This window comes from Pelophylax lessonae, assembly GCF_965119305.1.
Source record: "Pelophylax lessonae genome assembly, chromosome: 4".
In the NCBI taxonomy this organism is placed as follows: Eukaryota; Metazoa; Chordata; class Amphibia; order Anura; family Ranidae; genus Pelophylax; species Pelophylax lessonae.
Window position 1 is genome coordinate 569,616,626 of NC_138771.1, and position 144,179 is coordinate 569,760,804.

Sequence of the window (144,179 nt, forward strand, 5' to 3'; positions counted from 1 at the left end):
CCTATGTAAACAAGGCAGACTTCCGTTCTGTCACAGAGGAAAATGGAGATCTTGTGTTTCTGCCAAGCAGAAACATGGATCTCTGTTTTCCTCCAGTGCATCTATTCCCCCCACAGTTAGAAAGCACTCCCTAGGAGCACACTTAACCCTTTGATCGCCCCTGATGTTACCTCTTCCCTGCCAGTGTCATTTATGGTTTCACTGGTCCCAAAAAGTGTCATTTAGTGTCAGATTTGTCCGCCGCAATGTTGCAGTCCCACTTAAAATCGCTGATCACCGCCATTAAAGGTAAAGAAAAATTAAAAGTCCATAAATCTATCCTATAGTTTGTAGGCGCAATAACTTTGGCATAAAACAATCAATATATGCTTATTGAGATTTTTTTTACCAAAAACGTAGCAGAATACATATTGGCCTAAACTGATGAAGAAATTCGATTTTTTTACATTTTTTCATTGGATGTGTTTTATAGCAGAAAGTAAAAAATATTGTTTTTTTTTTTTTCAAAATTGTCGGTATTTTTTTGTTTATAGTGCAAAAAATAAAAATCGCAGAGGTGATCAAATACCACGAAAAGAAAGCTCTATTTCTGGGGAAATAAAGGACATCATTTTTTTTGGGGTACAGCGTCACATGACCGCGTAATTGTCAGTTAAAGCAATGCAGTGCCGTATCGCAAAAAATGGCCTGGTCATTAAGGGGGTGAAGTGGTTAAGCCAGCCATTGATGGTTTAAAATTCAGCTGGTTCAGTAGGGACTGTAAGAAAGAAGTCAATTATTTGATCAACTTCTCTTGAAGGGATATGCTGGAAAACTTGATCTAGCGGCTGCAGACTCAGATGAATAGCGACTCGAGTCCCGTTGTCAGAATACATCTTCCTGCGTGGGGAGGGGTGGATGGAGGAATCTGAAAAAAACAAAAAGCTACCAATTTGTGGCCAGCTTTAGACTCAAAACCTTACCTAACTGGCTTTTCATGTCAACACCCTAAAGTGTTACTAAACCCAGGACCCTGCATTCACTATATCTGGTCTCCCACAGTACACAGAACATGGAAACGCAATTACGTTAGTAAATATAAACTGATAAATACCTTTTCTCATCAGCAGTATATAGCAGCCTTGTGACTTCTATCAGTTCCTAGTAAAGCTTGTAGTAGCAGTTTTCATTCTCCCCTGATCCTCTGTCTGAGCAGTGCTGATTGGCCCTGTGCTGATCACATGCATTCTCCCAAGAAAAAAAAAAAAAAAAAAAAACTCTCTAGCAATACACATCAAACTGAGCACGTGCAGCCCGTCCCCTGGCTGTTTAAGTATCAGGTTATTTTTTGGAGACCGTGAAAGAAGATTAGGATCAGAGAGACTTAGAATTAACCCCTTAGGTTCCACAGTGAGTACAACAAGCATGTTTTACTGCATATACAGTGATTTTAATGTTGTGGGTTTAGTAACACTGGGCTGGGTTTACACTGGTGCGAATTCGATGTGGATTTCCCTGCATCCAATTCGCATGTTAAGAGACTGTGACTGGCTCTCAGAGACGGTTCACACAGCTCCACGATGGACGCGGAGCGGTTTGCAGAAGGGTCCTGTATGTCTTCTGGTCCGTTTCAGGTCCGAGTTTAGCCAAAAATTCAGACTGAACAGGAGTGCACCGGACCCCTGCTGCGAGCCGCTCCGCACACAGTGTGAACCCAGCCTTAAAGTGGAACTTTAGTCGGAAAATGCAGTAGAACACTGCCTCACCCCGCTCTTCACACGTTCAGCTGCTCTCCATTTTTGGTATTATGCCGAAAATCAGAGCCACTAGAGGCCAATAGTTCACACCTATGCATTTTTAATGCATTTTCAGTTTTGCTGAAACACATTACAGTCCATTTAACATGGTTTCCAATGGGTCAGGTTTACATCTGTGCATTTTATGGAAAGGGCCAGGGACTTTTTTTTCTGGTTTTTGGTTCTATAAAAGTCAATAGATCATAAATGTGTATTAAAAAACGCAAAATGCACCTGGAATATGCAAACTGCAACCTGCATAGGTGTGAACCAGGCCTAAAAGATTTACTGCTGCTCAGGGGCACTGGGCTTTAGCAAAAAGGCAGCCTCCAGCAAGAAGAAACAGGAGCAATGCTGAAGGCAATTTTCATCACACACTTATCTTTGGTAGTATAATTATTAATGTGGAATGTAATTTTTCTTGCTAAATAATAATATTTTTTATCACATTGTTTTGGGTAAAGTTCCCCTTTATTTTCAAATGATTTTGTAAATTTTTTTTGCTAAAAATGCAAAGTTATATGTATGTAACGTTCTATCATATATTCATTCATATATTAAAGCTGCCGATACACTATACAATCTGTGCAATTTTTTTGCAATCTCCTTTAGATTTGCCAAAGCTATATAATATGGGGACAAACCTAAACAATACTTTTAAAGGATAAGTTCACCTTTTAGTTCACCTTTCATGTTACATGTTCCATCTGTATTTAGGCTGGAACATGTAACATGGTCTAGCTCCTGCAGCCTCTTCCCCCACCTCAGTGTGACAGCGGACGGAGATCTTCTTCCTGCACCCGCAGTTACAATCCAAAAACAGCGTGGCTGTGTGAGACCCGGCCCACATGGCTGCATCATTCATTCACAGTTTTCTGTGAATGAATACATAACAACTACTGTCAGCCACTGCCATGTAGTTCTCAATAGACTGTAAGGTTGCCGACTCTGACAGTTCATTCACAAGTCTTACAGCTTGTAAGTAAGGATGATCAAACTTTTGAAAAGTTCGGTTCGGCCAGAACATCCGAACTTCCCGAAAGTTTGGCCCGGATTTCAGAACCCCATTGAAATCAATGGGACCCGAACTTCGGTAATCAAAAAACACAATTTTTAAGCCCTAAAACCCAATAAACGCCCCTAAAAAGTGCCCAGGGTTCTGGGTCATGCCCCATTAACTATTAATCACACAAAAAAAAGTTCTTAAAAATTGTCATTTTTGATAAAAAAGCCAATTATTGAAAAAAAAAAATAGATTTTTTGATTTTTACTTTGGATTTCAGATAGATCTGGGGGGTCAAAAAGGTGTACATGTGAAGTTTCAGCTCTGTAGCATGTCCAGAACCAGAAAAAAAAGATTGTTTGTATTAGAACACTTTCTTTCAGGACAGGTAGTTAGTTTCTCTCCCGATTTAATAGCAGGCATTTTTTGGGGTTCTTTGCAGTCAGGAAAAACATCTGAACTTGTGTATAGTGGTACTGTGCACAAGTTCTGATGTTTTGCCTGCCTCCAAAAACCCCCAAAAAATGGCAGCAAAAACACACCTGGGCATTTTTTTTTTTTGATGCTAGCGTTTTTTTGGCATTTTTTTGGGTTCTTTTGAGGCAGCCAAAACATCTGAACATGTGTATAGGGGGTATATATAGACATATATGTCTGAATATATACCCCTAGACATATATAGGTGTGATAGTAGCAGAAATATATTCCTGTAAATGATTTCATTAGCGAAAGCATTTATTTCTGATACTATCACACCTATATATGTCTAGGGGTATATATTCAGACATATATGTCTATATATACCCCCTATACACATGTTCAGATGTCATGTCTGACATCAAACATGTCCTCAAAAAAGCACTGGCAGTGGCAGCCCCTGCAGCATAAAAAATGCTTGGCTGGTGAGAAGCCATATTCCAGGTACGAAGCTATTCAGAGAAATTATCATTTCTCTATAGCGGTCACCCTGCTATGGAAGGGTTTTGTCACCCTGCCATAGCAGTCACTGCCAGTTAACCCTACACTACACTACGGTCCCCTTACACTTAACACTTTCCCTACAGAAACTCAATTTTTGAAGCTAACTTAAGTGTAAAGGAGCACTCTAACTACACTAGATATCCCTTTCCTCACACTAAAAATAGCTAAATGACACTTTTAAAGTAAAATTAACAGAACTGCTTCCATTCTCTTCCATGTCCAGTATAACAATGCTAGGAATATGGCGGGGGCGATCTTATATACTGGGGGGCGTATTCACTAATGATTGGTCTAGGAACCCCCTTGTCACTCCAATCACATTCCTAGCATTCTCCTGCCCCCTCAATTGGCTTTTGCTAATGGTTCTGGTCCAATCACGGGCTTTTAAAGCCCATTTCCTGAAGCATTGCATTTTGGGCGGTTCTGGTTGCCGAATTCCGAACTTTTTGGGCAAAAAGTTCTAAATTCGGCCGACCCTCGAACACCCAATGTTCGGGCCGAACCGATGGTGGACCCGAACCGTTCCATCATCCCTACTTGTAAGCAGCCTGTATCAGAGGTAGGGGCTGAAAGCTGCAGGGCTTGTCTGCAGAAGCCTGTCATTGCATCCCTGATCCACTGACCATGGGTGCAATGCTTCCCAGGCTTCTGCAGGGAAAAATGCACATTTTTTTTCCTGCAAAAAATATGTGCATTTGTTAATTTTTTATTAAAAAGGTGAACTTTGCAGATCCCTATACCTCATAGTTTAGGGTAGAGTTAAAGAGGAATGTGAAGGTGTTAATACAACTAATGGATGATAGCCTGACTATGCCCACCCAGCATCGCCATTCATAGAAGACATACTGTGGCTTCAATGAATAGAGGAGCAGAACACCAATGCAATTTTGCTGCAGATTCGGTGCAATTTGAGCCATACAGAATGATACCTCAAATCTCACTGCTGAAGAAACGCGTGATTTGAACAGGAATGTGGTTCGATTCCTTTTCAAAATTACATGCGGTTCCCGCACCTCATAGTGTAAACCAGCACAAATTTTGATGCAAGTGTCAATGGGTTCTTGCTGTGCAGGCAAACTGGGACTGGGAGTTTAGTCCCATCTACTTAACAGAGGAGCGTGTGAGACAACAATGGAAACTCATGCAGTACCAGCACCCTCCTGTGGCTGACTGTGATAATCAGGGACAGCTACAATATTTTTTAAGCAACTTATTTTACTTTCCCAGAAGCAGTCAAATGGCAGATATTAGTGTAGCACTGTCCCCGTAGGGTTTTCTTTGTTATGACTTCTTGGGTCTTCCTTTGATTACCTGCAAACAGTCATTAGGGGATTTTTCACACATCCATCCTTGCTCCCAGTTGCTCGTTACTCAATAAACAGTCCAGGGGATTTGGTTTTATTTATTGTGGAACTTGGATGTGGATGGGAGAAGGGAATAGTGGGATACTCCAACTTGAACTATTCACAGCAGATAAGGACAGCTCTCACTTGGCCTCACCGGGTTAATTGTGGAAGCAGACACTCTGCTTGAACAATACTGCCACTTGTATGGAAGAATTAAGTCCTTTTGCTCTCTGTAGCAGTAGACTTGATGCAACTACATTATCTTCAGAATACCCTCTGGTATCCCCTTAAATGACACCCATTCACTGACTCTTCTGGCAGAAGGGGTGGCCCTCTCAAAACACAGACACATGACACAGATCTGTACTCACTATAGGCAGAATCAGATCCTCTCCAGTGTCTTCCTCCCAGTCAGCTCTGCAGGACCCCTGGGTTCAGCTCCTCTCTGATTCTCAAGCCCTCAGGTCGACCACCTGAGGCCACATGGCAGCTTCTACAGAGGAGGGGTAGCTGCCCCCTCTGTCTGGGACCCTGCTCTCCAGAAAAAAAAACCCTGAGCACATTGCCCTTGCCATTTATACAGTATCCTAGCATGCACCAATGCACTTTCCTCTGCCAATCACTAAGGCTGTAACAAATGCCTGTGCACTCACTTGTCCAGTTTCCTCCCACTGTCCAATATGACTCCCTATTGGACCGGTGTGAAACATTTCAGACAAGCTGAGCTGCCCCCGAGCACCATGAGCAGACCTCAGTAATGGATCCTGCTCTCTAGTAGGCAGAGAGCATCATAAATTTACCTGGCAATCTCTCTGGTAAGCAGAAAGACCCAAAAACTATACTCTCTCTATAGCACTTACCTAGGAGGGTGCTACATCCACCCCTACCAAACGGAGCCATGTACTAACTGGCTCTGGGCATCCGAACCCCTTCAAAAATACATTTACAAAAATTTACAAGGAGTATCCCACAAACTTGGAAAAGGGGGGAAAGGGGAAATAACATATTTAAAGGGCCATGGGGCATACCCCATATGTGGCCAGTAATACAATAGTTTATGTGAAAAAAATAGACATCTACTGTACATGAATTTACAAATTTACACAGCGGTTTCCACCAGCTGCATTATATCAATGCACCCCCTGCCAAACAAAAACCTGTCTGACAGGGAAAGGTCAAACATCCTGACTAACTATATTACAAATAACATTTGTACACATATGCACAATAAAGCCAATAGACAGTCTCTCAAAGGCATGAAAATCCCCTACAAGTCTGCAAAGGAAAGGGTGAGCATGTAGTAACTTTGCATTCTATATACTCACAGTGAGACTGCCCTCTCCGAGGAGGCGACCTTCTCACCTGAAGAATTTCTAACACTAGCATTCATCTTGAGACAGCTGGAACATCTGGCCCCCTAAGGGCACGCTTGACTCGTCGTCCTGTTGCGTTCCTGTAATAGACAAACAGAACAACCTGCCATTCTAACTAACTAAGCATTTCCAGTAACTGTTCCATTTGGGAACCATATGACTAGCAATAGGCAAAGTCCCTCTTAATTACCAGGTTACCAGGGCACTGACTTTTCTACCCTAGTCAGACCCACAAATTAGAATGAAGTAATGCAGAGTCCATCCGACTGGTGTTCAGTGTCCTCTCTGCAACACCAAGGCAACACATCTTCTCCTGGCGGCATGCTGTTATTGCTGGAGCCTTAGCAAAGCTTGCCTACTTGTGAGTGTCTGTAAGAACTTTTCAAGAGATCCTGTCACTCTGGCACCCCTTTCTCTGAAGAGACAATGAGCCACTAAATTTTTCTCACAAGGTAGCAACTCGCATTAATTTCCCTTCAACATTACTCTGGCCCAAAGGAATCTTCATAAAGTGTCCTTTAAATGAGGTATCTTCGCAAAGTGTCCTTTCTCAAGATTGCTTCAGCGACAGTAATGGCCCATGGCCCAAAAGATCTTAACAAAGTGTCCTTTAACAAAGTGACCCCTCCAGGTAGCAGCCTTTGGCTTTAACAGGAGAAGTCCTCTGTGGCAGAAGTTATTTTCTCCCAGGTGATGAAACTATAGCAGTTTCGATAATCCCCAACTTCTTTTGCTAGGATATAAGGGAAAGGGAATTTGGGAAGAGGGCTCCTAGCCCTAATAGCAACATTTCAACAATAGAACTCTTTGGGCTCACTAGCCCCTTTTTAACATTTTGTAATTGAATCAAGAACTCAGCATACCTCAATAGAAGTGGTCAGGATGAGGTATACGGGCGATCTTGCCTTCGGGACTCAGGAAACTGATGGCCCAAGCTTGGCCTTTCCTGTCTGGACAGTTGACCTCAACTCGATCAATGTATATAGACTGCCCCAGATTTCCATTCTCCTTGATGGACAGGAAGGTGTTCCACAACTGAGGCCTGGATGGGTTCCGATGGGGCTTGGGGACGTATAGGAAGTCCCAAACAGCTTCTCACACCAAGTCTCCCTTGTTACGACACCCCAAAGTATGAAAGGGGTTACAGTCGTCTAGGATAATCCACTCCCAAACACCCAGACAGCTATCGACCACTCCAATCCGCCATACAACAACAAACAATGACTGTGTAATTACAGCCAGGTGAGCTCATTAACATACTTATCAATAGTCTCAGACCCTATTAACATACTGTCCTATTTTAGACAAAAGCACTTAATCAGTGGACATTCTTTAGGAGGGGGCTGCTGGAAACAATCCCCCCCTCTCTTTGCAGCTAATATACATTGAATTAGCAGACACAGTGTCTCTCCCATTTCCTGGACGCCCAAATTAGGAGTTTCGCTTCCTGTGCCTTACAGTGTATAGGAATAAGATGGATCTCCATATTTCCTGAGAGATACTGGTAATGAATATGACTGTCCCATTTGTAGTAGTCCAAACCATAGTGTCAGTGTTCACCACCCTTCCAGTCACCCTGCATCCATAAAATATGCAGGGTGACTTGAACATAAGAAAGCCACACAAGGCTGGACATAGTGCCTCCCAACCTCTTTAAAGGAATTTGGGGTCCACAACCCCCATGCCCAAAGTGACTCCTGTCACATTTCTCCCCTTTTCCAAACAGACTAACAGGGTATCTGACCTTCTGCCGGTCAGTGCCCTTGTTAGTCCAGCAGCCCACCCACAAAACAGAAATAGCAGTACAGCCTACCCAAAATAACTGGTTACTACACCTGGATAGAAGAAAAATTTGTCCATGTCCAGGTGCCTCACCTTGGCTGTGTGGGGGACTGGGAGACTGCCTTGGTGGGTTGCTGAGTGGGCAGACACCAGCGGTACTCTGCCCTGGTGCCAGCGCTACCACAGAAGTAGCCTGGTTGGAGACGGTTGTTGGAGGGGGAGACCGACTGTCTCCCCTTTAGATACACCACCATGCTGCTGTGGGGGAAGACCGACTGTCTTCCCTTTGGCTAAACAGCTCTGTTGCTGGGGGTCAGGACCGACTGTCCCTCCACCTGTGCTGTGAGTGCAGAGACCACGGTCCCATCTGCACTGTTGGGGGGCTTACTATCTCCCCCTGGTACGTTAAGCTGCTGCTGTGGGATGGAGACTCGGCTCCCAATTCCCAATAGCTCAATCTGCCGCTGGGGGACAGGACCAACTGTGTCTGCCCCCTGTAACTCAATCTGCCGCTGAGGGATGGAGACTGCGCTCCCAATTCCCTGGATATCACTCTGCCAATGGGGAGAGGGGGTAACAAGCTCCTCTCCCAAATATACTTCCAGCCCCTGGGGAGGGAGACCGACTGTCTCTGCTCCCAATACAGTGTCCTGTTGCTGGGGAAAGTAGACTGGGCTCTCTGTTCCCTGCAGGACACTCTGCTGCTGTGGGATGGAGACTGGGCTCCCAATTCCCAACAAATCAAACTGTCCATGGGGAGAGGGGGTAACAAGCTCCTCTCCCAAATATACTTCCAGTCTTTGTGGAGGGAGACCGACTGTCTCTCCTCCCAACACAGAGTCCTGCTGCTGGGGAAAGGAGACTGGGCTCTCTATTCCCTGTAGGATACTCTGCCACTGGGGAATGGAGACTGGGTTCTCCTCTTCCCTTAACTGTACCTGCCGCTGGAGTTCCTCCCAACGTGCTAGTTGGCCCTCTCTCTCTGCCCTGTCTAGCAGAGACATGAACACTAAGTTCCTCACGAACTGCTTGGATCTCTCCAGTGGATTTGGTCCGAAGAAGCTCAGCCGTAACCACACCATACGGTCATATTCTTTCAGAGAATATCTGTACTCCACTGCTGGTTCCATCCTGTTGCTTTAAGGGTTGCTGTACTGAGACATGCGTTGCCCCCAACTTGTAAATCCACGGAATGGTGTCTCCTGTAGCTGTCCTTCTGGCTGTGGGAACGATCCCGCCGCTTGCCACCAATTGTTACGACACCCCAAAGTATGAAAGGGGTTACAGTCGTCTAGGATAATCCACTCCCAAACACCCGGACAGCTATCGACCACTCCAATCCGCCATACATGAAGCACATCAATAATTCCCCCCCAAGTACGAGACAAGGCTCTGTAGTGAGGTTCGATCAAGAGTAACTCTCTTCTCTTTTATTGAAAGAAACACAACACTTATATATACTTTGAGAATACCACATGAACAATGACTGTGTAATTACAGCCAGGTGAGCTCATTAACATACTTATCAATAGTCTCAGACCCTATTAACATACTGTCCTATTTTAGACAAAAGCACTTAATCAGTGGACATTCTTTAGGAGGGGGCTGCTGGAAACAATCCCCCCCTCTCTCTGCAGCTAATATACATTGAATTAGCAGACACAGTGTCTCTCCCATTTCCTGGACGCCCAAATTAGGAGTTTCGCTTCCTGTGCCTTACAGTGTATAGGAATAAGATGGATCTCCATATTTCCTGAGAGATACTGGTAATGAATATGACTGTCCCATTTGTAGTAGTCCAAACCATAGTGTCAGTGTTCACCACCCTTCCAGTCACCCTGCATCCATAAAATATGCAGGGTGACTTAAACATAAGAAAGCCACACAAGGCTGGACATAGTGCCTCCCAACCTCTTTAAAGGAATTTGGGGTCCACAACCCCCATGCCCAAAGTGACTCCTGTCACATCCCTCTTACTCTCAATTTCCTCCATTACCTCCCATGGAGCATATGGATAATTGTATCCGTATTCCATGCCCACCTTCCTCTGGATGAGTCGTTGAAAACGAGAGAACCTGGGAAGTTTCTGCCAGGTGGGGGTGAAAGGGGTCTCCACTTTTGAGATCAGTTTAGAGTAGGTATTGTTCTGAGCTTGAGCCCGAGCATAGGTGTGGGGTGGGTATTGGTCTGGGACCCTTGTGGCATAGGCCTCACAGAACCCAGATTCACTTCACACCTCATCTGAATGACAGCTTCACTAAGTGAACTGGAACTTGCAGGACTCCTGCTTCCATCAGTTTCCTAGTCCCAATCAGCCTCCACCTCTGATCCCCAATTATCGATTCCCTCTTCCAGGGATCCTTATCGATACTCAGAGCTGGGTGACCCCACGTCAATGACCCCTGCCTCCCCCTCACTGGATGAACTGGAGGACTTCTGGATCCATTGACCCCCCTCTGCCTCTTAAATGCCTGGACTGTTTGTTGCTGCGACTGCAACCAATGCACCCTGTGACCGCTGCTTGGCCCTCACGACTTCTGTTCATTGCACCTTTGAAATGTGGGTTTCTCTGGTTTGGCAGATGGTTGTGTAGGTCTGCACCACTGGTCCCGGCCCCAGCGGTGTTCTGGGCACTCCTGTCCTCTCCCAAAGGGAATAGCCACTATTGGTGTCAGAAGTTCAGAGGTGGTTCCTACCTCCCAGTTCACATACAGTCTTCTGGACTGGTAATCACTCTGCTCCAACTTCAGTATCAAGTCACTGCAGTGCCCACACTGGCCCCTTGCTCGCAGCCGCAAGGACACATTCAGGCATCTGCCACATACCAGTCCAAGATGGTCCGTATAACCTCCGCTCCATAATGTAAGACTTCCCCTTGACATCAGTCAGACCCCTGTGTCCAACAGGGTCAGATTCCGTGACTCAGTCCGTTCTGCAGTCTCTCTGCCAACTCATGTGATAGCCTCTGCACTCCGACTTACTCCAGCAACCACCATCTTGCTCTCCTCCTAACACGTGTCTACTCCTCAGCTACACCCATCAGTGGAAGTGAGGTTTCGACTCCCTTCCTCCGTTCGTATTGGCGGCCTGTGGACGGCAACTCCACTCCTGTCTGCAGACTAGCTGTTTTTTTGGCGGTGGCTCCTCCTGCTAGGCTGATCTCTTTGGCAGGCTCTCTCATGTACGACGGAGTAACCACTTCATAGTGTTGCTGTTTTTGTGCACATTGCTGGACCAAGATCAGGGTCAGGTAAGTATTTAGGGGGATGCTGCATCTGAAAGGTTTTCCCCTAATGCAGAGAATGCTGTATAATTAACTCCTTTAGATTGGCATCTACATCTCAACTGATAATCCTTAACCTAACTTGAACCTGTTAGGTGGTGGTGGTTTACACACACTTCTGGTGGATGCAGTCTTTGGAAATGTTTTTAAATCTCAACAGGGATGCACAGAACACCTGCAAGAGTAAACAAAGCCCTCTCTCGGGGCATGGCATCATATGTTTTTGAATTGACTGTGGTGCGCAAAAACAAAAAACCTAGACGTAAAAAAAAGTACATGTGAACCACACACAAAAAAGTGCACTTAAGGATGTGTCTTTTGTCCACTCCCAAAAGGAGTAGGACCTTACCCTGACCCCCGAGGCACAGGGATCCTGACAGGGGCAAAGCTCAACATGGACCACTTAGCCAAAAGGCCTGATAAACCACTCTCCTTATGGTCAGTCAAAGCCAACCAACGAGTACTGGGTGAGGGGCTCTCCCAAAGAAATTCCCCCCCTCGGTCAGGGGAGGAAGGAACCTTACTGTATAGCCACACATCCTCCCCTAGACTTCAGGGTAGGCCCGAGGACCCACACCCTCCTTCTCTGACAAAATAAACACACAAAATTGGTGCAAAGTGACCAAATGTGTGGAGAAAAATAAATTCAATAATGGCTAGGCCCCTGAAGCCTGGTAACAAAAATTGCCCCAAACTGAGCCAAAAGGCCTAGCCCAAATAGGTGCCATGCAGAAAAAAGTTTGTGATGTGACTATGTGCCTTTTCACACTGGGGTTCCCAAACCCAGGTGTTCATAAGAACGCCCCTAGGGGGACCAACTTGCAGGAGAACAGACACTGCTTTTCCAGCACATGGCCAGACTAAAATCAGGAGTCCGTGGGCCTCTCCAGTCCTCCCAGGGGAGTTACTCTCGTGCCTCACATCCCATGGTTGCCCTGATTCCTGTTCCAGCTGGTATTAGCCTTCAGAATCCTAGTCATAACAGCAGAGACACTATACAGCCAGCCCTTCCTGCCAAAAGGCCAGAATATGGGGCACAGCACTGGACACTGACAAGAATAGATACTACACTTGATCTTAGCCAAAAAGCAGAGAAGCGGAATCCAACTACCCCAGTTCCGTCCTCTGCTTTGGTAGGGGTATCAGAAGATGAGATTCCCGTAGAAAGGTACTACCTGAAGAACACCCCACTCTTACCTGAGTGGAAAGAAAGAACCAAAGTCCAGCTTCTTAGATGGCAGGGAAATGTTCTCGAAAAATAATTTTTTATGTGTAGTGTGATAAGAGTGCCCAGCATCGAATCCGCCTTCAGGAAGACAATTTATTCAGGGAAAGGGCCAGATGGATTCTACTGGGTAATCTGGAAGATCTCAGGGAGCTACTGGCAGAATTGAAAAGGATAGGATTATTTGAGAGTCACGGAGCCCTTGGTTCCCTATTGGTTCTCTGGGGATGTATATGGACTGTTGCACACTCAACAGGAGAACTATTCCCCGACCAGTATACCACACCTTAGATAGGAGATGCTGTACAATGTCTGTTGGGAGCAAAGTGTTTTAGTGTACTAGACCTGAAGAGTGGGTAATACCAGATCCCCCTGCATCCAGAAGACAGAGGGAAGACTGCCTTCATCTGTCCACTAAGGTTCTTCGAATTTGACAGAATGCCCCAAGGTCTTTTGGGGGCTCCAGCAACCCTTCAGACATTGATGGAGAAGACAGTTAAGGACTTGAACCTGATCAAAGTGCTGGTGTACCTAGTTGATATCATTGTCTTTTGCAGAACTCTTAAAGAGCATGAAGAGTGCATAGAGAAGGCCCTGAAGAGATTTCACATTGAGGTGTTTAAGTTATCCCTAGAGAATTTTCAGTACTACCAGCCTTCTTTTACTTACTTCGGACATGTTGTCTCAACTGAGAGAGTGACCAATGACCCCAAGAAACTGGAATCTTTCACCTCCTGGCCAAGACATACCAATGTAATGGAGCTTAGCTCATTCCTGGGGTTCTGCTCATACTGTAAAAGATTTTTCAAGGGATTCGCTAAGATAGCATGGCCCCTCAATGAGCTGTTGAAGAGTGAGGGTGAGGATGATGACCTAGACTCACCGAAACCAGTCAAACAAGCTGGAGGACCCAGGAAGTCTTGGGAGTCAATCCAAGACCTGTGGACTGATCAGTGTGAGCAAGCCTTCTTTTAGCTGAAGTGCTTAATGAATGCTCCTGTTCTGGCCTATGCCGATCTAACCAAACCTTACGAACTACATGTCGATGCCAGTCTAGATGGGCTAGGCATTGTGTTGTACCAAAAGCATGATATACACCTGTGGCCTGTTACCTATGTGAGCAGAAACCTTGCCCCCCCTGAGAACTATCCCACCCACAAGCTGGATTTCTTTACCCTGAAGTGGGCAGTGGTGGATAAACTGCAAAATTACTTGTATGGTGAAGACTTTGTGATCAAAACTGACAATAAACCTGCTCACAAATCTACTAATCACAGCCAAGCTGTTTGCCACTATATGGTTGGTTGCTATTGGAGTTCCACTTCAGGCTAAAGTACCTTCCAGGGGTCGGGAACAGAGACGCCCTGTCAAGGAGACCCTATGGCTCAAAGACTTCCACTGAAGAGTGGGCACCGAAAGGGTTACAAGCCTTGTGTTGAGGGGTAGAGCATCGGGCTAGAGAAGCGTCATAGCCTGAAGCCTTTGGACTCTCAGTTGCAGGTGTCCCCAAAAAGTACTGTGACCTTTCCTAAGTAAGGAATGAAATACTTATAAAATAGGACCAGATGGAGGACCCCCTCTGTGGTAAACCATTAAAAGGCCTTGGAGGGTTGATGTCAAGCTCTGCTGCTGACAGACTCTCCAAAAGAAGCAGGCTTAGTTCACAAAAAATAGGATCAGTTGCAGTTATGAGATGGGGTGGTCTACTGAAAGGGCCCCTCAGATAATCCTGAAAATAGGTGGCAACTGTTCTTGCCAGGAAAGCATATAGAGACCGTGTTGACTGCCCTGTATGATAAGCATGGTCACTTAGGGCCCAAATGACTGGTTCTATTGGCCATGCATGCGGACTGAAATTGAAGGATACTGTCACTCTTGCATATGATGTATACAGAGGAAGATTTTATCCATCAGAGCCACCCCAAGGGGCCATGTTTGAAGTCAAGGATCAATGTTGTTGGTGTGCATTGTATTGACTTTCAGTGTCTGGAATCTGATTCGAGTAGACAGGTAAATGTCCGGTGGTGACTGACAACTTCACCCAGTATGGCTAGGTGTGCCTGCCTCAATGTATTCACTCTGAGCAAGGGAGAGACTTTGAGAGTAGACTCATTAAGAGACTGTTAGGCCTATAAGTCATTCAGAAGTCCAGAACAACACCTTACCAACTGCATGGAGACTTACAGTCTGAAAGATGTAATTGCACTCCGTTAGGTACACTCCGGGTGCTCCCTGAAGAGAAGAAACCACATTGGAGCTGGCATATTTCAGCAGTCATACAGGTCTGTAACAGTACAGAGAACAATGTCACAGGGTACTCCCCCTATATGCTCATGTTTAGGAGGGAGGCCCGACTGCCAGTCGACCTAGGATTTGACACATCCTCAAATCAAACTTCAATGACCTCCAATAGAAGATATGTGAACCGCCTAAGGAAGAATCTAAAATTGAGAAAAGCCCAGGCTGCCTCTGACACTAAGGGGCAGCAAAACAATTGCTGGCAATAAAAGTGAGTACACCCCTAAGTGAATATGTCCAAATTGGGCCCAATTAGCCATTTTCCCTCCCCGGTTTAATGTGACTCCTTAGTGTTACAAGGTCTCAGGTGTGAATGCGGAGCAGGTGTGTTAAATTTGGTGTTATCGCTCTCACTCTCTCATACTGGTCACTGAAAGTTCAACATGGCACCTCATGGCAAAGAACTCTCTGAGGATCTGAAAAAAGAATTGCAGCGGTACATAAAGATGGCCTTTGCTATAAGAAGATTGCCAAGACCCTGAAACTGAGCTGCAGCACAGTGGCCTAGACCAAACAGTGGTTTAACAGGACAGGTTCCACTCAGAACAGGCCTCGCCATGGTCGACCAAAGAAGTTGAATGTCATATCCAGAGGTTGTCTTTGGGAAATAGACATATGAGTGCTGCCAGCATTGCTGCAGAGGTTGAAGGGGTGGGGGGTCAGCCTGTCAGTGCTCAGACCATACGCTGCACACTGCATCAAAGTGGTCTGCATGGCTGTCATCCAAGAAGGAAGCTTCTTCTATAGATGATGCACAAGAAAGCCCACAAACAGTTTGTTGAAGACAAGCAGACTAAGGACATGGAACCATATCCTGTGGTCTGATGAGGCCAAGATAAACTTATTTGTTTCAGATGCTGTCAAATGTGTGTGGTGGCAATCAGGTGAGGAGTACAAAGACAAGTGTGTATGCCCGGCACTGGGGAGCTACAGCCAGAGTTGTATAAAGTACTCGAAAACCCATACTTGAGTAAAAGTACAAGTGCTCGGTCAAAAAGTGACTTGAGTAGAAGTGGAAGTGCTCGATCAAAAAGTGACTTGAGTAGAAGTACTAAAGTATTCAACATTTCTTGTACTTGCAAGTAGTTTTTTTAAAAATTTTGCTACTCAAGTACTGAAAGTAAAAGTACCAGTAGTTTTGAAAAAAAAAATTGCTACTCAAGTGCTGAAAGTAAAAGTACAAGTACTGTGTTATGTAGTTATTAAAGAAAGAAGTCAAAAGTTTGAACATCATATTGTTTTTTATTATTTCAAATGCAGCTTTTATTTATACATACAGTAGCATTTATTTTCGTATGCGCTGATAATACACATGTTTTAAGGCTTCATGAAACCTGCCATCTACTGTTCTGGCAGTGGTAACTTTTATTATTGTAACGAGTAACTATGCAGCACAAAAAAAAAATATCGGAGTAGAAGTATTGAAATCATCGAAAAAATGTAGTGAAGTAAAAGTGGAAGTAGGAGAAAAAAATTCTACTCTAGGAAAGTACAGATACCGCCTTTCGGTACTTAAGTACAGTAGTGAAGTAGTTCTACTTAGTTACTATACATCTCTGGCTACAGGGAGCTACAGTTAATTGAGGGAACCATGAATGCCACCATGTACTGTGACATACTGAAGCAAAGCATGATCCCCTCCCTTCGGAGATTGGGCCACGGGGCAGTATTCCAACATGATAACGACCCGAAACACAACTCCAAGATGACCACTGCCTTGCTAAAGAAGCTGAGGGTAAAGGTGATGGACTGGCCAAGCATGTCTTGAGCACCTGTGGGGCATCCTCAAACAGAAGGCGGAGGAGCGCAAGGTCTCTAGCATCCACCAGCTCTGTGATGTCGTCATGAAGGAGTGGAAGAGGACTCCAGTGGCAACCTGTGAAGCTCTGGTGAACTCCATACCCAAGAGGGTTAAGGCAGTGCTGAAAAATAATGGTAGCCACCAGTGGGGCCGGTGCTCCTCGGGCCAGGGGGGGGGGGGGGCGGCAGACGGACCACACTAGCTCCAAATTACATGCAATCTCATGTGCGGTGCAAATTTCAGCCATACACTTTGCAATAAACACGCACATGAGGCTTTTTTTCATCCGCAGCAGAATCGGATCGCATAGTGGTTCACACTAGTGTGATCCGATTCTGTGCGAACTTGCAGATCGCACTGCGATATGCGATCGCAACTGGGGGTGTTAAATTTTAATTGACACCGCCTGCGTATCGCATATGGCAGTGTGAACTGCCAGAGGTGTGGATGCGATGTGGGATCACTCTGCATATTCGCAGCGTTCCCGCATCGCACAAATGTGAACCGGGACTAAGTGCCGGTTCACACATGTGCGATCACAGACATCGCATATGATTCGAAACGCACTGCTCCTAAAATCACATGCGATGTCTGTGCCGGTGCGAACTCAGCCATACAGTTTGTATGGTTGAATTTGCACCGCAATCGCAGTGAACTCACACAGGACCCTTTTTTTGGTCCGCAGAAGAATTAGATAGCATGGTGGTTCACACCAGTGCGATCCGATTCTGTGCGAACTGTCAGATCGCACTGCGATATGCGATCTGATCTGGGGGTGTCGTTAACTTTGAAGTGACACCCCCAGCGTATCGCATATGGCAGTGTGTTGAGTTATTATAAGGGGACAGCAAATTTACACTGTTATACAAGCTGTACACTCACTACTTTACATTGTAGCAAAGTGTCATTGCTTCAGTGTTGTCACACGTAAAGATAGAATACAATATTTACAAAAATGTGAGATACTGTATGTATGTATGTATATATATATATATATTTATTTATTTATTTATTTATTGTTTATTTTTTTGCAGTATATATATATATATATATATATATATATATTATTTATTTATTTATTGTTTATTTTTTGCTGTAGTCAGTAAGTGCATCAAATTGTGTCTTTTGCAAATAAACAATGGCTGCTTTTAATGATGGAAAGTATAGTCAGTATAATGGAAAGTGTCTTTGACATGAGTAGTTTTGCGCTCTCAGGGGCCCCAGGCTATGTGAGAAAGCTGGGCGGTATGTAGGAGAGTTTTCTGATGTTTTTCTATCCGCTCAGTTTCTGATGTGAAGATTGTAGTGAGATTCTGGAGCTGATATACAGTATACACTGCTCCCTACAGATAAGGAAAGTGAGAAGTGTCAGTTGTAACTTTGTGTAATAGTAAAAAGGAAGTAGATGACGGTGTGAGGTGCAGAGGCTGCTGGGTGATGTGGCAGAGCCGCAATGTCTGCTCTAGGAGAAATCACAATGTAACTGAACAGTATTGGTTAGGTAAGGACAGCAGAAGAGTATTGATAAAGTGACTGGAGGAAAGGAGAACTGGAGGGGTCAGTCCGGCAGCTTTTTTATATTGGCTGAGCCAAACATTTGTCTTTTTTGTAAGTGTGAAAGCTGCTGAGTAGGATTTCACGCTCCTCCATGTTGTAACTTGACACTGAGTAAGAGAAGAACTGTACAAGGTAACAAGAGAGAAGAGCTGGGAGGCTGAGGAGGGGACAACACCTGAGCTGCATGAAATGTGTGTGACTGGGAGGGACAGGTATGTGACAGGACAGGTATGTACCTGAATGGGCTGGGGGCAGAGCCTGCAACACACTCCTCAGCCAGGAAGGTGGGAGATGAAAGGAAGGCGGCAAGAGATAAATAATAAAAGAGTGTAATCCTGGGATTTCTACAAGTCTGACAACTAAATCGGAAATACTGGGATATCCTGCCTTGGATACAGAAAGTCTAATGCCTCCTGAAGCCTGGGATGTGCATCATGTGTGACACTTTGCATACTATTTACCTGTGTCCTCTGCTTATAAATCCTCCAGTCTCTCACATGTCTCTGCACTCCTACCTTAGTTTTCTCTGTCTCTGCTGCTTCTGCTGGAGGACTTCTAATCTCGGTCTCTGCACATCCTTCTGTCATGTTGTATAGTCTGTATTGTATAGTCTGTATTGTATAGTCTGTATTGTATAGTCTGTGTTGTATAGTCTGTGTTGTATAGTCTGTATTGTATAGTCTGTGTTGTATAGTCTGTGTTGTATAGTCTGTATTGTATAGTCTGTATTGTATAGTCTGCGTTGTATAGTCTGTATTGTATAGTCTGTATTGTATAATCTGTATTGTATAGTCTGCGTTGTATAGTCTGTGTTGTATAGTCTGTATTGTATAATCTGTATTGTATAGTCTGTGTTGTATAGTCTGTGTTGTATAGTCTGTATTGTATAGTCTGTATTGTATAGTCTGTGTTGTATAGTCTGTGTTGTATAGTCTGTATTGTATAGTCTGTGTTGTATAGTCTGTATTGTATAGTCTGTATTGTATAGTCTGTGTTGTATAGTCTGTGTTGTATAGTCTGTATTTCACATTGTTTGTCATTCATTCTGTTTTAGATCTCTCTATTATTTACTCTGTGTAGTAGTTGTGTCATTCTGTTTTAGATCTCTCTATTATTTACTCTGTGTAGTAGTTGTGTCATTCTGTGTAGCCTGTGCTTCACAGACCTTGGTTTGTTTTGTTTAGCCAGTATCTTGTATTCTGTTGTCATTCCATATACCTTGTTCCGAACGTTCTGATTGTCATTCCATATACCCTGTGTCTAATATTCTGTCCCAATCCTAATCCCCTGTCATTTCCTATATCCTCTGTCTAATACATACATTTTCATTCTGTATACTTTGTGACAAATACTCTGTCATCCGGTGTAATCTGTGCCTAATGCTACTAATTTTCATTCTGTATACTGTGTGATTGACAAATACTCTGTCATCCGGTGTAATCGGTGCCTAATGCTACTAATTTTCATTCTGTATACTGTGTGATTGACAAATACTCTGTCATCCGGTGTAATCGGTGCCTAATGCTACTAATTTTCATTCTGTATACTGTGTGACTGACAAATACTCTGTTGTCATCCGGTGTAATCTGTGCCTAATGCTACTAATTTTCATTCTGTATACTGTGTGACTGCCAAATACTCTGTCATCCGGTGTAATCTGTGCCTAATGCTACTAATTTTCATTCTGTATACTGTGTGATTGACAAATACTCTGTCATCCGGTGTAATCTGTGCCTAATGCTACTAATTTTCATTCTGTATACTGTGTGATTGACAAATACTCTGTTGTCATCCGGTGTAATCTGTGCCTAATGCTACTAATTTTCATTCTGTATACTGTGTGACTGACAAATACTCTGTCATCCAGTGTAATCTGTGCCTAATGCTACTAATTTTCATTCTGTATACTGTGTGATTGACAAATACTCTGTCATCCGGTGTAATCTGTGCCTAATGCTGCTAATTTTCATTCTGTATACTGTGTGACTGACAAATACTCTGTCATCCGGTGTAATCTGTGCCTAATGCTACTAATTTTCATTCTGTATACTGTGTGACTGACAAATACTCTGTCATCCGGTGTAATCTGTGCCTAATGCTACTAATTTTCATTCTGTATACTGTGTGACTGACAAATACTCTGTTGTCATCCGGTGTAATCTGTGCCTAATGCTACTAATTTTTATTCTGTATACTGTGTGATTGACAAATACTCTGTCATCCGGTGTAATCTGTGCCTAATGCTGCTAATTTTCATTCTGTATACTGTGTGATTGACAAATACTCTGTCATCCAGTGTAATCGGTGCCTAATGCTACTAATTTTTATTCTGTATACCCTGTTCCTATATTAAATCTGTATATCCTGTGCTTATTACTCCCCTTTCCGTCCTGTGTATTCTGTGACCTATATATTTTTATTGTCCATTTGTATACAGTGGGCCTAATACTCACATGGTCATTCTGTAAAGCCTTTGTTTCTGTCTTTATATTTCATTTTTTGTCACCTCTTCCTTGTGGTCCTCCTGCCAATCTGTGTAGCCTGAATCATTTATTCTGTGTCACCCGTACCTCACAGTGACTGATCTGAATTATGGAGAGCCTGGGAATCCTGCTCATCACTGCTAACATTGGCTCCATGTCTGACGAGGTGAGTTTTGATCCATCATATTGTCCTTGTTAGCTGTTGCTATAATTTCTGTTTCATTATTCAATGCTGTGGTCAGTCATTAAAGGGTCAATCCATTCTGCACTGATATTTTATTTCTGGGAGGCTGCTGATTGCTTAAATCACCCATCCACTCACCTACTTTTTATAGTTTGTGAATACTGGCTGTAAATTCTCTGAACCAGCCTTCCTGAGCCTGAAATAAAAAGTTTGGTTTTAGATTTCCAGCACAATTATTTTGCAGTGAAAAATACAGGCCTGATAGCATATTGGCATGATAACAGAATAGGTCTAGTTTATGGTTATGGGGTTAGGTTAGGTCCAGAGTACAGAATGTGTGCAGCTCACACTCTCTATGTTTCCATGTGACAGCACTGTGTGCCTATCAATAGGAACCAACGCTGTCATGTTGGAGGACGAGGACTGAGTTTTCCCTATTGGGAAGGTAGGGTAGATTTATTTTTGTAATTAATGTATTTTTTGGGGGTATGATAAAGTTATTTTTGGGTGTGGTAGGTGACTACTTCATTAGAACAACAACAAATGTACTGCCTAGGTCTACCTGCCACCAATCACAGGCATTGTGAAGTCCCTCTCTCCTTGATGGATTTATATTCTTTATGTAGCATTGTGGAGAATGCAGTAGGATGAGTGAGATATATGTGGACAGCAAAAGTCCACCTTAATGGGAACCAATCATGGTTTGGTTTATGCAAGAATCTAAACAATATTTCAACTGTGCCAAGAGATTTGTTTGTCCCCTGATTTAAAAAATGTACTAATACTTTTAAGTACAACTCTCTAGTTGTGTGTGTTCCTTATGCGTTACTCCAAGTCTTCCTCAGAACCCCCCCCCCCCCCTTGGATCCAGACCTGGGAATAATATGGAAGGGAAGCTGAAATCCAGAGAAAGCCTGCAAACACACCAGGGAAAGGGGGCATAAAACATGAACCCTTTCCAGGTACTAACTACGTATGCAGTAGGCTGCCTGCCTACATGTTTATCTGCAGTTGCATCTAAACCTGCACAGCCCCAGCCAATAGATTACACAGACCTGCAGTCAGTGCTGAGTGCTGATCAGCACTGATTGTTCACTCATAAAATTGAAAGATCACACAGTGCTGCAGGGATGCGTGATCCATGGGTCATGGGCTGCGTGATCCATGGGTCAGGGGCTGCGTGAGCCATGGGTCAGGGGCTGCGCGAGCCATGGGTCAGGGGCTGCGCGATCCATGGGTCAGGGGCTGCGCGATCCATGGGTCAGGGGCTGCGTGATCCGTGGGTCAGGGGCTGCGTGATCCGTGGGTCAGGGGCTGCGTGATCCGTGGGTCAGGGGCTGCGTGATCCATGGGTCAGGGGCTGCATGAGCCATGGGTCAGGGGCTGCGCGATCCATGGGTCAGGGGCTGCGCGATCCGTGGGTCAGGGGCTGCGCGATCCGTGGGTCAGGGGCTGCGCAATCCGTGGGTCAGGGGCTGCGTGATCCACGGGTCAGGAGCTGCGTGATCCACGGGTCAGGGGCTGCGTGATCCACGGATCAGGGGCTGCGTGATCCACGGGTCAGGAGCTGCGTGATCCATGGGTCAGGAGCTGCGTGATCCATGGGTCAGGGGCTGCGTGATCCGTGGGTCAGGGGCTGCGTGATCCCTGGATCAGGGGCTGCGTGATCCACGGGTCAGGAGCTGCGTGATCCACGGGTCAGGGGCTGCGTGATCCATGGGTCAGGGGCTGCGTGATCCATGGGTCAGGGGCTGCGTGATCCATGGGTCAGGGGCTACGTGATCCATGGGTCAGGGGCTGCGTGATCCATGGGTCAGGGGCTGCGTGATCCGTGGGTCAGGGGCTGCGTGATCCCTGGATCAGGGGCTGCGTGATCCACGGGTCAGGAGCTGCGTGATCCACGGGTCAGGGGCTGCGTGATCCATGGGTCAGGGGCTGCGTGATCCATGGGTCAGGGGCTACGTGATCCATGGGTCAGGGGCTGCGTGATCCATGGGTCAGGTGGCTGAGTGATCCATGGGTCAGGGGCTGCGTGATCCATGGGTCAGGGGCTGCGTGATCCATGGGTCAGGGGCTGCGTGATCCATGGGTCAGGGGCTGCGTGATCCATGGGTCAGGGGCTACGTGATCCATGGGTCAGGGGCTGCGTGATCCATGGGTCAGGTGGCTGAGTGATCCATGGGTCAGGGGCTGCGTGATCCATGGGTCAGGTGGCTGAGTGATCCATGGGTCAGGGGCTGCGTGATCCATGGCTCAGGGGCTGCGTATGTGTACAAACAGTCACAGATAGACAGCTGCAGAACTGAATGACATTTTAGTGAATGAGAGATCATTGCTGCTCTTACATAATAGTATAGAACAGTTAGCTACAGCCAGAAAAGGAGGTGCTTTTAATCTCCAGCAGGGCCACAGTTCTGAATGGTACCACATGCTATATACATATGGTTACCTTCCAGATCAAGTAAAAGTTAAAACATTCTTCTTTAACTTTACTTACTTTGTCCAGTTTGAGTTGTGGCTCTAAGGCTGGCATCTACCTCCCTGTCAAAGATTTCAATTCATGCCAATAACTATGTATTATCAGACATCAAGTGATCTCTGAAACCAAGTAAATCTAAATAAGGTTCTAAACATAAATCTTTTATAGGTAATCTGCACATTCCTAGAGAAACTCAGGCATTTAAAACCTGCTGGCATACAATGAATTAAGTGCAAGGAGGTGTATGCCACCTCCTGGATTTCTCTCTTTTGTTTATAATTTACTGTTTCACTGAGCTCCAGTGGTATAGCTTTCTATATATTCCGTTGTTCTGAGAATAGAGATGCTACACAGCAGCGGCTCGGTCCGCCTCTACACTCCCCTGCTTATTTTCAGAAAGCATTGAATTTTTGAATAGGTTTACATAATGCAAAGTGTTCTGTGATTGGGCAAGGAGAGAGGAAGCGCAGGCAGCACAACTGCAAATGACTCTATGGCTGCTGTGCACGTCACAGTTAGTTGGGGTCCTCCTGGAGCGCGGAAGGTATAACGATAGCCATACTATTGCCACTCCGTGAAACAGTAAACTGGAAGGAGGTAGCATATACCTTAGTTGCACTTGTGTGCCAGCAGATTTATAAAATGTATTTTTATTCCTGAAGTTCTTCTTTAAAGTGGTAGTAAACTCTGTTACACCACTTGTACCGACAGGTAAGCTTATAATAAGGCTTATCTGTAGGTACTGTGAATATCCCCTAAACTTGCACAGTTTAGGGGATATTCAGAGTGCATGCAGCCGGTGAAGTCACCAGCGCATGCCCTGTGAAGGACCAGCTTACAGTGCAGTACCTTCAGAGCCGTATCGTAAATAGCAGCTCCCGCGTGCATGCGCAGGAGTGCTGTCTTCCCACCCCCGGCCACTCCTGGAGCTGGAGCACTTGAACTGGAATGGAAGACCGAGGGAAGATGTCAGCCCTCTCAGCCGTGACAGTGCAGCGCTGGTGGGCTTCGTTCTAAGGGGAGTCTCTCATAAAGTGCTAGTATACGATGCATACTAGCACATTATGACATTGCCTTGCAGGGAATTTTTTTTTAAATCACCTGCGGTTTACTACCTCCTTAACACTGAGTATTCAGATTCATGCATAAGCCCAATGGTGACCCTTTTTAAATTGTAAATTCACCTTTGCAATGCAACAATGTAAACATTATTCATCTATGAATATATAAAGTTCAACTTCAACCTTACCCTTGACATACACAAAACCTGTCGATCTAGGTCTGCATGGCAGACAGTTACACTAAGACCTTGTTCATGTGGGGCATACTACAGTTTTGTTTACTGTGTGTCCTTGCGGTGACCAGCGTTGTATAATGCAGGTCACACACACATAGTGTGAATACAGTCTTAAAAAGAGGAGCTCAAGGCTCCCCCCAAAAAATGTAAAGTCAGCAGCTACAAATACTATAGCTGCTGACTTTAAATATTAGGGCACTTACCAGGGCCATCTTTATTATTGATTGGACCCATTTTCTTGGGCCCTCCCAAGATCACTAATCAACTTTTTGTGGGCAGTGTAGGCTCAAGGGGCAGTTGCTTTAGAACCCACAACAATGAATGGGTCCGGGGCAGCTGCCCCTTTTGTCCTGTGTTAAAGATAGCCCTGGCACTTACCTGTCCAGGCATCCAGTGGTGTCCTCACCCGAGCCAATTCTTTAATTAGCTATTAAGTGCTGATGCCGCCATCCTGACTAAGAGAAGCCAGCATTGAGGCCGTGTAGCTTTGTTAATGGGCTGGGTAAGGATGGGGGGGGGGGCAATTCCATTGCGAATCAAGCTGGAAGGGGGGGCATTTACCTGTCAAAACTAGGTACCCGCTCTCCCCAAAAGGTGCCAAATGTGGCAGAGGAGGGGGAGAGGAGGCAGACAAGCAGAGTTTTCCCTTTTGGGTAGGGTTTTACTTTAAGCAGGATTACGATGAAGCTCAAGCCATGTTTTAGTGTAACTGTCCATCGGCACCACCTGGCTGAACAAAAGTGGATTTAAAAAATTGACAGACCCAAGTAGAAAATTATTGGTAACATTGAGAGCATCCTGACAGATGCAGACACTGTTTTGGCTTTTCAGGCAGTGTGGCTGCCTAAATACAATTGCTAGTAGAATAGATTCCTCAATGCATGCTGTTTAGCATTTGGGAAATTACCTTACAGGTTGAACAAGGAAAATTTAAACCATCTATGGCTAGCCTTAGGTTTCAGTGATTTTGATCTGTAATTGTACGAGAAAAGAGGATGGGTGCACACCACATTGAAATAAATGCTTTTTTCAAGTTGCTTTTTTGTCATCAAGCCAGACAAACATCACAGGGACAGTGCTGATGTGTTTCACATGGCCGATTCACAAAACTTTTATGCAAATACACGATACACATTCTACTCACATGATAAAAAATGGGTAAGCGCAAAATCGTGGAGTGGATGCCTCAGATGATGTCCTATGGGATGAAATGCATTGGGCCGAGTCTACATACGTGACCCAGCCATGCTTCTTTGGAGTTGGAACCTTTGCTGTACAGCTTGAAATTGTCACCTTTTATGCGCTTACCTGTTTTACCTGAGTAGAATGTGTATCATGCGTTTGCATTAAAGTTTTTAGCCGATTTACACTATGTGGCTTTCCTTGCTTTGATTACATGTGGATATTCGACTATATACAGTATTTCACAAAAGTGAGTACACCCATTTTTGTAAATATTTTATTATGTCTTTTAATTTGACAAAACTTAAGAAATGACACTTTGCTACAATGTAAAGTAGTGAGTGTACAGCTTGTATAACAGTGTAAATTTGCTGTCCCCTCAAAATAACTCAACACACAGCCATTAATGTCTAAACCGCTGGCAACAAAAGTGAGTACACCCCTAAGTGAAAATGTCCAAATTGTGCCCAATTGGCCATTTTCCCTCCCTGGTGTCATGTCACTCATTAGTGTTACAATGTCTCAGGTGGGAATGGGGAACAGGCGTGGTAAATTTGGTGTTATCGCTCATACTGGTCACTGGAAGTTCAACATGGCACCTCATGGTAAAGAACTCCCTGAGAATCTGAAAAAATAATAATGTAGTTACTCTACATAAAGATGACCTAGGCTATAAGAAGATTGCCAAGACCCTGAAACTGAGCTGCAGCACGGTAGCCAAGACCATACAGCGGTTTACCAGGACAGGCTCTACTGACGTTGAGTGCACGTGCTCAGCGTCATATCCAGAGGTTGTACTTGAGAAATAGACGTATTAGTGCTGCCAGCATTGCTGCAGAGGTTGAAGGGGTGGGGGGGGGGGTCAGCCTGTCATTGCTCAGACCATACACCGCATCAAATTGGTCTGCATGGTGAAGCCTGTTCTGAGTAGAACCTGTCCTGGTAAACTGCTGCATGGTCTTGGCCACCGTGCTGCAGCTAAGTTTCAGGGTCTTGGCAATCTTCCCATAGCCTAGGCCATCTTTATGTAGAGCAAAAATTCTTTTTTCATATCCTCAGGGGGTTCTCTGCCATGAGGTGCCATGTTGAACTTCTATTGACCAGTATGAGAGAGTGAGAGTGATAACACCAAATTTAACACACCTGCTCCACATTCACACCTGAGACCTTGTAACATTAACAAGTCACATGACACAAGGGAGGGAAAATGGCTAATTGGGCCCAATTTGGACATTTTTACTTAGGGGTGTACTCACTTTTGTTGCCAACGGTTTAGAAAGGAATGGCTGTGTATTGAGTTATTTTGAGGGGACAGCACATTTACACTGTTATAGAAGCTGTACACTCACTACTTTACATTGTAGCAAAGTGTCATTTCTTCAGTTTTGTCACATTAACAGATGTAATAAAATATTTAAAAAAATGTGAGGGGTGCACTCACTTTTGTGAGATACTATATATATATATATATATATATATATATATATATGTATATAATTTATTTTATTTATGAGAATTTTTCTGCATTTCTGGCCTAGGCAAGAATGCCATTTGTTTTGCCCCCCTCCTCCTAGATTTTGCGAGCATGCCGCATATTTCGACAAAATAGCAGAGCCAGACTGGTTCAGTTGGAACCCCTCAAAAGGGGACTGAAGAAATTCCTCTTCAAAGAGAACCTGAATAGAGATGAATACACTACTGTCCCCTAATGAAAGTGCTAACTACCTGGCGGTCATAGTGAAACAATAGATTGAATGCTTTTCTAGTCTCTAACCAGAAATCTGGATGGAGATCAGAAGTTCCAGCTGCAGTCTGATTTCACTTGCTGCACACTTTCTAGTAGCCTCATATTTCCATAGTTCCTGTGTAAGCCAAGGAAAGTCAGGCTACTGCCATATGTGAGAGAGAGGTCAGCATTGGCAGTCGCCATATTTTTTCAGTACGGATTTTCTTAAATTAATCTAAAGGCTCCACATTGTCTTGTAAATCAACTGGAAAAGACTGTTCTAGCTATAAAAAATAAAAAACGTATGCTGGGATTTTTAGTTCCTCTGCAGGTGTTTGGACCTAACTTGGCGATGTATGTGCTATATGATCCATGCTGCTCCCACCTGCCACCACTCCTGCTCCCCCTCCCTCCACTTCCCATGTATATCCCTGCACTATTGCACTCATTTGCATTCCCCAGCTGCCTTGGAAATAGTCAAATGTTGATCCTGATTTGCAGTTTTTAACTACAAAAAATAAACACCTTGTTAACCTTTCCTGTCCGACATTTGCATAGTGCTTCTCTAACATACATACAAACTAAGCTTCATGTTTATCTTTAGGCACAACCCCACCCAACCTGGATTACTGTATTGGAAACCAGTAAATTTGTATTTACCAATTTAAAGCTTAACTCCAACCAGTTGGATTATAATTCTATTATCCAGGTACATTTGTTTCCCATGCCAAATTGCTCTTCCTTCCTTTCTGCAGTCTGTATATACAGTATATACATGGGTTCAGTTCCCCCAAAAAAGATCCCTTATGCCCCCAGTTTCTTCTTCCTTACGGTTTGTGTGACTGAACGCCTCGGTTTTCTCAATGAGCTTTCAGTTACATCCTACCTGCAGCCAGTAAACTGCCCGAAGCCAGGCCTATGTGCATGCATAGCATGTCAGTGGATTCCCAAAAAGTCATGGGAATTGTAGTTCATAATTTATCCTTAGGGACATAGTGGATGTGATGTGCGCTGCCGGTTTACACCCTCCCCATGGAGCCAGGGCACAGGAAATGAGTTCAGAAGAAGCTGATGTCACATGCAAGAAAAACATTCATAAATCATTAAGTAAGGCATTGTTTTTGTCACTTGAAAACATTTTTATTGTCCAAGGACATCGTGAGCTAAGGGTGAAAAGTGGGCATAATCCTGGAGTTAAGCTTTAAGCAATCATCATATTTTTCACCCAGCTACAAACTTCTCTTCCTTGAAAAAGAGCCAGCCAGACCATTGAAAGTTATTTCCATGGTGCATTCCACAGAACATTGGTTTGTGATTGATTGTCTTGGTTACCTGTCAGGTATCCAACTTAGCTGTCAGAAAAGGCAGCCAATGACAAAAGAGTAAATATATCAATTGTTTGTGGTGTTGTGAAATCATTTTCTAGGGATTAGACCTGCTTCAAGAGGAATCTTATTTGGAAATCAGCAACCAACCCAAAAACAAAAAAAAAATTTAAATTTTGCAGTTTACCAGGGGGGGTTTACATTGGGGATCTGAAGTCCAAAGAGGGATTTGGGAAAATGTTAACGGATGATATTTAAAAGAACAGTGCAAATTCTATCAAAGCAGTCAGTCCACTGCGAAAATAAACATAAATTATGGTTGCAAGCTTAAACATTGATGATGTGATTTCACTACAATCCCAAATGTAACATAAAACGAAAATTAGAGTGTAGTGCAACCTATATAAAATTCAAAAAAAGAATGTCCATAACACTTACAGTATATACACGTGCATCTCATAAAATTGGAATGTCATCAAAAAGTTAATTTATTTCAGTAATTCAATTAAAAAAGGGAACCTCTCACATTTTATATAGATGGTTACACAAAGAGTGATATATTTCAAACATTTCTTTCTTTTAATTTTGATGAATATGGCTTACAGCTAGTAAAAACACAAAATTCAATAGCTCAGAAAATTAGATTACATAAAACCAATAAAAAAAAAAGCATTTCTGTCTTAAAAACCTTTTTTTTTTTCTATTGGTTCTATGTAATATTCTATTTTTCTGAGATACTGAATTTGGGGTTTTCACTAGCTGTAATCATCTAAATTAAAAGAAAGAAAAGCTTACAATATATTACTCTATGTGAAACACATCTATATAAAATATGAGAGTTTCACTTTTTGAATTGAATTACTGAAATAAATTAAGTTTTTGAGGTTATTCTAATTTTTTGAGATGCACCTATAGTCTATTACAGGCATATACAGTGGTGATCGAAGATACTTCTAATGGACTATATATGTGTTATGGACATTATTTGTTTGAATTTTGTATAGGTTGCACTACACTATAATTTGACTTTATGTTACAACTGATGATAGTTTGTATAGTGAAAATATCAACTCACAGGTTTTCTGGCAGGATCACTGGGTATTTTTTGCAATTATTGAAAAGATTACACAAAAACTTTTAATTATATATTTAAAAGAGAAGTTCGGGAACTAAAAAATAAATAAATAAACATTTATACTCACCTAGGTGGATGTTGCATCTCTTCCCTGCTTCCTCTAAGAGAACCAAGCAATCAAAGACCACTGATTGCTCAGCTCTCGGTCTTCAGTGAGCAGAGAGATGGTGACTGTCAGTCACTGGCTCTCTGCTCTGCCTCTCCAGTGCTCACTGGAGCACTGGGCTATGGAGGGGGCAGTAGTGATTGGCTCAGGCTCCCGTTGACTCGTTGAGAGGCTGAGCCAGCTGCTAGTTCTGGCATCTTGGTGGATCCCAACATTAAAGTTGAGGTCTCTCCAGAGCCTAGACCGACTGAATGACATCAGACATCAGCAGACTTTATCCCACTGTTGGCTGAATACAGAGAAGAAGGGCCAAAAGAGCTTTGGGACTGTTTCTCCATTAAAAGAGCAAAAAGGAGTAAATAAGAGAAGTTCATTGTTAGGGTTAACTGTACATACATTTTAATCACTCCTATGGTAAGGAACCCCTTCCTATGAGGATTGAGATTCTATAGGAACCACTAAGATCCAGATTTGTACTGAAAAATCAGAGTTGGTGAAGGAATGCTTGATTCTGGTTGGGTGCTGTTGGCCTATACAGGAAGTTTGCACCATTAATGCCCATTGTTGTCAGCTGAACCTTTTCTCTTTCTCAAAATGTAAAAACTTACACAAGTATTCATACCTGAATATATAGGCAAATATAATGCTTCACTTTCCAATAGGAATCAGTAACAGAATGTGATATGATGTATGGATATATTGTTGACTCTTGTGATAGCGTTGTTTGCCAATGCAGAACATGGTTTATATATTCCATTCTAATAATCTGATTCATATATTATATTCCAACAGCCAGGGGTGATTGAAAAAAACTGGCTTCAGGAATTCCATAAGGTAATATTAAACTGTACAGTGGACACCAACTGTATTCTTCATTTATGTATTAAAATGTATAGCCATTTGAATTTTGGTAACTTTTTAGAAATACATGTAAAAAAAAATAGTTGATGAAAATAATTACTGTATATCATTGTGTGTAAATGCTTAAAAACATTGATCTGACGGAGCAACATGAAAATATTCATGGAAATCAAAAGTAGAGAATTAATAATGCTTCTGGTGACTAATATTACTGGGGACTAGTGTTAAAGCCATTGCACCAGTATGAGAGTCCAGCAACTAGCAGGTGAAGTAAGCAGTGGCAGCCAAGGAAAAGCTGGTCATACACTGATTCAAAGACCCCACTGGCCCGGCTGAATTTCAATCTAAAAAGTCTAGCAATTGATGGAAGTCGACTTCTGACGAAGGGACGTGTTAAAACTTTTCCATTGCTGCAGCCATTGATTAGTGTATTCTGACAGTGGTGGGGGGATTGCTCCATTCACCAAAGAAAAAACTAACCGTGCATGGTATCACCCTAAAAGAGTAGGTCGTTGCTGCACAAGGCATGCTGAGGATAATGGACAAAAAAAAAAAAAGGAGTAAACTGGCCCATCTAACAGTTGTGGATGTATAGAAGTGCACATGGTGACCAGTAATGTACGTGTTTTACAGAGGCAGCAACAATGAGGACCTGGTTGGGGTACTGGTAATTGGGAAGGCAGTCTGGAATCTGGATTGATTTATTAAACATGAGGATATGATAATGACTGGTGGTAGCCCCAGGATATGATAATGGCTGGTGGTAGTCCAGGTGGTAGTGGTAGTCCTGGTGGTAGGGGTAGTCCTGGTTGTCCTGTCACACTATGCCAGAGCATATGTGGCTTACACAGGATTCTTGTTCTGTTTGCTGCCCCTTTGCTTAATTTTTAATCCTGTAGATTTTGTAGAAATATATGTAACTCTGATCGGTATTTGCAGTTTTATTACAGGTAACTTTTTTCTCCTTGAACATCTGTGTTCTCCTTTTAGACAGTACAGGAGCACCAGCCGGCTTTCATAGCTCTTCATCTGCAGGAATTTGGGGGGAAGAATTACAAAGAAAATATGGAGTCTGCTGAAACCTTCATCAGGTAAAATCCTCTTTATTCTCAGTCAATAGATTATTTTAGTTTAATCTGTACTCCAGGCAGATATAAAAGACACACATTATGCATCCCAGTAATCATTACCTAAGTACATTGTTAAATACATTTTTTTAATGCAAGCAGTAAAAAAAAAAAAAAAAACTAAATCTGATCTGGTCTCAGCATCTTGCGGTCTATTGTACCGCAGAGCTCAAAGAGGAGGAAGGAGTAGCAGCAGAAGGAGACAGTCAGGTCTATTGAAGTGCAAGGTGCATGCTGAAAGAAGAAGACAACAGAGAGATGAGCGCATCAGCGTCTTACTTCTTCCACTGAACAAAAAACAGGATAGGAATGGGGAGGAGACTTGTAAGTGAAAGTGAACCTGCAGCAGAGAAAGATCAGGTCTCCTTCTCTTCCAGAAAGTACTATATGGTACTGGACTGGGTGGACAAAAGAAAAACCTTTTGGAGGACGATACAGCCATCTCATACATATATCAATACAATAGCCCTAATGGATGTATTTTATCTGTGTATTTAGCTGTTTGCCTGCAGTTCAGCTTTAGTCTACAAATTTTCAAGTTTTATGAATATATACAATAGATTATGTGAGGGGGCTGCATAGCAATAAAAAAAGTTAGAGGCTCTCTACCTCCCTAATCTATAACTATATGCAATTCCTCTAGTGATATGGTTTATTAATTGCTTTAGTAGCAATTATATCCAGGTTCCCGACCTATTTACGTTCACTTTATCCAGATGTATTTGCCAAATGTTATAGCTGCGGTTATAAAAAAAAAAACTGTGTAGCCAGACAACTCTGGACTCTGTTGTGCTTTTGGACCCCATAGCAGTGGCATGGTCAGTTATAGCTATAGTTTTTGTTTTTACGTTTTACGGTTTTTGATAAATTAAGGTTACAACTGCAACCAAAACCAGACTGTACCTCCCGAATCTCACAAGCAATGTATACATAAATGTAAACACAGCTATAGCATTAAAATCCTACATATAGCAGAGATATAACAACATACTTTAGGTCACCGAGTCAGGCGGAAAAGAAAATAACAGCAATACAGACTAGTTTCCTGAGCCCAAGGACGTCAGGGTAAGGGGGCTGGATATCCAACTACTCCATATTTTATCAGAGGAGAGGTCGCTTTCATAGCTCAAAAGTGAGCTTATATAGGGGTAAACTATTATTAATCAGTTGCAGCCAAGTGGATACAGTGAGCCTGTAGGTCCCTTTCCAGCTCAAGAAAATAGTTGTTAGAGCGAAAAAATATAAAATGCGTAATAATCGTTTAGTATATGCGGAAACAGACAGTTCACCAAAAATACCCAATAGACAGCTTTTAGGATGTAAAATTATAGGGACACCCAGGACAGTGGGTAAAAATGAGTCAACTGCAGACCAAAATGAAGAAACTAATGGATAGGACAAGCAGTCTCAACTCCACAGCCTCTAAAGCATTCCGGTGTAGGACGCAATCCCATTTTTACACATTCCATAAGGGGTGAGATGACTATAGTGGAAGATTTTTATTGGTAGAACTCTATCTCTAGAAGCTATGACCAATATTTTATAAGCATCCACAAATTAAGTGCAATCACCAGTGAGTTGAATATCTAAAGCAGCTGCAAATCTCGGGTTAGAAGCAGATATTAGTGCAGAGTAATATTGAGAAATCAATTTATTAATATCTGAGTTTCTGAGTAGCTTCTCTAAAGGGGCCATCTGTAGTGGAAGTGAGAGCAAACCAAATTGTGCACTCAGAGCAAGAGGAAGCTAAAAATAAAAAACAAAGAAGGGGGGGGGGGTGTCAGCTAAAGTCCTCTCTCAATTGGGTAAAGGACTTAAGGCCCTGTTTTCTGTATATAAATGAAAAAGGTATTTAACACCTCTAACAATCCAGTACTGTGGATGAGGGATCATGAGCAATTCATTCAGTACGGAATTATTCCAGAGTGGATTGTTAGGAGAGGTGGCCCAGGTATCTTTAGAAAAATGCGTCACTACTGTAATGAAGAGAGACAGCATAGTTTGTAACATTGCTGTCCCCGGACTGGTTGGTACCTGTCCACGATATATGATATTATGCAAAGTCTTGAGTGAGGAGACTATAGCAGCTTCAGTGGTGGTACAGGCATTATATGGAGAGGGATGTAGCCAATCATGCACCACAACTAGCTGGGATGCCAAATAATAAAGATAAAAATTTGGGAAAGCTAACCCAGCTAAATGAGAGGGCAGTTTCAAAATGGCTTTAGTTACTCTTTTTGACAATGCCATATTGATTCTAAGGCATTTATGGACCTGTGCCCAGGGGAGCACCAAACTACAATTTATGTTTGCCTGGTTCACATGGGTGCTGTGGCCCACACACTGCTAAAATTTTTTGGCCATGCACTGTCCTTGCATGCCTTTCAAATTAGAATTAGAATTAGAATTAGAATGGGTGACTGTGTCCACAGAGCTGCTTTTTCCATAGACTGCCTGTGCGCAGCTCCAAGAGGCTCTATCCAAATGAACAAATGGCCCATTTATGCTGTACATGCCATAGGGGCCGTGTGGACGAGGCCTTTGTGTTTCCTGTTTGGCTTAGTTTGTACACTGTCTGGCTACCTCTAAATATGAGAACAAAACTGAAGGGTGAGAAGCGTATTCGTTTCTGTCTAATGTCTCTCCACTGTCTCGTGATTGGTGGACTGTAGAGCCAAGTTGTAGCTCTTTTAATAAGCAGACCTTGTGCGGCCTATAGCAGTAATTTTGGTTTAATTTTTATGATAGTTGTTTTATTTCTCATGTTATGGTGGAACATATAAAGACAGATGAGGTGTATCCTAAGGGGTGAACTTAGGGCAACCTCAACTACTAAAAGAACGTAAATAAAAATCCTGTATATGTTCAGTGACTCATTCAGTATTTACTGCAGACATTATTCAGATGATGTTACAGAGTAAAACTATCCAGCATTTGCTCCACTAACTGATACAATTTAATATATTGAGAAAGTGTTTGTTCAGTAGTACCTACTCAAAAAAGTGTACCGACATCCCATGAAATCATCTATTGCAAAATTGGGGATAGCCCCTTGATAGAGGAGAGGCAAGACGAGGTGGTAAGGTCTGTCCTACTCAAAGTGAAAGAGGGAAAGAGTTTTCCCGGAAATAATAGAATGGAGAAACAGAGCAGAATGGAACTTGTGAGGGCAAGTGGGATTTTTAAATGGTACTTAGCTCTAATTCCGTAAAGAAATATATGAGTTAATACAATTTATATAAAACTTTATATTTTTTAATCCAAAACTTTAAAATGACAAGCAAAAAAAGGGGGAAATATTAGACATACAACAAGCAGTAAAAATCATCAATACAGGAGTACATGTAAAGGATTTTGTGCTTTTTAATATATCCGATATGAATACCGGATCAACCCGACATGTTTCGCAGTTTTTCTTTACTGCTTCTTCAGGGGTGTGTATTAATTGTACTGCAACATTCAATTTGACTGAGTATTCCTGCATAACAATAATCATATTAGTATATATAGATAGAGTTCACATTTTAATTAGAAGTCTTTATAGAAAACACACGATGTCTCAAGGTACTCCCACCAAAAAGCACCCAAAAAGTCCCAGTCGTCGGTGAGACGTATGGTTTGTGGTGTTCTTCCCTTCCCTTTCCTCTGCACCTACTGGGACTTTTTGGGGGCTTTTTGGTGGGAGTACCTTGAGACATCGTGTGTTTTCTATAAAGACTTCTAATTAAAATGTGAACTCTATCTATATATACTAATATGATTATTGTTATGCAGTAATACTCAGGAAAATTGAATGTTGTAGTACAATTAATACACACCCCTGAAGAAGCAGTAAAGAAAAACTGCGAAACATGTCGGGTTGATCCGGTATTCATATCGGATATATTAAAAAGCAAAAATCCTTTACATGTACTCCTGTATTGATAATTTTTACTGCTTGTTGTATGTCTAATATAGAATATTTCTAATATTTGCTTGTCATTTTAAAGTTTTGGAATAAAAAATATAAAGTTTTATATAAATTGTATTATCTCATATATTTCTTTACGGAATTAGAGCTAAGTACCATTTAAAAATCCCACTTGCGCTCACAAGTTCCATTCTGCTCTGTTTCTCCATTCTATTATTTCCGGGAAAATTCTTTCCCTCTTTCACTTTGAGTAGGACAGACCTTACCACCTCGTCTTGCCTCTCCTCTATCAAGGGGCTATCCCCAATTTTGCAATAGACAATTTAATATATGTTACAATAAGTTGGAATAGTTTGAACTGATAACCATGTCTGATTTTATAGGACTCTAATACAGAGTGAAGACATGTCACAATATGACTGGGTTCGAGCCTTCATAGACAATGACTTTATGCAACCAGACAGCTTTACAGTGAGTAAAACATGTTCATTGAGGACTATATTAACCATATCAGCAATCTGTAATAATGCCTAAATTGGACCGCTTTCTTTGTGGTATTAGTTTTACTACAGCAGAGCAAGATCTTTTACCACTTTTCTGAATGCTCTCCACTAGCATGCCATGACAGCACCAGCAGATGTTATAGGACCACATGTCAGACAGCGTGTTCTGTGGTCTTACTCCACCATCATGGCCATCATAGATTTATCAGCACTCCACTGGTGCCTCTCCAGTTGCAGACAACAAACAACCACCCTACTTTCACTTCAGACCCCATGAACTAACAATCACTATTAAAGGAAGTCACCAGATCTGGTAAACTCCTTCTCTAAGTTCTCTTTTCCTTGTTCCTTTTTCCTGGACTTCATCTGGCTGCACCATCAATCTCTGTTCAGCCACTGCTTTCCCTTTCCCCTGCTGTTCCGTGCATTTCATCGTTCTATCTGTAAGGATTATTTAAAGTCCACACAAATACCATTCATTGAACAAAATATAATTTTTTTTTAACTGGAATGTTCACAGTACCACAAACATTGGGTACATTTAGCTTCATCGTTTAGATGACAATCTTATATAATCAGCAGTAGCAATAACAGGAACACTTTGGGGTTGATTTACTAAAGGCAAATAGACTGTGTACTTTGAAAAGTGCAGTTGCTCCAGAGCTTAGTAAATGAGCAGATGTAATGCTGATTTCCATTATCCAATCATGTGCAAACAAAAATACAGGTTTTTTATTTTTTTTATTTTACTTGCATGTGATTGGGTATTTGTTGCAGCCTTACTTTATTTATCAAGCTCTGGAGCAAATGCACTTGCAGAGGGCAACTGCAATTTGCAACGTGCACAGTCTTTTTGCCTTTAGTAAATCAACCCTTTTATGTTTAGGCTTCACATTCTGAACAGAGTACCAGATACTCTCCCTTCTCACCTCACCTCAATTCTTTACAGGATGAACAACCAAAAAAACCCTGGGAGATACTACTGCTAACAGTGCCATACTCCCCTTGAATGGGCAACCACAAACACATGGCAATTTCTTATCTGCAGTATCATCCAAGAGGTCAAAGAGACATCCTATTACTCCTCTGGTTACCACTACACTGCACCACACCAATCTCAGAAAGGGCAGCCCACCCAGGGAAGTCCTCATAGAGATTAATTCATTATGGAGTTCTTCTAAGACCCCCATAACATTACCATGCTAATGCCAGTGTCATTTTCATTAGTGAATGAAAGGGCATTTGCTTTACTCCCACCAGGACAAGGACCCACTATTATTTTTTATTTTATTACAGGTACTTATATAGCACTGTCAATTTACACAGCACTTTTCCTTTATATTGAACATTCACATCAGTCCCTGCCCTCAAGGAGCGTACAATCTATGGTCCCTAACTCACATTCATACATACACATACTAGGGCCAATTTAGACAGGAGCCAATTAACCAGAATGTCTTTGGAGTGTGGGAGAAAACCAGAGTACCTTTGAGGAAACCTATACAGGCATAGGGAGAACATGCAAACTCCAGGCATGTAGTGCCATGGTTGGGATTCGAACTAACAATCCTAGTGCTGCCAGGCAGAAGTGCTAAGCCACTGTGCTGCCCACCAGGAAACTTGTAAGCAATAGAGATTTTGTTGTAAGGATAGTTCTTACAGGCATGACTTCCTGAATCTAGCTATTATTTCAGCCATATGGGGTGATGATCTCCTGTCTATGGTGACAGAAAGATGCCCATTGGTTAATAACTCTCAGGGGAACGAACAATCGGAAAGGTTGAAAAATATCTTAAAAACTTCACTATTGTTCTCCACCAAGATAGGTGTCATTGGCAGCATCAGCTTGTGCTGCTCTCTTCCCAACCTCTTTCCTTTGTATTGACATAACTTTGTGGACTGTCAGTACAGCTTTGATTGGTATACAGTAGACCCAAACCAAATTTGACCAATAGTAATTCTAAAATAAAATCAGTGCTAATAATTTTAGTATTCAAAACAGAACTAGTATGTTTCCTCAGATAAAATATATCTGGCAATAAAAATACCACTAGAATGATTTCCTACCTGCACAATTATTATTATACAATATTATAACTGACCAAAAGTTCTGACTTTGAATCTGGTTAGAGTGGTCAGGTAATATGCACTAGGATGACATAATGTAATACTTTATTTTGTCCAGTAAAAACATTTTCAAAATCATGTTTCCTTTATGCATGTGTACATCAATACCCTCAATTAACATCTACCACAGGGACAGAGTCCATTGTGGTTTAGTTGAAACAGGAAAAAGTTGGGGTCGATGCGTTTTGCGGAATTCCTGCTTCCTCAGGACCACCCATCTCTTTCAATAACACCAAGGAATCAATCAACTCTTTCCATAATGTGTAAGTCTGCACCTCATGTGTTATTACAATTTTAACTTCCCTTTGTGGCCATATACAACTTTGCTGCACTATAACCAAACCTACCTGTCTTCCTGGTTAATTATACTCGTCATCTGCTTAAAGTGATCTCCTAAGCAGTCCATAAGTGGGCTCCATAGCGGGTAATTCACAGCTTGGAAACCCATCCATTGGCAGAATTCTCTGTCTTCATCTCTGAACTCTCTTAGCGACCCATCTTACTCACAGATATTCATGTGTTACTATTTGCAATTTACCAAGGGTGAATAGAGATCTTGGAGGTCCCCATGCAAGTAAACGTCTGACACTCAGCGTGTGCCCAAGGGGTTTCTCAGGACCCTCTCTGACCCTAATAATCCTAGAATTTGCCACATTGTTGTTTTGTTGACTGTCTCAATGTCACTATTATGTGTGGATGTATTAGCATGACTGTGATCCCGGGCATGTGTTTTTAAATTCTGACAACATTGTCTTTTTTAGGGCCCATTATGCAATCACCTATTGTTTATACCTTTTTATGTATTTTTAATCAATTTAAATAAAGTTTATAATACCTGATGCCTATATGACAATCTTCAGCCCTCAGAATCCATTCTGTTGGTTGGTCACTCTCCCACGGGCCTGTAGGATAAGGTTCACATGAGCTCTTCTAACTGCAATATTATATTATGTTTAATTATTTAATTGGACAGAAAACAAATATGGTGCAGACCTACAGAGTTGATTGATTCTTTCATATAATTGTAAGAGGTAGGAGCTCCTGAGGAAGCTGTAATTCCACAAAATGCATCGACCCCAACTTTTTCCTCTCTCAACTAAACCACAATGGCCTCTGTCCATGTGGTAGATGTTAATTGAGTATATCAATGTACAAATGTGTATAGGAAACATCTTTTTATCAAAGATGTTTTTACTGGACAAAATAAAGTTTTGTATATTTTTTATATGAATTTTGTGATATGTACTTACTGGAGGGGTATTTAAATTCCTACTATACAATTATACTAATCACCAAGGTCCTAATAGAGTAACTTCAAAAAGACAGAAGAAAGGCTTCATGCCTAATTGTATTATTTAATATATAAATGGTCTTTTTCTAGATACATAAAATACATATTTAATGCAAACATTTAAGCATAGAATCTCTATTTAATATAAAACTGTATAGCCTTTTTTTGCCAATTAGTTGTTATTTCATGACAGCTGAAAAAATGAAAAGCCACAAGAGGGCAGCATCTGCTTATCTTTTAGTGTATATTCAAAAGTACATTATCAGGTCTGTTCCAGTACTGGATTTATCAGCTCAGTCATCTTGTTGTTATTATAATAGAAATATATTTAAACAGTATTCGGCTGCTGTAAAAAGCATATCACAGTGAACTATAGCATACATAGCCAGTATAGTAGTTATAGTTTTCAGCTAAGATAAAAACCTTGCATATGCTAAGTCTTAGGCTACAATTCCACCTCTGTTTTTATGCAGTGCACTTTTTTTGCAGTTCATTTTAGACACATTTTTTCATGCATTACCGTTCATACAGTATTTATGGAAGGTATGATTTGTTGTAACTCACAATCAAAATGCATCAAGTAGGATTTTCTTTACCATGTAGCATCCATACAACACTGAAATGAGCTGTTAGTAACAGGAGGGACCCTTTCATGGTAGAGACAGATTTCTGTGGGCAAAAAAATGTTAAACACACAAAGTGTACCATGGTGCCTCATTAATTGGTGGGCATGGTGAATCGTGGGTGTTCGAAATTACATGAAAAAGTATTCATACCCCTTGAAATTTTCCACATTTTGTCATGTTACAATCAAAAACGTAAATGTATTTTATTGGGATTTCATGTGATAGACAAACACAAAATGGCACATAATTGTGAAATGGAAGGAAAATGATAAATGGTTTTCAAATTTCTTTACAAATAAATATGTTAAAAGTGTGGCTGAGACGTGCTCCTCCTCGCTGAGTTTGACGGTGGGTGGGAACCAGTGGCGGCCGGCGGCATAGGAGACTGTGAGTAGCGGGCGGCTTCTTCACATACCTGCTCCTGGCTGAGACGTCTCACGGCTGCTCCTCCTCGCTGAGTCTGACGGCGGGCGGGAACCGGGAAGGTGAGTGCGTCAGAGTGACTGATGCACGCACCGCCCCCACGACGACGTCAGATGGGAGTCCTAAATGATTGGTCCAGGCCGGAGTCTGGACCAATCACAGGACTAGGAGTGTAGAAGTCGGTAGTGTCGGGGCGCATTGCTCTGCGCCCCGATGACACCCAGAACGGCCGCCAATCGGCACCTCTGCCTGGCAGCACGTGGGATGCCAAACCCCCCCCCCCCATAGACTTCAATAGGTCTGGCGCCCCTAGTGGGCTTTAAAAGGTAATTTTTTTCCTTGAAGATGCTGATAGATGCTGATTGGGGGGGGGGGGGCGGCGCCCCTGCGCCCCCTATAGACCCTTGCAGAAGAGATATAGCATGTCTCTACTGCAATAAATTGCTGCCTGCTCCCAGTTTGTATTAGTCAAGGTTTAATTCCACTTTAATGTTTTTCTTTCCATTGCCCTTCACACATGTGCGGTGTAGTGCTTTTCAGTGTGGTACTACATGCACACTAATGTGCAGTATCCTGCGTGTTAATGTGCATTGTGTTAAGCCCATTCACTTTGGCAAAAAAACTGATATGTTCCCTTTCTTTATTTCTTTATTGTTTTTAACCACCACAACAAACTTATGGTTACCGTACTACACATATGAGGCAAGCATTAGATTAAAGCGGTACTAAAACCACAATAGTAAAATATGTCTGTAGATGCAGAATTGCATGCTTGTTATGCTCATGGTGGTTAGTCCTCTGCATTGTGTAAAAAGGCTGTTTGATCCTGAATGCACAGCTCCTCCCCCTCCTGCAATGTCACTCTGGAGAAGTCCAGATAAGCACCAGTCAAAGTAGTGTAGCTGCACATGCTCAGTTTAGTCTCTATTGCTGGAGAGAATATTTCCTGTTTCAGTAGGTCAGGTCACATGGTATTGACATCATACATGTGGGCGTGTATACAGATCCTAAAAGATAGTCCAGTCCCTCTCTCCTCCTCCATGCCCAGTAACAAAAAAAGAACAAAGTGGGTGGGATGTCACATCTTGATTGATGAATCCACCTCCCATAAAAGCATGAGGCTGTAGTGGATTTCAAGAGGCAGTGATTCCACAAATTAGATAACACCACTGTACATGTTTTTGCAGTGTTCTTTGCTAACACCCCACACCCTGTCATCCTCATCTTCATCACACCTGGCACCCAAGTTTAACCTTCCTAATACACTACTCCCCTGTCATCCTCATCCTCATGTTCATCACATCTGGTACCTCACTGCTGCCTTGCTAACACGCTACTCCCTGTCATCCTCATCACACATGGCACCCCACTGCCACCTTTCTAACACCCTACCTCCTGTCATCCTGATCTTCATCCCACCTGACACCCCACTGCACCCTTGCTAACACCCTACCCCTGTCATCCTCATCCCACCTGGCACCCCACTGCTGCCTTGTTAACACACTACCCCCTGTCATCCTCATCTCCCCTATAACCCACTACCAGCTTTCAAACACCTGCATTGACAAAGCAGCTTATTCCAATGTTGAGAGGACAAGGGTATCTTCCCCACAAATGTATTGTAGTGGGTAACGTGGTCTGTGGACAGGAGCATATTAAAATTATTTTCATTAAATAATCCAAAGAATAGTCATGGAATCGTCCCCAAAGTGCCCCATATATGGTCACTCTATGAGAGTAAATTGATATTCTGACAATTCTGGTGCAGTTATTAGAATTCCAGCAATCCATTACAGACTTCTGCACCCATCTCACCAGACAAATTGATGTGGTCATGATGCAACCAGGGCTACTGTACTCTGCACAATATGATCTCACCAGTGACCTTAAAGGCACCACCACACACTGGAAACTGCAGCATATTTTCCCATGCTGGGAACTGCTTAACACTGTGCGGTTTCCCTGAAACTTCAATTCGGAAAAGGTGCAGGGACCTTTTCCTGTGTTCTCTGTAGGTGAAGAGAACTAATCAATGGGCTTCTGTTCCCTAGCAAACACAGCCTCAGGAAAACCGCAATAGTTTAAATCTAGCCTGAATCTACATGTTCAATCCTTAATATTTTTTGCATGTACAATGGTTATATTTGCTAATTCCTTCTAGCTTTGTCTAGAATGGTTATATTGTATTTCTTGGTAAAAAGATGTACGTGTTTCTTATGCTCCTTATGGCCTCTAGTGGCCATAATGTAGTATTTTACAATCCATGTGGCTTATAATAAAAGCACATTAATTCAACTACGCACATGTAGATTCAGTGAACAAATGGATATGCAAATTTTTATAACTAGACCGTGAAGTGTAGGTAAATTCAAAATGTATTTAGTATGTTTGGCATCATGCATCATTTTATACAGTTTTCTTACAGGCTGATCAGAAACTATATCCAATCAGATGCAGTCACTCTTTGGGTATTCAAACAGGTGCAGAACAATAGCCAGAAGTTTAGATTCCATGATGTTTAGTGTGGATTGATTGAATTCCTCTCCTTTCCGGCTACGGTGTGGCTAAGCAACAGTGTTCTCAATACATTAACGCTCAGTGCTCCTTTTTGTAGAAGAATACTTACGTTTTCTGCTGCTCATTCCTTTGTCCTGCAGATGGGAAGGGCAAAGAAATGGGCAACTGAAAAAAAATGGATTTTTAATTCATGCTTACCTGTAAAATCCATTTCACGGGACACAGAGCCATATATCATAACATATGGGTTATATAGCCACCTATAGGTGTAGGACACTGGCAACCAATCAAAATTGATGACCCCCTATATAACCCCTCCCACAACGGAAATACCTAATTTTTGTCGCAAGCAATAAAAGACCCCCATAGAAGAGGGGAGGGACCTCTGTGTCCCATGGTGTACTTCAAGAAATGGATTTTACAGGTAAGTATGAATTAAAAATTCATTTTTCTTTTCGTACATCACGGGACACAGAGCCATAAAGCATAACATATGGCATGTCTCAAAGCAATGCATCTGAGGGGAGGGGGACACCAAAAAATACTGCGATCTGACCCCACAAGAACGATTACACCGCTGCCTGCAGAACACTGCGTCCATAAGCAGACTCCTCCTGGGTCCCAACATCCACTCTGTAGAATCAAGTAAATATATGCACCGACGACCAGGTCGCGGCCTTGGAAATCTGAGCCATAGAGGCTTAAAGGCGATGTGCCCTACTCCTCTGGTAGAATGTGACTCTACAGGAAAAGGTGGAACCTTTCCTACGAAACCATATGCCTGAGTAATATACCTGGCGAGTCCAACAAGAAATCGTAGACTTAGATGCTACCAACCCCTTTCTGTGCCCTTCTGGCAGCACAAACAAGCTCTCGTCTTACGAATCTGAGCGGTCTCCCTTAAGTTAAAGTTAAGTGCACGCACTACATTAAGAGAATGTAATAACTTTTCCTCCTCTGAGTGAGGATCTGGAAAAAAAGAAGGTAGTATAATGTCCTGATTCAAATGAAAGGCAGACACTACCTTGAGCAAAAAATCTGGCTGTGGGCGTAAAATCACCCTATCTTGATAAAATATCAAGAATGCCTCGATGAGACCCCTATGTCTCGTGGCTTCTGGTTGAGCCCTCTGACCCTTTGATGAGACCCTTTGTCTCATGGCTTTTGGCTGACCTCTTGATTAAACTCTCTGTCTCATGACTTGTGGCTGGGCCGCCCTCCCCCTCCCCTCTGACCCCTTGATAAGACCTTCAGTCTCCCACACTGGGAGCAGTCTCCAAACTAGAAGCTATCTACAAACTGGGTGCTCTGAGCTATCCTCAGACCTGAGTGGATGACCCTGCACACCTGTGTAGTCAGCCAGGTTCCAGGCATTTAGCAAAACCTGGACACAGGATTGACTGTTCGAAATCCAGAACTACAGAATCTGGAGGAAGCCAAAAACACAGCTTTCTCCACCCAGAAATTATAGTCCTGAACCTTGCATTAACCCTAAATGCAAATTCTGTGCCACATTTTCCTAAATTCGTACAGTAACAGAGCCTCCCTCTGTCACACACTTTAACTGAAGCAGTGTGCATAACAGGCTAACAACACTACTGATGATTAGATAGCTGTATCTTAAGCTATCCATACATGGCTCAAAGCAGCAGGTACCAACTGGCTTAACAGAAGACTACTGAGTATAAAGCTATTTGCTGATCAGTTACTGTGTGCTAGTAGATGAAGTGGCTGTTTAGGTATTGACAGCCACGGGTGCAACAGCTGTCATAATACAAGGGGTGGCAATAGATATTCCTCAGTCTACACTGCGGATGGAGAAATCTATTAATATTTGGACTAAACAAGAGAATTTTAAGTGTTTATGTCTATCCTTACGTTGCATTTTTCTTGTTCAGCGAGCTGAACAAAATAAAACTGAACTGATTTCCCCATTCACACACCTGGGAATCCTCTACGCTGTATCATTGTATTCTGACAGTGGGACACCCTCTCAGAATACACTGATCAGTGCTGCAGTTGATTGGCTGATGAAAGTAACATTTTCCAACAACCTGGATCATGAGAAGTTAAACAATAGATCAACTTCTCATGAACAGGAACAGCCATACATGTTTTAAAATTTCGATCCATGTATAGCCAGCTTTCGTATTCTCAGCCTGTAATAGGAAGTGCTTTTATTGGCAGGACCTTTGGATACAAGAATAATTACACAGAAACAGATACAAGGAGGAATGATGCTAAAGATAATGTAAAATAGATTTCTCTTTCATTGATGGACACAGCTCTCCAGTAATCTGGGTTGTATTGCCCCCTACAGGAGTAGGACACTAGGCAGAAAGAAAGGCTTGGCTACACCTATTGGCAGTCCAAGGTTGTGAACTCCCTCTCTCTGCTATAGGCCTTCAGTTTTTTTCTGCCTAGTCAGGAGTAAGGACCTAGTTCCCCCCTGGGACAACTGGTTCTGGCAATTTTTTTCCTTTTAAATGTTTTTTTTTCTCCTGGGTTGTTTCCCGAGAGATCTACAATCATTTGCCAGACTGGGCGACGGGTTGGATAATCTAGATCCAGTGGTCACCTCAGTCTGGCCAGTGAACGCGCGCAGACCACAGCTCTGCACTAGGTTGGTCGTGACATAGCCCCACTGGACGGGGGGCTGGCCTGCGATTTAAATGCCTCACAAAGTCACATACGACGGGGTCTCAGCCTGAGTTGACGTGTTCCTCCTGGCCGACTGCCCCCCCCCCCCATTTCTATGGAGGTTCTGTCTGGAGCGGTGCCCATCTGGTTCCTGGTATGGTGAGTAGCTGTCCCCCCTTTCTCCCTGGAGTGTTTTTGGGGTGGACACAGGCCCCTTGCTGGGATGGTCAGACCCGTGGGTTCCCCTCCTTCCTCTTAGACCTTCCCTGAAGGTTGGGGGTCCCTGTGATTCACGTTGGTCATTCTGCATTGAAAGGGGGCACGCTGGTCATTCTGCATTGAAAGGGGGCACACTGGTCTCTCTGCGATGAAAGGGGGCACGCTGGTCTCTCTGCATTGAAAGGGGGCACGCTGGTCACTCTGCATTGAATGGGGGCACGCTGGTCTCACTGCATTGAAAGGGGGCATGCTGGTCACTCTGCATTGAAAGGGGGCACGCTGGTCACTCTGCATTGAAAGGGGGCACACTATACCTTGATTACTGAAGGCCACTTTCACTGACCCTTTCACCCTTTTGCAATTTTTTACAGCGTTTTTTTGCCGCAAAGCAATGCCTATTACATTTTTTTGTTTGCCCCCCCCCAAAAAAAATTTTGAGCACCAGCCGCCACTGTGCAGGTCCCGCTGTAATGGTGCCATATCATCCTCCACAGTGCCCAGTCTATCCTCTATGGCCATTGTACGATCCCTTAGTTTCTGCTTATCTTGTCTCACTAAATTCAGCTCTAATTTCACCCCTTTAATTTCTGAAGTCAGTGCAGTAATGGCTTTATTGCAGGTTGTTACTGCAGTGAAAATGTCCTGCAGAGTAGGTTCAGTAGTAGGCACGTGATGTTCTCCCTGTACTGTGTCTGGGGCTGCAAGTGCTGCAGTACTTACTGTGTCCCACTTAGGAGAATCACAGATGTCCTCAGGCCAGGTCTCCTCTGCCTTAGCTGGTACAGATAGTTGGGCACCAGATTCCTCAGAGTTGTAAGGTAGCTTAGTTGGAGTGTCTTTGCCATATTTGGCGAACAGCTTCATCCCTGCCTCCCTGGCCGAGCGTGGCGGGCGGCCGCCATCTTGCCCCGCATGGTCCATGGCTTTCTGGGCATCCTTGCCTCTCCGAGACATTGTTCTGCCAGGATATAGTAGACTGGCAAGGTAGGCCTGATACCCAGAATCGTCGGTGGGTAATTAAGAGCTTGAGGCAGTAGGCTTATAGGCAGAAATCAGGATAATTGAACGGATCACCGGCAGAGAGAGCACGCAGCATGTCCTACTGCATCAACCGCAAGCTACGCCCCCAAAAATCCCATTTTAAGTTGACCGTAGACGGTTCGAATCTAGGCCAGTTTAGCAGCATGTTTGGGAAGGTTAAATGTACCCAAGTTGATGGATCGATACACTTGAGTACAACCAGCCTGCCAGATTTTACATGCAATTATTGCAAGCTGTTATTATAGCTGTGGTGGCTATTGAACCCAGAGCTAAACAGTCTGTGGTTATAGAAATGCCATGCAGAATGGGTCTAGGCCAGATCCAAACTTATGGTCTGCATGGTGTATGACTAAAGGCCTAAAGGTTGACTAGCTTTACTGCCCTCTGCCCTTTATTTGCAATAGATAGGAACAGAACAATGTCACCTAGCTGCACGAACATTTGAATGGCAGCTCATTAAATAAGCAAGGTTTTCTTTCCCTATCTCTTCAGGAGTCCACCCCATTCCATTTCCATCAAATCTTTGATATTCTTAAATGGAATGTGGCCATTAATTACAATATACAATATGATATAGAGCAGAGCTGTTCTCGTAGTACGGTTATCTGCTTCATGTTTTATCATTTTATGTCTGATAAGGGAATCTGTTCCTATGACTACTTATCTACACCGTAATAGGAAAATTGTACATAATACAGATTACATGAATTACAAGCCATAAAATTAGAACTGTTACAAATGTCAGGTGCAAAAGCATAGCGTATAAATTATGAAGGATGCACGTTAGAGGCGATGTTCACCTAAATGTTTGTAACCATGGCCACACAATGTTGGATACATTCAAGCTACAGTACATACTTATATTAAGCCTGTCATAAATATACCGTATATACTCGAGTATAAGATGACCCGAATATAAGCTGAGGCCCCTAATTTTACCACAAAAAAATGGGAAAAAAGATTGACTCGATTATAAGCCTTGGGTGGGAAATACACCAGCTACTGGACCCAACTGGACCACCACGAGACCTAAAACAGGGGCTGCGGGCATTGTACAGGAGAATGCAGGGCTGCGGGCATTGTACAGGAGAATGCAGGGCTGTGGGCTTACTATAGGAGAATGCAGGGCTGCGGGCATGGTACAGGAGAATGCAGGGCTGCGGGCATTGTACAGGAGAATGCAGAGCTGCGGGCATTGTACAGGAGAATGCAGAGCTGCGGGCATTGTACAGGAGAATGCAGGGCTGTGGGCATTGTACAGGAGAATGCAGGGCTGCGGGCATGGTACAGGAGAATGCAGGGCTGCGGGCATACTACAGGAGATGCAGTGCTGCGAGCATGTTACAGGTGTACCATGCCTGCAGCACTGCATCTCTTGTAGTATGCCCGCAGCCCCGCATAATGGCAGGTAGTGCGGCTGTGGAGGAGTCTCACTTACATGTTCCTGAGGCGCGTTCGATTTGAAAATGGCGCCGCCCGGCGCCAACACATCACCCTGCATATGCTGCCGCCGCTCGGGAAAGCTTGCATACGTTAGGCTATTCCTGTGAATAGCCGAACGTGTATGGCCTTTACCGAGCGGTGGCGGCGCATGCGTGATGACATGTTGGCGCCGGGCGGTGCCATTTTTAAATCTAAGGCGTCTCAGGAGCATGTCGGGCCGGCCAGATATATATATATTTTTTTTTACTCGAGTATAAGCCGAGGGGGACGTTTTCAGCACAAAAAAAGTGCTTAAAAATTCGGCTTATACTCGAGTATATACCGTAAATACCGAAACCCAAACCCCCGCCACATTCTGCCAGGTGGTGTAACTACAGATCACAGGGTCATAAAGCAAAATTTTGCAAATGGCCCCCAGAACCCGGCAGTAAAAAAGTTTTCATTGATCTTAAAGTGTTACTAAACCCAGGACCCTGCATTCACAATATCTCAGAACATGGAAATGCAATAGTAATATATAGTAAAATATAAACTGCTAAATACCTTTTCTCATCAGCAGTATATAGCAGTCTTGTGACTTCTATCAGGGTCCGGTTAAAGCTTGTAGGAGGAGTTTTAATTTTCCTCTGACTGTGCTATGAGGCTGCAGGACCCCTGACCCTCTGTCTGGACAGTGCTGATTGGCACTTTGCTGATCACATGTACCCTCCCAAGAAAAAAAAAAAAAATAAATAAAAAAAAACCTCTTTAGCAACGCACACCAAGCCGAGCATGTCCAGAGTTCCCCCAGTGCTCTGTTCTATCAGGAGATGGAATGGGGACAGTGGAAGAAGAGTAGGTTTAGAGAAGACAGGATCAAACAGCCTTTTTACACAATGCAGAGGATTAACGCCTTAGGTTCCACAGTGAGTATAGCAAGCATGCTTTGCTGCATATTCAGACTGATTTTACTGTTGTGGGTTTAGTAATACTTTAAGGCCTTATTCATATGGGCTTACTACAGATTATGTGCTGAGTTTATTTGCTCAGAGATGCACTGTTGTCCCTGCATCCCCATGCAGGCAGTCCCATTCATGTCAAGTAGGAGGCAGCGCTTGCACAGACACAGCTGCTGTTTCCAATCTGACATCTGTATGGGTGCACACAGTACAATGTGCAGTTGAAAGAATTCTTTGCTAGGCTCAATAGGCCTACACTGCACAAACTTTGCACATATCCCCCAAGCCATAGCCGAAAGCTCACCAGGCCACTCCCCAAGCTGTTTTATCTTCCCCCAGCATGCACCACTGACAGGAAACTACTAGTGCTAGCCAGAGAGAATATTAAATTCACTAAGCCTCATAACTATTGCCCTAAATGCCAGTGACACCTAGTGGCAGCAGTAAGCTACTGCAGCAATCTCAAACATAGGGGAGAAACCCTGTAAAACAAAGGAAAGAGGGCGCACCAACCTTGCGCATTACCCAAGTGGTACCTTTTATTAACCACTTGCCGACTGCCGCACGACTATTTACTGCAGCAGTCTGGCTCTCCTGGGCAAACCGATGTAGGGCTACGTCGCTTGCCCAGGAGCCTCTAGGGGCGAGCGTGCGCCGCCGGGGGCACGCTCCCGCCCCCGCTCGTTTCCCGCGTGAGTGACCGCCGGCTCCGATGTCCGCCAGTCACTCGCGATCTCCCGCTGGAGAGGGAGAAAGGCAGGCGACTAATGTAAACAAAGCCACCTGTCATTCTCCCTGATGTAACTTCAGAGACTACACGATCCTGCTATGTAGGATCGTATGTCTCTGTTGTTACATCACAAGCCACACCCCTTTACATTTAGAATCACGCCCCTAGGGACATACTTAACCCCTTGATCACTAATAAAGTTAACCCCTTCCCTGCCAGTGTTATTTTTACATTAACAGTGCATATGTATAGCACTGATTACTGTAGTAATATCACTGGTACCCCCAAAAGTGTCAAAAATGTTAGTCAGGGGTCTGATCTGTCAGCCGCAATGTCGCAGTCCCGCAAAAAAAATCGCAGATCGCCGCCATTACTAGTTAAAAAAACAATAAAAATGACATAAATCTTTCCCTTAGTTATTAAACGCAATAACTTTTGCGCAAACCAATCAAAATACGCTTATTGCGATTTTTTTTACCAAAAATATGTAGCAGAAAACAAATTGGCCTAAAATGTTAAAAAATTTTGATTTTTACATTTTTTTGGGGGGGAATTTCATATAAAAAAATTTGAAAAATATTGTTATTTTTTCAAAATTTACACTCTTTTTTTGTTTATAGCGCAAAAAAAAAAATCACACAGGTAATCAAATACCACCAAAAGCTCTGTTTGTGGGAAAAAAAGAACGTCAATTTCATTTGGGTACAGCGTCGCAGGACAGCGCAATTGTCCGTTAAAGTCACGCAGTGCCGAATCACAAAATAGGCCCTGGTCTTTGAGCAGGAAAATCCTCTGGCGCTTAAGTGGTTAAAGATACTGCTTAGGTAATGCACAAAGTTGGTGTGCCCTCTTTTCTTTGTTTTACAGGGTTTCCATTGGGTTTCTCCCCTGACACTTAGAGGGCAGCAAAACCTGTGCTTTCCCTTGAATTGCCAAGAACCTGTGACACATCCATCACCATTACACCACACTTGAGTGCAGGAGAATACTTTTGTACTGTATATGATAGGGGAGAAACTAAATGAGAAAAATACAAATTATCCCAGACACACTACTACCCAGAAAAGGTACATTTTCTAGACACCTCCTGAAAGGGTGGCTAGAGACACAATTTAAATTAGCTCCACATTCATTTATGCATTTTGAAATGTATGTTATAAATGCAAGCAATAACAATATATCTAAATTTGACTTGGTATCGGCCTCTTGTAGATCAGAACTCAGTCTAAGAGAGAAAGACGCAGAACAAGGAGCCAGTCAGTTGTGCTGCAATGCTGATGTGCTAAGGTTGGTAGGAGGAGAGAGCAGAGTGACAGAGGGATGTGCTCATCAGCCTGCTGCTCCTCTTTTCACTGTCCAGTCAAAGGCAGGCGGAGGGATTAGACCTGTAAGTATTACTTATTGACTAGAGAAGAATCAGGTCCCCTTTCCTGCCAGATTGGGCTGTTCTGTCTGGCAGAGCTGTTTAAACTTCAAAACTGGATGGCCAGAAAATAAAAATCCTTTGGCAGCTAAAACAGTTTTCATATATGTAATTCATGTGTGTTTAGTGGTTTGCTGGATTTCAGCTTTAATAAAGCTGTGCAGTGCTTTTGGTTTTTAATGGGTGGATATTGGTTTATGGTGAAGCCCACTTAAAAATGACTCATCCTGTAATCAAAAAGCAATACTCTGTTTTTAAATGAAATGGTATAGTATGGCTTTGGTGTAAGCTAGGTGGCTTTACCCGCTATTTCACACACCAGCGTATTGTGATATCCTATGACGTGATAATTGAGATATTGATAAATGCATTGACCTATTTGATTATAAATGCAAATCAATAGATGTTTTTGTTGTTGAGGCTCAGTGTAATGGATCATGAATAAACAAAAAATCATTCTAATGAGTAAGCTGGGTATTGTGGAGAAGAGGAAATAATCAGAGAAATAAATGGGTTCATTGTTTAAGTTATAAGAAAAATCAATGTGTTGCAGTGGAAAGACACAGTGCCACTCATAAATAAACAAAACTGGAGGTGCGGGGGACTTACTGTGGTCCACAGCATTCCTGCAATCTTCTCTACCCTGACTTCTTTTTTAACTTACAGTATATTTTGGTTATACATACAGTGTATGAGTGTGCATTTATATGTGTTGTGTGTGTGTCTGCCTGTCTATTCGAGGAGGTTTACTGTGTACCAATCATTGAAAATCGATCACACCTGATGTACTGACGGCCTATCTCATTTCCTAAGGCCCCAACATGTCAAGACAGTACAAATACCCACCAAATGACCCCTTTTTGGAAAATACCAAGTCCAAAGAATTTAGTAAGAGACATGACAAGTTTTTTGAAGTTGTAGTTTTTTCCCACAATTCTTTGGAAAAATAAGAATTTTTTTTCCCCCACAAAAATGTCATATTAACAAGTTATTTATCACACACAGCATAGGCATACTTGCAACTACATCCCAAAACGTATACTGTTACTTGTCCTGAGTATGGCGATACCACATGTGTGAGACCTTTTCACAGCCTGGCCACATAGAAAAGTGCAACATCCAAGGAGCACCTTCAAGCATTATCCACTTTTAAGACCAGACCTTATTCCGACACTTTTTGCCTTTTTGTTTTCAAGTAAAAATCTGTATTTTTGCTAGAAAATTACTTGGAACCCCCAAACGATATATGTTTTTGTAGCAGAGGCCCTAGAGAATAAAAAAAAATATAAAATATGGTTTTGCGCTGGGTAAATAGATGCCAACCATATCACGCTTTAAAATTGCGCACGCTTATGAAATGGTGCCATTATTTAAAAATCTCCATAGGCAAAGCTTTATAAGCCTTTAGTTTACAGGTACACAGTAGGCCTGGTGCTAAAATTATTGCTCTTGCTCTGACGTTTGCGCCGATACCTCATATATGATACAGATGTTCATGGAGACACTTGTACAGATGTTTTGTACACTGGTACAGATGTGATGGGACACTGACAGATGTTTTGTGCACTGGTACAGATGTTCATGGGGACACTGGTACAGATGTTTTGTACACTGGTACAGATGTGATGGGACACTGACAGATGTTTTGTGCACTGGTACAGATGTGATGGGACACTGACAGATGTGTTGTGCACTGGTACACATGTGATGGGAAACTGACAGTTGTTTTGTGCACTGGTAAAGATGTGATGGGACACTGACATATGTTTTGTGCACTGGTACAGATGTGATGGGACACTGACAGTTGTTTTGTGCACTGGTAAAGATGTGATGGGACACTGACAGATGTTTTGTGCACTGGTACAGATTTGATGGGACACTGATAGATGTTTTGTGCACTGGTACAGATGTGATGGGACACTGACAGATGTTTTGTGCACTGGTACAGATGTGATGGGACACTGACAGATGTTTTGTGCACTGGTACAGATGTGATGGGACACTGACAGATGTTTTGTGCACTGGTACAGATTTGATGGGACACTGATAGATGTTTTGTGCATTGGTACAGATTTGATGGGACACTGATAGATGTTTTGTGCACTGGTACAGATGTGATGGGACACTGGTACAGATGTGATGGAACACTGGTACAGATGTTTTGTACACTGGTACAGATGTGATGGGACACTGATAGATGTTTTGTGCACTGGTACAGATGTGATGGGACACTGACAGATGTTTTGTGCACTGGTACAGATGTTTATGGGGGCACTGTGACAAATGTGTATAGGGACGGGGAAGGGGACAGGGACAGTGGTGCTTGGTGTACTGTGTTTGTGGGGATCTGCGACAGCTCTGTGTGTAAAGATATCCTTACACACTGTCACAGATGTTGCAGATTACCCCGCTACCCCCCGCACTGACCTCTCACTGAGTTCAGTGGGGAGAACTGTCACAGAGACACGTGTCTCTGTTTACATAGTGAAGGCTGTGATTGGATAGAGGTGAGCCATCACGTGATCACAGCCATCACAGGATCGCACCGCTGCATGGGCTCGCGGCCCCGAGTGGGCTCTCGTACTGAGGGACGTTTCTGTATGCCCACTCAGAACAACGAAAAGCTCACCCGGGTGGGTGCAGTGGCTGGGTGGGTAGAAGGTAATAGGGGGCCTGAGGGAGCTGCCATTGATAGTTTTTTTTACCATAATGCATATAATGCATTAGGGTAGCAAAACCTTTTGCTTTTAGAACCACTTTAAGTATGACTTTTCAAGTGACATTACCATGTTACCGATTATATTAGATTTACACCGGTATTAAACACAAAAGCAAACATTTATTATATTGCAGCTTTGCAATTCTTAGATGTGATGGCTGCATTGGTTTTCTTTTATAGGCTTTCGTTCCTTTATCTTCACCTGGTGATCAGGCCAGTAAGTCTGTTTTTCAACAGAACAAGTTGTCCTGCAGATGTAGCAGGTAAAGGGTTGAGGAAAACCATTTACCACTGACAGGGGTGCTTACAATTGTCAGCTTTTGTATATTTATGTAAAATCTTTATCTGTAAAGAAAAGATACTTTTTGCTGTGACTGTTTAAAAAGTGTTAGCTGGAGTGCAGCTTCAATTTATTATTTATTATAAATCTGCTAGTACATCTAAGATGCTCCTCCCTCCAGATTAACAATGCTGCTGTCCAAAGTTGTCCCCTGTGCTCCTTCATCCAGAGCTGAGGCACTCTAATATAGGAGGTGTGTTACTGACCAAATTACATGGTAAAAACAGAGGGGAAAAGCCTAAAAAAAGAAAGCTAATGCAGCCACCACATCTATGGATATAGGTAAGCTACAGTATGTTTGATTTTTGGCTTTGGGTTTAATACCAGTTTAAGTGATTGAATTGAAATCGACTTTAAGGATCTGGGTAAAGTGCATACATGTGACAGTACTCCCTCTGTGAGAGGGGTTCCCCTTTATAAATCCTCCATGTCAGTAAGCCTACTGTCCTCTTCCTCTATACAGAAACTTGTGAACCCCTGAAGTTAGTGAAGTCATGTAGTGAGCTGTGTGTGAGGCGGGGGTCACATTTATCTCCCCTCCTGTCTACCATAGTTAATAAATTTAGCTCTAGATTAAAAGTATTGATTGTGTCAGCAGTGTGATAAATACGCAGAGGGAGGGAAAGCGAGCGTGGTGTGCGGAGTATGAGGTGTGTGTGTAAATACTGTATGCAAGATATAGATGAACTCATATACTGAAGTCAATGATTTTGTAGTGCTGGTGCAAAAGTCTACTTACAAATCCAGACAATATGGTGGAAATACAATGGGTTTACATGTTCATAAGCAACAACATAAATCTGAACATTATCATCCAGGGGAGCTTTGTATGAATATCATACTGAGGACCTATACAGGGGAATATGGAGGCTGCTATTGCATGGCACCCAATTTGAAGAAGATATTGGTAGCCTGGCTGTCATGTTGATCCAATGGCTTCAGCATATTCTAAGTCAGTGGCTCTTACAGCAACTCTGACAGCACGGGGTCACTTTTATCCACTTAAGCCCCGGAGGATTTTCCTGCTAAACGACCAGGGGGTATTTTGCGATTCGGCACTGCGTGACTTTAACGGACAATTGCGCGGTCGTGCGACGCTGTACCTAAACGAATTTGACGTCCTTTTTTTCCCACAAACAGAGCTTTCTTTTGGTGGTATTTGATCACCCGTGCGATTTTTACTTTTTGCGCTATAAACAAAAAAAGAGCGTACATTTTGCAAAAATAACAATATTTTTCACATTTTTATATGAAATTCCCCAAAAAAAATTTAAAAATCAAAATTTTTTTAAATTTTCAGCCAATTTGTTTTATGCTACCTATGTTTGGTAAAAAAAATCGCAAAAAGCGTATTTTGATTGGTTTGCGCAAAAGTTATCGCGTTTACTAACAAAGGGAAAGATTTTTGTCATTTTTGTTGTTTTTTTTTTAACGTGTAATGGCGGCGATCTGCGATTTTTTTTTGCGCTACTGCGACATTGGGGCGGACAGATCGGACCCTTGACTGACATTTTTGACACTTTTGGGGTTACCAGTGACATTTCTACAGTAATCAGTGCTATACATATGCACTGTTACTGTACAAATACACTGGTAGTGAAGGGGTTAACTTTATTTGGGAGGGAGGGGCTGTGTGTGTCCCTAGGGGCGTGCTTTCTACTGTGATTGGCTGTGGCTTGAGCTGTAAGGACACTGATCAACGGATCTACATAGTAGATCCGTGTGATCAGTGTCTTTACACCGAGGAGAATGACAGGTGGCTTGTTTACACAAGCTGCCTGACATTCTCCCTCTCCCCCGCCGATCGCCGAGTGACCGGCGGACATCGGGTCCGCTGGTCACAGGCGCGGGGGGGGGGTCCGTGACCAGCGTCACTCTGCCTGTGAGGGGCTGACTGCCGCAGTAAATATACTCTGAGCAGTCGGCAAGCGGTTATATGTAAAAACATGCCTATAAAAGAAAAGGGAATATAGTTAAACTCTGCCTCTTCTCTGTTCCCTAGATCCTTCCTTCCTAACTGAAGTCACATACTGCCAGGCAACTAGCATTTTCAGTAATTCAGCAATGGCATCTTCAATATTTCATTAAGTATAGGTATTAAGTATTTATTTAAAAAAAATACTACTTGATAGAGTCATTTTAACCAAAAATAATTTTTTTTTTCTTTATATCAGATTACCATCAAAATGCAGGCTTAGTCAATAAGTCAAATAGCAAAGTACAGCAATTTATAATGTGTAGTCAGAATTCTTGTTTTAGTTTTATCAGTAGACAGAAATGGGATTGTTTACTATAAGTAAGCAGGGTAAAAAATGTGAATGGTTGCTTTGCGTGAGCTCTTTGCAATCTTGCTTTGTTCTTTTTAATGCCCTAAGGCAGGGTTTCTCAAACAGGGTTCCGTGGAATCCTAGGGTTCCTCCTGAGGTTGCTAGGGGTTCCCTGAGAAACGGGCAATTTCTGCCTCTCAGATAAGTTTCCAATGACACCATTGTTCCTTTTAGATATCTGTAAGGGGGTTATTCTTCCCAATGATGACAAGAGTAAGGAGCGTTCTTCCCACTGACTGTCACACTAATTTGTCATGAGTTGTAGATTTTTAATTTTTAGCAGGGTTCCCTGAGACCAGAAATTTATTTCAAGGGTTCCTCTGTGTTGAAAAGTTTGAAAAAGCCTGCCCTAAGGAATACATTCATATAGTGTGAGTGTGTGTAGCTATAAATGTATATATATAAGCAGGTACAGTCTGCTTCCTCTACTGTAGGTGGCGCCCAACTGCAGCAGCAGCATCACAATTTGGAGAGGAAGTCAGGAAGACTTGGTTTCTCTATGGTTTCCTGGTTCCCAGAGTCAGGGTTTCGGTTGGCAACCCTTGGCGGCCTTCTTGGGTCAGCAGAGTGTTTTAAGTCCCTGCTCCCCCAGTTTTGGTGCGCATTAGTGTGTGGGTAGTGTAAGGACAGGTCTCCCGTCTGTCAGGGACGGTATTAGTGGCAGGCAAAGGTTCCAAACCAGAAGGTAAAGCTTAGGGCTCGCAAGTTCCTTGGACATCTTACCGTTTGAGTGCGAGGTGGCCAGACCGCATTCTGCCCCTTGCAGACAGATGCTGTGAACTATTTTTGCCTTTACTACAACACAAGTTCTGCGCCTTGCCACAATATTAGTTCTATTAATGGCACCCAAGCTGAGAGTTATTGTCGCAGCACCCTCCCACAAATATATATATATATATATATATATATATATATATATATATATATATATATATATTTATATATATATATACAGTATCTCACAAAAGTGAGTACACCCCTCACATTTGTGTAAATATCCTATTATATCTTTTCATGTGACAACACTGAAGCAATGACACTTTGCTACAATGTAAAGTAGTGAGTGTACAGCTTGTATAACAGTGTAACTTTGCTGTCCCCTCAAAATAACTCAACACACAGCCATTAATGTCTAAACCGCTGGCAACAACAGTGAGTACACCCCTAAGTGAAAATGTCCAAATTGGGCCCAATTGGCCATTTTCCCTCCCTGGTGTCATGTGACTCATTAGTGCTACAAGGTCTCAGGTGTGATTGGGGAGCAGGTGTGTTAAATTTGGTGTTATCGCTCTCACTCTCTCATACTGGTCACTGGATGTTCAACATTATACCTCATGGCAAAGAACTCTCTGAGGATCTGAAAAAAAAAATTGTTGCTCTACATAAAGATGGCCCAGGCTATAAGAAGATTGCCAAGACCCTGAAACTGAGCTGCAGCACGGTGGCCAAGACCATACAGTGGTTTAACAGGACAGGTTCCACTCAGAACAGGTCTCGCCATGGTCAACCAAAGAGGTTGAGTGCATGTGCTCAGCGTCATCTCCAGAGGTTGTCTTTGGGAAATAGACGCATGAGTGCTGCCAGCATTGCTAAAGAGGTTGAAGGGGTGGAGGTTGTATGTAAATATATATATATATATATATATATATATATATATATATACTATATTACCAAAAGTATTGGGACGGCTGCCTTTACTCACACATGGCATCCCAGTCTTAGTCTGTAGGGTTCAATATAAGGTTCAATATAAGGTTGCAGCTATAACAGCTTCAACTCCTCTGGGAAGGCTGTCCACAAGGTTTAGGAGTGTGTCTATGTCTGAGGGAATGTTTGACCATTCTTCCAGAAGCGCATTTGTGAGGTCAGGCACTGATGTTGGAGAGAAGGCCTGGCTCGCAGTCTCTGCTTGAATTCATCCCAAAGGTGTTCTATCGGGTTGAGGTCAGCACTCTGGGGCGACTGATGCCATCATGGGGTGTTGTGTAATGATGTCGCGTTCATGCATCATGAAGAGCTTCTGCATACACAAAAATAATGTATCAAGGCCTCCAAATCTCCTCAAACACAGTAGATACAGCTACCATTCATGATCACTAACTTTTAGCCATAATATTAGTTAATGCACAGAGCACAAAAGTGTTATTTATGAAAAAAGCAACCGTTCTTTCTTTGTAATAACTTTTGAGGATGCGTTTATCTCATTGCCTTTGTTATCTGCCCTTTTATTGACAGCCTTAAGGTAATGAGTGAGATTGTGTAGTGTGCAAGAGCATACCTGCAACTTTACTCTGGCTGGTATAGGGTCACTGAGACACCAAGTCATGTATTGTAGGTATGGTGGTATGCTTGTTTCCTTACCCTGAATGGCTAATTTTTTTACGTTTTTTGAGGAGTGTTGTAAAGTTTTTCTGTGCAGTGATGAGGCAACTATGCTCTTGCATATGTAGCACCCTCCTAGGTAGGCGCTAGTGAGAGAGAAGTATAGTTTTGAGCTCTGTCTGCTTACCAGAGGGGCTGCATGTAAATCAATATTGTTCTCTACCTACCAGAGAGCAGGATCTGTTAGTGAGGTCTGCTCATTGTGCTCAGTATGTGATTCAATCAGTCTGGAGAGTGTTTCACCCTGGTCCAATACGGAGGTTTGTTTGACAGTGTGAAAAAACCTGATACATGGGTGCATAGGCTTTTGATACAGTCCTGATGATTGGCAGAGGACAGGTCACATTGATCCATTCTGGGATACTGTATAAAAGCCAGAGCAACATGTGCTGAGGGGGTCTTTCATTGGAGAGCAGAGTCCTGGAGGGAAGGGGTGGCTGCTTCCTCCTCTGTAGAGGTGCCATGCAGACGCTGGAGGTTGTCCTGAGGGCCAGAGGAGTGGTTGAGAGGAGCTGAACTGGAGACCCTGTGACTGCAATATCGTCAGTACATGGACTTGTGTCAAGGGGCCTGACCTGAGGGGGGCCACCCCTGCTTATAGGATTGTCAGAGGACAGGTGTCAGCAGAAAGAGAGGATACTAGGGAGAGTGTCCTGAAGATAAGAGATTGTCCACCAAGTCGTATTAAAGGAACCAAGAGACTTAATTCCTATTCATCCAAAGTGGCAGGATGAATTTACAGCCTGGCTGTTCCACATCTATAAGCAAAGTGGAGAAGATAGAAGTCCTCAAATACTGTGAATAGTTCATTGGAGTATCCCACTATTACCTTCTCCTATCCCCATTATAAAATAAACAAAAAAACAACCAAATACCCCTGGACTGATTATTGAAGTGTGAGCCAAGTGGAAATAAGAAATTGCATTTTCTTATAGCCATGTGCTGGTAACCAGGGGGACCCGCAGAGTGAATATCTAGCAGATCTTTCAGGGGCAGTGCTACACATATATACATACTACTCATTTATTTTTAGTTTAATCTTTTTATTACAGCAATAAGCATAAATGCATTAGCATGGTGTGTAGGCCTAAACACCCAGTCAATGCAGTGGCGGAGCCAGAGGGCTAGCTGGGGTGGCAATTGCCACCCCAGACGAAGTCCTTGCCACCCCTGTTGCCACCCCGCTCGCTGAAAACATTACACTCATTAGCTGAACGATAGAACGTGGGCGCCTGCAGCTAGTTCTCCTGACTGAGTGGTGAGCAGCAGCGGCGCCGTGAGCAGCTGCACAGCTAACGAATCACGCGTGCCTGCACACCTGATTGGTTCGCTGTGCCGCTACTCACTACGTGATTGGTTCGCTGTGCCGCGCTCACCGCTCAGTCAAGAGAACTAGCTGTGGGATGGATGTGTCAGGCTGTGTTCTTCTTCTTCTACCTTAGGTAAGTCTCTCTGGTCTGCATTGAAGGGGACACGGCATGCTGGTCACTACATTGATGGGGGGTACGCTGATCACTACATTGATGGGGGGCATGCTGGTCACTACATTGATGGGGGGGTACACTGGTCACTACATTGATGGATGCTGGCCTGGTCACTACATTGATGGGGGGGGTACGCTGGTCATTGCATCGAATGGGTGCATGCTGTAGTAACTCTGCATTGAATGGGGGCACACTGTAGTAACTCTGCATTGAATGGGGGCACGCTGTAGTAACTCTGCACTACTAAAAATGTGTGACGAAGAGGATCCACCGCAAAAAAATATCGCAATATAGTGACCCCCCAAAATAATACCTTGCCACCCCTGTTTTAAAAGTCTAGCTCCGCCCCTGAGTCAATGTGTCTCTGAGGTCTATCCCATTGGATCCCCCAGAACTGTGACTGAGCTGTTCTGGACAGCTCACAGGCAACTATCAACGATTGGAAGCTGGTAAGACAGGCTAGCAATGATGTCAGCACTGTGCCAATCACAGTGCTGCATGATCGGCAGCCCCACTTACTGGTCTTAAGCTTCAAGGACCATTTAAAGCAGCAGCACTCAGTGGTATAAAAGAATTCGATTTTTTTTGTGTACAGGTTTTTATTTTTTTGCTTACTGTAGACATTAGAGGTAGGCAGCAATTGGATGTGCAGGTATAATTTGATCACCCACATTTATTTCCCGCAAATCCCTTTATAATAAGTGCTCAGATTGCTTAAACATGCATACCGTATTTATACCTATGTAAGTGAGAACTCAGCCATACACCTCTTTCATCAGTTTTAGTGTAAGGTTAAAATAATAACAAATTATCCAGCATAGACAAAGTCTTTTGGGGTGTCTGATGGGTTGGTTGTTGATCACAGATGTCTAAATCCGTCTGGTTATTGACCATCGCACATCACTGGCTTCTGTATTTTTAAAATCATCAGCCCGCCTCAGAATAGGTTCTGCTATCCCTTTCTATCTTCTAGTCAGTGGTCTCTTTTCTCTTCCTCACTATTTTGCCCTTGTATTATGTCCAATCAGCTGTCTCTGTATTACTAGTTTGTCTTTCTATTCCCTCCAGTCATTGCTCTCTTCCTTACTAGTTAGTCCTTCTATTCCCTCCAGTCTTTGCTCTCTTCCTCATTAGTTAGTCCTTCTATTCCCTCCAGTCTTTGCTCTTTTCCTCACTAGTTAGTCCTTCTATTCCATCCGGTCTTTGCTCTCTTCCTCACTAGTTAGTCCTTCTATTCCCTCTATTTTTTGCTCTCTTTCTCACTAGTTTGTCTTTCTATTCCCTCCAGTCATTGCTCTCTTCCTTACTAGTTAGTCCTTCTATTCCCTCCAGTCTTTGCTCTCTTCCTCATTAGTTAGTCCTTCTATTCCCTCCAGTCTTTGCTCTTTTCCTCACTAGTTAGTCCTTCTATTCCATCCGGTCTTTGCTCTCTTCCTCACTAGTTAGTCCTTCTATTCCCTCTATTTTTTGCTCTCTTTCTCACTAGTTTGTCTTTCTATTCCCTCCAGTCTTTGCTTTCTTCTCCACTAGTTAGTCCTTATATTCCCTCCAGTCATTGCTCTCTTTCTCATCAGTTAGTCCTTGTTTTCCATCCAGTCTTTGCTGTCTTCCTTACTAGTTATTCCTTCTATTCCCTCCAGTCTTTGCTCTCTTTCTCGCTAGTTAGTCCTTCTATTGCCTCCAGTCTTTACTTTCTTCCTCACTAGTTAGTCCTTCTATTCCCTCCAGCCATTGCTCTCTACCATACTAGTTAGTCCTTCTATTCCCTCCAGTCTTTGCTCTCTTCCTCACTAGTTAGTCCTTCTATTCCCTCCAGTCTTTGCCCTCTTCCTCACTAGTTAGTCCTTCCATTCCCCCCAGTCTTTGCTATCTTCCTCACTAGTTAGTCCTACTATTCCCTCCAGTCTTTGCTCTCTTCCTCACTAGTTAGTCCTTTTATTCCATCCAGTCTTTGCTCTCTTCCTCACTAGTTAGTCCTACTATTCCATCCAGTCTTTGCTCTCTTCCTCACTAGTTAGTCCTACTATTCCCTCCAGTCTTTGCTCTCTTCCTCACTAGTTAGTCCTTTTATTCCATCCAGTCTTTGCTCTCTTCCTCACTAGTTAGTCCTTCTATTCCTTCCAGTCTTTGCTCTCTTCCTCACTAGTTTGTCTTTCTATTCCCCCCGGTCTTTGCTTTCTTCCCCACTAGTTAGTCCTTCTATTCCCTCCAGTCTTTGCTCTCTTACTCACTAGTTAGTCCTTCTATTCCCTCCGGCCTTTGCTCTCTTCTTCACTTGTTTGTCCTTCTATTTCCTCAAATCTTTGCTCTCTTCCTCACTAGTTAGTCCCTCTATTCCCTCCAGTCTTTACTCTATTCTTCACTAGTTAGTCCTCCTATTCCCTCCATTCTTTTCTCTTTTCCTCACTAGTTAGTCCTCTTATTCCCTCCAGTCTTTGCTCTATTCTTTACCGGTTTGTCATTCTATTCCCTCCAGTCATTGCTCTCTTCCTCACTAGTTAGTCCTATTTCTTTGTCAGCTGTCTCTTCATTACTAGTTCATCCTTCCTTCTCTCCAGTCAGCTGTGTCTTAAGTTTTAGTTAGTCCTTTTATTCTCTCTGGTCAGTTGTCTCTTCCTCACTAGTTATTCCTTTTTTATGTCCAAGCAGTTCTCTTCCTGTTTTAATAATTTTATTCCCAGCACTCAGATGTCTCTTTGTTACTAGTTAGTCCTTCTATTCTCTCTGGTCATATGTCTCTTCTTCTTTAGTCCTTCTATTCTCTAGTCAGATGTCTCCTTCTCTTTAGTCCTCCTATCCTCTCCAGTCAGATGTCTCTTCCTCTTCAGTCCTTATATTCTCCATGCAGATGTCTCTTCTTCTTCAGTCCTTCTATTCTCCAGTCAGATGTCTCTTCCTTTCCAGTCCTTCTATCCTCTCCAGTCAGATGTCTCTTCCTCTTCAGTCCTTCTATTTTGTCCAGTAAACTGTCTCTTCCTCAGAATTACATTCATTCTTTCTTTGGTCAGTATTCTCTCCTCTCTCCCCACCTGTCTGTTTGTCTATGTGTCTCTCCCCTCTCCAGACTCTCTCTCATGAGTTGTGGCTTTCTCTCCTCTGTCAGCTGTCTCTCCCTCTCTGGCGTGCACCGTTCCTCTCCCCAGGCAGCGCTGTCTCTTTCTCTTCTCACTCCTGGTTATTAACGCTCTTTTGATAGGCAATTATTTGGTGCTCTATATTTTTGCGACTCTCTCGTGCGAGACTCTGATTTATGAACATGTCTGAGAGTCTCTGCACCCCCTTCCACTCGCACAGCATCACTCTGTTAACCCCTCCTCTGCCAGACGCTTCTCTCAATCTCTTAGTGCCTGTCTGAGCCCTGGTAGGCTCCATGGACATTTAGGGCAATGGGACTTTATGTGGTTCCTGAAGTATCTAACTGGCCATGTTCCCCATTTTAGTAGGCTTATTTATAAAAGGCAGGATAGACAAAAAAGATGCATAGGGCAATTGTCCATAAAATTTTCTTTCTGTATCCTGAATAATAAATCAGCAATAACTCCAGAAATGTCTCTTTTTCGATTTCTTATGTCCCTTCATTATACCTGACCCCAGTTAATAATGATGCAAAGACCACTAATGTGTAGTAACCACAAACAGCCAATCGGACAACCACTTTCTTTACCCTCACTGCACTGAGTTTCTAAAACTGATTCCGGATTGGTTGTGATGGGTTACAACCCGTCACCAGTCATTTTGTAGCACGCTAAAAATAAAGCAGAATGACCTTCATATAAAAACAATCAGTCAGCAAAGTGAGTAATCTAACACCAACCAATTAGAAATCACCTTTCCTTGTTTAGATTATCCTGAGCGTTTTAAAGTTGATTGGCTGCCACGTTTACCTGCAGATTATTGCCGTTTGCTCTATTCTAAACATCATGTAGACTTTATGTATAAGGGCAAATAAGCAATAATGCAATGCAATAAGCTTCAGTAGAAAAAAAAACAGAAGTCATCTATCCATGGTTAATGAGTTTTGAACTGGTAAAAGATGTAATGTTACTGGTTGCCAAAGGTTATAGCACTTCATTGTCACTGCCCCCCCCCCTTTTTTTTCATAGAAGTTTTGTACAGTATCTATTAGGAATGTAAGGAGCCTCTACATTGTGTGATGCCTTATCCCTCTTTTTTATGAATGAATATATGCAGTGAACAGTTACCCAGCAAAAAAGGTGCAAAACATACTATACCATAGCACAGACACAATGCCTGGTGCAGAATTTCATAGGGTTATAGGAAACAGATTGGTTGGGTTGTAGTCCCGTATGCACCTTCCCTAAATTCATATTCTGTGTACTTCTCCCAGCCTTCCCCCCCTCCCTCCTCCTCCGCTTTCTTTCCTCCCCTCCCTGTCTCTGTGGTATCCCTCTCTGACATAGCTCCAGACAGCTGTTAAACGACTTAATCTCTTAAAAATAGTTTTAATTTTCTGCCTCTTATTGATCGCCGGCTCCCAATTAATCAACCAAGTGGAGCAGTGAAGATGGGAGGTCCCAGTGTGCCCCCTAGGGCTGGTTGGGGGGCTGATGTCTTCACCTATACACTTGTCTATGGAATAGACTATGAGTAACCTATAAAAGGTTACTTCATTAACCCCTGCCCTCCTAGAGACCCCAGTATCACCACATTAACCCTTTTATGCTCATTGTAGACAGTGTTATAACATCTCTTACAATGTTTGTTTTTCAGGCTCTTGGCTCTGTCTATTTTATACATAGCTCTCTACGTACGGTTCAGATCTATGACTTTAAAGGTAAGAAATAGAGGCTGGCATTGCAAGTGTGCTGCACCACAATAAATAAAGTATAACTGTGTAATAGATAGAAAGGTAAATTCACTGTGTATATGTCTAGTTTAGTAAAGTTTGTAGGTAACTGGAAAACGGACAACAAGCAATAATTTCTCATCCAGTATAGTACCTGACCTCACAAATTCCCAAAGACACACTTCAAAATCTAGTGAAAAACCCTCCCTGAAGAGTGGAGGCTGTTAGTCATAAAGGGAGGACAACGCCATATTAATAACCATGGCTTTGGAATGGGATGTTCACCAAGCTCTTTTAGGTAAGGTGTCCACAAACGTTTGCCCATACATTGTACCAACTGCTCCTTGTATATATGTGAAGGGTGGCAATATGGTCTCCAATGTATCGATGGGGCTGACTGGCCCTATTATAATTAATATAGCAAGACTGGGTTGCAACTTTTTACTTTGGAAAACTTTGAAAACTAATATCTCCTGTGTGCCGGTCTTAGAAAAGGAAGCAGAGCTTTAGGTTCTGTTGCACTCTGTGCAAACTTTTAGTGTGGCATCCCATCATCCATAGAAAAAAATTCTTGCTTGCTCCAACTTTTTTGCCATAGGCTTACACCCAGGGGAGGACTGGGCCAGGGGGCAGGGGGGCAATTGCCCCCTGGGCCACTCTGATGTCCTGTAAAAAGGCTGCACTGCTTCTGCCACAGACATGCTTAAAGGATTCCTGGTGAAGAGAAGTAAAAAGTCTTTGCCACTGTCCTACTGAGTGTGGGAAAATTGTGTCTGAGCAGAGGCCGGTTCCATGCCCCACTTGGGAATCTCCTCCCCTGGCAAGCCCCACATGAGCTGTCGCAGCTCACCCCAACCACCCCCTGCTGGCAAGGTTGGGAACCCAGATACAGCCGGTGAGTAAAAAGTACCTGGAGCAGGGCTTCAGCTTTGAATGGGGGTCAGGAGGAGGGCGGGAAGAGGGAGAGTGGGAGCAGGCCAAGCCGCTGCACCATGGGCATCTGGTTTGTACTTGCCCCCTGGGTTGAAGGTTGCCAGTCTGCCCCTGCTTACACCTATACTTTGTGAAAGGTCTCTCACCACCTTTAGAGCTTTCCATCATTGGGGAGGATCAGCATGCATGTTTTTAAAACCTACTCCCCACCTGCAGAGAAAAGTAATTTATTTTTCCAGAGCTCTGCAGTACGTTGTTGAACCCCTGCAAACAAAGTTTAAAGTGAATGACCGCACTCAAATATGTAGAAGATCGCAGGAGTTCATTAGGAACAATCCATCAAATCAGACACATACAGTACACAGTACTTTCAGGAAAGGAACAGCGCTAACATTGACGCATTTTGCTCTTAAAACGCTTAGCCGTAGATACGTCTAAGTGCTTGTAACATGAAACATGTCAATGTCAATTCTGTTCCTTTCCTGGAAGTGCTGTGTATGTATGTGTTTTGATGGATTACTAAAACCAAGTAATAATTCTCACATCCGATAGTTTCTTTAGCATCCTCATCTCTGCTTTAATTCCACAACCTAACATACTAGTCCCCACATATAGGAAAATAACACTTCCAAAGTAAACAAAATACTTTATGTTAGAACAGGGTTGCCCAACCTTTTGAAGAGCGAGGGCCACTTAAGCGACTTGGTAACCCATCGCGGGCCACAATGAGTGGAGCAAGAGAATGACAGGTCCATGTCCACTCCACATATGTAGAGCGGACACGGACACAGCCCTCTGATCCGCCCAGACGGAAGGGGACAGATCCCCTTCCATTTTTTTAGGTAGGCGGATGTAAACCGATACAAGTCAGTTTACATCTGCCGCTCCATAGAGGCAAATGGAGGGTCCGATTGGGTTGGACCGATCATTTGAAAGGGGCCCAAGGCTGCTTTCACACTGATGCGCTGTGATTTACCCACACCGCAGGTGCAGCGCAGTGTAGCTGTGGATTTCCTGCAGGTTAGCTGCACTTTGCCATAGACTTCTATTATATCCTGCAGGTGTGGTGCACTTTCTGAAAGTACACCAAACCTACATGTAATAACAGAAGTGTATGGCTCAGTGCAGGTAATCTGCAGGTGCACTGCGCTGCATCTGCGGATCAGTTTTAAAGCAGCCCAGTAACCACTGCAGAACAGATATATATACTGTGATTTTAGTAGTAAATTTACCTTTAATAACATTCTTCTATTCAGGTATCGCCAGCATTTGCTGTCCCAAGCAGAGTGCATTTTTTATCACCCTGCCTGTGACAGGAGCCGGCGCTATACAGGAAGCATCAGCTTATGCAGTTCTGCTCTTCAGCCATTTGCTTCCTCTACCAGCTGCTTAATTCACAACACGAATGCTCTGGCATGGTGGGTTCAGCAACCCATGATCTGGGCTTGCCAACTAGCCATCCCAGAGCAGGAGGTCGAGGGCCACATCAGAGGGCTCCTCGGGCCATTGGTTGGGCACCCCTGTGTTAGAACAATGTTTAGCATTTTCCTCTTTTATTGTTCCCCTTTATAGCATTTGATTTACTACTGAATGACAGGTACTTTTTAATAACGTTCAGGGTGTTATCAGTTTACATCTTTTCCTAGGAGGCTGTATGACTTAACCTATCTCAAGGAAGTCAAAAATAAAAGTTTTGCTTAATTTTCTAACCTGCTCTAAAAATCTGAAAAGAAAGCAACTAATTGGTTGTCACTGTGGGCTACTACATAAAATGTCTTTACCTTTCCCCTTTTTTCCCTTTCAGACAAGAATTTCATCTCGCTGTCTGGACAGACCATATATATGGGCTCTCTTGAAGACTGCCACATTGTGCACAAGGAGAGATTCCCACAGGACTTCTGGTCCGAGGTAATGAACTGCCTACAAATGTCAAGACAAATATGTTGTGGCTCAAAGAGAATGTGTGTTTTATTAATTGAAAAGTAACTGGTTCACTTTAATTGAGACCTCCCCAGATAACTGTACCTTTTTTCCTTTCACTCCCTCTTCCTGGACTTGTGGCTCACATAAGGTTGTCATATAGGTTAGTCATATGCTCCCCCATACTCAGAAGTACCAGGCATTTCCTTTGTGTCCTGGTTCTGAACAGAGAAGATGGGGAATGAAATAAAGATACTAAAGTCTATTTTTTAATAATGAAATCAATTTAAAAGTGATAATGCTTGCCTGCTCTATGCATAAATATTGCACAGAACACACCCTCCTTTGCTTTTCTGGCAGTCCCCCACCGGCGATATTATTTTCTCACTGCTCCAGGTGCCTCCTTGGAAAGCCACATGCAGAGAAGGCATCCATGGGTGCACATTCCAAGCCAGGCTTTGTACATCCATAGACACAGACAGTGCTGGTAAAGCATACTCACGCTCCCTCCTCACAGGAGTTTGTTTGACAGCAGCAGGGGCTGGGGCCAGTGACAGGAATCAGGTAATTGTTTAGAAACAGGAGGGTTAGGACATAAAGTGGGGTGTTTTTTACCTTAATGCAGAGAATGCAGTTTTACACCTATGCGTCCGGGCTGATCATTTGCTGGTAATCGTCAAATAGCAAATTCATGCAAGTGGCTGAAATTAGCTGCAGGAGTTGGGAGCTTCTCATTCTTTTCAGTAACTGTGCCTCCTGCAACTATTCATCAGGACACACTGCTGGGTTTCTCACAGGTACACACTGTCACGCCAAAATGCAGGCATAAATGTAGCCTAAAACATCATGCAATGCATCACAACGCTTCATGTCAATGCACATCAATGCATGTGCGTTGATCTGTGTTCAACACACACTTGGTGTGAATGGACCCTTAATTAATTTGACACAGAGCAGGCTATAAATCATGACTACCTGGGTTATGTGCCACCTATAGGTGAATGGACACTGTCATAAAGAACATATAGAATGTCCCCCTATATAACCCCTCTGTGATGGTATTCACCTTCACTGGGATTGAAAGACAGATACTTAATAGTTTGAATCGCTTCAAGTGGGACAGTAATATTTGTCAGCTGTTTGATTCTGAACATGCTGAAAGAGCTAATCACATTGGCTTCTGTTCCATGTCCTTCAATGTAAGAGACAAGCTTTCCCTATTGTTTGTGTATTGAGATAATGCGTATTCCATGTACTTCAATGTAGGGGACGGACAGACTGTCATTGGCAGTCTTGTCCTATTGTCTGTTTTGAGATGGAATGTGTATTGTGTTAAGTCTGCCTGTCCCATTGTTAAATGTTAATGACCTCACATTGTTCTGTCCAGATGGCTAGATAATTAGTTCAGGTTAATTCTGTTTCTGTATACAATTTCATCTGCATATGATAATGTAATCAGGCAGAGGGGAGGGATTGTGTACGCTGTATGGAAGTGACTGAGTGTAAAACTCTGTTTTTATTGGATTGTGAATTTCATGTCCTCTTCCCCACAAGGTCCACCTGAGCGGTAACCTTGTGGGGGAAAACTGTATCAAAGAGCAGCTGTACCATTAAACCTTGAGTTCTACTTCACCCTCAATCTAGAGTCCTGACTCTTATTGGGGGAATCTGCTACAAGGGATTGCTATGCTCTTCATACTCCCTTGGATAATCACTAAGCTCTTGTAAGAGCTTGTTCCTGTTCCTGCTTCACTCTCTGGGGAAAGAGAGGTTCACCCCCTGGAACCTGAAGCCTTGTCGTAGGTCCAGGGGGGGGTAGGAGACGGCGAGATCCCAACCAAGCTGCGGTGGTTCGTGGGGTCTGAGGGGGTTATGGTGTCTGGTGGAGTGCTTGGAACCCTCGGGAAGCACTAGGAGCATCCGTCAACGGAGGTACCCAGTCAGGGTGCCAGTTGATCCTACTCAGAAAGTTCCTCAGGTTTTTCTCCAGTGTCTGTAAGATGATGACTACCAGAATCTCAACTGATTCCAGCAGGGATCAAGAGTTTGGTAATCCGGATCCATTCCTACAGCTGGAGACCTAAGATAGATGGTACCCAGGCCCTGCCACAATGGACTTGATGTTTAAGCGGATATTGGCTGTAATGCGCCTGGTTGGTGCTTGACCCTGTGGACACGGGGCCCTGTACACATGGAATCCCACACAGTTTTGTTCTGACCAAGGTGCATTGACATTTACCTGCGCATGCATGTCCGACATATTTCTGGAGCATGGAAGTTTCAAATTCATTAGAGCAAATACATTTTTATTGCTGGGTTATTAAAGGTATTTTTAGTCAACTTTAATTTTTATGTAAAAGAAATCTCAATGACCGCTTTATATTAAATACAGACTGTATTGACATAAGAATTGTTACCACAATGTACACTGTAACTCACACAGAGGTATATTATTCTCTGTCAATTTTCCACCACTATACAGTAACTCGGGAACTTAAAGCTAAACTCCAGATAGATAACAAAAAAAACAAAAAACAAAAATGGTTTATTCCAATTATGTACTGAATCCAACGATGTACCTAAAAATGTCACATGTGTAAAACTAGAACTAGGATAAATAACTAATCCTGTCTTTATATTTGCTCTCTATGATATTCTATAAAACAAGACTCCACTGGAGTAGGCAGGGCCAACACTGTGAGGCAGTCAGACTCTACTACCTAACACAGTGCTGTCAGTTTATCTCTGGGAGCTTGCTGACAGGAAGTGAGGTCAGAATGATGGCCTTATTAGTGTGGTTTTGCCCCTTCACTTTACAGACCAAGTTGCTATGCTTCACTGCAACAGAGAAATTCGAGGTCACTGACCTAGCTGTGCCTTCTGACATTGGGTTCTTGCAACGCAGGACTGGCTAAGCAGAATTGCAAATGTTTTTTCAAGTAAAATAGTTTTTATATACAGTTAGGTCCATATATATTTGGACACAGGCACAATTTTAGATTTTAGATTTTTTTTCAGATATTTACCAAAACACATTCAAGCTATAGTTATATAATGGATATGGGCTGAAAGTGCAGATTGTCAGGTTTAATTTGAGGGTATGTACATCCAAATCGGAGGAAGGATTTAGGGATTACATCTCTTAAGAAAAGCCACCCCCCCCCTTTTTCAAGGGACCAAAAGTAATTGGACAATTCAAATTCAGAATCAAAATCTGTTTCATGGCCAGGTGCGGGCTACTCCTTTGTTATTTCTTCATCGGTTTAACAGATAAAAGGTCTGCAGTTGATTCTAAGTGTGGTATTTGCATTTGGAATCTATTGCCTTGAACCTACATCGCGCGTTCAAAGAAGCTGCCCATGCAAGTGAAAAAGGCAATTTTAAGGCTTCAAAAATTAAACCAACCCATCAGAGAGATAGTAGCAACATCGGGAGTGGCCAAATCAACAGTTTGGTACATTCTGAGGAAAGAAGAATGCATTGGCAACAGAAAAAAGGCCTGGATGTCCACAGAAGACAACAGTGGTGGATGATTCCAGGATCCCCTCTATGGTAATGAAAAACCCATGCACAACATCCAGGCAAGTGAAGGACACTCTCCAGGAGGTGGGCGTATCATTGTCAAAGTCTACAATCAAGAGAAGACTTCACGAGAGCAAATACAGAGGGTTCACTGAAAGGTGCAAACCATTCATAGGCCTGAAGAATAGAAAAGCCATATTAGACTGCCAAAAAAACAACTAAAAAAGTCAGATCAGTTCTGCAAAAGCATTCTTTGGATGGATGAAACTAAGATTAATCTGTACCAGAATGACGGGAAGAAAAAAGTGTGGCGAAGGCTTGGAACAGCTCATGATACAAAGCACACAACGTCATCTGTAAAACATTGTGGAGGCAGTGTGATGGCATGGGCATGCATGGCTTCCAGTGGCACTGGGTCATTGTTGTTTATTGATGATGTGACAGAGGACTGAAGTAGTGGAATGAATTCTGTAGTGTTTAGAGATATACTATCAGCCCAGATTCAGCCAAATGCAGCAAAGTTGATTGGAAGGCGCTTTACAGAGAAGACAATGATCCAAAACACACTGCAAAAGCAACCCAGGAACTTTTGAAGGAAAAGAAGTGGAATATTTTGCAATGGCCGAGTCAATCACCTGATCTCAACCCAATTAAGCATGCATTTCACATGCTGAAAGCAAAACTAAACATAAGAACAACTGAAGACAGCTGCAGTTAGAGCCTGGCAAAGCATCAGAAAGGAGGAAACCCAGTTTGGTAATGTCCATGGGTTCCAGACTTCAGCCAGTCATTGCCAGTAAAGGATTCTCAACAAAATATTAAACATGAACATTTTATTTATGATTATATTCATTTGTCCAATTACATTTAGGCCCCTGAAAATGACTGTGTATAAAAATGGTTTCAGTTCCTAAAATTTGCACTTGATATTCATGTTCATCCCCTTGAATTAAAGCTGAAAGTCTCCACTTCAAAATTATTTAGATTGTTTCGTTTAAATTTTATTCTGATGGCATACAGAGCTAAAAGTATGAAAATTATGCCTGTGTCCAAATATATATGACCTAACTGTTTATATTGTAACTGTTAAAGCGGAACTTTACCCATAACAACTTGATAAAAATAGTTTTCTTTAGCAAGGGACATACAGTATCTCACAAAAGTGAGTACACCCCTCACATTTTTGTAAATATTTTATTATAGCTTTTCATGTGACAACACTGAAGAAATGACACTTTGCTACAATGTAAAGTAGTGAGTGTACAGCTTGTATAACAGTGTAAATTTGCTGTCTCCTCAAAATAGCTCAACACACAGCCATTAATGTCTAAACTGCTGGCAACAAAAGTGAGTACACCCCTAAGTGAAAATGTCCAAATTAGGCACAATTTGCCATTTTCCTTCCCCGGTGTCATGTGACTCCTTAGTATTACAAGGTCTCAGGCGTAAATGGGGAGCAGGTGTGTTAAATTTTGTGTTATCGCTCTCACTCTCTCATACTGGTCACTGGAAGTTCAACATGGCACCTCATGGCAAAGAACTCTCTGAAGATCTGAAAAAAATAATTGTTGCTTTACATAAAGATGGCCTAGGCCAGTGATGGCGAACCTTGGCACCCCAGATGTTTTGGAACTACATTTCCCATGATGCTCAACTACACTGCAGAGTGCATGAGCATCATGGGAAATGTAGTTCCAAAACAACTATAAGAAGATTGCCAAGACCCTGAAACTGAGCTGCAGCATGGTGGCCAAGACCATACAGTGGTTTAATAGGACAGGTTCCACTCAGATCAGGCCTCACCATGGTCGACCAAAGAAGTTGAGTGCACGTGCTCAGCGTCATATCCAGAAGTTGTCTTTGGGAAATAGACATATAAGTGCTGCCAGCATTGCTGCAGAGGTTAAAGGGGTGGGGGGGTCAGCCTGTCAGCGCTCAGACCATACACCGCACACTGCATCAAAATGGTCTGCATGGCATGCATTCTAAAGATGATGCATAAGAAAGCCCGCAAACAGTTTGCTGAAGACAAGCAGACTAAGGGCATGGATTACTGGAACCATGTCCTGTGGTCTAATGAGACCTAGATACATTTATTTGTTTCAGATGGTGTCAAGTGTGTGTGGCAACAACCAGGTGAGGAGTGCAAAGACAATTGTGTCTTGCCTACAGTCAAGCATGATGGTGGGAGTGTCAGAGTCTGGGGCTGCATAGTGCTTTCGGCACTGGGGAGCTACAGTTCATTGAGGGAACCATGAATGCCAACATGTACTGTGACATACTGAAGCAGAGCATGATCCCCTCCCTTCGGCGACTGAGCCACAGGGCAGTACCCCAAACACACCTCCAAGACAACCACTGCCTTGCTAAAGAAGCTGAGGGTAAAGGTGATGGACTGGCCAAGCATGTCTCCAGTCCTAAACCCTGTTGAGCATCTGTGGGGAATCCTCAAACAGAAGGTAGAGGAGCGCAAGGTCTCTAACATCCACCAGCTTTGTGATGTCGTTATGGAAGAGTGGAAGAGGACTCCAGTGGTAACCTGTAAAGCTCTGGTGAACTCCATGCCCAAGAGGGCTAGGAAGTGCTGTAAAATAATGGTGGTCACACAAAATATTGACACTTTGGGCCCAATCTGATCATTTGCACTTAGGGGTGTACTCACTTTTGTTGCCAGCGGTTTAGACATTAATGGCTGTGTGTTGAGTTATTTTGAGGGGGCAGCAAATTTACACTGTTATACAAGCTGTACACTCACTACTTTACATTGTAGAAAAATGTAATTTCTTCAATGATATCTCATGAAAAGATATAATAAAATGTTTACAAAACTGTGAGGGGTGTACTCACTTTTGTGAGATACTGTACATTCCATATTCATAAGTATGGTACCAACATTAACGTGTGATGTAAATTGGCTCTAGCATTGCTCCTGTTTCTTCTTGCTGGAAGCTGCCATTTTGCTGAAGCCTAGAGCCCATGAGCAGCAGTAAATCTTTAGGCTGTCAGCAGATCAACCACTACAAATTCAGCAGTGCATAAAAATAGAGAGCAACTGAGCATATGCAGAGTACTGTGAGACAGCATGTTTCTGGATTTTAGACAGTATAGACACTTATTTTTAATGTTTTACATAGCTATACCTGCAAAAGGGACCAGCATGAAGTGATCTAGCAGGACTTCATTTTCTGACTAAAGTTCCACTTTAATTAGGTAGCGCTCAGCTTTAGCAAACTTTTACCTAAAGTCCATCTAATACTATTTTAGATGATGCAATCATTTTGTTTTATTTACATCTTGTGCAAGATCAGAGCATCATGTAGCGTTTTTATGGTTCTGAGCCCCCAGCAATGACTCGAAAGAGAATTGCCACATACAAGAACAGATGTAAGCACATGCACCTGATAGAAGCATGGATACTGTGGAAATAAAAATGAAAAATAGTAGGTTATATTGTATGACCATCTTAGATACACAGTGCTTGGAGAATTTCTATAATTGTCCTTATTTCTGCTGCAGTTTCCCTGGACTCGCAAGGGATTCATGAGGACACGTTGGCTAGTCCACAACCGGTATGTATGTCCCAGTCCCCTGGTAATGGCTTTGTCACATGCTTTTCTAACACATGCAGCTAATAACAGCCAAGTGCTCCATATCACAAGGCAATGTGATTCTGCTGTGTGCTGGCAATTGCTGTGATAAATGTGTTTGTATTTGACTCATATCTCTAGTAATGAGCAACCCTTGATCCCAGCACTTCCCTGAGGCTTGATCCACTACAGACATGTCACCCTGCTGCTGTATATGAGTTCATACTTTACCTGTAGTGATACAATGCAGTCTTATATAAGGTCTGGGTTACAGTGGTGGGTAACACACTAGATTTCATTTGTCTCACACTAGGACCCAGCACATTAAGCAGAAGACATTTATTTAAAAAAAATTACAATTTAATCTAATTTGGTATTTCAAATTCTATGGTCTTCCCCAGCAGTATTGTGAAAGACACATTTAGTTACATTTGCTCAGCATCAGTCCCTGGAAATAATCTTAACATGTTGACAATTGCTCCATTATTGTTAGGATATACCCTTATTTATTCAGGTCAGCTGCATAATTGTCTTTTCTTATGTTTTAGGATATTTGATCTTGTGAACCTTCACCTGTTCCATGATGCTTCAAATCTTGTCTCATCTGACTGCTCGCCCTCTGTATATAGCTCCAACCGTAGAAGAGCCTTGACCCATGTACTCACTAGGTAACACACAGCTTAAAAAAGTAAAGTGGCTTTGTTGCTCATCGATGATTCTCACGTTCCTAGTTTAAGCACACTGTGTTTAGGCCTCCAGATGAATGATGGCCGTAGTGGCCTAGCGTGGGTTGTCAGCACCCGGGACAAGACAAGTAATTTGCGCCCTTTAACCCGCGGGATTTTAGCACTTGAGTCTCTTCCACTAGATTAGGTAAAGAAACCCTTACCCACTAAGCACATGTATTGTTTGTTATGAAAATACTGATGTAATTAAAGTAAAATGCATCTAAATACAAGTTTGAATGACCAGCGTGCCCCCTTTCAATGCAGAGAGACCAGCGTGCCCCCTTTCAATGCAGAATTACCAGTGTGCCCCCCTTCAATGCAGAGAGATCATCGTGCCCCCTTTCATTGCAGACAGACCAGAGAGACTTACCTGCAGCGGCGGCTTTTCCTCAGTTCCCCGCGTCTCCGAGTCCTCCCGCCTCCTCCTCGGCCAATGGCATGTGATCGCCTTTCGGGCAATCAGGAAGCAGGTCTCGGACCCGCTTCTTGATTGGCCAGGAGGAGGATCCGTGTGACAATAGCAAATTTTCATTCGCTATTGTCACACAATGGGTGGGCTCAGGGCGCACCTCTCTGCGCCTCGAGTCCACCCTTTTTTGAAGCCTATTAGAGCCTCTGGCTCTAATCAGGTGATTAGAAAAAAAAACCCCACTCTGTGACAGCGCCAGGCTGCTGACTCACTCGCTGCTAAACTGACTGAGCAGTGAAGAGAGGCGGCATAGGCGGGGCTTGGCTTGCAACGCCACCCCACCCTACACCAATGGACAGGTGAGGCACAGTCCAGCCCCGCCCCGACCCGCCATTTTCAGCCATAGGGCGGCTGCGCTGGACATCTCCCAGCCTAAAGATGGAGGCAGCCGCAGACAGTGTGTGAACTGTGTATGTCAGAGTCAGACAGACAGAGTGACACTGCGGATGCGCCCCCCCGTGATGTTGCGCCCGGTGCGGCCGGCCCCCCCTGCACCCCCCACGCTACGCCACTGTGGCCTATGCCCATAGAGCCTCCTCTATAGGCTATTTCACCCATGTCACCAAGAAAGAAATCACATGTGTTAACAGTATTTGAGATGTTAAAGTGTTACTAAACCCACAACAGTAAAATCAGTCTGTATATGCAGTTATGCATGTGTGTTTTGCTCACTTTGGAACCAAAGGGGTTAATCCTAAGCATTGTGTAAAAAGGCTGTTTGATCCTGTCTTTTCTATATCTGCTGACAGTACAGATCCTTGGAGGCACTCTGCTCTGCACATGCCCGGTTTGATGTGTATTGTTTGAGAGTTTTTTTTTTTTCTGGAAGGGTGTATGTGATCAGCACATGGCCAATCAGCACTGTCCAGACAGAGGGTCATGAGTCATGCAGCCTCATAGGACAGTCAGCGGAGAATGAAAACTCCTCCTACAAGCTTTAACCAGTGCTCAGCTAGACACTAATAGAAGTCGCAAGACTGCTATATTCTGCTGATGAGAAAAGATAGTTAGCAGTTTATATTTAGTAAAATAATTGCATTTCCATGTTCTGTGTACTGTGGGAGACCAGATATAGTGAATGCAGGATCCTGGGTTTAGTAACATTTTTAATCTATATGAAGGAGTATGAATTGTAAAAATTTCTTTAATTTAACCACTTTACCACTAGAGCATTTTGCTGTCTTACGTCTGAGCCACTTTTTGCGATTCGGCGCTGTGCGACTTTAACTGACAATGGCGCGGTCGTGCGACGCCATACCCAAATGAAATTTACGTCCTTTTTTTCCCACAAACAGAGCTTTCTTTTGGTGGTATTTGATCACCTGTGCGATTTTTACTTTTTGCGCTATAAACAGCGTAAAGAGCGTAAATTTTGAAAAAACAACAATATTTTTCACATTTTTTTCCCCCCAAAAAAATGTAAAAATCAAAATTTTTTAAACTTTTTGGCCAATTTGTTTTCTGCTACCTATGTTTGGTAAAAAAATTCACAATAAGCGTATTTTGATTGGTTTGCGCAAAAGTTATTGCGTTTACTAACAAAGGGAAAGATTTCTGTCATTTTTGGTGTTTTTTTTTTTTTAACGCGTAATGGCGGCGATCTGTGATTTTTTTTGCGGGACTGCGACATTGCGGCGGACAGATCGGACCCTTGACTGACATTTTTGACACTTTTGGGGGTACCAGTGACATTACTGCAGTAATCAGTACTATATATATGCACTGTTACTGTAAAAATGACACTGGCAGGGAAGGGGTTAATTTTATTGGAGAGGGAGGGGTTAATGTATGCCTGGTGCTTACTGACGTGTGGGGGGGGGGGAGGTGACTGTGTGAGCCAGGGACAGATCGGAGTGTTCAGCTATGCTGAACACTCCGATCTGTCACTCCCTGTCACTTGGGAGATCCGCCCGCCTGTGTAAACACACTAGATCCCCGATGATCGGGGCAGAGCAGCGACGATCGCCGCTGCTCCTCCCCTGGCCCGACTCCCGCTGTGACTGAATACAGCGGGAGCGAGCCTCCGGCGGCGCGCGAGCGCCGCCCACAAGGAGGAGTGTCTGACGACGTAGGTCTACGTCGTCAGACGATAACGAGCCACTTTGCCTCAGTAGTACTACGGTACTCAGTGGCAAAGTGGTTAAAGCATGCCACATGGTTATGATTGTGGTGTCCCTAAATCAATTGATGATTGTCAGGTCTCAGTGATGCCTCAGTAACTGTGCGGGCAGGACAGTTTTTGGTGTGGAGCTTTTGGCTCTAAAGACTTAAGTCAAAACTTGCAGCTCACCTAATGGGCCATACACACTATAAGATTTTCTGAAGACTTTTTCCTTTAGATTTACCAAAACCAGATAATATGAGGTCAAACCTAAACACTTTCAATTTGTATGCAATCTGGCAGGCAGTGGCGTAGCGTGGGTTGTCAGCACCCGGGGCAAGGCAAGTAATTTGCGCCCCCTAACCTGCGGGATTTTAGCACTCGAGTCTCTTCCACTAGATTAGTTAATCTTAGTTGCCTCGGACCCGCTTCCTGATTGGCCAGGAGGAGGATCCTTGTGACAATAGCGAATTTTCATTCGCTATTTCTCACACAATGGGTGGGCTCGGGGGGCGCACTGCTCTGCGCCCCGGGTCCACCCTTTTTTGAAGCCTATTAGAGCCTCTGGCTCTAATCAGGTGATAACCCACTCTGTGACAGCGCCAGGCTGCTGACACACTCGCTGCTAAACTGACTGAGCAGCGAGGAGAGGCGGCATAGGCGGGGCTTGGCTTGCAACGCCACCCCACCCTACACCAATGGACAGGTGAGGCACAGTCCAGCCCCGCCCTGACCCACCATTTTCAGCCCTAGGGCGGACGCGCTGGAGATCTCCTAGCCTAAAGATGGAGGCAGCCGCAGACAGTGTGTGAACTGTGTATGCCAGAGTCAGACAGACAGAGTGACACTGCAGATGCGCCCCCCCAGATGTTGCGCCCGGTGCGGCTGCCCCCCCTGCACCCCCCACGCTACGCCACAGCTGGCAGGCCCTTGCACTACATAGAAAAGGTAAATCTGAAGGAAAAAGTCTTCAGAAAATCTTATAGTGTGTATGGCCCTTTACGCTACATTTGCTCTGGCATTTAGCCACAGGGTGCATCTCAGCTGCAGGTGATCGCTGGATGTGCGAACAGGTACTAATAACTGCGGCCCTCAACAGCCTGTCATTACAGTGCAGAAGCTTGGTGGCCGCTGCTATCAGCATACAACTGTCAAACCCAGCAGCAGGAATCAGCTGAATCCCGCTGCTGGGATTTGAACCTTGGCTATACACCCATGTGAATGTAGCCTAATTGTCCTGTTACACAGGAGTTGATTTCCAAAACTTAAGTGCAAGATCTGGTACAGCTCTGCATGTTAGCCTAGTCAGCTTATAACTTCAGCTTGGCCAAGATATATCCCGGGGAAGTATAGGCCAGTTAGCCTAACATCAGTAGTCTGTAAGATATTGGAGGGAATGATAAGGAACTATATACAAGGCTTTAGTAATGAAAACGGTATCATTAGTAGTAATCAGCATGGATTCATGAACAATCGTTCTTGCCAGACCAATCTATTAACCTTCTATGAAAAAGTAAGCTGCCATCTAGATAAAGGAAGACCTGTAGATGTGGTGTATCTGGACTTTGCAAAGGCATTTGACACAGTCCCTCACAAACGCTTACTGTACAAACTAAGGTATGTAGGTATGGACCATAGGGTGAGTACCTGGATTGAAAACTGGCTCAAGGGGTGGTGATAAATGGGGAGTACTCGGATTGGTTGAGTGTGGAAAGTGGGACCAATCCTGTTTAACTTATTCATAAACGACCTTGAGAATGGGATAACCATAAAAATCTTGGTATTTGCAGACAATGCTAGGCTAAGCAGGCCAATATCTTCTATGCAGGATGTGGTAACCTTACAAGCAGACCTGAAAAAAATAATAGTGCCACAAATACAAACGCAGGGAATCTAGGATGGAAAAGGATCTGGAAGTCCTAGTAGACAAGCTTAGCAATGGCATGCAATGCCAAGCTGCTGCATGCAAAGCCAACAGAACACTGGCATGTATAAAAAAGGAGATTCACTCCAGAGATAAAACGATTATTCTCCCACTCTACAAGACTCTAGTCCGGCCACATCTTGAGTATGCTGTCCAGTTCTGGGCACCGGTCCTCAGGAAGGATGTGCTGGAACTAGACAGAGTCCAGAAAAGAGCAACATAGATAATTAGGGGAATGGAGGACATCAGCTATGAGGAAAGACTACAAGCATTGAACTTATTCTCTCTGGAGAAGAGACGCTTGAGAGGGGACATGATATCATTGTACAAATACCGTACTGGTGACCCTAGCATAGGGAACAAACTTTTCAGAGAAGAGGAATTCAATAAGACACGGGGCCACTCACTAAAACTAGAGGAAAAGTGGTTTAACCTTAAACTGTGTAAAGGGTTCTTTACTGTCAGAGCGGTAAGGATGTGGAGTTCTCTTCCACAAGCAGCGGTATCAGCAGGGCGCATCAATAGTTTAAAAAAACTATTAGATGGGCACCTTAAAGACCACAACATACAGGGGTATACAATGTACGGTTAAAAGCAAACACACACACACATCATAGGTTGAACTGGATGGACTGGTGTCTTTTTTCAACCTCACTAACTATGTTCAGTTAAGCTTTGACAAAAAAGCTGATTGGTTTCTATGCAGAGCTGCACCAGATTTTGCACTCCCCAGCTTTGGTAAACCAACCCCTACAAGCAATACACCAGCTAAAACCCTTAGAACTGCAACACATTCTTATTGAAATATTTTCGATCTTCTCATCTTGGTAACGGCAGAATTTTCAATTTCTAATCTTGTTTGATCCTGATACCATTGTTCAATCAGGACAAATAAAAAGGGTGAATCTTTCCAAAAGGGACATAGACAACCATTTACTATCTGACAAAAGTTTCAACCCTTCCCTACTACAGTATATCCAAAATCCTAAAAAAATTATTGTAAATATACTTTACCACTTAATTCCTAACACCTAATTTTTCCCCTATTACTTACCTATTAAATCATCCCGAAAACATTATCTCCTTCCTATACCTAACTTTAAAACCTAAACACCTTAATCCTTGATGTTAACACCAGCCTAACCCCTAATATAAGTTCTGACTTTAAACAAAGCCTTAAACAAAGCTGATGTGTATTCGTAAATCATACCAGCTTTCACAAAGTATTTTCTAATTTAAGAAAAGGGCTACCCAAACATGTATGAGTATGCAAGCATGGGTGATGATCTGCCATTTCCGTCTCCCATTGGCTTTCTTACAATTTTCAACCATGCACATGCATAGCCTCTCTTTTGAGATTTTTTATGTCCCATCCATCATGACTGTGGCTGACTTTTATTAGCAATTTGCAGAGCAGTAGTGTTGCTCATCTTTAATTTTTTGCATTTTCCATATGTGGAGAAAACAGACCAGAATGACATTACTGGCTGGATGACTAAATGTAAAGCTAAGTGAGAGGCGCTGGAGGGTGGGACCTCAAAACCAATGAAAATGGCAGGAAACTGATTGGTCCAGGATACTATGAAAAATTAATAATCAGATTTCGGTGACCAATAATCTTGAGCTACAAGCCCATTCATTGTAAATCATTTAAAGACCTTACAAAGGTACAAGGCTTGACAATTCCTGTGTTGATCATGCCTGACTGCTGCAAAGTGGCCAAAGCCATATTGGTTCAACGGTGGGAACTCAAGTCTAAACAAAAGCATTTCTACAGTTTCTAATAACAGAGTATGGACTAATCTGTCCCTGTTTTTAAAAATGTAAATGCTGGTTATATGAAAATGATCTGATTTCCTAAACATAACACCCTGAATAATTTATCTGCATCAATCACCTGGTCAGTTTAGATACAAATATTGCTTCAATTGATGTTTAATTGTGGAGAAAACCAGCAAAATGCATGTGATAACTTTTCTTCTACGTCTCTCTCTCTCTGTTCATGGCTTCAATTTTATTTATTTTCCTCATCAGGTTACAGGATGGCTGCAATGTACCATTTTTCCTGTTTGGAGATTTTAATTTCCGTTTGGATTTAAAAAGCCTAATCCAGGTGTGTTTATCACATTGTATATTGTATTTCTGTATACTATGTTCTGTGTGAGGTGTGTTTATCACATTGTATATTGTATTTCTGTATACTATGTTCTGTGTGAGGTGTGTTTATCACATTGTATATTGTATTTCTGTATACTATGTTCTGTGTCCACTGTCCAAGTTTTATGTTGGTTTCTGCAGGCTCAGGGCTGGTCCCCAAGTTTCACTGGAGAGACGGGAAAACAAACTGTACTGTTTGAACAAGATGGGGAGGTAATTCCCACTGACTCTGATTGACTGACACTGTTTTATGCAATTGCCATTTTGCTAACAAAGTCCTACCTCTGTCCCACACTCTGCTACAAATTACGCTGATCTCATCAACTTGAATCTGTACTTCACTGGACTATGTATACAAGCTAACATCTTTGTTGTTGCACTCTGCTTCCTTTTCTTTCCCTGTTCCACTCTGTTCATAAGTTGTTTTCTTTATGAATAAAAGATTTAAAGGGTAAGTGAAGGAAAATAACCAAATCCACATTTTTAATTGATATACTGTATGTTTGCTGTTTTACCTACTACCGTATATACTCGAGTATAACCCGACCCGAGTATAAGCCGAGGCCCCTACTTTTACCACAAAAAGATGGGAAAAATGATTGACTCGAGTATAAGCCTAGGGTGAGAAAGCAGGGTGGCGGGCATGGTACAGGAGAATGCAGGGTGGCAGGCATGGTACAGAAGAATGCAGTGTGGCTGGCATGGTACAGGAGAATGCAGTGTGGCTGGCATGGTACAGGAGAATTCAGGGTGGCAAGCATGGTACATGAGAATGCAGTGTGGCTGGCATAGTACAGGAGAATTCAGGGTGGAAAGCATGGTACAGGAGAATGCAGTGTGGCTGGCATGGTACAGGAGAATTCAGGGTGGCAAGCATGGTACAAGAGGATGCTGGGTTGCGGGCATATTAGTGCGGCTGTGTTTCACTTACCTGTTCCAGAGGTGCCTTCTTTTTAAAAATGGCGCCACCCGGCGCCGAAACGTCAATGCGCACGCGCCGCCACCGCCACTCGGGAAAGCTGGTATACATTCAGCTATTCCCGGCCTGTCCCGAGCGGTGGCGGCGCATGTGCGGTGATATGTATACGCCGGGCAGCGCCATTTTTAAATCTTAAACACGTCAGAGCGGCCAGGAACTTTTTTTTTTTTGTTGACTCGAGTATAAGCCGAGGGGGACATTTTCAGCACAAAAAAATGTGCTGAAATACTCGGCTTATACTCGAATATATACGGTAAATGTTTTGTATTTCTGTTCAGTCAGTCTTCTGATGTCCACACCTCTTGCTGATCTCTTGTCAGCAATTGCCAAATATACATTGTCAACACTTGTTGTAGAGTGCACTAGTGTATTGTGCAAAAGTTCAGTTGTAAGCACAGCCATCTTTTATACAAATAGCAGGTAGTTGTTTCTCCTGATCAGTGTTTCTCAAACTTTTTTCCATCAAGGCACCCTTTAAAAGTCATGGACAATTTCAAGGCACCGTTTAAAAATTATGGACAGTCTCAAGGCCCCCCATTCTAAAATGTAATAACTATTCTAATAGTTTTACATAATGCAGCAACACCCACAAGCCCAAGTAGGACACCCATTGTTAGAGGTGAAATTTGGTCTTCCAAAGCTAATACACTTTTTCAACCTGGTACTGACTAATATTCCAATGTTTCTCCATCACTCAGCTAATGTGACCCCACCGCTGATGGAGAGGGGCAGTAGAGGGTTAAACAAGGATTCTATGCAGGCGACTGACATCCTCCTTATAAACTGATGACGCCATTGGTCGTTAGGAAGCCAGGAGCTAGAAGGTTTTAATAGTGCATGAAAATCTGCAACTTAGTGTAACTAAAAGGCAGCCTTCATCCACACGCCAGCTTAAATATAGTTTTTGGGAAGTTTTTAGGCATTTTGCCAAGGCACCCCTGAAGAAACCTCAAGGCATCCTGGTTGAAAAAGGCTGCTCTAGATTATTTGTGGTTTTACCCTAACCAGAGCTATACCTCCCCACACTATTAAAGCTCAAATGCCCTCTATATTGCAGACCAAAAGCTCTGCAATGAGCAAAGCTCATGCTGCCTACTGAATGGAGAGTCCAATGAAAACAAAGGGGCATCCAAGAGGCGCTGGAACTTTGATATGGGTTTAAACAAGGTAGTGAGAGGGCAAGAAACATTTGAAGAGCCCAATGGCTTAGGTTAGGTTGCTCACAAAAGGCAAGGCTCCCCTACTGTTGGTACTCCAGCAGGTTACCAGGAAAAGATGTGCATATATGGAAGGAGTGCCAGACCAAAAAATAAGAGTGCAAATTTATTTATTAATGTTGTGTTAAAAGACAGCCTTTTTGGTCTGATGCTACTTCCATTTATGCACGTCTTTTACTGATTGGAGAGCTCTGACTCAGCAGGGGGCATTATGGACCTCTACAATGAGACCATGGCTCCCACAGAGAGTAAGGGTTCCTCTCTACAGCATGCTGGCAGCACACAGGCTTTTCTACTAAAACTCGCTATACCTCGAGTAGCCCTGCTGGCCCCACTGTATTCGACAACAGTCATTCAATAGACATTTGTCAAAGGTTCCTGCTGGAAAATTTTCAACCAAAAAGAAGCTGCATCCAATCAGATAAAGCTGCCGTCAATGGATGGAGGAACTAGTTAGATTTTTATTTGTTCAGCCCACAAGCTAAATGAAAGTAATCTAATCGTGTATGACCAGCTTAAGTCTGTGACTGTTTAAAAAAGAAACTGTAAGACTGTGAACATATTTTGTTTTGATGCATTATTCTTATCCTTCAGTAATAGATTGGCAGTCCCCTATTCCTTACATCTCTGAGTTATGTTCCTTTACTTATAGCTTTTTATGATTACTCAATAATAGTTTTTCCTGCTTCTCCTTTATAGATTTCCTTTCCTGCCTCTTCTTGACCTTACTTGCCATTTCTTCATTGATATCCTGACCAACCTACACCACTGGTACTATTCTCTGCCCTTCTTTACTGATACAGATACAGGGCTTTTTTTCAGCTGTAACTCTGGCTTTGGCCCTCTGCTCCCTGCTCACCACTATCACTTGTAAACACCGAAGTCTGGCTTCTGTGATTACAAGTGACAGCTTGCCTCCCAATGGCTGCCACAGATCTGATCTCCGGAGCTGCTCCCACAGGACGTGCAGGATGGGGACAAGGTAGTTTCAGGTGCCTGGGGTGCAGTGAAGATGCCAACATCCCCACTGGATGATCTCCCTGCAAGTGAGAGAAGCGGAGCTACCTACAGTGAGCAGGGAGGTACTAGAGCCAGCTGGGTGCTTCAGCTTAATACAGCAACAAAAGTAGGACATGTGGAAGATGGTGGAACAGCTGCAGGAGAGGTGTGAGGGCCACATGAAATGGCCTGGGGGGCTGCATTCGGCCCGCGGGCCTTATGTTTGACACCTGTGAAATAGACAGTTCTGACTTTCATACTTTTTGACACATTAACTCTTCACTAAGTGATCACTAAGGCCCAGCCATACTTGGTTTGAACAGTTAATGGGCACGCTTAATGTTCCAAGTTGATAGATCAACTTGGGTACAACCAGCCTGCTGGATTCCCTTGTAAATATTGCTAGCGGCTGCCATAGCCGCTAGCTATAATCACTGTCTTCTCCCTGCGGGGTTTGCTCCCCCTCCTGGAGCAGACAATTGCTTGGCAGGAGGGATTCCTCTATCAGCACTGTCTGTATTGATGGGGGGATCATGCAAATTTCTTTGCAGGAAAGAACTTCACACCATGTATAGCCTGCCTAACTCCTTCAGTCCTCACTTACTTTCCCTTTCCATCTCCCATTATTGACCTGTCTTGTCGCTGTCACTTCCTCCCTCTTCAGGTTCAGCTTGTCATGAAGTGTAAAAAGTTTGAATATCAGAACGTGCAGATATTTCAGGATGACAGTGAACATATGGTAAGACTTGTGTTACAGAAGTAGAATACGGAGAACTGTGTTCAGTAACATGTACGGTGTATACATTTTATATAGATTTGCATTTTACCCATCTGACTTTGTCTCTAGCTGCTGCGCTTTGACCATGAGCCAGTCGCATTTCTAAATGAGCTGACTGAGGTCCAGATCTCTTTCCCACCGACGTAAGAAATATTTCTCTGCAGTTGCCAGATGTCTTTTATTACGTGAAATAATACAAAGTAAATGTTTGTGTTATTGGTTGTTGGAACACTGATCTTGTGCTGTATTTATTCCCAGTTACCCATTCAGTGAAAATGTTACAGAAGCTGCAGAATTCATGGGTACACGATGCCCAGCATGGTGTGACCGCATCTTGATGTCTCACCCTGCCCGGGCTCTCATTCAGAAGGTTAGTATTCTGTGTGGTTTCTTCTCTGTTGTCCTTAGAACGCCTCCCCCTGCTCATACTCACCCTTCTCTTTTCTGTAGGGTAAGGAGGGGGAAGACTGCGTTAGGTATCAGAGGATTGGAGGAGACATCTGTATGGGCGATCACAAGGTGAGAGCAAGGAAATGAAAATATAATTGATATGTCATGGCATCCATAGTGGTTCAAAGACACTAATGGGCTCTTCATCTATCTCTCTAGCCTGTGTATCTCTACTTTGAGATGGAGTCACCATTAGAACTGCCTGACAACTGACAGGTAATAGTTAACACTTCTCACAACAGACCTAACATACCAATGTTCCTAGGAAAAGATATTCTCAGGTCTGTGTTACAACCAACAGATCTTCCCTTTATTCTCCCAAAGTGCAAGGAAAGGGAAAATGTGATTGGCTGGTATGAGCAACACAAACATAATCACTTCTTTTCTTGCATCTGGTGATAATTAGGGTGCAATGTCATCATCTACTGCATACATAGGTTTTTGCTTACAGCGCATCTAAACCCAAAAGCAAAAATGTAATAAATAGCAGCTTACCAGTCATTAGCTAGTTTACTTTAGACTTGTTTTCCTTTATTTTTACCTTTTAATCCTGCCAGTAAGTCTGTTATTTTTAACCTACTTTAACAGCCTGAGCTGTCCAGCAAAAGTGGTAGTTAGCAGGTTTCGACAAACCATTTAACACTGACGAGTGCTTACAATGTTCAAATTGTATTCATTTAGCTAACCTCAAAAACAAAGAAATACTATTAATTAATTTTTTAGAAAGTGTTAGTTAGAGTTAATCTTCAGTTTATTAGGCACTTATGTAAATGCCATCGAAATCTACTAGTCCATTTAACACTACCCTCTCCACAGGGTGACAATCCTGCTGTCCAAGGGTGGATACGCTGTTCCTCCATAAATAAGTGGAATAGTGAGTGTAACCACCTTAGGGGCTGGTTCAGACCAAATGCAGTCCAGTGTGTTTTTCCTTCTGCATCAAAAACACATGGATAGTGGATTATATGGGTTCCAGTGGCCTAGTTCACACCAGTGCGGTCAGTTTCTTTGTGTTCCAGTGCAGAAAAAAATGTAGAACATGCTGCATTTTTTCTGCACTAAACTGTACTGCACGCCAAACTGTACTGTACAATGCAGCAGAACGCATCTAAACACATAAAAAATGCATTCAACTAAAAAAATAAAAATAACCAAGTTTGTGTGGTGTGAATTGCCCCTAAAGCAGGACAAGTCTTGCTGGTCGGATTACCAGATTAAATAAAGGAAAAGCTTAAAAAAGTAAACTTGCAGCCATCACATCTAAGAACTAGCAAACTGCAATATACTGTATACATTTTTTGTTTTTTTGGGTTTAGATATGCTTTTATTCACTTTGATTGTGCCTAGGACAATAGTAATTTTGTATAAAAAAAATGTCGATCAGCTTTTGTCGTTCCATTTCCAAGTGATTCTGTACACACATTATGACAGTTCTGGAACTTTGAAACTATACCTTCTGATAAAAAAAAAATGCAAGGTGGCAGCTTTTTATTGCAGAAGAGACATGCAATGTTCTTTTCTGAAATAAAGCAAGCGTATCTGCTTGTTCTCAATCTTCTGTTGAATCAGGGGCGTAACTACAGGGGTTGTAGGGGTTGCAATTGCAACCGGGCCCCACAATCCAGGGGGCCTGTGCGGCTCCCCTGTACGCCTGCATAGGAGGGGGCGGGGGCAGCAGGTAGAGAAATCACTGTCCTCCTTTTTCCTCCTGTAGCTTCAGGAGGAAAATGGAGGAGATTGGTTCCTCTGTTTGCTGCCCCCGCCACTCCTCCTATCCAGTTCCCTTGTGTTCTGCTGTCTCTGGGCCCCTGTGGGCCCCAGGATCAGTGGGAAGAGCCCCAGGCTTAAAGGGAAGGGCCCCGGCCAGGGGTCCAGGGGGCCCTTCATGGTTTCTTGCACTGGGGCCCCTAAGGTACTAGTTACGCCTCTGTGTTGAATATACATATGTTCTGGACATGGTGCCAGTGTAGCAGGATGAAGAACCCCCATATGTATGCGCAGGAGTAATGTCGTCCCTGCTGGCCAATCAAAAGGCCGAAAAACTGATACCCAGAAGAAGCCTGAGGAGAAGATGCTGGTGGCTGGCGAGGGATCCAATGACCGCACTGCTGGAACAGAGGTGAGTATTCTGGGGACTTTGGTTCCCCTATAGGAAATTTTTATAATTGAGGCCTGCATTGAGCTATAAAGAATTCAGAGTACTACTACTGTTAACATCCCTTGTCCCCTTTCCACCTCCAAGAGTTCTCTTGCACAATTTAGCCACAAATGTCCAGAGGTAAACAGAAGAAGAAAAAAAAAATCACAATAATGATTTTATATGCTTGGGAGGCCTAATCTCTCGAATTTACCCAGATTATCTGTTATTCACAATCCCTTTTTTTACTCCAGGATTTAAATCACCTAGTGCAGGGATCCTCAAACTACGGCCCTCCAGCTGTTGCGAAACTACACATCCCATGAGGCATTGACAATGACATTCACAGACATGACTAGGAATGATGGGAATTGTAGTTCCTGAACAACTGGAGGGCCATAGTTTGAGAACCCCTGACCTAATGCCTTTAGGCACTGGATTGACTAAAAAACGAAGCCCCTTCCATACCCTACTTATCACAAATAAAATCCTTGAATCCAAATGTAGAAAAGACAATCTACATTCCCCAGGGCTTATTTCCCTCCTATATAATATCCTCATATCTAAATACACTCTAGAACCACCAAAGTATGTTAGCAACTGGCAGCAAGATCTAAATATGAAATTAGAACAAGAAGAATGGGATCAAATTTGGAATACTGCCAAGTCCTGCTCATGCAATGGATCAGCAATTGAGACTAACTACAAGATATTGCTTTAGTGGTATACGTATGGTATACGCATGGTGCCTATCAGGCTAGCTCATTTAACCCTGGTGCTTCCTCATCTTGGTGTTTGTAGTTGTTCGGACATGGGCACATTTCTCTACAACTGGTGGACTTCTTCTGTGGCCCACAGATTGTGGTTGTAGGTGTACGGAATCCTGTGCACCCTCTTGCAGAAGAGGCTTCCTATGTAATCTCACAAGGAACTCCTCAAGGGAAACCCACTGGGATTTCCAAACACCAATTTAAACTCATGACCCATGTTCTAAATGCCATGAAGGAAACAGTAGCAAAAGCTTGTGTATTACCCTCCTAGGTAGGTGCTAGAAGAGAGAATATTGTTTTTTGGATCTTACTGCTTACCAGAGCGATTGCCAGGTAAATTTATATTGCTCTCTGCCTACCAGAGAGCAGGATCTGTTAGTGAGATCTGCTCATGGTGCTCAGGTGCAGCTTAGGTTGTCTGAAGTGTTTCACACTGGTCCAATAGGGAGGCATATTGGAAAGTGGGAGGAAACCTGACAAATGAGTGCACAAGCATTTAGTACAGCCCTGGTGATTGGCAGAGGAAAGTACCTCGGCGCATGCTGGGATACTGTATAAATGCCAAGGGCACATGTGCTTGGGGTCTTTCAGCTTGAAAGCGGAAATAAAAACAAAAAGCAGAGCGCCTCTAAGTGTTATCAGTTCAATTAAAAGGGTAAGGCAGGTACAGGAAAACTGCTCATATTTAAAACAGTATAAAATACAGTAGCTCATCTGTTAGGTGGTCTGCAGGAACACAGGGGTCCATGGCTGGATGTTGTGGCTCCAAGAGGTGGTAAAGGGGATGGTGAAGGAGGGAGATGCCTGGAGGGCCAAGAGACCAGATAGTCGGATGGCCGGCAGCTTCAGGAGGGTGTTCTGTTCCTGAGGGAGAGGCCTGGTGAGCCGAGGGACCATTTGGTAGGATGGCCAGCGGCTTCAGAATGAAGCCCTGCTCCTCAGTACATCCAGCAATGACAGACAGGGGAGCCCAGCATGACATATCCAGCAGCCAATCCCACAACGCGTTTCCGAGCGTGCACAGTAGCCTCACAGGGCGCTCCTTTCTCAAGTGCAGTGGCGTGACACAGAAGAGCTGAACAAGTTTATAGGAAGACAGCACACAAGCTGGGCGGATGCAGATGGACTTAAAGCGGCCATTATAAATGGGCTAAACAGTGGGACCACAATACTTAAAGCTGCAATAAGAAGATGTAACAAACAAACAAAAAACTAAGGGTGGAACTGGAAAAAAAGGGGGGGGGGGGCATAAATGAATGTTCTCATATTAGAAAGCAAGACATAAAAGGGGGGGGGGCAGCCAAACACAGAGGCACATACATGCATATATATAAGGGACAGAGTTTTATACAATCGCATAAAAAATCGTATAAATATAAATCGCATAAAAATAAATTGCATAAAAGTAAATAGACTTATATAAAAGTATGTGTGTAGGCATACATATCAAAGAAGCACTTTATATGATAAATGCTAGGAGAAAACTACATATAACAATCTGAAAATGTAATCAGAACAAAGAAGAGGAGTAACAGATGGGCAGTAAAACAGTGAAAAAAGGCGAGGAAAGGGGGGGTGGGAGATTAAGGGGAAACAACGATAAAAGGAAAAGGGGGGGAAGGGGAAAGGGGGGGCAGGGAAAAGAGCAGGGGGGGATAAGTATATGGAGGGAGAGGGGGGAGGAGGGGAAGGAAAGTGAGGGACGGAATACAACATACTTACAGACGAGATGAGGTCATGAAGAATATACCTTATATCAAAAAGTAGTACATGGTGCTACGAGCCTGAGGACAAGTGCATATAGAAAATGGTTATTTGACAAGGTAAAAAGACACACATTGGCTCTAATCATAATATGGTGTTAACATCTAACTCTTCATTTAAACTATTGGGTGAAAGTGAATCGAGGGTATAGATCCAAAAAGTCTCTCGTGTGCATAATTTGGCAAATCATTCGGCCTCAGATGAAAGTTTGGGGATGGACTTTATTACCCAAACCTCAAATCCTGATGTGGACTTATTGTGGAACTCGAGGAAATGTCGTGGTACAAATATGTTGGTCACAGCCCTCCTCCACAAACCTACGATGGTGACCAAATCGTTGCCGTAATGGGCGGATGGTGCGACCAACATAGAGTAGTCCACAGGGATAGGTCAGGCAGTAGACCACGTAATCAATAGAACAGTTGTAGAATTTTTCCAAACGGTAAGTTTTATTCTTATGGGTGAACAGTTTTTTTACCATGTTGCACAAAAGCACATGTTTTGCATAAAGGCTTGTTACATCGGTACATACCCTTTAAGGGAATGAGGCACAATGGATTATGGGCTTTTTTGGTCTTGAGACGACTGGGTGCAATTTTGTTTTTTAGGGTAGGGGCCCTACGGTAAGTAACTCTAGGTTTGTGACCTAAATTGGGTAAAAGATGGGGGTCCTGTAGTAGAATGTTCCAGTGTTTCTGTAGTATGGATTCCATTTTCCTGTAGGGGCAATGGAATCTGGTGATAAACCTTGGAGTGGATTCATCATATTTAGATGTATTTTTGGGGGTTTACCAGGCAGAAGGTGGCGTAGGCTTGATCGACCAATTGGTTAGGGTAACCCTTATCCCTAAACTTGGCTCTCAAGGCGTCACTCTGTGTGATGTAATCTATATCCCTGGTGCAGTTCTGTCTAAGGTGACAAAACTGCCCTTTAGGTATATTGTTTACCCACTGGGGATGATGAAAACTACTATAGTGTAGGTATGAGTTGCCGGTGGTAGGCTTGGTGTAGTTGTGGGCAAAGATGGAGGTGCCTTCACTACCCAGCTCGAGGTCCAAGAAGGCTAGATGAACTGCATCACAAACAGAAGTAAAGGTGAGACCGAAGTCATTGGTGTTGCAGTGGATGACAAAATCATCAATTGAGGATGGAGGACCGTCCCAGAAGAAGATGATATCGTCTATATATCGGCCGTAAAAAACTAGATGTTGGGCATCTCTCCAAAAAATGATCCTCCAGTTGTTCAGGAGCGTCAGTTTCCATCATGCCTAGTCATGTCTGTGAATGCCAGAGCTTTACAATGCATCATGGGATGTGTAGTTCAACAACAGCTGGAGGGTCTAGAGGAAACAGGTGTTGTCCCCTGCTGGGCTTGTAGGTGAATTAACTTTGAGTCTTCAGGGAGGTGACAGTTTTATCGGCACGGTGTCACTTCTGGTCTAGAGCTTGTTTTGTCCTTTTAAAATTCTAATTGAGGAACATCTGTCAATGATTGAGTACTGATTAAGGGAATACAATATCTGTAATTCTACTGAATTAAACTACATCTACAATCATACTACTTCACATCATGTCATATTTCAGCTATTGGCAAAACTAGCCTACTTTTGCTTTTATGTTACAGATCTCTGTCTGTATTACCCATAACAACCAATCATATCCTTCTCATAATCCCAGTGCAGTATTCCTGCCATATTTATTCCTGAGAACACATGTCAAACTGATTGTGAAATATCAGTTTTGTGTGGACAATGAATTCACCAACAGGAAAATGACCACCTTTTATTTTCTCTTTACAGGCAGACAACCGGATCACACTACAGATAAATGACACCACGGCTCGCTGCATCAGATAACTTTTTCTATGTTACCCCCAGAGGTAGCCTTATTTAGGGATATCTTTTACAATCATCTATATTTATAATATTGTTTTGTTTTATTTAAAATACAATTTGTATAAAGTGCTCTTACTGTAAACATTTCTCTTTGTGGGTTTTATTTAAAGTGGAACTCCGGGCAGACAGCAAAATACACAGACATACAAATAATGGGTCTGTTTTACCTGCCAAATATATTGCAAATTGCCTATTGTTTGGATGTGGTGCCACACATATTTGAGTCATGTCCCATACCTTGTTGTGCATTTACCTGCCAAATGTCAATCCACATCTGAGATGTTCAAAGGTCTGCCATACAGTACAACCCTGTCCGGGCAGGGAAGAGACCTGATTTTTATCTGCTGCAGTCCAGTAACTTTTACAGGTCTTGTTCATCCCAGAGCTGTGACCGGACAGTCAAAGGAGATGCAGCAGACTGATGAGCTCATCTGTTTTTCACTTGGCTCTCTTCTCCTATCAGCATGCTTCATTGCACTGCTTCCCCTCCCTTAAGGGCCGTACACATGGGCCAAATATCAGCTGGCATCGGCCGGTTCGATAGAAACTAGCAAGCGTTGGCCCGTGTGTACAGCAGGCAATCCGACAGTTGTTCAGCCGGCATCTGTCAAAGGGGCATGACCAGAAAAAGGTCTGCCGATCAGCATCTGATTAGCACTCTCAGCCAATGCCTGAGAGCGCTGACCAGTGTGTTCTGGCGGAGGGGGCATCAGAACACAATAGTGTAGCAGGGGGAGAACGCTGTACTGTACTAACATCAGATCATTAGTACATCGGCTCCTTCTGAGCTCTTTAAATTTTTTTTCTTACAGCCCGCTGGGTTGAATAAAAAAAACTAAAAGTGTGTACCAGGCTTTAGTCTGAGCCCTGCTGCACAGGAACCACAAAAAAACTGATAAGTTAATTTCAGATAATACTCTGCTTGCAAAACAATGACAACAGTTTGCTTACAACAAATGATGTATTCATGATTACAAAGCTGTGCTAAATTGTGCCTTTTATTCCTCCCTGAAGTTCAGCTTTTAGGATCTATACTATACATACATTGTACAGTATATGTACAAGATAACTTGTCTGGGTTTGTGCGGCAGTGGCCAGCGGTGGGACAAGGATCAGGTGTGGTGACAGCTTTTATAACCTGTGACAGATGGGCTGCTCAGGATGACCGAATGCCTATTAATCTGCTGCTGTCAAAGCCGTTGTTTGCTTCTTTCCTCAAAGCAACGATAAGGAAAATATAAGAACATGTCGTACATATGTCAACACCGGCAGTATATGCTTCAAAATCTCAAACACAAGCTTTGTGTACTTTATAGACACCTCACACAACCTCACTATAAAGTGCTCCATTGCAGTGTTACAAAATAAGAAACTATAGATCACTGGTAGGCAGCCAAGTGCACTTTGGGGCTCCATTCTACACCCCCCTTTTCTCTTAAGGGCCTAACATGTCCTTTTTTTTCTACGTCCTATTTATTAAATTAAAAAGGGAAGAGTGCTGTAACACCCCTTAATGAAATGATCCTATTATAAATGAAACTGAAAATGCTAGGTTCCTGGCTGCTATACTGATCCTCTTGCTTCAGAACTTTTTATTACGGTTTTACCTATACCAAGTATGTGTATGTAAGGTATTTTTAAAAACCGATACAATATTTGTAGTAAGTAGTAACATACAAACAAACATCTCACATAGTGTAGCACATAGATGAGAATGAGATGCTCTTTGGGGTTTAGCTATGGAAAATGTTTCCTTTGCAGCAAGATGATCATTGACAAACGTTTCTAAAAGTTAAAGTAGTATTAAAGTGTTACTAAACCCAGGAGCCTGCATTCACTATATCTGGTCTTCCACAGTTCACAGGACATGGAAATGCAACCGTTTTAGTAAATATAAATTGATAAATACCTTTTCTCATCGGCAGTATAGAGCAGTCTTGTGACTTCTATCAGTGTCAGGTAAAGCTTGTAGGAGGGGTTTCATTCTACTCTGACTATCCTATGAGGCTGCAGGAACCCTGACCCTCTGTCTGGACATTCCTGATTGGCCCTGTGCTGATCACATGCACCCTCCCAAGAAAAAAAAAAATCTCTCTAGCAATACACACCAAACTGAGCATGTTCAGAGTGCCCTCAAGGCTCTGTATTATCAGCAGATGGATTGGGAACAGTAAAAGAAGGGGAGAATCAGAGAAGACAGGATCAAACAGACTTTTTACACAATGCAGAGGGTTAATTAGGTTCCACAGTGAGCATAACAAGCATGCTTTACTATATATATATATATATATATATACACAGACTGATTTACTGTTGTGGGTTTAGTAATACTTTAAACCCCTTAGCATGTTTTTATTGTGCTCCAACAAAATTCTTATCCCAGCACTTGCAGTTTACAACTTTTAGTGCTGTTGGCTCTTGATCTCTTAGTGCTGCTTCCCTGAACTTCTGGTCTTCAGCTAAGTAGGGGAGCCCCATCAGGAGTGGGGAATCAATGCGAGGCTGCGGTGGAACGCATGCCTCGCTCATGGACCGGCGTCATCTCCCTGCTTCTGGACAGTCAGAAGATGGGACAAGTCACAGGACCAGGATGAGACCCCGAGCCGTGAGGACACATGTTATCCCAATTGTAAGTCTGCTTATCGTTTGTGCAATAAAGTGTTGTCTGCTACTCTCAGAGGTGCCTTTCTTTTTCCTTGTCTACTAGTTGGAACTGCTTCTGCCATTCCCAGGAGCTGCCCTCAGTGTCAGCGTGGTGCACTTGCACACCATCAGAAGTCCACCTATCTCCCCGTTTTTCCTCCGCCCCCCTAAACTTAGTTGGAGGACTGGTTTTTCATCAGAGGCGCATAACAAACATTTCTCCAAAAACTACTGACCCCTTAACTCTGGTTCACTTACTACTGACCTCTGAACTCCACATCACTTACTACTGACCTCTGAACTCTACATCACTTACTACTGACCTCTGAACTCCACATCACTTACTACTGACCTCTGAACTCCACATCACTTACTACTGACCTCTGAACTCTACATCACTTACTACTGACCTCTGAACTCCACATCACTTACTACTGACCTCTGAACTCCACATCACTTACTACTGAGTCACTTCTGAGCCCTGCGTCACTTACTACAGAGTACAGAGGTCAATAGCAGCACAGAGTGCAGCAGTAAGTGACCCTCTGTTTCTCATTTCTGCACTACTTATCTGTGTTTTCCTTCTCCCTGGACTTTTCGCATTACTCCGGATACTGCAGCTCTGGCTCTTCTACCTCTTCTCCTATTCAGTGGTCCTGTTAGGAGAAGCTTAAATACAGCTACTCATAGCCCCATCTACTGGACCTGGAAATAGGAGTAGGAGAAGGAGGGGAGGGGGGGGGGTGGAGAGCTGGAGTTGCAGTACTCTGAGTAATGTGGAGAGTCCAGAGAGAAGAACAGAAGTCATTCCTATTTCTGTGTTTCCCGTACAGCTGCACTTGTCATAGGCAGCTACGGGCAAAACACTGTTTGTACCGGGGGTGGGTACTAAAGAACATCATGGAGAGCAGGGGGATGGGGCTATGATTGACTGTGATTGGCTTATAGATTCGTCCCCCCACTGCGGCACTGGCTTTAGGAACCACCCCTTCCTGGTTTATAGCCAATCCCAATCAATCGTAGCTCCACCTCCCTACTCCCTGAGCTTCCCCTTTGTAGCTGCTGCCTCCCCGACATAAGTAAACAACGCTTTCCCTGTAGCTACCTATGAGGAGCACAGCAGGGGAGACACAGAACAGTGTTTCCCTGGAGCCATGACAGGGACACCAGGGATTTCACACAAAGGAAGCAATGCAAAGAGACATGGTACAGCAGACACATGATGATAAGGAATTGGAAATTTTGGTGTAGCACTGCCCCCTAGAGGACTGCTGAGAATTACATTTTCTGGATTCCCCTGGGTTACCCTTAGCAACTGACAGCAGATAAAACAGCAATGACAGTTCTTGGCTCATTCAATAATCAATCCAGGGGATGTTGGTTTTGTGGTTTTATTGAGAACTGGGATAGAAGGGATGAGTGGGATACTCCAACTGACAATTATTCACAATGGTGAGGACAACTGACTTTAGAAGGCCGCTGCTTTACCCTGCCACTGAAGTGAAGATAGATAAAGTGTTCCTGCTTGAATTACTCTTAAGGGTTCTAACTTGGCACCCCCTTTCTCACTTGCCGTGTGTGCTGACACCTGTCCACTGACTCTCCACTGGAGTGGTCCCCTTCCTGGGCAGACCCTCGGCAAGCTTCCCGGAACTCATGGACACTGTTTTTCCCAAGGTTGCTCTGCCTCCAACTCCACCAGTCAGCTCTCATGGACCTCCTGTCTTAGCTCCACACTCCTGGTTCACTAGTCCGACCACCTGTGACCACCATCCAAAGCAGCAGAAGGAGAGACAGCTGTACCCTCCTTCTGGGACTTGGCTTTCTGCCCAAAGACCCCCTGCCACATGTGCCCTTGGCTTTATAGCCTATCCCAGGATGCACCACTCTTTGTGCCAACCCACTGGGACAGCTACAAAAGCCTGTGTGTCACTGGCAGGGTTTCCTCCACTGTCCAACAGGCCTCCCTTTTGGACACAGTGGGGACACTTCCTCAGACCAGATGAATCACACATGGACACATGCAACAGGCATAACTAATAATCAGGCTCCCCTGATAGGCAGACAGAGCAAACTATATTACACCTGTCTAGCACCTATCTAGGAGGGTGCTACACTGGGTTTACACTCTTTAAGCACAGGTAATAACAGCTGCTGTCATTTCTGATGAGGAAGTTCAGAAGATTATTTGACTTATTTATTTCAGCATGTGTGTAAACCTTTCATTACTAGCTTCTAATTGCAGCTTAAGATATATGGACTAAGCATGCAGTGTGTTGGTTGTTTCGCTTTTTGAAACCTGCTACTTAAATCTTTATTTTTAGGGGATGTTTGCACAAGGACTTTATATGTTTTAGAGCTTGCCAATCAGCAGAAAGATTCATATTATCAAGTATCAAACTATAAAAACGCCCAACTGGTTTCACAAGTGGTAGGGGCTTTGTCAAGGCCTGCATGGGATGGAATAAATTAGCCAAATTTAACAAATTATTATAAATTATATGTTATACATAAATAAAAAGACAGACACCAATACACATTTAATGATTTAACCCCTTAAAGCATAATCCTAAAAAAGAAAAAACAAAACAAAAAAGATCCTATTCTTTTAAAGCATGTTAAACAGCACAGTGCTTGTACTGTGTAATTTGTCCTACTAATGATGTAAAATACCTGGCTGATCCTGCCTGTTCCTGTGTCTTCCTCTATGTGCTGACCACAGTAATCGTTGCTGCTGATCCATAATACCCTGGTGGTCAGTTTACGCGCCTCCGTCATCCCACTGTCTGCTCTCTGTTCTCCCTCTCCCCCTCCCTCCCTGCCTGTCAGTTCCAAAGCCTATGTGTGAGAGTGATCTCCTCCCCGCCCCTCCCCTCCTGCTCTTTCCTGTAGCTTGAAAACACCATTTATAAATAACTGCCATCCCCTTTCTTTTATCAAGATCTAAAGTACTGTGTGTTTGTTTTCTTAAAAAATTCTAATCATCGATACATTTTCTCCCAGCACTGATGTGCGGTCATGTGACCTTCCTCTGCTGGCCTGCTAATTTCAGAGGATTATCTCAGCTCCTCCCTCTGCATTCCTTAGATTGGGGTAGGAGAGCAGAGAAAGGTCATGTGACTGCACATTGATGCAGTAAGAGAAGGTATTTAGGATTAGAATTAAAAAAAAAAAACGGAAACACAGTACTTTAAAACTTGATAAAACAGAGGGATGGCAGTTATTCATTATCCTGACTTTACAACCACTTTAATGATGAAGTTCCTAACAAATTTTAAACAGTTTTATTGTGGCAAGGAGGCTTGGCTGAGCGAACCAATGTAACTGTATGTTGGTCGCACGTGGTGGTAGGGGGCGCCGTCCTCGCGATATGCTCATTCGGTTCAGATCAGTCATTAGGTCCAGCCCTTTTCGGTTCCAGCATGAGAAGAGAGAACATGTACTGTGAGTACACAAGCACTACACTGACACCAGTACAAAGAGGTATATATATTTACCCCCTGATCACCCCCCCCCCCCCGGTTGACCCTGTTTCACTCTGTGTCACGGTGTCACTATATACAGTATACAGATAATTAACTGATCACTGTTATTAGTGTCACTTGGACAGTTAGTGTGAGAGGCAGTTAGTGGTAGTTAGTTAGTGTGAGAGGCAGTTAGTGGTAGTTAGCGTCAGTCCCAGATAGGTTTAGGGTAGCCGCCATATATCCCCTAATAAAGATTTAACCCCCTGATCATCCCCAGATAACCATGTCATTGCCCTGTCACAGTTTCACTATTATAGTGTATAGATCTTTTTCTGATCACTGTATTAGTGTCACAGGGGACGTCAGTTAGTGTTAACGTTAGCGTCAATCCAGGACAGCGTCAACGTCAGATTGCCCGGCGCATATTTAGTAATACATTTTAACCCTTTGATTGCCAATGACACACACACTAAACACCTCCATTAGTAGTATAAAGACTGGACAGATCAACATCTTTGATAAGATCGGAACTATACTAGCGTCCCCAATAGTTTAGTATAGTTTACTCAAAATGCAGCGCTAGCAGGATCAGCCCCCACACCTGCCAGCACCTGCTTTTAGCCCCTCTGCCCAGCCCCCCAAGAAGTTCATTATCAGCAGATCACTGTCACTTCCAATACACAGCACACTAAACCTCAGCATTAGGAGAGTAAGGCCTGATCTCTGCTAGCAGTAGCAGTTACATTTTTGGTAGCAGTTCAAACAGTCCTTGACAACCAGGTGCTTTTTTACCTGTGAGTTACACTAGGTACCTATAAATTTACAACCAAAATGTCCAAACAGAGGTACACTGGTGAAGAGGCATATACGATGCTGAGAATAACAGATTAGAGCGATGGGGAAGCCTCACTCAAGTCAGAATCATGCTCAGTATTCAAACCTGTAGAAAGAAACCTGTAGAGAGCAGCGGCACCCTGACAGATAGCTCTGATGACAGAGTAGTGGTCCCTGCTAAGGTCAGGCGTACCCGACCCCATTCTTCTGTTGCCCAGGTGCAACAAACCCAGGGTTCTCGTATGCAGCAGAGTGTCGGTACTAGTGCCGCTCAACCTCCTGGTGAACTGGCAAGCACCAGCGGCCTAGTACATCCTGGTCGTAGTCAAACTAGCACTGCAGTAACACTTGGTGACGTGAGGAGTCCTATAAGTGCAGCTCAAGCTGGTGCAGTGGCTAGCACAACTAGTGTCCCGCAGACACCAAGAATTTGAAGACAGGCCCGTAGAGCCCATAGTGTCCTTCCTGATGTGCTTGCAAATCCTGACTGGGAGTCCACCACATTCACTGGGCAATTCAGGATTTCAGGTGGAAACAGCCGATTTTACTCCCCTTGATTTTTATGAGCTGTTTTTCACAGAAAATCTGTAGATATCTATTGTGGACCAAAGCAATTTATATGCTGATTAATTTATCACCACAAATCCTAATTTGACCCTTGCCAGAGAATTTGCATGAAAATGTGTCACTGTTTCCGAATCTAAAACCTTTCTGGGCCTATCCCTCATCATGGGCATTACTGAAAAGAGTAAGTTGCGGTCATATTGGTCCACAGACCCAATTCACTATATGCCCGTGTTCTCTGCTGCCATGGCCAGGACTAGATACGAATCGGTGACCCTGGAAATGACCGGCTCCACAAAATTCAGCCCCTCGTAAATCACTTCAACCAAAAGTTTGCACCCCTGTATACACCCCAACAAGCTGTCTGCGTTGATGAGTCCCTGATTAAATTTCTGGCCGCCTTTTTTTAAAAAGGTTTCTCCCCAGAAAGCGCGCCAGATAAGGGGTCAAGATGTATAAGCTCTGTGACAGGGCAACAGGCAATACATAGTTTCCGGATTTACGAGGGAAAAGATAGCAATGTGGAGCCTCCCAACTGCCCAGACTACATGGGGAGCAGCGGCAAGATTGTTTGGGACTTGGTGTCACGTTTATGCGTGGACATTTATCACACAAGCGTGCCACTTTTTAGTCACCTTTTTGATTCTGGAGTTGGCGCATGTGGCACCATGCAACCTAATCGCCGGGGCTTCTCCCAACAGCTTGTAGATTCCCGACTTAGATGGGGAGAGAGAGCCTGCTTGAAGTGTAATAAATTGCTTGCAGTGAAGTGGAGGGACACAAGGAATGTTTTCGTTCTGTCCTCTATTCACATAGATAGGTGACTGGTGTTGTTGAGAAGCCCCTCTGTGTCCACAAATACAACCTTGACATGGGAGGGGTGGACTTCAATGATCAGATGATGGCGTCATACATAGTTGCCCATAAGGCCAGACACTGGTAAAAGAAAGTGTCTGTATACTTATTCCAATTGGCTCTGCTGAACGCTTATGTGCTATACAAAGCGTCATGAAGAAGAGGATCCTTCCAAAAATTCCAGGAAGAGATCATTACAGCCCTTCTGTTTTGCAGAAGGTGCTGTGGCCCAAATTCACAATCCAGATGCAGTGAGCCGGCTACATGAGAGGCATTTTCAGGATGTCCTCCCTGGTACCCCTACCCAAAGAGTACCCAGAAGAAGATGTTGTGTGTGTAGAAAATGCAGATATAGGCATGACACCCGCTTTTTTTGTCCCTCCTGTCCTGGCCTACTTGGTCTCTGCATCGGGGACTGTTTCCATCGCTACCACACACTAGTAGAGTATTAATATAGGGTACAGCACGGCACAATCTAGGGCTTTCACACAGGGTCTAGGTGGCTATTGCATTTTGAGAGACCCTAGTCTGGAATGTTTAAAGTTTTTTACAGTTACAAAAAAAGTTACAAAAAAAAGTTACAAAAAAATTTAAATAAATAAAAAAAATAAAAAAGCCAAAAATGGTTGTCGTTTTATTCAGGTAATATTCTGTTCTTACTGTTTTACTGTACTTTATACTATACTTCTATACTGTAATGTTTATTGTTACTGTTTTTCATTGTTAACCATAGTTTGTAGTTTGCAGATACCATCATTCCACTGTATACTATTATATTGTAATTTTTTTTGTTACTGTGTTTTATTGTTAACCATTATTTGCTTTGTAGATACGCCCATGAGCTGCAGCGCTGATTTGTTTATTCTGACAACAACAGCATTTGCGTTCAACATATACGTAAATCAATGATTGCAGCACTGTAGGAGGTGATTTCAGCCCTGCAGTTAACAAAAAGAGCATATATGGCGAAGCATAGCAGATGGGGTGGACACAGAAAGCTCTCCCCTATGCTTTGCCATATATTTTTTAACATTTTTCTTGGCAGAGATTTCTTCAGTCACATCGATCGATGCGAATGGAGGAATCTGCTATGTTCTTTTTTCCTTCAGCAAATGGGCTGAACGAAAAAAAAGAACATTGCATGTATGCCATCATTAGAAGTGGGTGGATGCTGGGAGGTCTAATGGTGGGCATACCACACACTTTCTGGCAGAGATTTCTTAATCCACATCGATCAATGTGAATGGAGGAATCTGTTAGGTTCTCTTTTTTCGTTCAGCCCACAGGCTGCATGAAAAAAAAAAGAACCCTACAACATATACCCAACAAGGACTAGCAACATACTGGAAAGTAGACACCCCAAGGTATTTGCTAAGAGGCAGAAATAGAGATCTGTATTTTCCCAAAACTTGTGGCAAATTATAAAATATTCAATGGATTCAACATGCCTCTCAGCAAATAGTTCAGGATGTCTACTTTGTGAAAAGGGGTTATGGGGGGGGTTGTGCTATCTTGGCATTTCATGGCCTCCAAAACTGTGATAGGTAGTGAGGAGTGAAATCAACAATTTATGCCCTTAGAAAGCCTGAAGGCAGTGATTTGTTTACTGTGTTCTGTATGCGGATATACTGCCAAAAAGTCTCACACATGGGGTATGCCCATACTCAGGAGAAGCAGCAGGATGTATTTTGGGGTGTAATTTCACATATACTTATGGCATGAATGAGCAATATATAATTTCAATGACAACTTTGTGTAAAAAAAAAAAAAAAAAATATATATATATATATATATATATATATATATATGGTTTTTTTTGTCGTTTCTTAAACACCTGTGACAAAAAAATTAAATATTCAATGGTCTCAGCATGCCTCTCAGGAAATTCCTTTATGGTGTCTACAAAAAGGGGTAATTTGGGGGGTTTTGTACAGCCCTGCCATTTTAGCACTTCAAGAAATGAGATAGGCAGTTAGAAAGTAAAAGCTGCGTAAATTCCAGTATATACACCATAGTTTGTAGACGCTATTCATTTTGCGCAAACCAATAAATATACGCTTATTGGGATTTTTTTTATCAAAGACGTGTAGCTTAATACATTTTGGCCTAAATGAATGAAATAAATTTTGTTTTTTGGATATTTTTTAAGGAAAAGTAGAAAATGTTCGGCCTTTTATCCTTTATATCGCAAAAAATAAAAACCGCACAAGTGATCAAATACCACCAAAGGAAAGCTCTCTTTGTGGGAAAATAGGAAATACATTTTGTTTGGGTACAGCATTGTATGACTGCGCAATTACCAGTTAGTCACGCAGTGTCAAATTTCAAAAAATAACCTGGTCATTAAAGGGGTAAAACCTTCTAGTCCTTAAGTGGTTAATGCCGCCAACCAGTTTTACACCTGTAGCACTGCCCCCTTGAGGGTTGTTGGTAATTGTATGTTCTTCTGTGCCGCTTTGACCCTGTGAACTGTCCCAGCCCTCTTGACACTCTTGGTTCAAACGTGTTATGTATACCTTTAAATGACACACTGACACAATGCAAATAGATTTTAACTTCATAGTTAAGCTATACTCAAGGAAGAGACTTGAAAAGAGTATTAATCAACTAGGCCCTGGATAAACAGCCAGGGCTCAGTTGAAATAACACTGAAGAACAGTGAATAACCAATTATAACAAGTAAATACACCAAATATACACAGTATCTTGCAGTAAGTGAATGAATCTCTCAGAAAGCTACAAATTGCTATAAGAAATGCTTTTACTAAAGGGGAACCCCGGGCCAGCCTACAATACCTGTATCCTAATGAGAGATGAGGTAATCTAGATACCAGTTACGTGTCCCCTTTAAGAGCAATGATTTAGCAATGTTCAATTTGCAAGGCCTTGTAAAGATCTTCACCGGCAGTTGGAGCTCAAAGAACAAATGATTCCCCAGTGTAGCTCAGCGTGAAACAGGCAATGCAGACTAGCTGGTCCTGATTATCAATGATCCACTAACTGATCCAAATGTAGAGTGTCTGTGTTCAGTGTCCAACAGAAACTGTAGCAACTGGTAACTGGACTCTGAGCAGGTGCTCTCTCACCAATCCTGATGTCCTCCTTATAAGTCCTGGAAGAACAGGCAGCGGCAACTCTCCGCGCTGTGACACTGGGATGGCTGCGTTCTGCTGTCTTAGTGAGTCCCACCGACTCCACTCGATCAGCAATGCTGCAGGGATGCCCGCGATGCAGCAATGGTCATCCGCCCTGCCTGTTCTGAGTCTGCAGACAGCTGGGTGGTGTGCAGTAGGCAACAGTCTGCTCCCTCTGCGGCATACTGATGCACACATGATGGATCCCGTCAAGCAAGAGAGCATGGGGCTGTTCAGCAGATCCCTTTATAGTCTCCTCCACAATTCTCTCCTGGAGCCTATGGCTTGCTGGGAAGTACAGTTCTTAAACAGTTCAGCAGTGCAGTAATATCCTTGAAGAAGACTACAGTTCCCACTTTGCCTTTCTTCTAGTCTCAAGAGTATGATGCATGAAACCTGAGACCAACACTAGGGGTTCATAGAGACAGTCTGAGAGCAGAAAGTAAGTCAGCAGTGTCAGATAATGGTAGTCTGCTACTGGCTACACACCTTTGGCATGTGTTAGTAAAACTGTAGCTTGCCATAGATGACTCTTTATTTTTTTGGTCTTTGGTCAGCCATGGATAGGGGAATCTCCCTGCTGTGCTATTGTATTCTAGCAGCGGGACTACTCCACTGCCTGAATACACTGATCAGCACTGCGAACGGATTGACTGCAAGTGCTGATTGAGGAAAAACATACCAACAGTCCCGTTTGGGGGAAGTCGATCATTCACTAGACCGACTCCTCTTGAACAGGAACAGCAATAAATGGATCAAAATTCTTGTGGTTTCTGCTGAACCTGCCAAATTTTGATCCACGTATGGTCAGCTTTCGTGTATCCAGGTGAAATATCCCTGTTTTTTTTTTCCGGACAATTTGGGCATTTATTGGTGGTAAATGGTAATGGATATTTCCTGATTTTTTTTTTTTTATTATTATTATCAAAGAAAAACTGACCCTGACCCAAAATGGTAAAAAATATATCGTATTTTTAGAATAACTTCCATATTTCTTGCCATTATCGTGACCTACTGCCAGAAAACATCCCAAAAGAAACGCTCCTACTCAAGGTGATGGCAGCATTACCACATACTCATATGTTTATATTTGTTGTTTGTACATGTACAGTCAGGTCCATAAATATTGGGACATCAACACAATTCTAATCTTTTTGGCTCTATACACCACCACAATGGATTTGAAATGAAACAAACAAGATGTGCTTTAACTGCCGACTTTCAGCTTTAATTTGAGGGTATTTACATCCAAATCAGGTAAACGGTGTAGGAATTACAACAGTTTGTATATGTACCTCCCACTTTTTAAGGGACCAAAAGTAATGGGACGGATTAACAATCATAAATCAAACTCACTTTTTAATACTTGGTTGCAAATCCTTTGCAGTCAATTACAGCCTGAAGTCTGGAACGCATAGACATCACCAGATGCTGGGTTTCATCCCTGGTGATGCTCTGCCAGGCCTCTACTGCAACTGTCTTCAGTTCCTGCTTGTTCTTGGGGCATTTTCCCTTCACTTTTGTCTTCAGCAAGTGAAATGCATGCTCAATCGGATTTAGGTCAGGTGATTGACTTGACCATTGCATAACATTCCACTTCTTTCCCTTAAAAAACTCTTTGGTTGCTTTCGCAGTATGCTTCGGGTCATTGTCCATCTGCACTGTGAAGCACCGTCCAATGAGTTCTGAAGCATTTGGCTGAATATGAGCAGATAATATTGCCCGAAACACTTCAGAATTCATCCTGCTGCTTTTGTCAGCAGTCACATCATCAATAAATACAAGAGAACCAGTTCCATTGGCAGCCATACATTACATGCCCACGCCATGACACTTCCACCACCATGCTTCACTGATGAGGTGGTATGCTTTGGATCATGAGCAGTTCCTTTCCTTCTCCATACTCTTCTCTTCCCATCACTCTAGTATAAGTTGATCTTGGTCTCATCTGTCCATAGGATGTTTTTCCAGAACTGTGAAGGCTTTTTTAGATGTTGTTTGGCAAACTCTAATCTGGCCTTTCTGTTTTTGAGGCTCACCAATGGTTTACATCTTGTGGTGAACCCTCTGTATTCACTCTGGTGAAGTCTTCTCTTGATTGTTGACTTTGACACACATACACTTACCTCCTGGAGAGTGTTCTTGGTCTGGCCAACTGTTGTGAAGGGTATTTTCTTCACCAGGGAAAGAATTCTTTGGTCATCCACCACAGTTGTTTTCCATGGTCTTCCGGGTCTTTTGGTGTTGCTGAGCTCACCAGTGCATTCTTTATTTTTAAGGATGTTCCAAACAGTTGATTTGGCTACACCTAATGTTTTTGCTATCTCTCTGATGGGTTTGTTTTGTTTTTTTTCAGCCTAATGATGGCTTGCTTTACTGATAGTGACAGCTCTTTCGATCTAATATTGAGAGTTGACAGCAACAGATTCCAAATGCAAATAGCACACTTGAAATTAACTCTGGACCTTTTATCTGCTCCTTGTAAATGGGATAATGAGGGAATAACAACAGATCTGGCCATGTAACAGCTGAGCAGCCAATTGTCCCATTACTTTTGGTCCCTTAAAAGTGGGAGGCACATATACAAACTATTGTAATTCCTACACCTTTCACCTGATTTGGATGTAAATACCCTCAAATTAAAGCTGAAAGTCTGCAGTTAAAGCACATCTTGTTTGTTTCATTTCAAATCCATTGTGGTGGTGTATAGAGCAAAAAAGATTAGAATTGTGTTGATGTCCCAATATTTATGGACCTGACTGTAGTAATGCCCATAAAACAATAGTTTCCCTGACTCTGACCTTTGACCTTGACACCAACCCTGACGCTGACCTTGACACTGACCTAGATCAGACTCAGTTACAGATCACTGTGATAGCCAATCACAGGGCATCACAGCAATTGAGAGCTGGTCCTTCCTTCTCCTGATTATTAGTAGGAGACTCAGAGCTGTCGCTGGGAGCGTACACATATGCAGCCCCATGAAAGAAGATCCACTTTAGTGAGGGTGCATATGTGCATATGCTTCGTGGCAAAGGCTTAAACAGCCACTGAGTTTATTAAAGGGGTAACCCAATTCTTAAATATCATACCAACTTTCTAAAATAAAACGGATAGATTATTAAATATCTTTACCCTTAAAGCTCAGGCTGACTATTCAAAGAATTACAAGTTACAAAGTTAAGCCAGACAACCAGTTCCAGCAACAAACACCGCAACATAAGTCAAAAGGTGTGACAGGTGGGAGTGACTGTTCTCTGCTGCACTAGTCATGAATGATCCAAAGTTGGATTGGAGGATCAACCTCTTGTCGCTCATATGATGTGTATGTGGAGGTTTCTGTGCACTTTGTGCTCCGTGCACCAAAAGTGAGCTGCCAAAGACAGCTCTCAGTCTCTAGAAATGACCGGGACCTGGCAGGTTTGGCTCCTGATTGTGACCACTGTGACAGCCAGTCACAGTGGTCATCCGATTAGGCAGCTCTTCCTGCCCCCTGGGCATAAAAGCCCAATTAGAAAAATGTCGTTCCTGGGCAGAAGGGGTCCAGCAGTATGCCAATACACTACCAATCCATTGCCTGTAGTTAGGGGCTTATTCATATCTGCTAACCAGTGTACCTGAACCTGATAGAATTTGCAAGTTTAGTTAATGACCCTGTGTGCTGACTCATGGAGGCCTTTCTGAGGGCCTTGATGGACAAATGCAGCATGCTCTTAGATGCATAAAGCTTGCATTTGGGATCGGTTTGAGATATGTGTGAATTCCATCAGAGTTCCCTCACAGGTGCATCAGACCTGCAGTTCACCCCCTTATAAGCTACGTCAAGCTGCTTTTGAATTTCTCTTGACATGTATGGAGGGTGAGCAGATCTCATGCAAACAGAAGCACATCAACACAGGACATACTGTAATTATAAAAATGAGTGAGAATTCCAGAGCTAGACTGGAAGAGCTAGATGTGAGTACACCTGAGGGGATTGTCATTACATAGGCCTAGGACCAGCCACTTAAGCTCCATTTAAACTTGTGCAACTTGTCATGCAACTTTGGACATCAAAGAATGAAAGTCGTACCTGAATGTTATACAATGCAACTTGTGTGCAACAGTTATCCATTACCACTGGTCAATGCCAAATTCGTATCAAAATTGCACCCATTTAAAGTTGCATTAAAGATGCATCAAATTTGCAATCCAAAGTCGGCGCAACTTTGGAGTGGTACAAGTGTGAATGGGCCTTAATCACAGTTTTGACCAGGGCAGCCATCAGAAATTTTGTGGCCCCTTACACAACTTTAGGCCTGGGCCCCCCGGGGCCTGACCACCAAGATTCCCCATGGCCCATCCACTGGCCCTCCCACCAAATCCACCCACTGGCCATCCCACGAGTCCTTCGGTGTACCCACTTTTATTTTAAAACTTAATATATGAAAATGAAAAGTGTATTTTTCCACAATCCTGCACAGAATTATCCATCCATTCCACAATGTATCCCCATCCTCGCCCAGAATTATCCATCCCTTTCCACAATGTATCCCCATCCCCGCCCAGAATTATCCATCCCTTTCCACAATGTATCCCCATCCCCGCTCAGAATTATCCATCCCTTTCCACAGTGTATCCCCATTCCTGCCCAGAATCCTGGACAGGGGTGGATAATTCTTGGCGGGGATGGGGATTGTTGTGGAAAGGGATAGATAATTCTGGGCAGAGATGGGGATATATTGTGGAGAGGCATGGATGAATCTGGTCTGGTGAAGAGGCTCTCCGCAATGTAACTCTCATCCCCACCCAGAATCATCTTCAGCCATTTTTACAAACCAACTCCATCATGCCAGCTTGTCAGCTTGTCCCATCTGAGGACTCAGGAGAATAAATAAAGTGAGTCCAGTCAACAGATGGCACAGCAGCAGCACATTGCTGCACACACACAACTCGATCGGTGACCTACCCTGCTATCTCGTATGCACCTGCAAGGGCTAAGGGCTACTTACCCCAATGACCAGCTGACCACATCCCCTGCACGAGTGCTGCCCAATCAGATGAATATTAACTATCCTTACAGCAGCAGGCTCCGCCTCAGCAGGGAACGAAGCGGAGCGAGCTGGCCAGGTTCACCTGCGGGCTCATCTCTTTTGCTGTTGCCACACGAGCTGGAGGGATGGGGGTTTGAGGTGTGCTGGTAAAATTAGTTAGAACTGATTCTGTAGGGGGTGCGGGCCGGGCCCCCTTGTAAGCTCAGGCCCCTTACAAGTGTACTGCCTGTTCCCCCTGATGGCGGCCCTAATTATGACTGCAGACTCTTGCAGTCCTTTTTGTCATCCTGACTGAAAGCAGTAGTCTCACAAGGCACAGTGGGTTGAGGTGGCCATACTGAAGTGATGTGTGTTATAAAAACGGCACAGTGTGGCAATATGGTAGGCACAGGTGATTTCAGTGAAAGTGACCTGGACTCCAGCTACCACAGTCATATTTTCCAGCATATTTTCTGTCAACAAACTGTGCTGTGACAGCACTAGGAAGTTAATTTCCCCTTATCAAAGTCTTAACACAGTTATTAATCCGTTTAGGAATGGGTTGGTACCAATGTCACAATCACATAAAAAGAAGACTCTGTTAACAACAGCACACACTGAAGCAGGGGTTTTCCGCTGCCAAGGCTTTTAAACATATCTTTTGAGTTCTACAAAACCATTTCATGTCCTCTTAGGTGCCTGTTTATAAATGTTAGGTAAACCCAGCCGCATTACACATCCTGGAATTGTGCACATTCATCAAACATTTGTAAGCAACATTTGCCACGTTAATAACACTGACTGTATGTGTGAAGCAGTATATTCCTTGCTGCTGACTCATCTGATTGCACATGCCAGTTATTAAAAAACGGTACCCCTTAAGGTCTCTTGCATTCTGGGTGTTTAGCTCTGGTACATGGAGCTCTGTTATTTTACTGTGGGCAGAGGGTACAGATAGGCCATCCAGCCCCGCTGCAGGCAGAACGTAAAGCTCTATAAGGCTCTTTTTGCACCAGAACGCGGTAGGAGAAACCTGCGCGGCATTCAAAACACAGTGCAGTTGCGATCTGCTGTGGCTGCCAATGTTAAGTTTTTTTTACACTCCAAACGTAGGTCGCAAACACAGTGCGTTTGCCTTCACCGGATCACGTGGTACAGAAGTACCATGCAAACTGATGGCAGTGAATTTCCAAAAGCAGTGCATGCATTATTTTTGATGCGGTGCAGTGCAAGTTAAGCCCATTCAAAATGACTTGACTTAAATCACACCGCACTAAATCACATGTGAACTATTTTAACAATTAATACAATTTGTGGCTATTTTCAAAATATTTAATCTTTTTGCCCAGATTTCAACTTTAAAGAGCAAAAGACAGTAATTGGGGGTATCTTTGATTCATCTAACTGATGAGAAATAATTTGTTACTTTGGGTTACTCATCATTTATCCCTACATTTATATAATATATGAATATGTATTTGTGTGTGTATGTATGTGTGCATCTTTGTGTACATGCAGTTTTTACCAAACGCAGAAGTCAGGCAAAATAATCTTTGCTCCAATTCCATCAATGAATGGAAGATGAGCAATACATAAGAAATATGAAGAAAGAAAGAATGCTTTTCTATGTTGTTTTTCTAGGACCAGATTGTTTTTTCCAAGCACTGAGTAACAGTATACAATTTAGTTGTGTATGTAGGGGATTCATTTACGCACCTTTGAGGCAAAATTGGTCATAAATATTTCCTGGAGTGTTCTTCACCTTCCTCTGGATCCAAAGAGCAGTGATTTCTAAAGTTTTGATGGGCGTCTTACAGGTTGGTGACCTAGTCCAGATGGCTGCACATTATTTGGGACTTCCCAAGGGCTAAACTAGGAGTCCCAGTTATTTAATAAAGATTTATATATATATACAGTAGTTCACAAAAGTGAGTACACCCCTCACATTTTTGTAAATATTTTATTATTTATATCTTTTCATGTGACAACACTGAAGAAATGACACTTTGCTACAATGTAAAGTAGTGAGTGTACAGCTTGTATAACAGTGTAAATTTGCTGTCCTCTCAAAAAAACTCAACACACAGCCATTAATGCCTAAACCGCTTGCAACAAAAGTGAGTACACCCCTAAGTGCAAATGTCCAAATTGGGCCCAAAGTGAATATATTTTGTGTGGCCACCATTACTTTCCAGCACTGCCTTAACCCTCTTGGGCATGGAGTTCACCAGAGCTTCACATTTTGCCCCTGGAGTCCTCTTCCACTCCTCCATGACAACATCACGAAGCTGGTGCATGTTAGAGACCTTGCGCTCCTCTACCTTTTGTTTGAGGATGCCCCACAGATGCTCAATAGGGTTTAGGTCTGGAGACATGCTTGGCCAGTCCATCACCTTTACCCTAAGCTCCTTTAGCAAGGCAAGACAGTGGTCGTCTTAGAGGTGGGTTTTTATGGTCGTTATCATGTTGGAATACTGCCCTGCGGCCCAGTCTCCGAAGGGAGGGGATCATGCTCTGCTTCAGTATGTCACAGTACATGTTGGCATTCATGATTCCCTCAATGAACTGTAGCTCTCTACTGCTGGCAGCACTCATGCAGCCCCAGACCATGACTCTCCCACCACCATGCTTGACTGTAGCCAATACACACTTGTCTTTGTGCTCCTCGCCTGGTTGCAGCCACACACGCTTGACACCATCTGAACCAAATAAGTTTATCTTGCTCTCATCAGACCACAGGACATGGTTACAGTAATCCATGTCCTTAGTGTGCTTGTCTTCAGTAAACTGTTTGCAGGCTTTCTTGTGCATCATCTTTAGAAGAGGATTCCTTCTGGCGACGACAGCCATGCAGACCAATTTGATGCAGTTTGCGGCGTATGGTCTGAGCACTGACAGGCTGACCCCCCACCCCTTCAACCTCTGCAGCAATGCTGGCAGCATTCATACGTCTTTTTCCCAAAGCCCACCTCTGTATGTGATGCTGAGCACATGCACTCAACTTCTTTGGTCAACCATGGCAAGGCCTGTTCTCAGTGGAACCTGTCCTGTTAAACCACTGTATAGTCTTGGCCGCCATGCATGTCTTGGCAATCTTCTTATAGCTTAGGCCATCTTTATGTAGAGCAACAATTCTTTTTTTCAAATCCTCAGAGAGTTCTTTGCCATGTGGTGCCATGTTGAACTTCCAGTGATGAGTATGAGAGAGTGAGAGCGATAACACCAAATTTACCACACCTGCTCCCCATTCACACCTGAGACCTTGTAACACTAATGAGTCACATGACACCGGGGAAGGGAAAATGGCTAATTGGGCCCAATTTGGACGTTTGCACTTAAGGGTGTACTCACTTTTGTTGCAAGTGGTTTAGACATTAATGGCTGTGTTTTGAGTTATTTTGAGGGGACAGCAAATTTCCACTGTTATACAAGCTGTACACTCATTACCTTTACATTGTAGCAAAGTGTCATTTCTTCCATGTTGTCATATGAAAAGATATAATAAAATATTTACAAAAATGTGAGGGGTGTACTCACTTTTGTGAGATACTGTATATATATATATATATATATATATATATATATTTTTTATTTTTTTTTTTTTTTTTTTTAACTGCAGTTCTGCTTATTGCAAATAAAGATATTCAGTTTTAAAATAATATCCTTATGAGTTTGTCAATAAATGGTATATTAAATTTACTGAAAAGACTTCTAAATTAGTACATGTCCATCACAGCTGCTTTGGGTCCAGACGAGAGAGGGTGAGTCTGTATTCTATCTTAGATTTCTAAAATGTGAAGTCCGGGCTTAGAAGAGGCAGCCCATGATGCTGCTATTGCCTCTGTTGGCCATAAATACCTTATTTGTGCCCGTCTCTGTCTTAAGCCCGCCAAAGAGGGATCAAAATTTGCTTTCCCTGACATGTCCTTCTATAATTCAGGCTGCCTATGCTTTAGGTCACATGCAGGAGCTATAAAGCACACTTTTTTTTTTTTTTTTTTTTATTGAAGAGAGATTTAAAATTTTAAAACAGACATTAATTGGCAATGTTGATGGGTACCCTACTGATTCATGTGGAAGTCTAATGCAGCTTAAACCTTTGTGCTGTGTCAATCTATGTTTGCAGTACCACAATCATTAGCTGCTAGATAACCTCTAGGCTATATAGATAGGCTTTATTGTGTTAGCAGATTATGGCAGTGCTTGGCCAATTTAAGGGCCATGACATGCAGAGCAAATGGGAGGCGGAAAATATTAAACATCCACCCCTCTGACGTTTTAAAATAGTTTCTGTGCATAATACATTCGTAAGTACTGCACAGTTCAAGCCAAGGGTCAGGGACCAAGGATAATGAAGATATCCATACCATGATTTACATCATTATTTCTATCATAGGTTTACAGGTTTTATTTTACTTGTTTTGTTTGGAGTTTTTTTTTTTTTTTTTAATCTTACAATTTTCTTCTCAACTTTTAAAAGTCAGACTGCCATCCAGATGATCACCGCTTTGTAAACATCTTGGAAAAACCATAATTTTTTTTGCAAAATTGGTAAAGAAAGAAGGTGAAACCCCTACTGTATTTACACCTTTTACTGCCTTATATCAAATTTCTTCATATTTTTGCTTATTTCTTGCTTTATTTAATCCTATCCCCAATAAGGATAAAAGGAAACCCGCTATGAGAAAACATGAAGGTTGCTATTGATGACCTCTCCTTCCAAGCACATGCCACGCTTCAATGTTTTGAGTCAATGCCTAGAACAGATAAGGACTTTTTCTTTTTTGCAAACAGTAAACTAGTATTTTCAGAAGGTAATTATCTATGGATTACCCCGTATATAGACAATAATTTAGAGCCCAAATCCATCTGAAACTTTTTTTTAGTCTTATAAGTGGGCAAAGGTTAGAATTTCCTTCAGGCTTTTATTGCTGCCTGAGATTCAATTGGGGAGATTTCCCCTCACTTCCTGTTCTAAGACAGGAAGGTAAATAATAAAAACCTGAACCTTTACTAGTTTACTGAAAAAATGCTGCTGTCTGTGTTGGAGAAGTTAACCAGCACTCTCCAGCCTTTTTGACCTCTTGCAGTTACCACAGGAGTCGCCATTGCAACCCAGCCCTATGCTCAAGGGTGTTCGTGAAGCCCCCCTGCACATCTAGATAGGAGGGCGGCGGCATGTAGAGGAACGGATCCCTCCATGTAGCCCCTGAATGCCCATTTCTCTTCCTCCCGCAGACATTCAATGGCCTCAAGAAGGAAATGGAGGACATTGGTTCCTCTGCATACCGCTCCCACCACCCCCCTAACCTTGTCCTGCTGCCCTGGGCCCAAGTGTGCTTCTCTGACCCCCTAAACCTCCCCCCCCCCAGCGCTGCCGAGTTGCCCCCTCCCGTCGGCTGCTGCGGGGGGATATGTTAGATTTGAAAGCAGGGAAGGGGCTGGTAAATGTGTCATCGATACGGTGTACTGTGTTTACTATGCTTTGGTTTGTGAATGAACCAGAAGCTCTGTACAGAGCCATTCCTGTCCATTCATTCTGTGCAGCTGAGGCTGCAGAGAAAGGGACAGAAGAATCTGTCCTCAGTCCCTTTCTCTGTCTCAAAATTGAGACATCAGGGGTCTGTTTAGACCTCTGATATTTCACCACAGTCCCTCAATGGGGGTCCTAAAAAATATTTAAAAAATGAACAAAAATAAAATTGTAAATAAAAATAAAAATACAATAAAATTAAATGGTAAAAAAAAATAACAAAAAAAAAAAGAAAAAAACTACTGACACCAGTGGTGGAACTACTAGGGTCGCAAAGCTCACACTTGCGTTCGGTCAGGGGGCCTCATAGTTTCCTGCATCGGGGCCCTGTAGGTTCTAGTTACCATCACACTTACCTTCCTTCAGAACATTACGTCCTGCCCCAACTTGTACTATAGTGTCCCAACTTGTACTATACTTTTCTTACTTTGATTCTTCAGCTTTATAGTCAATAAATGATTACCTGAATTCTGTCAACTTCCTAACCTCACACAAAGAGAGTTACTAAAGACAAATGGGCTGTTCACTTTGTAAGGAAGCTTCATGGATGTGGTGAAGCTTCACTTTGCAAAGACAAACAAACAGTGCAAGGGAAAAAAATGTATTCTCTTGCACATGATTGGATGATGGAGGTCAGCAGAGTTTCACCTCATTCACTAAACTCTGGGAGAAATTCCCTTGCAAAGTGAACCCTCTTATTGGCCTTTAGTAAATCAACCCCACTGTCTATCAGCTCATAAGTGTGTATAATTGTATCAAATACCCGAGGCCTGTTGTTGTTCCAAATCTCTTTGCATTTTTAAGAGCCGGTTCACATTAGCGCGACACGACTCCTTACTACTTCGGGGGCGACTTGTGCATTACATTGCACCATGACTTCGGAGCGACTTGCAGGGACTTCACATAATGGAAGTCTATGCAAGTCGCTCCGAGGTCGCCCCGAAATAGTACAGGACCCTTTTTCTAAGTGGGGGCGACTTGTGTCGCTCCTATTAGAACGGGTCCTGTAGCGGTCAATGGACCGCGAGGGAGCGCGACTTGTCAGGCTGACAAGTCGCCTGACAAGTCGCGCTAATGTGAACCGGCTCTAATGGTCACAGTTATGCATACCCAGAAGCTGGGAAAGAGGTATTTGAGATCAGGTAGTTAACCAGCAGGCAACATTCCATCTTCAGATGAACTCTCACCCTATTCTACTAAAGTTGAGTAAAGTCAGTATTTAAAGTAAAAAAAAAAAAAAAAAAGACCAAAAGTAAATCTTTCATATGGAAGTATACACAACTATAATATTTTTGACTAAATGTTGTATTTGTGAATGCCTAGTCATGACTGGTTTTCTTTTTTTTTTTTTTTTGCATAGATGACAAGTCCTCTTAAAGTAATTGCACAGGCTTGTAAAACTCTGACCATATTGTTACTCATTATCTGTAATTGGAGAAAATGACAAATACTTTACACCTTCGCTTATCAAACCTCATTAAGATAAATGACCCAACTCTCTTATTCCATGTCCTGGCACGCCCTAATAAGGAGTGCCATACCCATCATTTAACTCTTTCCATCTAAAAACACTGCAAAATTGGATCTTGTTTAGTTTTAATGCATTTGTTGGATACACATTTTATTGTAACATATGCTTCACAGGAAAACCTCTTATGCGTACATCATTAATAACGGAGAGAAGTATTGTTTTAGGTTGCAGAAAAGAATATTTGAAGTCAATTGGTAGAGGCTTTATAAATATGGGGTGCAGAGATCGTACATTTGTAGAATGAGATCTTGGGAACAATGACAGCAGAGACAATATGGATACTTATTTCATTGGTGTTCACCGTCTTTTATTTGTGGCGGTTCAGGTTATCGCTTCAGACACAGCGACTGAGAGAACCAATGTACACATCGTTCAGAACAATTAGTCTCCCATCAAAGTGTAGAGTATAAAGGATATGTACTCCTCTTGGCTGGATTATGTGTTAAATATAGAATTTGTTGTTGATTGAACGCATTAACTGCAATGCAGTAAAACTGTGTTATGCAGATTCTGGAACTCTGCGATGAAAATTCGGCTGCTGAATCTTGCGGTGCTGCTTCCATCAATAATTGATGCTGATTTGTAATGGATTGTCAGTCATAGCTGTTAGCTGAATTTAATTTCCAGGGACATCACCAGGTTATTAAGACTTGTCATTGGAAATGTCCCGATGTTTAAGTCTAGCTCGAGTCACCTTTAAAGCACCATGTGCATTTTTAAAGCTTTGAATTTATTTTAAAAAATGTATGTGACTGCTCTTTCTATTGGTATTTAACAAACCTTGCTGATTAAAAACATAGTACCTTTCTAAACAGTATATATTGTATATATCTATGTGATGGCGAAGGTATCCAGAGACATAAGACAGAGATCTGCTGTGTACTGGTGGATCTAGACAATATTTTGTGCAGCTGATTCCTCCATAAACATACCAGAAAATATATGCCTTCTTCGTTTGCCTATAAATCTTTACTGTAAGGCCTTATAAATATATATAATCTTGTGCTGTTTTACATTTTTAAGACCTTTTTGAAAAGTTAGTGGACATTCAGTTGTCAAGAAAGATCATTTGTCGTTGGGTGACCTGGTAGATGATGTCTCAAAAAATCCAACCCTGCTTTTAACATTATAACAGATATGTCAAGTTTTGGCATTTGAGTTGATTATTTGTGTCCCACAAATTTGCGGATAGTTGAATGAAAGTGTCAAAATCATTTATTTCTATCCGCTTTTATCTAATGCCTCTCGATAGATATACAGTTGGTCACCAATTGTCTCTGCTCTTAAATTTTTTTTAAAATGTCAATTAAACATAATACCTTATGGCCCCTTAGTTTTTGCTGACTCATCAAGTATAAACCTTGTTTCTTCAACTATTTTAAAACTCTCAAACTATTGGCAGCGGTATTATTTCACTTATCTAACTTCAGTTTCACTTGGCCTTATTTCAAAGAGACCGGATTGCGGTGCCCAGCTTAGATGAATTCATACCAGAATAAATAGGAATATAAGACTGACACATACAGGGGGAAAGGTATTTCGAGGTTGTAGTTATTATAGCATTGTATTTTCTCCTTTTGGTCCTTTCCATTCCATACACATGCTGCTGATCACAGGTGACGTAGTCTTTGATTGTGTCCAGTAATGGCCGGTTGTCTTTATCAATATTAAATGATCGGTGATGATATTTCTGAGGTTTCCCTCAGATGACGTATGATTCTGCATGGTTTAGTCTTTATTACAAGTTGTGAGGGGTCAAGCTAAGCACAGAGAACGCTGCTCGATGTTTCCGCAGTAACAGGCGGATTTTCTCATCATCTGAATCGGGATCTAGAGGTTTGCTGTATTCATCATCTTCATTCTCTGAAGGTGTCAGTTCCCCAGGAGCTCGGGAGCCAAGGGATGGTTGACTAGTAGGGTCTATGCTGCTCTTCTTACGCCACTTAGTGCGCCGATTCTGGAACCAGACCTGATCAGACAACAATAAACATCACAAGATCTGTTTATCCATCTGCCTCTATATCGAAAGAGTATATTTCCAATAATGTATTAATTATTTGAATTTATTCTCTTTTGAAAATAAGAGGGAAATGATCAACTTGTATAAATAAATATAAATGTTCCATATAGTAAACTTGATGCAAAGTTGTTATTATTAAGGTCATTCTACAAGTTAAATGGGCACTCTTTGCACCGGAAGGAAGAAAAGGTTTAATCTATGAAAATGTTCTTCACAGTAAGAGCTGTAAAATGTGGAGACTTCCACAGGAGCTTGTTCTAGCCAACTCTGTAGACTGCTAAAAAGGGCTGGATGGGTTTCAAAATGCAGAAAATATGACTGACTATTAATAATAATAGGATATAACAATGTAGAATTCTCCAGTGAGTATCTGATTCCCTTAGGGAATCTGGAAGGATTTTTTTTTCTCTGTTTGAGTTTTTAGCCTTATTCTGGATTAACTGCAAGTTTATGGTTCTGATGAGGCAGATTTTTGATTGATTTTTGGGTAAACTAGAGGGATTTGTCTATCTATCTATCTATCTATCTATCTATCTATCTATCTATCTATCTATCTATCTATCTATCTATCTATCTATCTATCTATCTATCTATCTATCTATCTATCTATCTATCTATCTATCTATCTATCTATCTATCTATCTATCTATCTATCTATCTATCTATCTATCTATCTATCTATCTATCTATCTATCTATCCTCTCATTTTACAATATGACAAAAGTGAGACTTGCATGTCTGCTATCACAGTAAGATCTGTTGATGATACATATGACAATAATTCAGCAACATACCTCTCATACTCAGCATAATATTTCCTGCACTAGCAACATTGTGTTTAAACACAGATATACCCACCTTGACTTGAGATTCGCTCATGCCCAGGCTGAAGGCCAGTCGTGCCCTTTCTGGGCCTGCAAGATACTTTGTCTGTTCAAAGGTTTTCTCTAGGGCAAATATTTGATGGCCCGTGAAAGTGGGGCGAGTGTGTTTCTTCCTTGAGGACACATCCGTATTTCCTGTTTGGGCTGACAAAACCCCCAAAAAACAAATGAAATGCCGTGGCTATACTTTTGGCAAAACTGCAAAAATTAGACAACAGGCATCTGTAGTGTTTAAGCACCTTAAAGATAATTAAACTCTAGAGTATTACATTTTTTTAATTAGAAAGCATATCGACCAATGTATTTTTAATTTAGGAAATCTTGGAAAATTATTTTCTAATTTTTATGATCTTTATGTTGTATTATCGTTTGCACAGTGAATGTTTTTGCGTACTGTAACACACAGATAGTATGCCAGTAGGTGTACCTCAATAGGCTTTGAAATGCTCGAAATTTGTTTAGACACTAATTTTTTTTCTTGCATGCAAAAAATTATATTTATTCTACTTAAAACATGTTTTTATTTGAGAAAGTGGTTATAATTTATCTTTAGTACAGCTATTCTTTACTCATTCAATGCTTTTCATGAATGACATGTATGTATGTATGTATGACCATTTACGTTTGTTTGAAATTTGCAGCATTCCTTTGTTAAAACTGTTAAAACATCACTTGCCCACTGTTTTATCTTATTAATACTTTATATTATTAAAAAACAGAATGCATATGTTGCCTGCCTTTTATAACAGGAAATGTTAATAAAAGTCCCTCCAGAATGTATGTAGGTATAGAGCAAGTGCCTCCTACATGTGCAGCTATAATCTTCTATAGGAGGTGAACCATCTTTACATGTTATAAATACTTTAAGGTACAAGTTCTACAGGCTACGTCTTCCAATCATTTTCAAACTTAAAGTTTCTGTTTCTATTAGTAAGAATATTTTGTTTTCTAACACCCGATTATATCAGTATTTCTGTCCTCCTACTTTTCCCCCCTTGTATTACAGACATTTTCATTAGATTGTTAGCTCTTACAGGAATGATTTATTGCAAATCTTGTCCTTTATATTTTTATCTCTTTAAACTTTCATTTTGTACAGCCCAGCAAAAGCCTTTGAAATATATAAATCAATAACAATATCAGCATATTACTCACCATTACTGAGTGTTCTGTTTCCTGCTCTCCAATCCTGACCGATATCCGTCCAACCGGTCTGGCCTTGTGTGCTGTATGGGTTTCCACCTTTAGCTATGATACCCGCTTGGTCTCCAAAACAGCTCCCTGTAGTTGAAGATCGTCCATAAGCTGGGACAGCCTGGTATGCTGGAAGAACTCCACCATGTGGACCAGGCAGGGGTCTGCTGAGTATGTCTGAGATGCCATGCGGTGTACCTGTAGGGAAATGGCACCCCAGTACAGAACTGCTGAGCTTGTGGAAGGTGGTGTGGGCAGGAAACTGGCAGCCGGGGGTTTTAATGTCAGTATAGGCAGGCAGCATAAAGGCTCCAGGATGGTGTGTCTCCATAGTTGCTGAATTTTAGATTACCTGTTCTTGCGAGATTGCACCAGCAGTAAAGCTGGGAAACTCTTCAGGTTGGGTCAAACCCATGAAAAGGCTCTGAAACCTATATTTAGTCTGTGACTCTCTCCCAGGTTCTGGTGGAGACTAGTAAAGTAGGTTTAAAAGAATTCCAGAGAGACTGATGGGACTTTCAGGAAATAAGTATTGGTTTCCAGGCTTGCCTATTAACCTGTACTAACATTCTCCCTTGTTTGTCCTTACCTCTCTTTGTCTGCCTTCTCTGGTCTACCTTTATTACTGCATATCCCCACTTTCCCTGGGCTCTTAGCTCTTCTCGCCACCCTCTTCTTCCCTTTATTCTCCTTTGGCTTTCTCTCACCTTGTCTTCTTTCCCTGCCCCACTCTCTGTTCCTCACTATCTCTCACTCCGTCACTGTCTCTCTCAAAGTCTCATTTCTCAATTTCCTTGCTCCTTCTGTGTCTCTCTCTCCAGCTCCCTCTTTTTCTACTTCCCTCTGTCTTAGTCTCTCATTCTATTTTCTTTCACTCCGTCTCACTTGTTTTGCAATCATCATTTCCTTTGTTCACTTTGCCTTCTTCGATTTCTCTTTCTATATTCCCCTATGCTTTCTTTCCTTCGCCGCCAGCTCTTGGGTCTTTCTCTAAAACTTCTCTCTTAGTGTGTTTCGCCTTCCAAGTTCACCTTCCTGTTCTTTTATTCTTGTTCTACTTCTAGATTTGATCCGGCAGCACTATTAACTGTCCCTTAATGCCTACCTATAGATTCTATTTCCCCTCCTCTCCAATCTCAGTAAGTTTTCTTCTTCTTATAGCCCTCCTCATCGAATGCAGGTGAACCTACACTTCACATTGGCTCACCTCCTCCCTCACCCTTACAGCTTAGTTATTGGCCAAGGTAAGGGGGGGGGGGGGTGATGGCCAATGATTGGCCGCTCCCCACAGCTTTCGCACCCTGCTGGACGTCCCTAGATAAATGGAACTTTAAGATAGGGAATTAATGAGTTTGATTTTTTCCACAGAGATGTTTGTCCACAAACTAAAGCTGCCTATCCCCTCTGCTACAGCAGGATTTATGGCAAGCTAACAGATTGCAGTACACAGCCGAAGAACAATACATTTGAAGCCGTTGTCAATTTAAATAGTCCTTTTTTTATTTTTACAATTTTCTTTTCTTTGGTTTAACTATTTGATTTATAATTCTATATGTATACCAAGCACGATTTTTACTTCACAGTATATAAACTTTAACCAGAGATTATCTATACGACTAGCTGCTATATCTATGCCAATTAAGACACAACGACTGTTGATAAGAGGGTGCAGAGTTGTTGAAATAAAAAAGAAATAGGTGTCACTTGAATGAGGCAGATTGGTGTTAGGGAACCGGAGAGAATTTGGAGCTTTTAATGTCTCCTCTTAATTAATATTGACTGGCTTATGTTAGGGTTAACAAAACGGCCAAGATTTGGCAGAAAGAATTGTATTGATTTTATTTGTAATAAATGGACAAGAAATAGCAGATTAGTAACACAGAGATCAGAGATAAAGAAAAGGCCCCTACCATCAACCCCTGCTTATGGTCATTGATACTTTGTCCAGCTTGGGTAGTACCTCCAGCCCCTTTTTATTTATTTCATCCTCACAATCCGTCAGTAAAATCTGCCTTCTTAAGGGCCATACACACTATAAGATTTTCTGAAGACTTTTTCCTTCAGGTTTACCTTTTCTATGTAGTGCAAGGGCCTGCCAGATTGCATACAAATGGAAAGTGTTTAGGTTTGACCTCATATTATATGGTTTTGGTAAATCTAAAGGAAAAAGTCTTCAGAAAATCTTATAGTGTGTATGGCCCATTAGGCTTTTCTTGGAATTGTAACCACTTCAATACCAGGGACTATTACCCCCTTCCTGCCCAGGATAATATTTTTCTTTCAGCACTGTCGCACTTTGACAATTTTGCGGTCATGCAACACTGGACCCAAATTAATTTTTTATCATTTTATTCATGCAACTAGAGCTTTCTTTTGGTGGTATTTAATCACCACTGCTTTTTTTTTTTTTAAATAAACAAATAAAAGACTGAAAATTAAAAAAAAAAATGTTTTTTTTGTTTCTGTTATAAAATGTCGCAAATAAATACCTGTTCTTCATAAATTAATCACAAAATGTATTCTGCTAGATTTCTTTGGTGGAAAAAACCAAAACAGTGTATTTTAATGAGTCTGTAGGAAAGTTATAGAGTCCACAAACTATGGTATATATCTGAAAATTGTTAAATCCTGATGTACTGATGGCCTTTCTCATTTCCTGAGGCCCTAAAATGCCAGAACAGTACACATATCCCACATTGGAGAGTAGACAGTCCAAGGTATTTAGTAAGAGGCTTGTGGGTTTTTGAAGTTGTAATTTCTTTTTCATTTATTTTTTGGAAAATTACAAAATTTAAAAAAAAGTTATAATTTTTTTTTGTATTACATTTTTTTTTTCACAATTATTTTTTTTTTTTTTTAACATACTGTAACCAGAGCAATATATTAATACCATAGTTTATGGCAGTGAATTACATTGCTATAAGCAAGCATTTTACTGAATGAAAATTATTTATACAATGTTTGGTTGTGATTACCTGTGATTGGTCAAAGCTAATCACATGGTACAGATGGGCTGTGATTGGCCTTGTCTGTATCATGTGAACAAATTGACCAATAACAGCTACCAACACAATTGTACACAATGGATGGCATGAAAGGAAACTATCCATTGTGTACAACTGTCCTGTGATCTGCTATGATTGGTCACGGCGGTCACATGGTACTGGCAGCGAGCCGTTACACTGATCAATCATCGGCTGTGTCCCATGGACTTGGCCGGTGACAGATCGTGCCGCTGTGCGGCCGTGTTAGAAGCTCTTTCTGACAGAATGTCAAATGACACCACCCAGCCATCATTCTGCTATAGGCTGGATGGAAGGTGTTAAAGAGCTACTCTAGAAAAAATGCAAAAAAGTTGGACCCGGCGCTACCACTTTAAATCGTGCATGTGCAAATTAGAAAAGTGCATATAGTGCTAAAGTGCACCCAATAAGATATAAAATATAAAATATATGTATAGTATATAAAGTGCTACGTGCTATTTATGGGCTGTGCTTAGTGTGCCACATTGTAAACATCATATGTTGTACATATAAAGTGCCGAGTGCTGATAATGCCAAGAACCACGTGTAGTGATTAAGGAGACAAATAAACAAGCAAAGTTATGGCGTTGGTGGATGTCCCACCAGAAACACCGCTGCTTACCGCACTCTCTCGGCCAATGCCTCAACACTTCCTGGTCACTAGAATAAAGGATAAGCCTCCATTGCGTAGCATATGTTATGTCAACCAAAATAAACGTAGCATCCACTCACAGTTAGGGAGTTCACTTTCAGCTTGAGAGGTGTTCGCCGGACCGCTTCCGCGTTCCACCGGCTCAAACCACCGTTCCCGGAAGTGACGTATTGACGTACACAAACCACGCCCTACGCGTTTCGTCATACGACGTCATCTGGAGCGTGCCATCCATCACTACTCCCGGTCTTTTTATAGGCTGGGATGCCGCCATCTTGGTGCACCAAGTTTGAGGCCGAACACGGCGGCCATCTTGGTGCACCTATCCCGTAGCCTAATGATCTTTATTCATCATGTGAACTCCCTTCATGCTGTGTTTGCCGTACATATAAAACCATAAACTTTATTAAAACAACAAGTACGACTAAACTTAATGGTAATTAAAATGGGATGAAAAATATAAAAAAGAGATAAAAAAGAGATGTGCTAAAGGTGATGTGTCTGGCTTAATCGGTAGTGAGCCGATGTCCAGTGGTGCCGTGATATAAATAAATAAAAGAATACCCATTAAATATTTTTTTATTGAGTGACAATGTGATGTGTGTGAGTTACACTAAGTAAGTACGTGGGCCGATGTGTCTGCGCAGATGGTGCTAGACTATAAAGAAGAAAGTGCCCATACATGTACCAATCTAATCGGTGAGATAGAAATCGTGCTGAAACTGAATTTTCGTGCTGAAAAAATTTTCTTTTTCTGTTGTTTTAAAACAAGAACAAAAACAGGTTCTTCCATGAGTCCATCCGCTGAAATGTAGGTCCATGTTTTTGTGAACTTCCAAAAAAATAATAATAAAAATAAAATTAAAATAGGTAAATGTACCAATCTATTATACATCCAGGCTTCTCCAGAGGACCCAAATAGTGTTAGGAGAAGTGTCGTGACAGACTATGCTTGTCAAACCCTTTTCTGATATTCTTTACGTGCTCCCTGATGCGGACAAATAGGGGTCTGGTGGTGCGGCCTACATACTGTAATTTACAGGGACATTCCACCACATAGGTGACATGAGTGCTTGTACATGTGATGGTTTCCTTTATTTCATATTTTTTTCCTGTACTATGTGCCATAAAGGAAGTTGTTTTTCTTCTCTTTTCCTTAGATGTTCTACATGGGAGACATTTTCCGCACCTAAGGTTTTTTAGGATTTTTAATGAATTCAGTCCTCTTACTTGTATCACAGCCCCTTGGTTTTAAAGAAACTTGCTGTTTTTTAGAGATACAATTTTTACAGTTTATATATATATTTTTATATATATATATTTTATATATATTTTCTATATATCTTTAGGTAATATATATATATTTTTTACCTACCTTGGAGCATTTATAATCTATATGTTTTTTCCCGCATAACACTATTTGGGTCCTCTGGAGAAGCCTGGATGTATAATAGATTGGTACATTCACCTATTTTAATTTTATTTTTATTATTATTTTTTTGGAAGTTCACAAAAACATGGACCTACATTTCAGCGGATGGACTCATGGAAGAACCTGTTTTTGTTCTTGTTTTAAAACAACAGAAAAAGAAAATTTTTTCAGCACGAAAATTCAGTTTCAGCACGATTTCTATCTCACCGATTAGATTGGTACATGTATGGGCACTTTCTTCTTTATAGTCTAGCACCATCTGCGCAGACACATCGGCCCACGTACTTACTTAGTGTAACTCACACACATCACATTGTCACTCAATAAAAAAATATTTAATGGGTATTCTTTTATTTATTTATATCACGGCACCACTGGACATCGGCTCACTACCGATTAAGCCAGACACATCACCTTTAGCACATCTCTTTTTTATCTCTTTTTTATATTTTTCATCCCATTTTAATTACCATTAAGTTTAGTCGTACTTGTTGTTTTAATAAAGTTTATGGTTTTATATGTACGGCAAACACAGCATGAAGGGAGTTCACATGATGAATAAAGATCATTAGGCTACGGGATAGGTGCACCAAGATGGCCGCCGTGTTCGGCCTCAAACTTGGTGCACCAAGATGGCGGCATCCCAGCCTATAAAAAGACCGGGAGTAGTGATGGATGGCACGCTCCAGATGACGTCGTATGACGAAACGCGTAGGGCGTGGTTTGTGTACGTCAATACGTCACTTCCGGGAACGGTGGTTTGAGCCGGTGGAACGCGGAAGCGGTCCGGCGAACACCTCTCAAGCTGAAAGTGAACTCCCTAACTGTGAGTGGATGCTACGTTTATTTTGGTTGACATAACATATGCTACGCAATGGAGGCTTATCCTTTATTCTAGTGACCAGGAAGTGTCGAGGCATTGGCCGAGAGAGTGCGGTAAGCAGCGGTGTTTCTGGTGGGACATCCACCAACGCCATAACTTTGCTTGTTTATTTGTCTCCTTAATCACTACACGTGGTTCTTGGCATTATCAGCACTCGGCACTTTATATGTACAACATATGATGTTTACAATGTGGCACACTAAGCACAGCCCATAAATAGCACGTAGCACTTTATATACTATACATATATTTTATATTTTATATCTTATTGGGTGCACTTTAGCACTATATGCACTTTTCTAATTTGCACATGCACGATTTAAAGTGGTAGCGCCGGGTCCAACTTTTTTGCATTTTTTCTATTTTACTGCCTCAGAGGTAGGTTGGAGGCAGCTTACACCACCATTTGAGCCTGATTCAGTACAACTCCATAGCGCTGGTATACAATCCTTTTTAAAGAGCTACTCTAGTTTTTAAAAAATTAAAAGATCAATTTAATATGAATAGTTTTAGCAGTCTATACTATTGTTTCCATGTATAATTTGTAATTATACATTATATTATCAAAAGTATTGGGATGCTTGGCTTTACACGCACATGAACTTTAATGTCATCCCAGTCTAAATCTGTAGGGTTCAATATTGAATTGGCCTACCCTATGCAGCTATAACTGCTTCAACTCTTTTAGGAAGGCTGTCCACAAGGTTTAGGAGTGTGTCTATGGGAATGTTTGACTATTTTTCCAGAATCGCATGTAGCACCCTCCTAGGTAGGTGCTAGAAGAGAGTATATTTTTTGGGTCTTTCTGCTTACCAGGAAGATTGCCAGGTAAATTTATAGTGCTCTCTGCCTATCAGGGAGCAGGATCTATTGGTCTGCTAATGGTGCTCAGGTGCAGCTCAGCTTGTCTGAATGTTTCACACTGCTCCAATAGAGAGGCATATTGGACAGTGGGAGGAAATCTGACAAGTTAGAGCACAGGCATTGTTACAGACCTGGAGATTGGCAGAGGAAAGTGCCTCAGTGCCATACAAGTGGCAGCATGGTAAAAGCAGGGTGTTTGCTTTCACAAGTAACCTGATGAGGCCAAGTGAGAGTTGTCCTTATCTACTGTGAATAGTTCACTTAGAGTATCCCACTATTCCCTTCTCCCATCCAAGTTCCACAATAAATACAAAACCCAAATCCCCTGGACTGTTTATTGAGTAATGAGCAAACGGGAGTAAGAAGGGATAGGTGAAAAACCCCTAGAAATTGTCTGAAGGTGATCAGAAGGAGGCCTAAGAACTCTTCACACAGCAAGCCCTACGGGGACAGTGCTACACGCATAAAGACATGGATAATAAGTTTGGGGTGGAGGAACTTGAATGGCCTGCACAGTCCTGACCTCAACCCGATAGAACACCTTTGGGATGAATTAGAGTGAAGAATGCAAGCCAGGTCTTCTTGTCCAACATCAGTGCCTGACATCACAAATGCACTTCTGGAAGAATGGTCAAACATTCCCATAGACACACTCCTAAACCTTGTGGACAGCCTTCCCAGAAGATTTGAAGCTGTTATAGCTGCAAAGGGTGGGCCAACTCAATATTGAACCCTATGGACTAAGACTGGAATGCCATCAAAGTTCATGCTTTACGTGCGTGTAAAGACAGGTGTCCCAATACTTTTGGCAATATAGTGTAGGCTCATTATATTTGTATGGTAGTGCTATTTAATTGTTCTCTCCTCCTATTTTACAGCAGGGGTACCAGACAGGGTCTGTCTGATCAAAAGAAATATCTATCTACAGTTTCTATGTAGGTAAAATACTAAATGATCCCAGTAGCCAGAAAATATATGATATTTGCCTAGGCTTTAGATCAGGACGCTACTTGGGAGAAGTGAGATATTGTTTACTTAAAATGATAATGTAATATGGTAATGCTGATACATGGCCTAAGGGGTGATGTGAAGGCCCACGTTACATTTGTATATAACCCAGCTGTACAGCACATCTCTTTGCATACATGGAAAGTTCTGCTATGCATCAGTATATAACACGATGGGGAAGAGTGTGCCCTTTTGTACAAATATAGTAATGGCGCAATATTATTCTGTTATGTACACATAGGAAAAAAATAACACAATGTACTATAGAAGGTATAATGATATATGATGGCTTAGTTATGACAACATGACTTCTAGGGAACCAACAGCTGCCTATAGATGTAAATGTGCTGGTATGTATACTTTAGTATGGTGCAGGGTTACATCACAGGAGTCTCCCAGATGGGAGGTTTAGTAAAGGAAGGAAATGCTATAGCTATAACTTCATAGCAGGTTCGTGGAAGTGTAGCACTACCCCTGTAGGAGCCACTGATTAGGATGGGTCCTCTGTTCTTTGCCTCAACCTTTTCCAAAAAACTCAGCTCCTCTAACACACCAGATTCAGTGTACAAACATAGAATATCAAAGGAAATCACTGAAAGTAGTACTTACTACTTAGTCGTAGTGGTTTATCAAAGAAAACAGGCATCAAACCAGATAATAAAGATAAACTTAATATATTGTCACCCACCCGATATGGTTGGTAACTAGGCAAGCATAAAATGGATTAACAATGGTAATAACACAATTTTGCCGACTAAGTGATTAACAGTAGGGACTAGGCGTTTGGCATCCAGATCAGCATACAGAGTAGCAAGGCCACATCAAGTGTAGCAGTGAACAGTAGTAAAGTATACATAATATAAAAAATGTGGAATTGCGCTACAAAATAAATGTGAGCAGCAGGGCCGTGACAAAGGGTGGGCAGGAGGGAGGGCTGCCCTGGGTGCAATCGTTTACTATAGGGATTTGGGCCCCCTGACCCTAACCCTAAGGGAAGGGGGGGCACAGTTTGGCATCTTTGCCCTGGGCCCTGGATGGCCCCCATTACTAAAAGTGCAGCACTAAAAGGATTAATGATATACTCAAAAGCTATAAATAAACATGTATAAACAAATAAGTGGTAAACAAATCCACATTTAGTATCCAATTAGTGAAATCTAAAAGTGATAATCCCAGTAATAGTGCCGAATGAGTGATTATGGCAATGAAGCCCCTCTAAGCATAGCCAAGACACATCCACAGGGAACTGTGGAGGAAAAATGAGATGAGACCAGGACACCACTTCAGTGCACCTTCACCATGGAATCCAAAATGCACTTTCCAGACAAATTTGACTTCCGCGTTATATAAAGTCAAAATTTGCCTGTTTTACAAAAGGGCATATAGTTCTGCAGAAAGCTGAAATCTTTGCATAGAAATTTCCCTCATTCCAAGGTCCGGTCATAACCATAGTGATAAAAAGAGAGAGCCCCCCCATCTATGCGTCCGGCCCCCTAATCTACATGCAGGGCGCCGGACGACTGGATTCCCATGGGTTTTTTTTTTTTTTTTTAAGCACGTGAATAAAGCCAGAGGCTCTAATAGGCTTCAGAAATGGGTGGGCTCGGGGCGCAGAGCACTGAGCCCACCCAGCTGTGTGACAATAGCGAATGAATATTCACTATTGTCACACTGACACTCCTCCCAGCCAATCAGAAAGAGGGTTGTGAGACCCCTTTCCTGATTGGCTGAAAAGAGAAGCGATCTTACTGACCAGTGGCCAGGAAGAGGCAGAAGACACACGGCGGCTATAGTACAGCGGCTCAGCCATCCAGCACTCCCCGGCTCCCGACAGGAGGAGGGAGGTGAGGAGGTAAGGAGGCAGAGGGGAGGGGGGGGGGAATGTGTTGCCTGACTGACTGACCCAACGACCCGACCGACCGGGGGGTGTGCATGGTTTACTGTCCCCCTCCCCCGAATTACCGAGCACCAGCCGCCACTGATAGAGAATATTGGATCTGTAGTGTGCATAGAGCAGTGCACATGATCACAGCTAATATGCACTGATCATTTCACACAAACAGAAGTGAGGGGGAAAAGAAGAGGTTTGTGCTCATTGAGGATGTTACAAGAAAGCAGAAAAACACAGAAAGAAACAATTTAAAAAAATAGATTACGGGGTCATATACGGAAAATTGAACGCAAAATGCCGCTTTCGAAGCGATCATACGATAATCTGTTAGTACGTTAGTACAGACGTTAGTACACAGTTTTTGAGAGCCGATCACAACAATTCATCCGAAATTATCCAATGGGACAAACACGAAAATTTTTCTCGTACGATACCAAATCACGTGATTTTCGTTTAATCAGTACAGTTTTCATCCGAAAAATACAATACAAATACAATGCAATATATTACTTCACTTCCAAATTTTTATCCTGTTGTATGAGAATTTTTGTAACTTTAGTAAACTCTTCATCATTTCCGATATGGAGACTAGCATGCAAAAATAAACACGGACGGTCATTCGTCCAATAATCTCATCATGTATACCAGGCTTAAGCAACGGACATAACTAGATCATCTTTAGAAAATAAGGATATCGCATAGCTCCCAACTGTACCTGATTCAGAGGGACTTTCCCTGATTTAGAACCCTCTGTCCCTCTTTCCTCTCATTTGTCCCTCATTTTGGTCTGATCTATATAATTGTATATAAAATGCACTACTTATCTATCAAAAAGGGCTTCCCAGTGCTAAAATTTTCATCCAATTTCTAAATGACTGCATTTGTAAATTCCAAAAGCCGGTATAAAGGGACAGTATTGGTAAAAAAAAAAAACACTTGAGGGTTTAACCAGTCATTTTTTTTTTGTACAATTCTCCTTTAAGGGGGTGTGGCAGGGGGTGTGTCCTATGTCTACCTACTTTTGCTAATAGGTGTCCCTCCTCCCCATTTAAAAAGGTTGGGAGGTATGATATTACTTAGGGGTGGATTTAGGCAAATCGGCTCTGCACTCTGCAAGTGCAGTTGCTCCAGAGCTTAGTAAATAAAGTAAAGCTTTATTTGGCAAATAATACCCAATCACGTACAAGGAAAATAAAATAAAAAACAGCATTTTTGCTTGCATGTGATTGGCTAATGGAAGTCAGCAGAGCTTCTGCTCATTTAGTAAGTTCTGCAGCATCTGCTCTTGCAGAGTGCAACTGCACTTTGCAAATTGCACAGTCTATTTGCCTTTAGTAAATCAACCCCATAGTGTCACTTTAAAGCAGGAATGTTGGAAAGTACTGAAGACAGATCTCTAGGGGCCAACTTATCAAGTGCAGATCAGGAAATTTAGAGAAAAGTCAGAGGTTCTTTTCTATTCTTCCAGAATTGTGACTCAAAGTACTGAAAGCGGTGATTTTTACCTACAGGTAAGTTTATAATAAAACTTACCTGTAGGTAAAATGAAAATCTCCTAAAAGTGCCCCGCTTAGGAGATATTCTAGCGAGGAGCAGCTAGTTCCTTCAGAGCGCTGTGTCGCAGGAGTAACGCCATTGCGGCTCGACCATTCAAGCTTTTGGAGCCCGCGAATTCCGATGGAAGCTCTGTCAGCGGTGATTTTGCACCACTGGAGGGCTTCATTCTAAGGTAAGTATTTCATAATGTGCTAGTATGCGATACATACTAGCACATTTTTTTATTGCCTTGCAGGCGATATTTTTTTCCCCATGGCTGCCGTGGTTTACTACCGCTTGAAGCCAGAAGGTCAGCATAAGTGCCTAGGAAGTGCTCAACAGTGACAGCCCCCATTTCTGGTTCAACATGTGGGTGAGGCCTACCCGCCCAGCACCCGCAGGGGATACCCCTCCTCTCCTCTTGTGTATGCACTCATCAATGCCCAGGACCAGGCGATCACTGTTTTTCTTATTCGCCATGTTCCACCATGCACCCCTTCAGAGTATCTTCAGATCAGGCATTTGAATAGTGCATAAACTTTATTTGAATGCTTCTGCGACATTTACAGATGCATGCTATGTTCTCCTTACTAACTATGCTGTGGCTGCCCAGGCATACCGGAATAGGTGTAAGTTCAAGATTGGCAGAGTCTATTAGTGCAGAATCCATTTAGGGTGGATGATGGATGATGCTACGGGCTACATATTTTCTGGTGATTCGGACCTTCCTGCTTCCCATGCAGTCCCGCTGGCGGCTCCCAGAATGGAGTCATGTGCTCCAATTGTACTACATGAGGCAGCAGTTCTTCCTCTGCAAATCCCACATGGAAGAGAGAGAAGCTCTGAGCCCTCCCCTTGTATTTATGTAGCTTACAACAGGGGGCAGGACTTAGAAAGCCCTGAAAAGAGTCTGAGACACAGTTAACCCCTTCCCATCCTGGGTAGCCTGCAACTGTCTGTATAACTACACAGTGCAATTAATACAACAGCGGAAATACATTCAATGATACCCCACAAGCATCTGCCTAAAAACACGTTTAATTTGCAGAACTTTAGATACCGTATATACTCGAGTATAAGCTGACCTGAATATAAGCCGAGGCACCTAATTTTACCACAAAAAACTGGGAAAGCTTATTGACTCGAGTATAAGCCTAGGGAGGGAAATTCAGCAGCTACTGGACCCAACTGGACCACCACGAGACCCAAAACAGGGGCTGTGGGCATGGTGCAGGGGCTGCGGACATGGTACAGGAGATGCAAGGCTGTGGGCATGGTACAGGAGATGGTACAGGCATGGTACAGGAGATGGTTCAGGCATGGTACTACAGGCATGGCACAGCAGATGGTATAGGCATGGCACAGGAGATGGTACAGGCATGTTACAGGAGATGGTACAGGAGATGCAGGGCTGCGGGCATAGTACAGGAGATGCAGTGCTTCGAGCATGGTACAGGGGAATCTCCTGTACCATGCCCACAGCACTGCATCTCCTGAGGAGATGCAGTGGCTGGGGAGGATTCTCACTTACCTTTCGGTGAGGCGCCTTACATTTAAAAATGGCGCCGCCTAGCAGCAACACGCCACCGCGCATGCGCCATCTGCCTGGGAATTGCCGAACGTGTACGGGTTTTCGCAAGTGTCGGCGGCGCATGCACACTGCACTAGAAAACAGGTAGGTGACACCGTGACTCGAGTATAAGCCGAGGGGGGCTTTTTCAGCATAAAAAACGTGCTGAAAAAGTCGGCTTATACTTGAGTATATACAGTATTTTGTTTTCAAATTCATTATTGCCAATTATTCACAAGAGTTTTGTACACCACTGGATTTGGTTTAAAACATATTGTACATCATCGGAGCGTTTAGAACCTCAACAGGCAGTTGTTGCAAGAGTTATCAGGCTGCATACACCAGGGTAGTGCCATGTAACATACCTCCCAACTTTTTGAGATGGGAATAAGGGACACCTATTAGCAAAAGTATGTAGGAATAGGACAAACCCCTGCCACACCCCCTTTAAAGGAGAATTATGAAAAAATGATTACTTAAACCCACAAGTGCTTTTTTTTACCACTATTATTCAGTTATATTGATTTTTAAAATTTACAAATGTAGGAATTTAGAAATTGAAAAGTTTCCCACTGGGAAACACTTTATGAAAAATACAAAAATAATTTTATATACTACTATAGAGATCAGACCAAAATGAGGGACAAATGAGGAGGAAAGAGGGACAGAGGGACTTTGTTCCAAACCAGGGACAGTCCCTCGAAATCAGGGACAGTTGGGAAGTATGCATGTAAGACTAGAGACAGGTAAGAGGAAAAAAAGTTTCAGAAGACTTGTGAAAGTTGTGCCCAAAAATACAAGCAAAAAGCAAAGGACTAGTCACCAATCATTATCTTTAGGCTCTTTTCAGCTTATCTTTTTCCTAATATTAACCTACCATGTCTCCTCTACACTGTGTCTCTGTGTGGTGGTGGCCATCTTGGTACAGGCAGGGCTTAACATCTTCATATAAGAGCTTTCACCCAAATGACTGGTGGGAAAATATTCAAAAAGTAGCAGAAAACATAGAGGAATACAGGTTCACATAATGCATACCTCCCAACCGTCCCAGATTCCGCGGGACTGTCCTGAGATTTCAACTAAATCCTGGTGTCCCCTGGCATGTCGACAGCATTGGTTGGAATATCCAGTGTTTCCACTCTGCAACACATGTTCCACCCACTGTCATTGGTCACTGCCATTAGCTCCAGTGGTTGGTTGCTAGTGTAGCCAGGAGCGGACTTCCATTATCTGACACTGCAGACTTACTTTCTGCTCTCAGACTGTCTCTATACTCCCCCCAGTGTTGGTCTCAGGTTTCAGGCATCATGCTCCTGAGACTGGAAAAAAGGCATTGTGGGAACTGTAGTCTTCTACAAGGATATTGCTGCACTGCTGAACTGTTTAAGAACTGTACTTCCCAGCAAGCCGTGGGGCTCCAGGAGAGAATTGTGGGAGAGACTATAAAGGGATCTGCTGAACAGGCCGAGGCTCTCTTGCCTCCCAAGATTGATCATGTGCATATCAGTCTGCTGCAAAAACCTACTGCACACCACCCAGCTGCCTGCAGATTCAGCCAAGGCAGGACGGATGACCATCACCGTATCGCAGACATCCCTGCAGTATCGCTGATCGAGTGGGGTCAGTGGGACTCACTGATACAGCAGAGTGCAGTCATCTCAGTGTCTTATGGTGGAGGATTGCCGTCGCCAGTTCTTCCAGGACTCTCATTGTTGGCCATCAGGAGTTGGCGAGAGGGCACCTGCCCAGAATTCAGACAACAGTCATTACAGTCCTTTGATATACTGAAGACAGATACTTTACAGTTGGATCAGGTACAGGATCTTTTACAATCAGAATCAGCTATTCTGCCTTACTTGTTACACATTCTGCCACATTGGGAATCAATTTCTTTCATGAGCTCCAACTGCCGGTGAAGATCTTAGCAAGGCCTTGCAAGTAGAACATTGTTATATTATTGCTCTTAAAGGGGACACATTACTGCTATCTAAATTACCTCATCTCTCATTAGGATACAGGTATTATAGGCCGGTCCGGGGTTACGCTTTAGCCAGAGTGCTTTTCTGTAATAATTTATAGCTTTCTGAGAGATTAGTTCCCATACTGCATGATACTGTGTATATCTGGTGTATTTGCCTGTAATTATAACTTGTTTTATCACTGTTGCTTAGTGTTAGTTCAACTGAGCTCTGGCTGTTTATCCAGGGTCTAGTTGACTAATACTCTTTTCAAGACCTTACATTGAGTAAAGCTAAGTGAAAGAGTTAAAACCTATTACATTGTGTCAGTGTGTCATTTAAAGGTACATACAACATGTTTGAACCTAGAGTTTCAGGAGGGCTGGATGGTTAACAGGGTCAAAGCGGCACAGAAGAACATACATTTACCAGCAACCCTCAAGGGGGCAGTGCTACACTATTACCACCCAGCGTCCTACCAACCAACCACATGTTTGCTCCACCCCAGCATGTATGTGTCTGTAACTTCCTGCTCCAGACCAACTGCCAGAGCCCTGCCTACCAGTTTTTACCTGTAGATGCAGGCTGCACTGAGAATGGAACTCTAGAGACCCCGATTTTATGTTGGGGGGCAGCTCTGGGGAGGGACCCTTATGTAAGTAGTGGGTCTCTGAGAACTGTGATGTAAGGGGGAGTGGCTCTAGGAACCCTGATGTAAGGGGGTGGCTTTGGGAGCTCTGATGTAATGAGGGGGGATACTCCTGGGACCCTGTTATAAGGGGAGTGGTTACTATGGGGCCCCTGATGTAAAGAGGGGTGACTATGGGCACCCTGACCTAAAGGGGGAACCCTGATGTAAAAGTGGTGGCTCTGGGGAGCCTGATGTAAGGGGGAGGAACCTTGGTGTAAAGAGGGGAGGACTCTGGGGACCTTGATATAAGGGGCAGGATGGGGACCGTGATCAAAGAAGGTAGCGGGGACTGTGGGGAATCTGATGTAATTGGGTCGGATGCACTCTTCGACGGAAGGCTGCGGGAAGAATCATCGCGATCTACGACACTAACATGCGCAGTTTGTCGGATGCACTATCTGACGGTAGATAGAGAGCGGAGGAGGGGAGAGAATCTATTGTCAGATTCTGCCTCGCTCTCTGCACATCTATCGGGACAGATTGGATTACAGTGCAGTGTATTCTTATGTGAGAAATGGTGGGAATATTGTCTGATAGAGAACACAAACACAGCTCTTATCGGGACACATTAAAGGGGACCTCTGACCAAAGGGAGCACTCCGATCGGGACACTGATGTAAGCACTCCGATGGAGACACTGATGTTAGGAGGCACTCTGATGGGGACACTGATGTAAGGGAGCACTCCAATGGGGACACTGATGTAAGCAGGCACTCCGATGGGGACACTGATGTAAGGGAGCACTCCGATGGGGACACTGATGTAAGGGAGCACTCCGATGGGGACACTGATGTTAGGAGGCACTCCGATGGGGACACTGATATAAGGAGGCACTCCGATGGGGACACTGATGTAAGCAGGCACTCCGATGGGGACACTGATGTAAGGGAGCACTCCGACGGGGACACTAAAGTAAGGGAGCACTCCGATGGGGACACTGATGTACGGAGGCACTCTGATGGGGACACTGATGTAAGGAGGCACTCCGATGGGGACACTGATGTAAGGGAGCACTCCGATGGGGACACTGATGTAAGGGAGCACTCCGATGGGGACACTGATGTATGGAGGCACTCCGATGGGGACACTGATGTAAGGAGGCACTCTGATGTAGACACTGATGTAAGGAGGCACTCCGATGGGGACACTGATGTAAGGGAGCACTCCGATGGGGACACTGATGTACGGAGGCACTCCGATGGGGACACTGATGTAAGGAGGCACTCCGATGGGGACACTGATGTAAGAAGGCACTCCGATGGGGACACTGATGTAAGGAGGCCCTCTGATGGGGACACTGATGTAAGGGAGCACTCCGATGGGGACACTGATGTACGGAGGCACTCCGATGGGGACACTGATGTAAGGAGGCACTCTGGTGGGGACACTGATGTAAGGAGGCACTCCGATGGGGACACTGTTGTAAGGGAGCACTCCGATGGGGACACTGATGTACGGAGGCACTCCGATGGGGACACTGATGTAAGGAGGCACTCCGATGGGGACACTGATGTACGGAGGCACTCCAATGGGGACACCGATGTAAGGAGGCACTCCGATGGGGACAGTGATGTAAGGAGGCACTCCAATGGGGACACTGATGTAAGGGAGCACTCCGATGGGGACACTGATGTACGGAGGCACTCCGATGGGGACACTGATGTAAGGAGGCACTCCGATGGGGACACTGATGTAAGGAGGCACTCCGATGGGGACATTTGAGAGTTATCTGTAAGTTTATGCACAATTTGCAAGACCTGCTTCCAAAAAGGGCGAATCCTGGGACATTCCCAGAAGATGTGGATAAGTGTGCCATTTTGGGTACCACAATGCCAACAAAGAGGGTTGGTTCCTGGAAAAATGGACGCTAGGATTGTCGGAGTAGGATACTAACGTGTCAAGATTTTATAAGAGGTCTCTTGATATTTACTGCAAAGGGAAGATTTATGTGCAAAGAAGAATATCCAATTCTTTTAATCTTCTGAGAATGTGGTATTCAGGTCTCTTTCCCATTTGAGCAGATATGTTGATTATTGGCGAGTAAAATGGTATAGGAAACGGATAGGGATTTACAAACCAGTCCTTCTCCCACACAAATGACGTTGGTTGTCTTCGAAATTTGGAATGATCTGGAAGAGATCTGAGGAAGTATGATAATTGTAACAATTTCCACTGCCTCAGAGCGGAAGGATTGAATGAGCTTTAAAGCTCTGAAGGCCTGACCCAGCCAGATTCTCTAAGAAAAGAATAAGCCCTGACAACATTCCCATCAGCCTGAAGCTGAAAGGCTCTGTCAGAGGGTCCTGGAGCAAAGTATGAGTGGACAATGATGGGTGTTAGCAGGGAGGGGAAGCTGGCAGTCTCTGCTACCCTAAAAGATCTAGATAATTCAGTCAGGGTGGCTTCAGTTAGGAAGTGGGGGCGACCAACTCAGAGTATGGGATTCCCGCCCAGGGAAGGCCGGCCAAGGGGGCTACTACTGATTACTGTTCCAACGAAACCCATAGCTTATGAGAGGCATGTCTGCACCAGTCAATCACTCTGGTCATATGTGCCGCTGTGCAGTTTAATGCAGGGTCAGGAAGACTGACGCCACCTCCAAGTCTGGGTCGTTGCAAAAGTGATTGCTTAAGATGAGAAGGTTTCCCTTGCTAGACATACCTGATAATAGCTGTGTGAAGTTTGCAAAAGAACTCTCGAGGGAGTTGAACTGGTAATGCTTGTTGCAGGTAAAGAAGACGGGGCATCACATTCATTTTTAAAATGTTACATCTTCCAAACCAAGAAACTGCCAGAGTTTTCCATTTCTCTAGGTCAGATGAAAGGGTAGCCAGTAATAGTTGAAAATTATATTGAAAAATAAGGTTAATATTAGATGGTATTCTAGTCCCTAAATACTGAATATTATGAGGGGCCCATCGAATCGGGAAATGCGCACTAAGTTGGGTAGGAAAATTAACATTTAGTGCCTCCGATTTTTGTAAGTTGACTTTAAAGTCTGCTAAGTTCCCATATGCCTGGATTTCAGACATAAAGACTGGTAGGGAGATAAGAGGATTCGATAGGTAGAACAACAGATCATCTGCATAAGCTGCCACTTTATGATGATATATGCTGGTTTCCAATCCGGTGATATCTGGGTTATTCCGGATATGTTGCAGTAAAGGCTCTAATGAAAGAACAAAAAGGAGCGGGGAGAGGGGGCATCCTTGCCTTGTGCCATTTCTATCTTGAAGGATTTGGAGGAAACTCCATTTATTTTAACTGTTGCTGAGGGGGTTAAGTACATGGCTGAAATCCAACATAGGACAGGGCCAGGCATTCATATGTGTCTTAATGTAGCATGCAGGAAAGACCAATTCACTCTATCGAATGCTTTTTCAGCGTCGGTTGACAATAGGATAAGTGGTAGGTTAAGATGCTTGGCTCTAGCGATGACATTGATAGTTCTAATTGTGTTATCCCGTGCTTCTCCCTTACTAATAAAGCCTACTTGTTCCAAAGGCACAATGCGCTGTAAAAAGTCTCTCAGCCAAGATCTTTGTGAACAATTTTAGATTTTAGATTGCAAATAAGAAGGGATGTAGGTCTATAGCTGGAACAGAGAAGGGGATCCTTACCTGGTTTTGGGATGCCTGTGATATTTTCACCTAGAAGGTCAAGAGGCATGGTATGGCCCTCTAGAAGAGTGTTAAAAGCAGTGGTAAATGAGACGCTTATTGGTTGTGAAAGGCCTTATAATAAGGGATTGTGAAGCTGTCAGGTCCAGGTGCCTTACTTGCTGGGGAACCAGCTATAGCGCTCGCCAACTCCTAGACAGTGATTGGATCCGAGAGCATCTCAATCTCCTCCTCTGTAAGTAAAGGCAACTGAGCAGCTTCAATGTAGTCATCGATCCTCCTAGCCCTGTCTAAGGTAGCATCCAACGTGGAGGGAGAATGTAGATTGTAGAGTGAAGCGTAAAAGTCCCTAAAGGTCTCAGCCATCTTTAATGTGTTTTGATGCCTGCGAGAGTGGAAAGAGCCAAAATATATATGATCAATTGTGTCAGATTCATATCGCGTTCGCCAATGATCTACTACACTTATCCCCAAATTCGTAGAATGATCTACGTATCCTCAATAGCTTACTTTTGGCCTGAAACAAAGAGTGGTCTTTAATCTGCTCCCGAAACCGTTTAAGCTCAGCTTCTGTAAGTTGGTCAGGGAAGGACTTATGATGTGACTCAAGTTCATGTAATTTGGTTAGTAGATTTGATAACATTTTCCCTTTTTCCTTTTTAACCCATTGGAAAACGTCTGCCTTAATCTCTGGGTCCTGTAGAAGAAGACAGGAGGGAAATGGGAAGAAGATGTATAGAGCTATAGAAGAAAAACGTTGGTTAAAGAGAACAGATAAAGGAGTGAGGGAGGGTGGTAAGAGGAAAGAACTTATGACCATTAACTCCAAATGGAGATTAACTGCCGTTGGGAAGAGGTAAGGCACTTCCGGGAGAGGAGCTCCCAGTCATTGGCAACACCATACGAGCCCAACAGGGAAGGCCAACTGATAACCGGTGTACGGTCCTCTCATTGTAGCTCAGACAGGAAGTCTCTTTTCTCTGGAGGTGACAACAATCATATAGTCCACTAACTAGCTAACCATGGACTTCCAAACTTACTTAACTGCAACATTATAACTGGAAAAAGAAGTTATCCGTAAGGGATCTCTAACAAGGGGAAATGTCCTGACGCCAGGTACGGACCACAGCCACTTAAATGCATCCAGTTCTTGGGACAAATCACAGGGTAACGGGCCCCAAAAAGGTCCAGGAACAACAGTACCTCAAGGTTCCCAGAGTCCATTATGGGAGCAGTCAACAAACAGTAGACTCCTCCTGACAAGAGACCTAGCGCCAGAGCACAACCCTATTCAAAACATTAAGTTTCAATATTTGATATATGCATAAATGCAACATCCGAAATAGTCATAGCACATCTATACAAAAAAAAAAAAACGGGGGACAAAAAGAGAGAAAAGCCTCCGAGAAAAAATATACGAAAAGCTCCATTACAGGCTGATATTATCTATTGACCAGGCCAATAGGGTGAACATGCAGATTAGTGCTGTTTTTTGTTTTTTTTTTGGTCGGGGAGTGGGAGATTTTTGCTGAACGTGTAAAGTGGGGGAGCGTATTACTTGTGGGGGGTGGGGGAGGCATTTTGCACTCTTCTGCCCCTACATTGTGTGTTACACAACTCCTGCACTCTTTACATATTGTACTCCAGACCCCTAATGTACATTACATACTGTATTTCTGAACCTGTTCTCTATGTGTTATGTACTCCTTTACCAGACACTGATGCACTTCTACATGTGCATTAATGTGCTTTGTGTTAAGGCAGCCCAATAATTTTGAATAAGCTGCCAACATACCAGCATGAACAAAAAAAGACGCGATTGTGAAACACGTGTATGGTCTTGTATTGCATGCTGCAGTAATGTGCACATTAATGCAATGCAGAGGTATGATGTTAGCCTGAAGGCAAGCCTTTAATGACCTCTGTAGCTGCAGGCATTGTGGATCAATTAATTCCCAAAGTTTAAAAGTGAAGCAGTGAAATGGTCCAAGGGAGGTCTCAGCTCTTTGCTTTATCTTCCTTCATGTTTTCATGATGCAGTTAACATGCATTGGGTCAAGTCAGCCCATTCACATTAAATGCGGAGCCAAAATCTCATCCAGCCTTTTTTGCTGGAATGTGACACACATTAATGTTTTGCAGTGCAGGTGTGTTGTCTAAAGCCTAGTACTCGCGGACTCAATGTTGGGCAGCATTGGCCGGTTCAATAGAAACCAGCCGACATTCGGCCAGCTCTTGTCGATGGGGCATGAACGAAAAAAGTCTGCCAATGGCTGGGAGCGCTAATCGGAGTGTTATTGGGGCCCCGTGCCCCTTGTCAGAACACAATAGCACAGCAGTGGAGATCGCTGTACTAACATTGCAAGATTAGTACAGCGGCTTCTCTGGATCTGTCGATCTGTCAGTTTTTTCCATTCAACCCTTGTGGGGGGAGGCCTTAATGTGTAACTTTCCCTTTTGGGTGGAACTCCGCTTTGCTGTAACTGCCTATAAAGTGTTAGCTGGAGTTCAGCTTAAACAGTTTTTTTCCTTTATGGATAAAGGTTTTACATAAATGAATAAAATTTGACCATTGTAAGCACCCCTGTCAGTTGTAAATGTAAATCTCAACCCTATAACTGCTACTTTGTCTGGACAGCTTGGTCTGTTAAAGGAAGTGGACAAATAACAGGCCTAATGTCTGAATCACCAGATAAAAATAAAGGAAATAGTCCTGGAAACAGAAAACTAACGCAGTCACCACATCTAAGAAGTGGTAAGCACATACCTCCCAACTGTCCCTGATTTGCTGTGACCATTTCGGAATTTCAAGCAAATCTTGGTGTCCCGC

At 42.8% G+C, this 144,179-nt stretch overlaps 2 protein-coding genes across 5 annotated transcripts; one reads left to right on the forward strand and one right to left on the reverse strand.

Moving 5' to 3' along the window:
- The first annotated feature begins 18,578 nt into the window (after nucleotides 1-18,578).
- Nucleotides 18,579-94,632, forward strand: LOC309551983 (inositol polyphosphate-5-phosphatase A-like). 4 transcript variants are annotated; one of them, XM_082252722.1, is made up of 17 exons: nucleotides 18,579-18,636; nucleotides 20,965-21,073; nucleotides 31,134-31,175; nucleotides 32,193-32,293; nucleotides 36,623-36,710; nucleotides 66,144-66,207; nucleotides 68,957-69,060; nucleotides 76,111-76,163; nucleotides 76,730-76,849; nucleotides 83,438-83,516; nucleotides 83,702-83,773; nucleotides 87,420-87,494; nucleotides 87,603-87,676; nucleotides 87,792-87,903; nucleotides 87,984-88,052; nucleotides 88,143-88,199; nucleotides 94,455-94,632. In XM_082252722.1, the coding sequence occupies exons 2-16, from the start codon at nucleotides 21,017-21,019 to the stop codon at nucleotides 88,194-88,196; spliced, it is 1,164 nt and encodes a 387-aa protein (XP_082108848.1). In that variant the 5' UTR covers nucleotides 18,579-18,636; nucleotides 20,965-21,016; the 3' UTR covers nucleotides 88,197-88,199; nucleotides 94,455-94,632. The 4 variants fall into 4 exon arrangements, with proteins under 4 accessions (XP_082108848.1, XP_082108850.1, XP_082108851.1 ...); XM_082252724.1 differs by having other exon boundaries at nucleotides 21,002-21,073; XM_082252725.1 differs by lacking the exon at nucleotides 18,579-18,636 and adding an exon at nucleotides 18,843-18,860 and having other exon boundaries at nucleotides 21,002-21,073.
- Nucleotides 94,633-119,797: 25,165 nt separating this feature from the next.
- On the reverse strand, nucleotides 119,798-123,678 carry NKX6-3 (NK6 homeobox 3). Its single transcript, XM_082255474.1, has 3 exons — nucleotides 122,183-123,678; nucleotides 121,002-121,171; nucleotides 119,798-120,092 (listed from the first exon to the last, which is right to left on the reverse strand). The coding sequence occupies exons 1-3, from the start codon at nucleotides 122,550-122,552 to the stop codon at nucleotides 119,862-119,864; spliced, it is 771 nt and encodes a 256-aa protein (XP_082111600.1). The 5' UTR covers nucleotides 122,553-123,678; the 3' UTR covers nucleotides 119,798-119,861.
- Nucleotides 123,679-144,179: the final 20,501 nt, after the last annotated feature.

Coding starts and splice junctions, on each gene's coding strand:
- NKX6-3 (XM_082255474.1), bottom strand. CDS start 122,552: ATGGAGACACACCATCCTGGAGCCTTTATGCTGCCTGCCTATACTGAC. Junction 121,172..122,182: donor AAACAGAACACTCAGTAATG/GTGAGTAATATG, acceptor GGGTTTTGTCAG/CCCAAACAGGAAATACGGAT. Junction 120,093..121,001: donor TGAGCGAATCTCAAGTCAAG/GTGGGTATATCT, acceptor TTGTCTGATCAG/GTCTGGTTCCAGAATCGGCG.
- LOC309551983 (XM_082252722.1), top strand. CDS start 21,017: ATGGAGAGCCTGGGAATCCTGCTCATCACTGCTAACATTGGCTCCATG. Junction 21,074..31,133: donor TTGGCTCCATGTCTGACGAG/GTGAGTTTTGAT, acceptor ATATTCCAACAG/CCAGGGGTGATTGAAAAAAA. Junction 36,711..66,143: donor TGCAACCAGACAGCTTTACA/GTGAGTAAAACA, acceptor TTTGTTTTTCAG/GCTCTTGGCTCTGTCTATTT.